Source organism: Dipodomys merriami, unplaced genomic scaffold (assembly GCF_024711535.1).
Source record: "Dipodomys merriami isolate MVZ:Mamm:240054 unplaced genomic scaffold, mDipMer1.0.p SCAF_676, whole genome shotgun sequence".
Taxonomy (NCBI): domain Eukaryota; kingdom Metazoa; phylum Chordata; class Mammalia; order Rodentia; family Heteromyidae; genus Dipodomys; species Dipodomys merriami.
In genome coordinates this window covers 416,580-560,758 of record NW_027206264.1, presented here as the reverse complement: position 1 = coordinate 560,758, position 144,179 = coordinate 416,580, and the positions used below count along the sequence as shown (strand labels likewise).

General features: G+C 39.9%; 1 protein-coding gene across 1 annotated transcript; it reads right to left on the bottom strand.

Moving 5' to 3' along the window:
- Positions 1 to 27,538: 27,538 nt before the first annotated feature.
- Positions 27,539 to 109,331, bottom strand: LOC138815865 (ras-related protein Rab-2A). The gene is made up of 8 exons (XM_070005243.1): positions 109,025 to 109,331; positions 81,410 to 81,481; positions 73,928 to 73,995; positions 60,941 to 61,023; positions 60,200 to 60,292; positions 56,270 to 56,381; positions 31,270 to 31,338; positions 27,539 to 28,853 (listed from the first exon to the last, which is right to left on the bottom strand). The coding sequence occupies exons 1-8, from the start codon at positions 109,068 to 109,070 to the stop codon at positions 28,758 to 28,760; spliced, it is 639 nt and encodes a 212-aa protein (XP_069861344.1). The 5' UTR covers positions 109,071 to 109,331; the 3' UTR covers positions 27,539 to 28,757.
- Between the last annotated feature and the right edge of the window lie 34,848 nt (positions 109,332 to 144,179).

Here is a 144,179-nt window from a genome sequence, read left to right as displayed (position 1 = left end):
AATGTGTTTCCATTGTATAGATACTGTTAAAACTAGATGATAAAAACTTTTAATCAAACGTTTTTAAAAAAATCTTTTACCATTTCACCAAGGTTGGAAAAAAACATGTTCAATCAGTATAAAAAGTGGAAGATGTAGCCAGCTAAAATGTAACTAAAGTGCATACAAGACTTTTACCAAATAAGAACGCCTAAAAATGCTTTCCAAACTCAAAATTATGCAAACCCACATCCAAAAGAGAAACTTTTCCTCTAACATTTACTTATTTACTTACGTTGTATGTCCTGAAAACAGATAACATACATACTTGGAGAATTTTTTTCCCCGAAGAAACAGTAAATAATTATAATTCATGCTTCTGCTTTAAATACTGTTTTCACTAAATTAATGGGTCATATGTGAATTCTAGCACAAAAGTACTGAAGCAAATTATTTTTCTTTTCCTTACTGTAAAGTACATTGTTGCTTAACCTTTGTATCTTATTTACTCTAAATAAGATACTTTCCTCCCTTTCATTTTCTTTCTTAAAAAAAAAAAAAATCCTCCTTCCCACCAGTGTATCAGTGGCAACAGACTAGTTGCATAGCAGTTAGAAAACCCAACAAGGATCTCCTTCAGTGTTAGGCTAAAGGGAAATAGTTTGTAGTAGTTAAGATTTATTCCCCTATCCTCTCCTCTGCATATTACACTGCTCAACAAAGATTTCTTGTTTAACCTTATAGGAAAGGGTGTAGCAGAGCCGTGTTTAAACATGCTACAGATCTAAAGGTACATATGTTAGCATTGCTAGCTGGAGTAAACACAGGAAAATGGAAATCTCAATTTGTTGCACTGACATCTCATATAAACAAAAGAAAAATGGTAAACGAACCAGCACTAAAAACAAAATCAACCCAGTGCCAGGATAATTTCTTAACATGTTGGTAATTGCTCCCTTAACAGTTAATAATAAGCAAGGAATTAGAAGTTTCTTGTATTCTTTTCCTTTGGAAATGTTTCAGCTCAATTTTAAAGTGAACACTTCTGCCTCTTTTCTGAACAGCCAGCCATGTTGTCAAATTTCATTTCACAAACCCACTCACCCTATAGCTAAAGAAGATTTAGAGTTGTAACGAAACCTCATTTGTTTGACAATTTGTATCATCTTTTAAATCATGTTGATTCTTAAGAGAAACTTAAGTAAGAAAGGATTCAAGATAAAAATACTGGAAAAAAAAGAATGTCTGCAGATATCCAGGGGTGCTCATTTTTTTGTTTTGTGCAGTCATTACTAGATATTCTAAAAAGGTTGTTGGCCTCTGACGACGAACTGCCAGGACCATCCTAGGAAAGGAGGAACTGCAGGGGGCTGACCTGGTATGGGACCCCTCATGTCCGGTGAACTCCATGTAAGGCCCTGGGTGTACTTGAGGCCGGGCTGCGTGGCACCCGAATCCTCCTTTGAGGGAAGACCTTGAGCCAAGGGAAGTCGTCAAACAAGGCAAGGAGACATGGGAAAGCAGCTCAGGTTAACCCGAGGCAGGAAGGGAAAAGTGTACCCAGGAAAAAAAGATGTAGCTGAGGGTGAAAGGGGAAAACAACATTCGGTGGCCCTTCTAAAGCACATTTTAGGAGAAAAGATTTATCCCCAGGGCATCGGAGAGCCATTAAAAGATGTAAAACGGAACTAACACGATCGGATTAAAAATGGAGCTTCTGTTTGCCCTGTGGAGGTGGGGCGAGGCCGGGGCGAAGGCAGAAAGCGCCGAGAGCGGCTCGCCGAGGCCGTCCAGGTGGGAGACTCCCCACCGTCTGCACTGGGGCAGAATGCGGCTGGGGTGCTAACCAAGCCCGACGTGCGTCGTGGATGTCTGTGGCTCAGTGAGTTGCGAGTGGGGGCTGGTGATCGACCAGACTGTGGGGAAGACAAACAGCGCTCTAAGATGTCTGTCGGATGTAAGTTAAATACGCCTGGACTTTCAAGACAAGGGTGGTCCGGAAGCAGGGTGATGCTCGGAGAGCAGAGGGGACCACCGACGCAGCACACGCGGGAGAAAGTGGCTCCCCCAGGAACCCCGCGCCGCAGGAGACCCGCCGGGGCTTGTATTTCTTCAGATACACACGAACCTCAGAACGCGTGGTGAGCTAGGTCAGGGGTGAGCGGCACGGCTGTGAATCGGGCAGGGAGGAGATACGAGATTCGGGAGGAGGGCTGGTTCGTGACTTGACGGTAAAACCCGGCAGTAATCTTCCTGCCCCTACCCTACATCACCCCAAGGCCCCCGCCCGATGGGGCCCCCACACCCCCTTTTTCTGACGGTAACCTAGATCACGGGAATGGGTTGTGCTTTCTCCCAACCCCCACGATGAAATAGTCCGATGTTAATAAACATCCACGCGGACACGACGCAGCCCCGTAGCCTGAAAGGGGGGACAATCCCCCCAACTTCCCCGGAGTCTCCGTCCTGCACGAACCAACCCCGACAGCTTCTGGCTGTTCGCTCAGCAGCTCAGGACGTCCATCCCCATCTTCCCACCACCAGGACGCACCGGCGGGTGCCCCCTCCCCGCACCGCCCCGGCGATCCGTCCCGCGCTCCCCCCACCCCCACCCCGCACCGTCCGCACCACCTGCTCTCCCGCGCCTCCCCCGGCCTCCGGCTCGCGCGGGCTCTCACGCGCGGCCCCCCCACCTCCCCGGGAGGCGAAGCCCGTCGGCTCAGCCCGCATCCTCCCGCCTCGCCCCACGGCCCGGCTCCGTACGGTCCGCCCTTCTCCACCGCGCCCCCCACGAAGTTCTCCCTCCCGCGCAATCCCCCCCGCCCCGCGCGGACTTCAGGGGCGGGCCCGAGCTGCCAGGCTCTGATTGGTTGTCTCCGGAAGGCCCCGCCCCCCCAGGCACGCGCAGGAGGTGGGGCGGGTCGGAGGCTGGCGCGCGCCGCGCGGCCCCGCGGGCTGAGCGTCCGTGACCCGCGTGCGATCCCGGGCGTCCCGGTCTGGTTGTCCGGGATGGGGAGTGATTGCAGCCTGCTAAGCCGTTAGCTTGAGGCCCGCGTGTCCCGAAAGTCCCCTCCAGCCTCGTGACACCCCCTGACTGCAGTGGTGCTCCGCGAAGACCCCGAGCTGACCGGAGGGCCGTCGCCAGCCCGGTAGCCCGGATGTCACGGCCCCCCGCGGCGGGGCCGCCGACGCGTTTCACAGCCTCGGGAGGAGGATCGTCTTAAAGGGACAGCGCCGCGTTCGAGCCGGAGAGAGGGCGCGTCCTGCCCTCTGTGCGCCAACTCCGTCCCCGGGGGGACCGTCGTGGCACCCGCCACCCGCACCCCTCCTCCACGCCCGCTGCGGTGGGAGCTCGGGCGCCTCTGCCCCGGATGGCCGCAGATGGCCGCCCCGAGCCCGGGCTTTCCTGGGGCCGCGGCCGTGGCCGGTGGCGCCGCACGGAGCCCGGAGGCGCCGGCCTGTGATTGGTCGAGGAGGTGGTGAATGCAGGACATTGTCTGGTGGCGGCCGTCTCTGTCCCCGCCGCGCCGCGCGCGCCGCGCTCGGTGGGTGCGGGGCGCGCGCGGCGCCGCGGCCGCCCTGGGGGTGCCCGCGAGGGTGGGAGCACCTTGGAGGGAAAACACGGAACTTTTTTATTGAGATCGCAGTGAATGGCCTCGAAGCGCTGTTGAAAGCAGCAGCATCCTCTCCCACAGGGAAGCAAAGTCATTGTGTCGGACATAAAGGTTTCCTCTAAAATGGATACTGTTAAGGGAGTCGGACAGAGGTATGAAACCAGCTCCGCTCACAGGCACGAGTTCTCTCATCCAGACCGGTGACGGCTCCTCTGAATGCCCCCTCGTAAAATCAACAATGTATCCACAAAGCCTGCGTTTCTCTACTTGCAGGGGGCGCAGTCCGTGCTTGTTGGGTCTTAGTCTCTCCCTATGTAAAGTGAGGACAGTACCCTGGAAGATTTGCAAGTTTGCTTCTGTGGTTAAGATACTGTTGATCCTGAGTCCAGTCTCTTCAAACCTTGGTCTGTCCTGTGTGTGGATGTTGTCTCCAGGCCGTGAAATGGGGGGGGGGGTTCTTTTCTAAGGAATACTTGAGGACTTATATGGGAGCTGTTTAAGTGGATTTATAATCTCGTAGAGTGTAATTTGGGAGTAAGGGAAAATTAGAACAGTAGATAAATGCATAGAAGAGGTCGGGGTTATCAGCGAATGCGAGGAGGAGGACTTTTCCCTCCTAACCACATTTTCTAGGAAATGAATCATAATAAAGAAGGGTTGACTTTCCTATTTTGTTCCCAGTATGAAAGAATAGATTAACAATTATATTTCTAAAGAAGTAGAAGGGCAGCAAAAAGAGGAAATACACAGAATAAGAGATACACAAATTGAAATTATTGAGAACTTTGAATAAACAGTAATTTGCTTTTTAAGAAAACTGGGTGGTGAACTACTGTAAAGTTAGAGGCAACATGTTGATAAGGAGATGTTTTGTGTTTTTTTTTTAAAGCATATGTTTCTTGCTTTAATTCTCCTAGTAGTAATATTTAAATGAGTAATCAACTAGAATTAAAAGCTCGGAAATGACAAATGCAGGGGCAGAAGCATTCAAAAAAGAGGGTAAATTTAATGACTTAGGATTCATTGCAAGAGATAGGACCTCATTTCTTATTAGAGATTGTGTTGGGGGGGAGGGGACAGGGAGATCTGGGGCTTGAACTCAGGGCCTGGGAACTGTACCTGACTTTTTTTGCTCAAAGGTTATGCTGTACTACTTGAATCGCAACTCCACTACAGCTTTTGGGTGGTAAACTGGAAATCAGAGTTTCACAGACTTTCCTGCCAAAGCTGGCTTTGAACTGTGATCCTCAGATCTCAACCTTCCTCTTTTTAAGATATGGAAAGGGGAATAGATACAAAAAAAGTCAAGCATTGTTTCAGGTTTCCTCAAATTATAGTTATTATGGGCTCTTTGGAATCACTAAACCATCATCACAATGCCAGAATAAAAAAGCAGAAATTATCAGGACAAAGATTGTAACTCTCCCAAGAAGTGAAATATGAATAACTGTGTATGAGAAGCAAATTTAGTTTGTATTTTGTAATTAAGCTGATTTTATTATCTGCTAGTAAATGATTAAAATTTAGAGATTAAGCTGAGTGAAATAAGTCTTGGTTGTTTATAATAAACACAGCAGCAGGTAACACAATACAAATATATGGGGCCTCACAAAATAAGCCTGGGATCCTTTATGATATTTTTTCTGTATCCCATTTATAACAAATTTATTTAGATACAGTAACATTTATTTATGGAACACTTCCTATATGCCAAACACAATTCTAAGAGTCTTAATCTTCATAAAGGGCATAGGTGTAACTATATATTTTAAACAAGGTGCTTGAAACTCTACGCTTTAGTCTCTTGCTCAAAGTTCCTTGGTTGGCAGGATTCTGTCCTAGGTCCTATTTGTTTGTTTGTTTGTTTTTGGTCGGTCGTGGGGCTTGAACTCTGGGCCTGGGTACTGTCCCTCACCTCTTTAGCTCAGGGCTATAGCACTCTATCACTTGAGCCATAGCACCACTTCTGGGTTTTGGTGGTTTATTGGAGTTAAGAGTCTTTTTTTTTTTTTTTTTTTTTTTTTTTTTTGGTGTGGGGGGAGGGGGGGTCCAGTTATGGTGCCTGAACTCTAGGCCTGGGCGCTGTCCCTCAGCTCTTCAGCTCAAGGCTAGCGCTCTACCACTTAAGGCACAGCGCCACTTCTGGCTTTTTTCTTTTCTTATGTGGTGCTGAAGAATCAAACCCAGGGCTTCATGCACGCAAGGCAAGTGCTCTACCACTGAGCCACCTTCCCAGCCCCTGGAGTTAAGAGTCTTACGGACTTTTCTGCCTGGGCTGGCTTTGAACCATGATCCTCAGATCTCAGCCTCCTCAGTAGCTAGGATTATAGCTGTGTGGCATGTATTTCCAATTACTTCTGAACAGATTTCTTTCTGTAGATGTGCAGACCTACTGTTTAGAAATTATTCTCTTGTTTTGGTACTGAAAGTTGAACATGCACACAGGGCCTATGGAAGAAGTAAAATCAAAAGGGAAAGAGAATGGATAGCCAGGATGGGAAGACTCACCCATGTGCCACTATTCATGGCCAAGGTCTATTTGCACAGAAATATAGGGTCATTTGCAAAGGAACAGAGCAGCTCATGCCTGAAATCCTAAGTATGGAGGAGCTTGAGATCCCAGGACCACTGTCCCAAGCCAGCCTAGGCAGGAAAGCCCGTGAGACTCTGATTTCTAATAAACTTCCCAAAAGACAATAATGATATTGTGGCTCAAGCTCAAGTGGTAGGATACTATCCTTGAACAAAAAAAACCTCAAAGATAGCACCCAGGTTGAGTTCAAGCCCTGGGACTGGCACACACACACATACACACACACACACACACACTCACACACACACACACACACTTAATAAATGTTTCAAAAGGTCAAATAAAAGAATAGCAAGAGCTGGAGGTGTAGCTCAGTGGTAAAGCACTTGCCTAGCACATGTGAGACCCTGGTTCTGCTTCAGAGCACCCCTGTACCTGTGGGTCAGTCTAAAAGCAGTCTTGGCCTTCTCCATCATTCTATTATTTGGTCTAGGGTCTATTTCCCTAGAAAATGAGAACAGCGAAGGATTCAAGGATGGCAGAGTTCTCAGTAGCAGAAGATGAGATACAGTGTTTCTTTGAGACTTATTTTTTCACCTTTTTTATTTGGTCTGTGCCTTTGCCTAAGTGGCATGCGACAATCAAGGCTGATGGGTTGTGCCCTGCATTTCCTTGATATCTCTCTGTGTCCCTTACCCTCCCTTTCTCCCACACCCCCTATGGTGGTACTGGAGTTTGTAATCAGGGCCTTGCATTTCTTAGGCCAGTACCCTATGACCCAATGCCCTACCCTTAGTTCCTTCTTTTAAAAAGTAGGGTCTCGCTGGGCGCTGGTGCCTCACGCCTGTAATCCTAGCTACTCAGGAGGCTGAGATCTGAGGATCGCGGTTCAAAGCCAGCCCGGGCAGGAGAGACCATGAGACTCCAATCTCCAATAAACCACCAGAAAACCGGAAGTGGCGCTGTAGCTCAAGTGGTAGAGTGCTTGCCTTGAGCTGAAGAGCTGAGGGACAGTGCCCAGGCCCAGAGTTCAAGCCCCACGGCCGACAAAAAAAAAAAAAAAAGTAGGGTCTCACAGTATGCCCAGACCAGCCTGGACCACAATTCTGCTACTTTCGCTTCCTATGTATCTAGGGTGGCAGTTACACACCACTGAGTCCAGCTGTTGTTTGAGATAGTTGTCCTACATTTATGCCCAGTCTGGCTTAGAACTGAAATCCTCCTGATCTCAACTTTCTAAGTAACTATGATTTCAGGTGTGAGACACAAGTTCTCGGCTCCCTCAGTCTGTTTAGGCACTGGGTCTATGGTATATGACCATTCTGGTGCTAATCTGTAGTTCTGCCAAAAAAAATAGACAGGCGGTAGTTAATGCCACCTCATTCCCAGCTGTTACATGCTTGAAGGGCATAAGGAGGGTTGAAAAGTTAGAAATAAAATTATTCTGAGGGGGATCATTTGTGACTCATTAATTCATGTGATTTCTGAGGCTCATTATCACTGGAAATTGAGCTGGCGAGGTGTGTTGGACTTTTGTGATTAAGGATCAAGTTAGGATTTGATGTTCTGGAGTCAAAGGGGGACTAAAGGACTCTCTACACCTGGCGCCCCTCCCACCTGCCCCCATGCCACTCAAATCTCTCTCTATCCCTGGCTAACAAGTGGCCATGCAGGCCCTGTGAAGCACTGACAGGGAGCACACCCAGCTGTGTGGAGAAAGAGACAGAGCTGTCAACCTGAGCCACAGAGTCATGCTGACACCAGCAGGTGTGCGGTGTCTGAAGCACTCCAGGTGCAGGCCCAAATATAAACAACCACCTGCCTCTTATTAGCTAGTGGTGGCATCTTTTTTTTTTTTCTTTTTTTTGGTCAGTCGTGGGACTTGAACTCTGGGCTTGGGTGCTGTCCCTGTGCTCTTCAGCTCAAGGCCAGTGCTCTACCGCTTGAGCCACAGCGCCACTTCCAGTTTTCTAGTGGTTTATTGGAGATAAGAGTCTCACGGACTTTCCTGCCAGGCTGGCTTTGAACTGTGATCCTCAGATCTCAGCCTCCTGAGTAGCTAGGAGTATAGGTATGAGCGACCGGTGCCCGGCTTTCTTTCTTTCTCTCTTTTTTCTAAAGCTAAATTACATAATTAAGCTTTCACTATGTAATATTTCTTAAATTCAAATAGTTCCTCCGCTTTATTATTTGTTTCCAGAACTAAGTCTCGAACTCAGGGCTTTAAGCTCTTGCTTGAAGTTTTCACTCACAGCTGATACTCTTCCACTTGAACCATGCCTCCCGTTCTGGCCCTTTTTTTGTTAATTAATTGTACATAAAAAGCCAATTTGGATTTGTCTACTTGGGCTGCCTTTGAACCACAATTCTTACATCTCTTTCCTGAGTAGCTAGGATTACAGGTGTGTGCCACCAGCACCTAGTTACCCCTATACTTACAATTGGATTTTGTTCCCATAACTCTGTAGGAAGAAAAAACTGTTAAGTTCTAATTATATTTAATACCCAGCTCTACTGAACATGCCAGCTTAGCCTAGCCTCCTTTAGTTATGCCTGGAAAGCATGTGTCAGCATACAGTGTGACAGACTCTTCATATTCAAAACCTACTTTATAATAAAGTAGAAGAACAGCTCCTAAGATTTATTGGATGCCATACTGAAAGTAACACAGAATAGTTAGGTGTGTATGTTTTTGCCCCCTCATCAAGTTGAAAGACAGCAAGTTGGACCATGGTTAAGTTTGGAACTATATTTAAAGTCTCAAAATTGTATAAAACATTTAAAATCTAATAAGAACCTAGTTTTATCTTTGTCCTAGAGTTCCTTTCTTCCCTCCTTCCCTCCTTCCTTCCTTCCTTCCTTCCTTCCTTCTTCTTTCTTTCTTTCTTTCTTTCTTTCTTTCTTTCTTTCTTTCTTTCTTTCTTTCTTTCTTTCTTTCTCTTTCCTTTCTTTCTTTCTTCCTTCCTTCCTTCCTTCCTTTTTTTTTTTTTTTTTTTGCCGGTCATGGGGCCTGAACTCTGGGTCTGGGCACTCTCCCTCAGCTCTTCAGCTCAAGGCTAATGCTCTACCACTGGAGCCACAGCGCCACTTCCGGCCTTTTCTGTTTATGTGGTGCTGAGGATTCGAACCCAGGGCCTCATGCTTGCAAGGCATGCACTCTACCGCTGAGCTACCTTCCCAGCCCCTCTTTGTTTGTTTGTTTCTTTCTTTCTTTCTTTCTTTCTCTCTCTCTTTCTTTCTCTCTGTCTCTCTTTCTTTCTCCTTCCTTCCTTTCCACTCTCTCTCTCTCTCTCTCTCTCTCTCTCCCCCTCCCCCTTTCTTTCTTTTTTTTCGGTTGTGGGTCTTGAACTCTGTCTTCAGCTCAAGGCAAGTGCTCTACAACTTGAGACACTGCACCACTTCCAGTTTTCTGGTGGCTAATCGTAGATAAGAGTCTCACAGACATTCTTGCCCTGGCTGGCTTTGAACAGCAATCCTCAGATCTCAGCCTCCTAAGTAGCTAGGATTACAGGCATGAGCCACCGGTTCCTGGCTACCCCAGTCTGCCTGCCTGTTTGCCTGCCTGCCTGCCTTCCTTCCTTCCTTCCTTCCTTCCTTCCTTCCTTCCTTCCTTCCTTCCTTCTTCTTAATCTTCCTTCCTTCCTTCCTTCCTTCCTTCCTTCCTTCCTTCCTTCCTTCCTTCTTTCTTTCTTTCTTTCTTTCTTCTTTCCTTCCTTCCCTCCCTTCCTTCTTCCCTTTCCTCCTTCCCTCCCTGCTTCCTTCCTTTTTTTCTTCGTAATCTTTCTTTCTTTCTTTCTTTCTTTCTTTCTTTCTTTCCTTCTTTCTTTCTTTCTTTCTTTCTTTCTTTCTTTCTTTCTTTCTTTCTTTCTTTCTTTCTTCTTTCCTTCCTTCCCTCTCTCCCTTCTTCCCTTCCCTCCTTCCCTCCCTCCTTGCTTCCTTGCTTCTCTCTCTCTCTCTCTCTCTCTCTCTCTCTCTCTCTCTCTCTCTCTCTCTCTCTCTCTCTCTCTCTCTCTCTCTCTCTCTCTCTCTCTCTCTTCATCAGTTGTGGCTTGGACTCTGGACCTGGGCACTGTCCCTGAGCTCTTCAGCTCAAGGTGAGTGCTCTACCACTTGAGCCATAATACCACTTACTCTTTCCTGGTGGTTTATTGGAGATAAGAGTCTCATGAACTTACCTTGCCCAGGTTGGCTTTGAACTGTCCTCAGATCTTAGCCTCCTTAGTAGCTAGGATTACAGGTGTGAGCCACTGTGTGCCTGGCCCTAGTTATCACCTACCTGCTTAACAGGTAGCTGCTCTTCCTTGGCCCTAGTGCATGACAAGATTCTGGAATATTCTGGAAGACTAACCCCCTCAGAGTAGGGGAATGAAGATGTCATTGTTGTGGTCCTGTGAAGCTTTCCCTTGGGGATTTCCTATGTCTCTAACTTAGTGAAAAGTCTTTTTGCAAACCCCAGATTAGTATGTCTTTCTTTTCTCTTCAGATAGTGCCTGAGCCAGACATCCATCTTGGTCCTGCTACTTCAAGTACTTCTGGTTCAACCTTCAGGCTTTCCTGTCTGCATCCTCTTCTCTAACACTTCAAATGACCTTCACAACCTTCTCCACTCCTGCACTCTGAACTTGGTGTATGCAGTTCTTTCTGACTAGAAAACGCCATGAAACGTCCTCAAGTTCCTCATAGGCTGCCTCTCTTACTACATTTACTTTGTTGTATTTTTTTTTGAAATTTTATGTAAGGCAAATTAAATAAGTAGGCTTAAATAGTTAGCCAATGAAGAGAACACCACACAGTAGTCAGGCAGGAAGAATTTTATTTCAGAACTGCTGCCGGGCTGGGCATGGTGGAGATGCATATGGCCCAAAGGGGCGAGGCCATTCCCAGGCCAGGACTTATCTAGGCCAGGGGTATGGAGATGTGACCTCAGAGTCTGGAACTCTCCTTCAGTCTAATGGGAGATGTGACCAGGGGTGGCCCAGGATGTGACCTCAGAGGAGGAGGTGGAGGAAGTGACTGCTTCCAGGCATGCCAGTTACCTAGGTGATGCAGGTACTGGGCAGAAACTTATCGAAGAGGAGGGAGGAGTCTGCCACCTTCCCAGGGTGGATCTTACATTTCAGACCTTCTTTCTTTTTTTCTTGATGAATCATATTTTAAATTTTTTGTTGTACAAAGGAGTTGGCATTTACCAAAGCATACTTTTTCTTTTTTCTTTTTTTGTCAGTTGTAGGGCTTGAACTCATGGCCTGAGCCTCTTTGTACTCAAGGCTAGCACTCTACCACTTGAGCTACAGTGCCACTTCTGGTTTTTGAGTGGTTAATTGTAGATAAGTCTCATGTGGACTTTCTTGCCCCGGCTGGCTTTGAACCTCCATCCTCAGAACTCAGCCTCCTGAGTAGCTAGGATTACAGGCGTGAGCCATCAGTACCCAGCTTTTTTATTTTATTTTTTAAATACATATCTCAATGTTCTTTTGCCTTTCTAAAATTGAAGTTCCCTGAGGCCCTGCTGGGCATATGTTTGGTATTTGTTTGGGACCAAGAGTGGGCTCACGAATGGTAGAGCATCATGAAGGAATTATTGGATGTTAGCTGAAAATCAGTTTTGTTTCCTCCAGTAATTCTTTCTTTAGATCTGCTTTCTCCGTTTTCACAATGTAGCCAATTCAAAACTGAAATTTCCTTTATTTCAATCTTGTCAGTATTTAAGTAGACAAAACTTCAATCTGTGTTAAATGACAACATGCTTTAGCCATGCTGAATGTAGCAGCTGTGTCCCTGAAAGCTCAGCAAATTAATATTTAAAAGTCAAGCATTGTAACATTTAATGTAATTTCATTTCATTAGCAGCAATTTTTTCTTTCTTTTTTTTTTTGTATAGTACATAACCATTCTCCAAATCACTTATTTCGAGATAGTCCTCTCTAAACCAGACTTAAAAAGGCATGTCCTCTTAGAACTTCATTGTAGGATTTAACAGTACACAAAATGCATGTTTTACTGTATGTTTTAGGAAGCTAAGCACCGTGAGTGAGCGCTAGTTTTTGTTTTTTGTTTTCTCCTCTCCGTGCTCGGCAGTCTGTGTTTTGAGCAGTGGGGGAAGGGAGGGCAGACTCTCCCCCCCCATCTCCCTGTGTGGCTCTACCTCTAGCAGAGTGTCTTCTGTAACTGGCTTTCCACACTTGCCAAGAGTCTGTTTCCTCTTAACTTTCAACATGTTTTACAGAAGTCTTGTAATAGATCCAAAACTAATAAAACTAGTCCCAAGAATAAAAATGATACACAACACATTGGGTTTTGCAGGGAGGTTATGGCTTTGATTTTGTTAAGTTCTTTTTAATATGGATTTTTTTTAAAGCATTGAATCAGGTGTGGTAGAAATTGAAAAATGCTTTCTTCACAGTAATAACACCAAAGAGTTGCCATCAGTGTGACTCGTGCAGGGCTGGGCGGGGAGGACTGTCAGCAGAGGCTAGCAGGGGCACAGGGGACTCCACGGAAAACACTCGCGCTTTGGTGGGGCCATCCTAGAGTCTCGCTCTTCTCTTCGTGATGTAAGTCATTACACATACTGCTGGGACCTGAGAAACAAAAGCTTAGCATCTGCTGAGTCACAAGGCGAGTTCTTCGTTTGATGCAATACATTTTTTACACTGTCGAATGTTAATAGAGCAAAGCAATTTTATGTTTTTTTTCCCTACCCCATCAGCACCCTAGAACAGCACCAGTGCCATCATATTTCTTGTTTCAGCAATACATTTCTGTGCTTTAATGATTAGATGTTTTGATAAGTGAAGGCAGTTAGGCTTTCTTTACAAATTTGCTCATTTCAAAATTATGATCATTACTGCTGTTGTTTCTTTGGCAGTAGTGGGGTCCAGTTAGGGCCACGCACTTGCCAGACGGGGACTCTACCACTTGATCACCCTTCTCTTCCATTTTTGCATTGATTAATTCCAAGGTAGGGTCTTGCTTTGTGCCCAATCTGGCCTGGCTGAAATCCTCCTACTTACGTTTCTCCAGGTCACTAAGATGACAAACATGTGAGTCTTTGCCCAGCCATAATGCTTTCCCCACAGCTGGGATGATAGTCACATCCACCTCACCCAGCCACTGGCTGAGGAAGAATCTCTCAAACGTTTATGAGTGGGCTGGCCCCAAATCACAATCTCATGGATCTCTGCCTCTCAAGTAGGTAGGATTACAGGCTTAAGCCACAGCACCCCCGTTTCGATATTATTACTAAAGCCTCCCTATGGGTTCAAGTCATTTGGATTTAGGAAGAACACTGAAATCCCACAGAGAGGTACGAGGCAGCTGACAAGCTGGGAACTGTGACACCAACTAATCTCGGTGATTTGGTCAAGGGCTTTTAACTGTTTCTTCATCAGTAAATCGGAGCCCAATAAAAATAATATCGCTAATGAAGGGACTCTTCTTTTGTTGCTGTCAAGAGTTTGAATTCCAGAGTCAGCAGGAATCTATCTTCTGATTCACACCTTACTGGGAAAAGCTCTTCCTTCGTTTTCCAAGTCCATCTCAAGTTAGCCCACTCTCTTCCCAGGACCTCAACATGCTGTGACACGTGTGGTTAGAGGGCCAGCCGCACCCACATTCCTGGAGTTTCTGGTCTCCCCCGGACCCTCTGAATCCAAGTGTTCATCTGAAGGAAGTACAGTTGGCTGGTGACAACCAAGTCCCACAGCCCGACGCCCCACAGTGGGAACAGTGAGGCTCCGGTAGATGTTGAGTCTGCTGTTGTGCATGCTACTGGCAGGAAGATGTGGGGCGGAGGGGCCTGGCTGCGCGCCATCATTGCACGTAGCTCCAGTGCTGTGGTCATCTGGCATGGGGCGTTGTTTGAATGCTACATTTCAAGACTCTGTCCCCGAGGACTGCCATAACAAAGCACCACAGACTTTGTGGCTTCAAGCCATAAGAACAAATTCTCTCTCCAAGTCTGGATCCTCAAGTTTGATACCCAGGAAGCTGGGAGGCGGGACAGAATCCCACCTGGCCCTTCTAGCTTCTGGCCCTTCAAGATATCTTTACTGGGCCTTTGTGTGTCCATCTAGCACCGCAGGCTCTGCCTTTAGTGTCACATGGCATCTTGCTACCTGTCCCTTCTTCCTATGGGGAAGCCAGTGGCCTCGGCTGAGGTCCCCAGCTCCCATCCCAGTAAGACTTCATCCTCAAGGATCTTTCTGCCACTAAAGTCCCAGTGGGAGGTACCCGGCCTCTGCTTCCCAGGAGGTCCAGCTTGGAGGGAGGGACAACAGGACCAGAGTAGGACTTAGCAGTTTCACGTATACTCTTTTAATCAATATTAATAATTATTATAATTCATATATGATATATTATACATTATCCATTGACTATCATATACTGTTATAATATAATAAGATAATGTAATAATCATTATACATATACAATTGTTATACATAACAATTATATAACAATTATTATTATTTTGTTTGTGTGTGTGGCTTGAACTCAGGGCCTCAATGCGGTCCCTGAGCTTTTGTGCTCAAGGCTCGTCCTCTACCACTGGAGCTACAGTTTTACTTTTTTTTGTGGTTTATTGGAGAAAAGAATCTTCCAGCCTTCCTTGCCCAAGTTGGCTTTGAACCATGATCCTTAGCCCTTAGCCTCTTGGGTAGCTAGAGTTACAGGTGTGAGCCACTGGCACTGGGCTCAGTCTCTCTTTTTATAAGCAGGCTCCAGGGGACCCTCCTCCCATTCAGATTCCCTGGTTTGTAGGCAATGACTGTGACAGAGGGAAGGGAAAACAGCTGCCCTTGTCATCCACCACTGGCATCAGAGTGCCGGGGAGGTGGAATAAATCATTGAACTGGAATAAATCACTGGGACTCTGCCTATGGATATCCAATCGAGAAATCTCTTGATGCCGAGCATGGTGGTACATGCCTATAATCGCCGAGTTTAAGTCCAGCTAGGGGTACTTAATGAAATTCTATCTCAAAAAATCAAGAGATAGAAAGAGAAGAAGAGGGAAGAGACAGATAGAGATGGAGACAGGGGGACAGAGAGAGAGAGAGAGAGAGAGAGAGAGAGAGAGAGAGAGAGAGAGAGAGAGAGAGAGAGAGGCAGAGACAGAGACAAAGAAAGACAGACAGAGAGAGAGAGAGAGAGAGAGAGAGAGAGAGAGAGAGAGAGAGAGAGAGAGAGAGAGAGAGAGAGAGAGAGAGAGAGAAAGAAGCTAGGATAGGAGTATAGGTGTGAGCTACTGGAATCTAGCCCTGAGCATAAGTTTTCAGATAGATCCTAAAGAACCCCATTGTAGGATCATATTTTAAGAATCAATTTAACTTGTAAAATTGTAACTGTAAAAATTGGAATGCAAGGGCTGGGAAGGTGGCTCAGTGGTACAGTGCTTACTTTGCATGCATGAGGTCCTAGGTTCTATTCCTCAGCACCACATAAACAGAAAAGTCTTGAAGTGGTGCTATGGCTCAAGTGGCAGAATACTTGCTTTGAACTGAAGAGCTGAGGGACAGCGCCCAGGCCCAGAGTTCAGGCCCCACAACAGACCAAAAAAAAAAAAAAAAAGGAATCCAGCTCTCTCTCTCTCTCTCTCTCTCTCTCTCTCTCTCTCTCTCTCTCTCTCTCTCTCTCACACACACACACACACACACACACACATACAGGCGCACACTAGTGCCTGTCCTGGGGTCTAGGTGCTGTCCTGAACTTTTGTGCTCAAGGCTAGTGTTCTACCACTTGAGCCACAGCTTCATTTCTGGCATGTTTGGTGCTTAATTGGAGATCAGAGTCTCAGGGACCTTCCTGCCTGGGTTGGCTACAATCCTCAGATCTCAGCCTCCTGAGTAGCTAGGATTACAGGGGTGAGCCACCAGTGCTTGGTAGCATTTGTGTGTGTGTGTGTGTGTGTGTGTGTGTGTGTGTGGTTATACTAGGGTTGTATTCAGGGCCTCATGCTTGCTAAGCTTATGCTCTACTATTTGTGCCATTCCCCTAGTCTTTTTCTTTTTTTTGCTTTAGTTATTTTACTTATTTATTTTTCCAGTCCTGGAGCTTGAACTCAGGGCCTAGGCTCTGACCCTGAGCCTCTCTGTGCTCAAGGCTAGCACTCTACCACTTGAGCCACAATGCCACTTCAGCCCTTTTCTGAGTAGCTTTATTGGATAGGAGTCTCATGGACTTTCCTGCCTGGGCTTGCTTTGAACTATGAACCATCTCAGCCTCCTGAGTAGCTAGTTTTACAGGAGTGAGCCACCAGCACCCAACTGCTTTAGTTATTTTTAGAGTAGGGTCTTGCATTTTTGCCTGGGCTATTTTCAGACAGCAATCCTCCTATCTAGAGCCTCCCACACAGCTTGTATGAAAGACATGTACCACATATTCTGTTTATTGATTGGGATGGGACTTGCTAATATTTTTCCTGGGCTGGACTTGAACCTTGTTCGTCCCTCTCTGTTTCCTGAGTAGCTGAGATTATAGGCATGTGGTACCTTGCCTATCCCCTGAGAAGGTATTCTTTTTGTTGAAAGTTTTTCCGTTTAAAACTCTTATATTTGATATTGTAATACAAAGCTAAAACTGTGTTGTCCAGCAAAGTTTTCACTTTTTATTTTAAAATATTAGCTGTTTTTAGAGATTTTTCAGTTCCTAGCAAAACTGAAAGAAAATCCTGTAAGATTCCTATTGCCCCTGGAGCCTTATCCCAAGTCCGTTTGCTTTTGGTTTGTTTTCCAGGCAGGGACTAAGTCTTTATCTGAGGTGGCCCTGGACTATTGCTCTGCCTCTCTGCTTCCAGAGTAGGTGAGATTAAAGGCAAGCAGTACCATGCCTAACCCTACATTTACTTTTTTAAGGCTTTTGGTTTATGGAAATAAGTTGCAGGTTGGTTTCTTAATAAAAGTGTTGAAAAAGAAAAAAGAAACATAAAAGTAATAAAAAAAAAACCCTCAGAAACATAGGAACAATGCGAGGCTGTGTGATGCGCAGGCCACTGTCTCCTGCTTCTCCTGCTCCTTCTCGCTCCACATTTCTTTGTACCATTGCCACTTAGTTCTAGGTGTAAAGGGATAGATTTCATTTTATGCTTATAAAGAATATTTATACACGTTTTCTTTTTTATTATTGTTTTTACAAATGGGATTTTATCAGAAAGTTTGTTTTATACTTTCTTTAAATAATATAAAGACTGCTCTAGCTTATTACATAAAAAACATATCCTTTTAAATGATTACATAGTACTCCATAATTCATCCATTTTTGCTAAAATGTCTTTTTTTCTTTTAACACAAGTACTCAGGGCATCTATTTTTCATTTAGCTTTTTCTGTTCAAGGCTTGTCCTCTATCACTTGAGCCATACCTCTACTTCCAGCTTTTTGCTGGCTAAATAATTGCAAATGAAAGCCTCTAGAATTTGTCTGTCTAAGATGGCTTTGAACCAAGATCATTAGATCCCAGCCTCTGAGTATCTAGGATTACAGATATGAGCTACACTGCTCAGCTTTGTGCTACAGTTTCTATAGTATAAAACAGCAGCATAGAATTGCAATCATGGGGTCATTTTCTACATACACACTTGCATGCACATACATATTCATAGATTAAAATTCACCTCCTTAAACCCCATCAGCAATATATGAATAAATAATATCTATATCCTATATTTTTTGCCAATTTCATAGACAAAATTGGTGTCTTGTTTGAATTTATATTTTACTGGCTAGTGCTTCTTCCATCTGCTTGTGAGATACTTGAGTTTCTCCTTTTGTGAATTGTTCATAAAATTTGACTTCTGAATAGCTAGGATTAGAGGTGTGAACCACTTGTGCCTGGCAAAAACCTAGTATGGAACTTATCTCAAGTTCTATTGATACCCCTGGTTACTTACTAGCAATGTAGACTTTCTTAAGTATGCAAGCTGTTAAAAATCTCAAATATCCTTTTTTTTGTAATGGAAATTATTATTGTCATTGCCTCGTGTGTTAAGTCCCACAGGATATATAGAAAGCAAAAAGTATATACCATGATATATCCTCTCTAAATATTAAGAAACGTAATGTACATCGAACACACACACATACATGTTCTCTCTCTCTCTCTCTCTCTCTCTCTCTCTCTCTCTCTCTCTCTCTGTCTCTGTCTCTCTCTCTGTTGGTACTGTGGCTGGAACTTGGAGCCTCATGCTCTCATTTGGCTTTTTCACTCAAGGCTGGTCCTGCATCATTTGAGCCACAGCTCCACTTCTAGCTTTTTGCTGATTAATTGGAGAGAAGAGTCTCACAGACTTAAGTGCCTGGGTCAGCTTTGAACCTCCATGTTCAAAGTAGCTAAGAATACAGGCACGAACCCCTAGTGTCTAGCTGAATAGTAAATTCTTAAACCGACTCTACCAAAGAGATTATACTTTACCAGCCATAGTAGAGGCGAATGTTGTGGTTAGATCATGGTGCCTAGTCAGCTAGGATCATGGGTATTGTGACAGCTGATTCTCCACACGGCTATACCACAATGTGTTTTATGTTATGTGTAGTAAATGCATTGTGGACTTACAAAAAGAAATTATTATTGATGTGCTCATAGATTTCACAATAGGGATGTTAACTGAGCATTGATTTCTTTGCCTAAGGAATTTACAGCCACCGGCAAGAAATGGTGAAGTAAATTACAACACGCTCACATAACAACATGAATACCACCCAGGCATCAAAATTAGAAAAATCACGGAAGCTGGCATTTATTGAGCACTTTCTGTGACAAACCAACTTTTGAGAACATGACATAACTCACCTCCCAGTGACCCATGAGGTGTGGGGTGATATTAATTTCACCCCTTACTCCAGGAACCCGAGGACAGGACTCAATCTCCTGCTAATTAGGTGGTAGAGCCAGTATTTGAACCATGAGATGTGCTCATGACCTACATTCCTAACCAGTACAAGTAAAGATAATTGGCAATGATGTGGAGAGAGTTATATATTATAGTATAAAACGTGAAGTAGCCAGGCACTGGTGGCTCATGCCTGTAATCCTAGCTATACAGGAGGCTCAGATCTGAGGATCATACTTCCAAGCCAGCCCAGGCAGGAAATTCCCTGTGAGACTCTATCTCCAGTTAACCACTGGAAAAATGGAAATGGTGCTGTGGCTCAAGTGGTAGAGGGCTTGCCTTGAGCTGAAGAGCTCAGGGACAGCGCCCAGACCCACAACTGACAAAAAAAAAAAAAAAAAAAAAGGGAAAAAAAGTGAAGAAGATTATATGTGGGATCGGCTTGTATTTTGGTTAAACACATTCATGTGCAAATTCATAGACTTGGACTTGGCCTCTGTATGTGTGGTTGTGTGTCCTTGGAATCAACTATTCAACTATAGATGGAAATATTTTTTCAAATATTACATATGGCTGTGTGCTGGTGGCTCATTCTCCTAGCTACTCAGGAGGCTGAATCTGAAGATCAAGGTTCGAAGCCAGCACAGCAGAAAAGTATGTGAGACTCCGATCTCCAGTTAGCTACAAAAAAAGCCAAAAGTAGAGCAGTGGTGCAAGTTGTAAAGCACTAGCCTTGAGCAAAAGAAGCTAAGGGACAGTGCCCAGGCCCTGAGTTCAAGCCCCAGGACCAGCATGTGAATGCACACGCGCACACACACACACACACACACACACACACACACACACACACACACACACACACACACACACACACACACACACCAGCACAAACCCCACATGATTGACAGTGGGAACCTGGGCAGCTCTGGGCTCATGCTGGCCACGTACACAAGGACGCAGCAGATGGAGTCTGGCTTTGTTGTGGTCCCTGCCTGTTTTGTTTCCTAATGTGAGATCTCTGCAGTCTCGAGATGGGGGAAGGGAGTTGTAATCTGGCTATTTTAATGCAAAATTAATTGTCAAATCCGACACTGTGTGGTTTTCTCCCGAGTGATTGCCTCGCCCTGCAGCTATCATCTCCACTCTTGGACTTGATGCTGGCACCTAGTTAGAATATTCAAATCATCCTAAATGATGATTGCAGAATCTCAAACACAACACCGACACCATCTCGTCAGCTCAGCCCCACACCAGCCTTTCCCACTTGTGCTCACCACAGCATTGACGTCTTTTCCAGATTTGCCTGATTTCTTCCAGCCATTATAGCCACTGTCACCATCATAGATGCCACCATGTCACATCTGACCCTTGCTTCCATCTGAAACTGGATTCTGGGCACAAGTAACACCAAAAGCTCTACCTTTCACACCAAAGCCCTATGGGTAGTATCCATGGTTTTTCATAAAAGTCTCTTAGATACTAATCTTCTCAATAGCATCTTGGTATGTAAATTAAATTCTTGTGCATCAGGAAGAAGCAAAAAGACTACCCCAAGAGATTAATTTTGCCTCTGTCAAGATACGTTCTACACATGTCAAGCAGCAAGGCAGCTCTTACCAGCTTGGCTTTGACACCACCTTTCATGCTAGATGCACAGGTTGTGCTATTATTGCTTGTGTATTATGCATTACTCGCCCAGCTCCTCATGTTCTGGAGCTGCCTTTACACAGGGAAAATGCACGGCTAAAAATAACAAGACATGGATTCTTTGCTCGTTCTGGAAGCCAGTAGCAGGAAGTCAAAGTATCTACAGGGCCTTGCTCCCTCTTAAATATTCAACCTGACAAATGGTCAACATCCAGTAACCTTTAGTATCCTTTCACTCACAGCTGCCTTAGTCTCCAAAGGTGATCCTCCTGTCTCTGTTTCACTTTGCCTTCCTCCCAGCCCTCCTTTTTTTTTAATGGTGCTGAGGTTTGAACTCATGGCCTCATGCTTGCTAGACAGGCTCTCCACCACTTTTTCTTTAGGTACTGAGATTTGAGCTCAGGGACTCACGTAGTGGCTCAGCTTGCTCACTCAGCTGGTGCTCATTCATGGCTGGAGCCATGTCTTCAGCTCAAGTTTTTCTGGTTATTTTGGAGATGAAGTCTTACAGGTTTTCTGATCCATCTCTCTCCTCCATCCCCTCTTTTGGTGCCAGTCTTGGGGCTTGAACTCAGGGCTTGGACACTGTCTTTGACCTTTTTGTGCTCAAGGCTAGTGATCTACCACTCGGGCCACAGCTCCATTTCTGTTTTTTTTGGTGGTTAATTGGAGGTAAGAATCTTACAGACTTTCTTGCCAGGTCTGGATCTCAACTTCCTGAGTAGTTAGGATTATGGGCATAAGCCACAGATACTCACTTCTTTTTCTTCATATGCAAGTATTGGGGCTTGAACTCAGGGCCTGAGCATTGTCCATTAGCTTTTTTTGCTCAAGGCTCTACCACTTGAGCATATCTCCACTTCCAGTTTTTTGGTGGTAATTGGAGATAAGAGTCTCCTGGACTTTCCTGCCTCAGTTGGCTTTGAATTGGGATGGTCAGATCTCAGCCTGAGTACCCAGGATTACAAGCCTGAGTTACCAGAGCCCAAATCCAAGTTTACTTTTTAAATTAGGTAAATAAATGCAAAGTCCTGTGTAGCAAGCCATTGAATTATTTAATTATGGAGATCTACTAAAATACTTTGTGCTCATTTTTCTTATAACCAAGCTGAAGTTATTCACTCCTTTGTAAAGTTTAACAGAGCTACAGGTGTAGCTAGTGGCAGAGTGCTTGCTTAGCATGCATAAGGCCCTGGATTCAATCTCTACCACTGCAAAAAAACCCAAAACCAACCAAACAAAAACCCTAATAAAACCATCGACTACATTTTTTTTTTTTTTCTGACAGGAATATTAGAGCTGATTCCTTGGGATACCTACCTTCATTGTGTTGCACTGGGGTCTTGAAGCTGGGTGCCACAGTATTGTCAGGAGCTATTGACATGCAAACAACCATCTGTGAACTAGTTTTCCCCTACCACCCACGCAGACACAGATGTCACATGCTCTCAGGACTCACCCAGACCTACTTTCTCCACCAACCCCTCATTTCTATTTTATAGTCTGAACATTAGCTTTTCATTCATCATGTTGCCAGTTGTAGCCACCAGCCTGAGTCTCCATTTCCTTCTCACAGTCTGTCTTCCACTTTGCCCTTTCCCCATTAATGGCAGGTCCTCTTCTATAGTATCAGCAGAGGCCAGCGGAAGGTGAGCTCTAGTTTGCACAGGGAACTAACCCATCACGTGACCTGTATTCTCTGCTTTCCCCTCATTTGCTGTCACACTTTCCTGTTCCATCTGGCTTCAAATTGTGATACTCAGATTTCAGCCTCCTGTCCAGCTTCTTTTATTATTATTTTTATCCTTTTTTAAAAAACAGAAATCAAGGGGGGGGGGGAGGAGGGGAGGCGGGGAGGCTGGGAAGGGATGTGAAGGGTAAACAAAGGAGGAGGCTGCAATGCTTGATAAGAAATGTACGCATTATCCTGCCCATGTAATTGTAACCCCTCTGTACAGTATGTTCACAAAAAAAACCAACAACAGAAATCAAAGGGACTCAAACATGAATCTTCCATTGAATGAACTTTAAATACTAAAAAATTATTTATGCTAATCTGCACACATATAGCTACATAATTCTTTATGAGAAAATGAATTTTCTTTTTTTGGTGGTTGTGGGACTTGAATTCAGGGCCTGAGTGCTGTTCCTAAGCTCTTTTGCTCAGGGCTAGTGCTCTACCACTTTGAGCCCCAGCTCCACTTGCAGTTTTTGAGTTAATTGGAGATAAAAGTCTTATGGAGTTTCCTGCCTGGGCTGAATTCAAACCATGATCCTCAGATCTCAGCCTCCTGAGTAGCTAGGATTACAGGTGTGAGCCATTGGCACCTGGCAGAAATTTATTGATCAAATGAAAGGTTGTCAAGGCAGGAAAATGTACTGTGTATTATTTGTGATAGTATAATTTTTTCCTTAAAAATGATTAATAAAAAACTGGGAGCTGGGCGCCAGTGTCTCACACCTGTAATCCTAGCTACTCAGGAGGCTGAGATCTGGGGATCATGTTTCAAAGCCAGCCCAGGCAGGAAAAGTCCATGAGACTCTTATCTCCAATAAACCATTCAGAAAACCGGAAGTGGTGCTGTGGCTTGAACTCTAGGCCTGGGTGCTGACCCTCAGCTCTTCAGCACAAGGCTAGCACTCTACCACTTGAGCCAGTGTCACTTCTAGCTTTTCCTGCTTATGTGGTGCTGAGAAACTGAACCCAGGGCATCATGCATGCAAGGCAAGCACTCTGCCACTTCCCAGATCTATGTGGCTGGATATTAAAAGTATAAAGTATAAAGGATTTAAAAGTGGAAGAGGGAGTGAGGAGAAAACATGCCAGAATGATACGCTGAGAGAAACTCAAATGGTCATTGGTGGTTTGAAACTGGAGGAAAAGCACGCAAGCCAAGCAATGTGTTAACTTCTAAAGGCTGGAGAAGGCAAGAAAATGGATAATCGCATAGAACCTAAGAAAGGAACAGTATTACCCATACCTGGGTCTTAGGTAGATAGTACTTCTAACGTCAAGGTTAGAAAGTTGTGTCCAAGTTGTATTTAAGGTACCTTGTGTCAGCATCAGTAGATAAGAGACACATTGGATAAAAACAAACCGAGAAGCTTTGTAAAATAGGATGAGAGTAAGCCCTCAGAACATCCATGTTTTAACATCCAGGCAAATAAACACTGGCTTTTAACCCCTAGGAGAATTGGTACTTTGGTTCTAGAATATTTTAAAAGCATTTGGAAGAGGTTAGGAGCGAGGGGTGACAATGTTGTCGGACACCTTGCATTCATATACTGTTTTGTAGGATGGGAACTTCTTTGTACAACTACTTAAAGAGTGCTTTTGAGTGTGTGTGTGTGTACTTCCCCTTTCTATTTTGGAGGAAATAATTAAAGACAGGAAAGCAATTAACATTAGGAAAAAAAAAAGTCACTGCAATTTTATTGTAATGCATTGGTTTTTTGTAGGCCTCACGACATTTAGCCCAATATTTTCAAATAGACCTACAAGATTGCAAAAGCAGCTGTTTCTATATACTTACAACGCAGCTTACTCAATGTTAGCCTCTTGTGTAAGTAACCATAGGACTGTCATCAAAGCCAAGGAATTAACATTGATTAAATATCATTAACATGGGTCCAGAATTCAGGAGGGAAGGGATAACAAGTTGGACAAGAAATGTAACCACTACCTTACTTATGTAACTTACGTACATCACTTTAACAAAAAACAAAACAAAAAACAAAAACAAACACTCCCTACTCAGCACATACCATAAGAAGGTACTTGTAATCCTCAAGTGGATTTCCCTTCCCCTGCCCATACTTCAGCTTGAACTCAGGGCCTTGTCCTTGCTTGGTGCTCTACCACTTAAACCATGCATCCAGTCTAGCTTTTTGGTGAATTACTTGGAGGCAAAATCTCTCAGACACTTCTGCCTGGAATGGCTTTTTACCACGACCCTCCAGATCTCAGACTGAGTGGTTAGAATTACAGGAATGAGCCATTCATACCCAGCTGGTCCTTAGGTTTTATTGATCACTCAATGAAGGGGATGTCAGGTTTTCCTACATTTACTTGTTTTCCTTCTGTATCTTGAGGATACCTCAAGTATGCAATATTTTTGTCATGTGCCCACTAATTCTGTTTCACCCCATGATTTGCAACCCATTACTTCTTAAATTGTCTGAATTGGCAATAAGATGGCCTCTCCCTTGACAAATCTTTTTCTTCGGTTATTTTCCAACTTTCCCTTTCTGGCTTATCTTCTAATTTCTCTGTCTCAGTACAGGAATTAACATACTTCTCCAAGGATTCTTCATTCTCTTTATTAGCAAGTGGTTATTTAGAAACCAGTATCTGGGCAATATGTATACTTATTGATTCTAGGTTTTGTTTCTGGGCATTCTATAAGGTCAGAGTTGGGAAATGTGTATTCAATTCACCTACAGTGTATACCTACATCTGTATCTGTACATATTACAAAACCCACAAGCATGCACCATCTCTACTTTGATTTGACATCACAGGGTACATTTTAGACATCAACTTTTTTTTTTTTTTTTTGGCCAGTCCTGGGGCTTGAACTCAGGGCCTGGACTGAGTTCAGCTTCTTTTGTTCAAGGCTAGCACTCTTACTACTTGAGCCACAGAGCCACTTCTGGCTTTCTGTTTATGTGGTACTGAGTTGAACCCAGGGCTTCATGCATGTTAAGCATTCTACCACTAAGCCACATTCCCAGCCCTAGACACATGTACACAGGTGCGCGCACACACACACAAACTATACTACAGTTTATGTGCTCAATATTAGTATTTTATATATAATATTAGTAAAAGGCAGTTTAGGAATTGTTAATCCACCTCCTTTTTCTGTGGCAGCCATTTGTGTATAGTTCCTTTTGTCTTTATCCTTACAACTTAAGTGTTCACACTATTTTCCAGTTACATATGTTGGTTTTTATCCCTACTCCCTTTACTGTGGTATTGTTCTTTGAAGTTAGGTACATGCATTACTTTAGAATCCCTATTTCTGGCATCACAGCTGACTTTTATTATGGAGTATGTGAGACATGCCAAGACTCGAGTCAGGGCTGCACAAAACTGTATATTGAGATTGGTGTCCCCTTCTCATTGTAACCAGATCTTACTCTCACCCTTGTATATCCAGCCTCTGTAGGTAATCAGCTTCTAGTTCGTTTCTTCTGCACAGAAAAGTACATGTTCTTAAACTGCCTTGTACTAAGTATGGTAAACCACTGATGTTCTTGCATGTTGCTTTTCTATCTTGAAAGTCACATCAGTTCATAGTGATCCTCCTGTTTTATAAGGGTGTGTTAAGAGCCTATTGTGTGGCGAGGCACTGGTCACTGAATCACACTCCTATGCAGACACTGAGGTAACTTCAAGTGTTTTGCACATACGACCAATGCTGCAACAAGGGACAAGACCTTGAACTTCTGCACTGTTGGGGTGCCACTAGGGTCTTGCAATGGAGATTTCTGGGTCAGTAGCAAATATATGTGTATAAAACACTACCCCATCTCCTGTCCAGCAAAACACTTCCAATTTATACTCCAAAGAGCCTCATCAGAACGTGGGGTGTTGTCATACTGCGGTTAGGTTTTTCTAGTCTCAGAGATGAGAAATAAGAGTCTTTATGAAAACTGCAAATCTGGAGTATTACATGCTGAGACATTAAAAGCTGCATTTATTTTTCCTGTGACTGATTTTCAAGTTATCCAATGCACGGAGATATTAAAAACATTGATCAATGCTGGGCATCAGTGGCTCAAACCTAGGTATGCAGTAAGCTAAGATTTAAGGATCACAGTCAAAGCCAGATTGAGAAGTCTGTGAGACTCTATCTCCAATTAACCACCAAAAAGCTGGAAGTGGAGCTGTGGCTCAAGTGGTAAGCATACTATCCTTGAGCACAAAAGCTAGCGACCATACTTAAGCCCTGAGTTCAAGTCCCAGGAAAAGCACTCTAACACAAAATGATCAAATATTAGAAACTCATTATAGTTTGGTGCTGGTGGCTCTTGTCTGTAATCCTAGCTAATCAGGGGGCTGAGATCTAAGGATCACAGTTCAAAGCTAGCCTGGGCATGAATGTCTTTGAGACTCTGATTTCCAATTAATTACCATTAAGTCAGAAGTAGAGTTGTGGCTAAAGTGGTAGAGCACTAGCCCTGACAAATATGCTCAGGGACAGGGCCCACGCACCCCCTCCCCCAATTATAGCACAAGGCAATTGTAGGTCCTAAAATTACACTATTTATGACAGGGTGAATAAAATACTGCCTGGTCAATTCATGGACTCCTACCATACTTCCCCGAGGTAGAAGGACTCTGTGTAGAAAGTGGTAACCAGCCACAGGGAGTCTTATCTCAGCTCCCCACAAGGCACATTAGGGCTGCAGTGGGGACTGAACCGTAGGCTGCCATTTTCTCAGGGTGCCAATTTGTTGCTTGTTCTTAGCACTGATTTTTCTTTTACTTGATTCAGAAAAGAATTAGGGAATAGAGCATGAAAAAATGCATTACATTTCTGGAAAAGTTAACAGTTAAAAAATTTCTAAAGAATCATTCTTCAACTTGATATACAGCAGATATTATTTCCTAGCTGTCTTAACTTTGTATATTTATCAGGAGGACTGAGCACATCGAGTAGTGGTGAGCATCATCATGGGAGCCTTCTTTATGTGTCCGTACGGCAGGAATGTTCTTGTACTGGCTGAGTGGGAAGCACCTGTTTGCATCACGTCAGTAAGAATTTCACACTGTGGAGGTTTTATGTTTTAGTAAAACTTTTTAAAGTATTTTAAGCATTCTGACCTGTAGAAAAGAACACATTCAAACACAAGGAAAAGCTGTAAATAGATTAAAAATGTATATAAATGTATATACCTTAAAAAAACAAGATATGTCAGAAAAAAAAGGAACACTTTTATACAGAGGATTTTATTTTGCACTGCTATAACAATTTCATTATAGACCAAGGGAGAAAAAGGAAAAAGAAGGATAAAACCACCACATTGAGTAAATTACTAAAGCTTTTCTACTTTTCAACAGGAATTTCCAACTGGTAGATTTATTGTCATATCCCTTTCAAAACAGACAAGATGCTTACCATATTTTAAAGATTATTAAGTTGCCACTGAAAGAAAAATTTTACAGTCACTGTACATCAAGGTTGAAAAACTGTCCTGCATGAAAAATATACTTAGAAATCATGTGAATAAAAGGAAAACATTATTGTGGTTAAAGAAAGATTAAAGTCCTCATAATGTGCCATCTACATGTGGGTGCTCACTCCCCTCAGGGTCGCCTGAGGGTGGGATTTCTTGCTTCTGCCCTTTCACTCATCATACTGTGTTTCTACCCAACAGTACTCATTAAGGCAAACAAATCCTTTTCTGAAGAGGTCTTAAGGAAATTGTGGACAAATAGCAAACTTTTGGCATTAAAACAGGTTAACACAGACATAGCCTTTAGTAATATACATTAAGCATATTTTTCTTGGACTAGTGACAAGAAAAGATGAACATGCTTGTTAACAATGTCAAAAAGTTTAAAATTCGGTGTCCAAGCAATTCCTAACAATGTTTCTGTAGCTTCAAGCTTTAAACAGTATAGATTTTATGCAAATGCATTAAAGAAGTCAAGCTTGGCAAATTACACCCAAGCAGGTTATTAAACTATATATACACAAAGTAAATGATAAATACAGAATTAAAAGTCCTTTTGGTTCTCCTTATAGCTGTGAAAATTGACAAACTTTTTGAGGACAGTTCTGTAATATTAAACATTAGGTAACCACTGGGGTTGGGAAACCTAACTACACAAACTGATTTAAATACTCAAGATGACTTTGTAGTGTTTAATACAACTCAGTTCTTAGTTAAGGGCACAAGACAACATTTAACAAAAATAATCACATCGATTGACCTAGAAATCAAATGCAAATAGATAGGAATACAATCTCCAAAATCTGTCTTTTAAGTGAACATTAACCATTTATTCAAAGTTATACAAGAATTTGAAGGATTAAAGTCTTCTGTGACATAAAGCCATTTCAAACAGTTTCATGTCTCAGCTGAGCATGAGGAGAGAGGGTGAAGGAGGAGCTCCACTGGGCAGCTAGACGGTAAAAACAGACTCAGCAGCAGCCTCCGCCAGCCTGCTGTCCTCCCTGGCTGCCTGCGTGGGTTGCGTTAGTAGCAGCATGCTGAGGGCCAATTTTAATGCCATTTGCCTGAGACACAAGAGAATAGAATAATAAATACCAGGGGACCTGACTGGACAGTAAACAAATTACGTTAAAAAATCATTCTTAATGACATAATTGTATCAAACAACTCTGCAAAATAAGTGGATTTTATAAACAACGGCAACAATCTGTTCCTTCTTTTAAAATAGGACGCTGTGAGATGTTACTGAAAATAATTCTTTATCATAGTAGGCAAACAGAAATGGTCTAATGCTGCTTTTTTCAGGGAATCCTCAGAATGAAAAAACTGCTTAAAACAGTTATTACAAGAAACCTTTAAAGGGCAAAAATACCCAAAGCCCCTGCTGCTCTAAGACGACGTAAAATCTTTTCTCTAGACAGCATTTCTGTTCCGTGTTGAATCAGCTGTACAGGCTAAGGGCATATGAGTGTTCTGTGTCATCAATAATTTCTATGATCCCCAAAGACATGGCAGGTTGCCAAGAACCCACACACAGAGTAGTTCTTTCATTCATCAAACTCACACTTATGTCTTAACCCTCACTCCCTCAAGTGGATTTTACCTAAAAATACAACACTTTGAGAAAAGTAATACAGTAGCTTCAGAAATTAAGCTCTTAAGGAAACTTTACGTCACAGTAAATCTCAGATTTATAGTGCTTGGCAGTTGTTCTGCAACAGTAGTAGCCTTGGGGTTTCTGGCACTGGCTCAGTATTGACAGCAGCTGATGTGGTTTCTTTTCGCTCTTTTGACTCCTCTTTAATAAAAAGCATGCCCTATGGCTCATTGGTTTTGCCCCCTCTGGGCTGGTAGCAACTTCTTGAGGAATCAGGGAGTCAGACTTGGCATCAGGCCAAATAAATAGCACGGCCTGTTGGCTCCTGACAGCAGATTACAATCAAAGCTGCAAATGGCATGGTAAAGCAGTCAGATACTATATGAAACCAGACGGAACAAAACGTGCTCTCTCTTAAACAGAGGCTCGATTACTGTTCAAATTACAGGGCAAGAGTATCTGAATGGTGTTACCACTAAATTAACTCAAGAAGTACCACCATCTAAGTCAAGAAGGTAGGATTTAGGACTGTATTATTTCAAAGGAAAAGGACTGAGAGGGCTGGGAACATGGTGTGAGTGGTAGAGCGCCTCCTTAATAAGCCTGAGGCTAGAAGTTCAAACCTCAGTGAGAGCAGGAGAGAGAAAGGGGGTTAGGGAAGAAGGGATATGAATGAGTCTAAGTCAAGTACTTTCTTTGGAAACCTTAGGCAAATGCTGCTTATTTTAGTGAGAACCTGAGGCAGGGAGCTGAGCCTCATCTGTGTGCAGGCCAGGAGATGTATCACTACTGTCACGGCCCCCATGTAAAAAACACTTCCAGCTGCAACTACACTCTGAACAAGGGCTTCTCTCTTGAAAGCCACAAGTCTTGGGCTGGGAAGGTGGCTCAGTGATAGAGCGCTTGCTTTGCGTGCATGAGGCCCTGGGTTCAATTCCTCAGCACCACATAAGCAAAAAAAAAAAAAAAAAGCCACAAGTCTTAACACAGATTGGCAAAAATATTTATGTATAAGAAAGAATACATTCTATCCACATAAATATTTAAAAATACTTGAAATTAAGGATAAATGTAGAGTAGGAATTTAGGTAAAAATCCCTTAGGTGCCAGGCGCCAGTGGCACACATCTGTAATCCTACCTAGCTACTCAGGAGGAGGCTGGGGATCTGAGGATCGCGGTTCAAAGCCAACCTGGACAGGAAAAGTCTGTGAGACTCTTCATCTCCAACCAATTACCAGAAAACTGGAAGTGTCATTGTGGCTCAAAATGGTAGAGTGCTAGCCTTGAGTGAAAGAGCTCAAGGCCCTGAGTTCAAGCACCAAAATCGACAAAAACAAAATACCACCACCACCAACAATAAAAAAAAGCAAAACAAAACCCAAACCTTTAGCTTGTAAACTTTCTGAATTATATTTTCCAAAGTTTTATTAGCCTAATTGTGTTGAACAAAATGGGCTCAAAGTAACATTAAAAATATGCATCTTTGCCAATTATGCACATTAATTTAGTCTCCTGAAAACATGCTCTGCTATACTGGGAATAAGTTTAAATTGGGAATTTCCTTCTTTCATCTAAAAAAGGGAGCATTTTGCATTGTGACATACTATATACATTTCTACATCAGAATATTATTCCCCAAAGCAGATGTCACCATATGGACACGTGGGTAAAAGGGAGTTTTCTTTGCTCTTAGGGCCACCCTACTAGAACACAACAGAACACAAACATTTAACTACTGAAGTACAGTAGTTCCAGCTGGAATGTGTTAGGGGACTATCATTGATCCACTTTAGAAATTTAAAAAGCATAAAGTGATGACTCCAAATAATAGTAAAAGCCAATTCTAAATCAGTATTACCCAATAATTTTCGTATGTATATACCTCATTGTTGATGTCAAAAACTCCTTCCTGGATTTTTTCATAAATTTCTTTTGCTGTATTAATAAATGCCTGAAATATAAAGAACAGAAATCACAAGAGTAAATAAACATTTTATATAAAAGTTCTAGAGTATCATAATGTTCAGCACATAAAAATGTAAAGGCACTCAATAAAAGACAACCACATGATCATTTCAACAGATGCAAAAAAAATCCAACGTTTCATCTCAACAAATTAGGACAGAGGAGAAATTTTCTCAGCTTGATAAACAGCAACAAAGAAAATCACACCTAATATCATACTCTATCATGAAGACTGAATGCTTTCTTCCTAAGGTAAAGTATAGAGCAATGATATATGGAAACTGAGCTCTGTTAGCAGCATTATTCACAATAGCCAAAAATGTAGAAATACATTCATATACCAATAAATGAAAACAAAGATGTAAGCTAATGATAACAAATGGAGTATTATTCAGTCTTAAAAAGAAAGGAGGTGCTGATTCAGGCTACAAATCTTGACAGCATACAAAATGAAATAAAACCAAAAAGGCCACATACTCCATGCATATGAAATGTCTAGAACAGACCAATTCACAGAGATCAGAAGCAGATTACTAGTTACTTGGAGTTAGAAAAAGGAAATGGGACTTCTAATAACTGTGGGATTTCTTCAGGAGTCATGAAAATGTTCTGAAAGTAAGATTGTAGTGATGGTTTCACAGTTTTGTAAATAAACTAAAGCTCGCTGAATTGTACAGTGTAAACTGGTGAACTTTTATGACGTATTAATTATAATTAGTAAAAGGAAAAATCATGACCAAGGAGGGGGGATGAATATCACAATGCAAACACAGTACACATGAAAACTATGCATGCCACCTAGGTAGCTTATGTACCCTCCATGGTGAGACTAGCTTTTTTGGATGGTAACAAAAAAGAAAGTTACTCTCTTATACCACTGATAAAGACCTAATTCAAATTTAAAGACATAAATAGTACTTACAGAGGAACAAATAATATCTGTCATCTCTTTTACATTGGTAATATTTGACTATTGAACTTGCTATCAGAGCTTTTGTTTCCTAATTAACAGGACTGATATGTTTTCACCTTTAAAGTCCTTACAGCTCCCTAGAGTAATCAATCTATTGCAGCTCAATTACTGCACCAAGCACACACCAGTCAGTGCAGGAGACTTGAATGACTGCAGCGGGAGCACAGAAACATGAATATGCATAAAGTCTAAGTGGCTGATCGAATCATCACAGAGGGTCATGAGAATCCGCAGCAAAATAATGAGAAGAATTAATCACTGCAGATTCAGAAGGCACTTAGGATGGGAGTACACTTTTCATGTGTATGCAGGCTTTAAAGGGGAAATTGGCTCTCAGCCAACTATGAATTGATTCACATTCTTCAAAACTGAACTTATCCCTATAAATAAGGAAAAAATTTAGCTTTATTTCCAATAACATGTCAATTACTGTGATGGCCTAGAAACCGGGCTAAGTAAATACTGAAGTCAACAGACATAAATCTCCAGACATAAATGTCTCCATAAAATGCTGGAATTCCTTGTAGGGGCACCCACGTGTGCACATTCCACTACAATGTTGACCAGAACTACAAGGTCCTAGAAATGAGCTACAACTTCATATAAACAAGTAGTTCTATATGGCAAGGTCATTATTAAAAGTGCTAATACATGGACATAAATGGTCTTTTATTCTTAACCACTGATGAATCTCTTTAAAAATGGGCACAAAAAGCTACAGTAATAGCCAGGTACCAGTGCCTCATGCCTGAAATCTCAAGAGGCTGAGATCTGAGGATCACGGCTCAAAGCTAGCACAGCAGGATAAGTCTGTGAGACTCTTATTTCCAATTAACCACCAAAGAAGCCAGAACTGGAGCTGTGGTTCAACTGGTAACAGTGCTAACATTGAGCAAAAATGCTCAAGGATAGCGCCCAGCCTCGAATTCAAGCCCCAGAACCAGCACGCATGCATGCCCCCCCCCCCCCACAGAGCTATGGTATATAAAATTTATCAAAATACTAAATTACCTACATACCACTTAATGTTTTTTTATAAGCACTTTTAACCACCAGAAAACCAGAAGAGGTGCTGTGGCTCAAAGTGGTAAAGCACAAGCCTTGAGCAAAAGTGCTCAGGCCCTGTGTTCAAGTGCCACAACTAACAATAAATAAATAAATAAATAAATAAAATTTAAAAAGCCAACAAAAAACAAAAACATAGTTGAAGGACTTAAGATGTACTTTACATTTGAAAGACATGAAATTAATTTTTTTTTTTTTTTGGTGTATGTCCTAGGGTTTAACTCAGGGCTTTGGTGCTGTCCCTGAGTTTCTGTGCTCAGGGCTAATGCTCTACCATTTTGAGCCACAGCATTATTTCCAGCCTTTTGGTAGTTAATTGGAGATAAGAGTGTCATGAACTTTCCTGCCTACGCTGGCTTTGAACCGCGATCCTTGGACCTCACCCTCCTGGGTAGTTAGGATTATAGGTGTGAGCCACTGGTACCTCAGTAACAACTATTTTTTCATTATAATTTTTTATTATCTCAATTGAGTATTTTTGGATAATGCTTCCTTTCTACTTTGGAGCTCTAATCCCAAATTAAAATATTCCTTATCCTTCTGAGTATATTATAGAGAATAACTTGTAAATGGATTATCTTGGATTCTTTACCATGAAAAGTATGCATTTAATATTTATACTTAGGAACTAAATGTAAGAGTACAAAACCATCTACCATTGACAAATACGTATATTATGACTATGTTTTTTTTTTTAAGTGTATGACTTTTGACTTAAATTGTTGAGTTCCCAAATAACTGGTTCATAGGAACATGAGCCTAATACTAATAAGCATTATATTGATTAAATATAATTTTTCTTATTTTCTTTCTCTTTTTTTTTTTTGGTCAGGTGTGGGGCTTGAACTCGGACTGCTGTCCCTGCGCTCTTCAGCTCAACGTGAGTGCTCTATCGCTTGAGCCACAGTTCCACTTTTGGTTTTCTAGTGGTTTATTGGAGATAAAGAGTCTCATGGACTTTCCTGCCCTGGCTGGCTTTGAACCATGATCCTCAGATCTCAGACTCCTAAGTAGCTAGGATTATAAGCGAGAGCCACTGGCGCCCGGCTAAATATAATTTCTAGGTAGTGCTGCTGAATGTCACAGTTATCTTCCCACTAATGTTGCAATATATTTTGATAATGATGAAAAATTGGTTGAGATCTAAAAACAATTTTAAAAATATTATTTTATAATAAATTTGCTGGGACATAAAAATGGATAATTTCACTCTCTTCATTTAGGATCAATCTCCATATTTTTCAAGGTGTAGGTGTTTTAATTCATCCTTAAAATTTATTTGGAGGCAGGTCTTCACTGTGTAGCCCAGGGCTGGCTTTGAACCTGAGATCCTCATACCACACTTTCCTGAGCACTGGGGTTACAGGAGTGGATCACCATGCATGGAATAACCACTGAGTTCTTTATGGACATACATAATATACAAAAATATAAGTATTGCTTGGCAAATATCTGAGGTCCTACTGTTTCTCACAGAATTGAGTGGTTGAGCTGTTTCCTCAAAAACAGTTTATCTGGAGATTGTTAAACATTTTATTTTTGTGCCGGTACTGGGGCTTGACCTCAAGGCCTTGGGCTCTCATTAGTGTTTCTTTCTCATAGCTCCTGTTCTACTACTTTAGACATGTCTCTAGTTTGGTATTTTGCTGTTTTTTTTTTTTTTTTTAATTAAGTACGTAACAGGCACACTTGGCTTCTATGAAATGCTGGTAATTTCCCTGTTTATGTATACATTTCTTAAGATGTTACTAATGGCAACCACTAGGTAAAATTAATAGGTTTAGTGTATGACAAAAACTGCTGAGAAACGGATGTCAAATTATTTCATTATAAGCACTGTGAAACACTGGGAAGACCCATGATTAAGTAGGAACAGACTCCTGGTCATGTGCAGCAGCTAACCTTGGTAGTCTTCTTGCTTCCTGTGTAGTGAGTGCGCCTCTCAGCGCTAGCAGTCTGCCTGTCTTCATTTTACTACCAGTCCTCCTCCTTTACCACCCTTAAATTAACTGCCATGTTTAGTGCTTTACCTTTATTTTATTAGCCATCAATTCTCTTGCTTTTCATCTCTGACAAATGATGCTTGAACCCTTGACAGCAATTACCTGAATGGTACTAATAATATCTAACCTAAGATAAAATTCCTGGGAGTTCTACAGCAAAAATTAAAATTAATATAAGCACAAAACACAGTAAATGGGCTGTGATTCAAACAGAGTCAGTGAATTCACATGCTTCTGTGCATCTTAGGTATCACTGACATTTAGGCCTGGACATTTACTGTTACCACATATTCAGAACTCCTCTAGATGTCATGGAAGATACAAACAAGAGAACACAGTTCCTACTGTTGCTGAACAAAACCATTGGGAGAATCTAAGCATACCAGTTCAGATGTCAGTTCAAGACACAGGAAAAAAGACTTTATTAGCTATCAGAGGGAAATAAAAGACCTTCAAAACTGACTGGGATGAGGGGCTGGGAAGGTGGCTCAGTGGTAGAGTGCTTGCCTAGCATACATGAAGCCCTGGGCTCGATTCCTCAGTACCACATAAGTAGAAAAGCCGGAAGTGGTGTTGTGACTCGAGTGGTAGAGAACTAGCCTTGAGCTGAAGAACTGAGGGACAGCGCCCAGGCTGAGTTCAGGCCCCATCACCGACCCCGACCCCTGCAAAACCCCCAAAAACCAAAAACCAACTGACTGGAGGGAACATGGAGCACTCTTTAGGGTTTAACAATTCTTAATCTGAAAAACTGTTTTCAATGGAGTCAACATACTGCCACCTGGTGGCAAGATTAAGAACAATGGCATCTGTTAGGTAAGACTCCTGGAAGTTCTTGGACAATTTCATTTAATTCTTTCCCTCTCCCTCTCCCTCTCCCTCTCCCTCACCCTCACCCTTTCCCTCTCCTTCCCCCCTCCCTTTTCTCTCTGTCTCTTTCTGTCGTGGTACTGGGTTTGAACTCAGAGACTTGGACTTGCTAGACAATTACTTAAATATCTTGAACAGTTACTAGAAAGTAAGGTATCTTGCAAAGTGACTTTTCAGTTTTATCAGTGCCTGAAAGCAACAGGTGTCTAAGCGAACAAATATTTATCAAGTAATTACTATGCATTAATCACTATACTAAGTGCCCATAGCTTTAATGATTTCTAAAAAAATTAAAATGCTGTATATAAATACTAGAAATTAAACATTCTTTCAAGAAAACTTATAGCTGTAAAATGAACTGGATGGCTAAGAGTGAACCCAGTCTTTCCTGATTCAAACATCAGTTTCACCATGGGCTAGCTGTGTTACACAAGCCTACTGCTTCACCTGTCTGTAAAATGAGGGAACTAATGGTACCTGTTCCACAGGGCGGCTGGCTTAGTGTGAAGCACTGAATACTCAGTGTGGGTCAGCTCTCATGAATGTTTTAGGACTATGTCACTGGGGAGCAACAGTAGTGGACATAGGTGCTTAAATGTCCTACAAACACTGTGGTCTTTATTCAATTCAAATACTTTGATTAAGTAAGCCAAAATATTAATAGAGTGAATCAACTACAAATCATATGCAGCATGAGCCCTAAAGAATAAGATAGACTGAGATAAGACCATTATGCAAGGAGGGTAAGCCCTATGAAATATTAAAAAAAAATTAGGGACCTTAAGCAAACACTCCAAATTTTGTGACATTCATATGTTTGGATCTCATCATTATAATATAGCTAATTTTAGTGGAAGAAGACTTGTAACACAAGGTTTTTCAGGTTGTATTTCCAGGCACACTTCTGCTGGGGCTGCCTTCTGGGGATGAGGCAGGGAGTAGGAACAGCTCAGTAAAGAGACCTCTTCCTTGTCCCTTTCATTCTCCACAGAATCTGTAATCTACAGTGGAGTTGTTCTGCTTTTACTTCTTTCATAGTTTCCTTGAATTTCACTGAAAAAGAGGGTCACTGCTTATCTTGCTGATCCATAATAATACTGTCTTATTTAATACATGGACTGAGTACAAAGAGAATTGACTTGCCTGAGACCACACACAATTGTATCAGAAGCAGGAGTAGAATCTGTTATTCTTCTCACCACATTTATTTTTCTTTTATTAGGACTACTTATCTTTGAATAATACAAGACAAAGGAAATTTTCATATATGTTCAAGTTTAAACTGGACATAAAAAGCATATACTGTCCACATCCTGAACAAACCCTCTAGCTAAGTGGAACTCTTAGGAAAGGGAAAAGAAATGGGGGTGGGGCAAGAGAAGGGAGGAGGTAGGCACAATGAAAATATATGTACATATGTAAAAGTCACATTAAATCTATTAATTTGCACAACTATTATGCAGTACATATAATTTAAAAATAAAAATACAAGAGCACGAGAGGAGAGCCATTGTGTAAAAAAGATGTACTCATAGCTGGATGCTGGTGGCTCCCACCTGCTATTCAGAAGTCTGAGCTATGAGGATCACAGTTCCAAGCCAGCCCGGGCAGAAAAGTCCATTATCCTTATCTCCAATAAACTACTCAGAAAAAGATGGATGTGGTGCTGTGGCTCAAGTGGTAGTATGCTAGCCTTGCGCACAAAGGCTCAGGGACTGCACACAGGCCCAGAGTTCAAGCTCCAGGACTGGCAAAACAACAACAACAACAACACAAAAATGCACCTATTACCTGACTTATGTGACTGCAACGTCTCTGTACATTACCTTTATAACAACAATAAAAAAGTAAACATTAAAAAAATAAAAATCCTCCTAATGAAGTTATTTTAGATTTCTAGCATTACCTTTGTAAGTATGTACAACCCAGTGGTAAAGCATGTGTTCATTAGCATGTGTGAGACCCTGGGTTCAATCCAGGAAACCTTCTATACCTACAAAAAATATATGTAATCTTAGCAGAAGAACAAGATATAAAACTACTAGATTAAAAGGGCTTGGGAGCCCGTGGCTCATGCCTGTAATCCTAGCTACTCAGGATGCTGAGATCTGAGGATCGAGGTTCAAAGCCAGCCCTGGCAGGAAAATCCGTGAAACTCTTGTCTCCAATAAACCACCAGAAAACTGGAAGTGGCGCTGTAGCTCAAGTGGTAGAGCACTAGCCTTGAGCTGAAGAGCTGAGGGACAGCGCTCAGGCCCAGAGTTCAAGCCCCCACGACCAACAACAACAACAACAAAGGGGCTTGGGAATACCATAGTATTTAAGGATTTCCTGTTGTCCCTGTCAGAGACTACTGAAAGATATGTTCGCTTCCTTATTAATCTAGTTCTTCCATTCAGTAATCACTTACCAAGTGCTTGTTTCGTATTGGGTATTGAGGATACTCAGGTGTAGGAATATCCCAAACCTAAAGGGTATGGTAGTTTAGGACAGATGCATGTTTGTAACACAGCATAGAAACCTGCATGACCACTACTGAGAAAGTGAAGCCTGTGTGAGAAGGCCTGAAAGATAACAAGCTCCCACTCATTTTAGGACAACTCAAGTTAGGAAAAACTGCGATTTTAAGCTCAATTCCACTGGAAGCAGGAAACAGGCAAATACGTGAGCTACCATTAGAGGTGGCCCTATAAGCAATAAGGAACTCTGGAAAAAAAAGCAACCAAGAGGCAAAATGGAGGACAGTTTTGGAGATGAATAGTAAGGAGGCAAGGCTGGCAAAATGGAGACCAATGAGCACTCTAGAACAATAATTCAGGTAAGAAACAACTATCTGAGGAATTAGGATGGTGGCAAGGATCAAACATGTACTTTCAAGAAATTTACAAGAGTTGGTCAATTACAGGTGAAAATGGTAAGGTGCTTATTACTCCACTTTTTGTTTAAATGATTGAGATGGAAGGAATTGAGGTAAATTAAGAAAGAAAAAAGTTGGTTTTAAAGAAGGAATGAAAAGTTCTAAATAAAATTCTAATGCTTATGACATCTTCATGTAGGATGGTCTTGGCAGTTGGCAATCTATATGTAACTACATGTGTACACTGTGGGTTTATGTGTGAGTTGTTATATACGTATTAGCTGCTCTGGGTTGGGTAGAGAAAATAGATGCAACTTTTGAGAGTTCAGTTTAGGTCACTAATAAAGCTCCCAAGAATGCTGGCCCAAGTAGAGGTGAAGACGCTAAGGCCAGTCAAGCAGTGTCTTTTAAGGGAACACAAAGCCTTCAGCAGTTTACAATTATATTCCAGCTATCTAAAAATACTTGTTCTACCACTTACAACAAAGCCCAAGAAAGATGACTTCTCAATGCATATTAAGTCTGTAGACATCCAAGTCCTGGGAAAGAACACAAGTATAAGCAAGGGATGTTGAAATGAGCCTTCTTCTACTTAGTAACATCTTATTAAGTCATACGTTTCCCCTTAGACATCACCTATGCTGTCAGTTAAGTAGCCTGACAGTGCAAGGATTGGCAAGATGTATTTTCATTACATCTTGGCTTTATCTTCAGTACTTTAGTAAGTAAGCCAGCAATTTCTATACCTGATTTCCAATAGCTTGAGATATTTTAATTAAGTTTACTTTTGGGATCACAAACAACTTTCTACACTGGACTTCAAAGGCATGTTTTTAATTTTTTTTAAATTTTTAAGCAATACATTAAAAACAAAAATTATGTTTGTGGGTTACCTTGTGAAATTTTGATACATTTATATTGTTTAAAATTTATTAAATCAGGTTGAATCTACCATTTATCTTTTTTTTTTTTTTCCAACAGGGGCTATGAAGTCTAGGTTAGCCACAGCTCCAGAACTTCCTACCTTTGCCCCTGTGTGCTTGGATGCACCAACATACTTTATTATTTATTTATGGTGAACACATTAAAATTAACTCTACTTTTATGAAGTATATACTATATTATCATCTACATTATTCTTCAACTGTACACCAAACCTCCTGTTATTCAAGTAGAACCTTTCCTTCTCCAGTATTCTCCCTAGTGTCTGGCAAACAGACCTCTCTCAACTTCATTTCTATGAAATCAGATCTTTTAGATTCTATATGAGTGAAATGATGTGGTATTTGTCTTTTTGTGCCTGGTTTATTTCATATAACATAACAATCATCAATTTCACTCATGTTATTGCAAATGATAGAATTTCTCTCTTTGTAATGGTCTAATAGCATTTCATTGTGCATATGTAGCATGTTTTCTTTATCCATTCATCAGTTGGTAAGCACTTAGGCTGTTTTATTTTAAACTTGGCTATTGTGCACAATGAGACAATAAATGTGAAAATGCAGATGTCTTGCTGATATACTGAATTCATTCATTTTGGCTATGTGCCCAGTAGTGTGATTGTTAGATTACATGGTAGTTCTACTTTAGTTTTCCGAGGAACCTCCATAATAGCATTTGTATATATAGCAGAAGTGTTTCCTTGTCTTCACATCCTTACCAGAACTTGCTACAAGATAACCAAAGATTTCAGTGCACTAGAGAAGGCATCCTTTCCCAAATCTTCATGAATTTTGATATAGTTTTTGGTATTGTCGGGGAATGCAGTTTGTGGTAGAGCACTTGACTGGCATGACATGGGCAAGACCCTGGGTTTAATCCCTACTGCGCATGTGTGCTCATTAGCACATCCCTGCATATAAAAGAGCCAGGTGTGATAGTGAATGCCTACAATCTCAATACTTGGAAGACATGAGGATTTTGAGTTCTAGGGCAAACTGAGCCACCAAGTGGGACCTGTGTCAGAAGTTTTATTTTTTAAATGTTTCGGTATTTTTATGATTTCATGCGAATTTCTAGGTAAAATTCCTGAATAAAGGAGAAGATCCCAGGAGAAGATCAAATGGCTGAAAGGTTGAGAGGCAGGTACTGGTGGTTCACATCTGTAATCTTAGCTACTCAGGAGCCAGCCCAGGCAGTAAAGTCCATGAGATTCTTGATTGTTACCTTCAATTAATGCCCCCCCACCCCCTCAAAGAGCCAGAAGTATAACTGTGGCTCAAGTGGTACAGCACTATAGCCTTGAGCAAAAATGCTCACAGACAATGCCAAGGCCCTGAGTTTAATCCCCAGGACCAGCAAAGACAAAACAACCCCCCCCCCCCCACACACAGAGTATCAGAATTACACTGTTGATCAAATGTCGCACTTAATCATTATTTATACCAATTTGTACTAATTGTTTATATTGAGACTTCTGAGGTCTTCAAAGTGAATATAAAACTGAATGTACATTAACTTAGAGGGAAAATGCACAAAGAAGACCAAAGGCAGAATTACAGAAGGAAATATATAATTCTAGGCTATTTTTAGTATATTCAAATAGGTGGCATGAGGCTTATGGCAAGGGTGTTTGTGCAAGCCTTCCATAACCTTTGCTAATCATCTCCCACAGCTTGAAGATCATCTGTTCAAAGGAGGAGCCAATATACTTACCTAAATTTTCTCAAATCTCCTGTTTTAGAATGCTGAAAACAAAGATAATGTTGCGATAGACTTCCTTCCACTTGTAGGGCCAAATCATTACCCAACTAGAAACTGAAGAGAAGCAAACAAACAACAAAGCTGGGAACTGATGGCTCATGTTTCACTTTTTTTTGTTGTTGTTGTTAGTCCTGATACTTGAACTCAGGACATGGGCACTGTATTTGAGCTTCTTTTGCTCAAAGATAGCACTCTACCACTTGAACTACAGCATCACTTCCAATATTTTCTGCTTATGTGGTATGAGGAATCGAACCCAGGGCTTTATCCATGCTAAGCAAGCATTCCCAGCACTAAGCCACATTCCCAGCTCTCATGTTTCAGTCCTAGCTACTTAGGAGGCTGAGATCTAAGGATTGCGGTTCAAAGCTAGCCTGGATAGAAAGGACTCTGAGACTCTCATCTCCAATTAGTTAGCAAAAGCTAGACATATAGGTATGGCTCAAGTGCTAAGGTGCCAGCCTTGAGAGGAAAAGCCAAGTGAGAATGCTAGGCCTTGAGTTCAAAGCCCCAGTATTGGTATAAATCAAACAAGTAACCTAACAACAAAACACCTGACCATGAATACTTCTGTTATCCAGTATGTGAGAGGTGCTGCCCTCAGTGTTTGGGATGTAGAGACGAAGAAAAGCTGTCTTTTCAGAGGAACGATTCTACCAATTCAGAATGTATATGATATGTACGGTGGCTGGCAGCAGAGGTGAAATACAGAAAAGATTTCACTGAAAGCCACTCCAGAGCAGGTTCAGACTTGACCAAATCCTTGAAGATCAGGCAGGAAAAAAAGGCCATTTCAAGAGCAGAGAACAGTTTGTATAGACGGGGTAAAGCACTACACAGCTTATCAATTCTTAGTTTACTATGCAGAGCACATTGTAGGAGGCTGGCAATCAAAGGGCCTTATCAGCCAACACGAAGTGTATGATGCTGAAGCTGTGGGCAAGAATTTAAATAACACCGGACAGTGACATTCAATTTTAATTTTTGAAAAAACTAATAGCCAACAGTGTAGACAGGAAGTCCAACTGGGAAGCAATTCTGATAGCTGACAACTGGGAAAGATATTTAACAGGTAGAAACGATAAGGTTAAAAGTGATGCAAATTGAATAAATCAATGTAAAGGGATAAGGAAAAGGGAACACACAGGATACCAACTTGTAGACTAGATTAAAACAGAGCTCTGGGTTCAGTTTGGATATGTTAAACTAGATAGGTCTGAAGAATATTCATAGAGCTTGCTGTGTGGCAGCTGTCAGCATGGAACTGAACATATAGTCTAAAAGGGTATCTACTTGGTCATAATGTATGACTTTTGGGGGGGGTGGTGGTCATGGGGCTTGAACTCTGGGCCTGGGTGCTGTCCTTGAGCTCTTCAGTTCAAGGCAAGCGCTCTACTACTTGAGCCACAGCCACACTGCCTGGTGATTAATTGGAGATAAGAGTCTCAGACTTTCCTGCCTGGGCTGACTTTGAACCGTGATTCTCAGATCTCAGCCTGAGTAGCTGGGATTACAGGTGTGAGCCACTGGTACCTGGCTAATGTATGCTTTTTTAAATGTTTCTGGATTCTGTTGGATAGTATTTTATTTTTTATTTTTATTTATTTATTTTTGGATAATATTTTATTGAGGAGCTTTACATCTGTGTTCATCATTGAGATTGGTCTGTAGTTCTCTCTCTCTTTTTTTTTTGTTGGATCCTTACCTGGTTTTGGGATGAGTGTGACACTGGCTTCAAAGAATGAGTTTGGGATTGCTCCCTCTGCTTCTATTTCACAGAGGAGCTTGAGGAGTATGGGTATTTGTTCCTCTTTAAAGTCTTATAGAATCCCACAGATGCAAGGCTGGTTTAACATATACAAATCAATAACACGTTAACAGAGCCAAGGTCAAGAACAACATGATCATTTCAATGATGCAGAAAAAGCCTTCGACAAAATACACCATCCATTCATGTTAAAAGCTCTGGAGAAATCGGGAATATAAGGAACATTCTTTAAAACAATAAAAGCCATATATGACACACTATCAGCCAATATCATATTAAATGAGGACATACTAAAACCATTTCCCCTAAAATCAGGAACAAGGCAAGGATGCCCACTCTCTCCACTTTTCTTCAATATAGTTCTGGAATCCTTAGCCAGAGCAATAAGGCAAGAAAAGGACATTATAGGGATACACACAAAGAAAGATCATGCAGATGACATGATCTTATACCTGAATGATCCAAAAAATTCCACTCTCAAATTCTTAGAACTAATAAACCACTTCATCCAAGTAGCAGGATCAAAAGTAACTCTCAAAAACCAGTAGTCTTTCTGTATGCCAACAATGTACAATCAGAAAGGGAAACGATGAAAACAACCTAACCAAAGATATAAAGGATTTCAGTGTAAAAAGTATTTAGTGAAAACTATAAAAAAAACTAAAGAAAGAAATTAAAGAGGCATCAGTAAATGGAAAGACCTTCCATGTTCATAGATAGGTAGAATTAATATTGCAAAAATGGCCATACTGCCAAAAATGATACACAAAATCAACACAATACCCATCAAAATCCCAATGACATTCTTTACTGAAATAGAGAAGACAATCCAAAAATTCATATGGAACAACAAAAGACCTAGAATAGCCAAAGCAATGCAAGAAAAGCAACGCAGGTGGTATCACACCAGATTTCAAGCTCTATTATAGAGCCGTAATAACAAAAAATAGCTTGGTATTGGTACAAAAATAGACCTGAAGATCAATGGAGCAGACTAGGAGACCCAGAAATAAAACCACATACTTACAGTCAGCTGATAGTTGACAAAGGAGCTAAAGAAATACAGTGGGAAAACATAGGCTCTTCAACTATTACTGCTGGGAAATCTGGGCAGCCATTTGCAGAAAACAAAGTGGATTCCAGTCTGTCACCATACAGTAACTCAAAATGGATTAAAAACCTCAACATCAGTCCTGAAATTCTGAAACTAGTGCAAGACAAGAGTAGGAGCAACACTAGAACTTACAGGCACAGGCAGGAACTTCCTGAACAGAATCCCAGGGTCACAACAGATCAGAGAGAGACTTGACAAATGAGGCCACATAAAAATAAAGTTTCTGCACAGCTAAAGATATAGCTACTAAACCAGAAAGATAGCCAACCAGTTAGGAAAATATATTTACCAGAAATACATCAGAAAAAGGCCTAATATTCATTAAATACCATTATACACAGGGAGCTCAAGAAACTAATCCCTCCCAAATCTAATAAACCAATTACTAAATGGGCAAGGGAGCTAAATTAGAGAGATTTCTCAGAAGAGGTAAAAATGGCAAACATATGAGGAAATGTCCATCATCATTGCCGTAAAGTAAATGCAAATAAAAACAACCCTGAGATACCAACTCACCCCAGTCAGAATGGCCAATAAAATAAATTTGGACAACCAATGCTGGCAGGGATGCAGAGAAAGAGGAACTCTACTGCACTGCTGGTGGGAATGTAAACTAATACAACCACTCTGGAAAGCAGTGTGGAGGTTCCTCAAAAAAGTAAACATAGACATACTCTATGACCCAGCCATACCATGCCTAGGCATCTACCCTGAGCAACAGAAACCAGGATATGACACGGGTACCTGTTCATTGCTGCACTGTTCACAATAGCCAGATGCTCACTACAGATGAATGGATTTAAAAAATGCACTTATGTACAATGGAATTTTACAAAGCCATTAGATAAAATAACGGCTTTCTCAGGGAAATGGATGGAACTAGAACAAATCATTTTGAGTGAGATAAGCCAAGATCAGAGAAACAAAAGGTGCATATTCTCCCTGATATGAGGATATTAGATCTCAAATGCAATGAGATATGACAAAGTAAACAGGACTCAAGATACCCATACACAGTGAGACCAAAAGAGGATAGTCTTAGGAGAAAAGCATCCAAATGTAATGTATCTCCTCATATGTATATAAAATAATATACAAACTGAAAAGGACTGTAAAGACAGGGAAACAAAGGACTTTCTTAATTTGTTATTGTTTTTAGATTACTATATTCTTTATCTTATAAATGGTGTATACATGTTCACATCTGAGGGAAGGTGGGAGGAGAGCACAGAACCAGTGGAAAGTGAGTGAGTGAAAAGTATAGCAGAGGGGCCCATCAGCTGCACTGAACACTGATGAAAGTGAACTATGCAACCCAAGCGTAATGATGGGAAGAAGGGAATGAAAGAGGCGGGAACAGCTGATTCTAAGCAAAAAGAATGAAATGTATGTATCACCTGATATATGTAAAGTTAAGCTTGCTGTATATCACCTCTAAGACAAAAAAATAAAAATAAAAGGATATCTTAAAGACATGGATTCATATGGCACATAAAAGGAAAAAAAAAAAGAGCCAGTAAAGAAGTCTTGAGAAATCCAGAGAGCTATTAAAAAATGGTATTTGAGCTAAAGAAGTTTATAAGGCCACAGTCAATAGTGCTGGGCATAGGGCTTATGCTTGTAATTCTAGCTATTACAGAGGCTGAGATAAGTACAATCACAATTCAAGGCCATCCCTGGGCAGAAAGTGAGATTCCATCTCAACTAATAAAAACTGGTAGGGTGGCACACACATGTCATCTATACTCTGCCTAGATGAGATTCTATACTAGTCTACAATATACAATATATATATAATCATATAAAATATACTAAAAATAACTAAAGCCAAAATGGCTGGGAGTGAGGCTCCAGTGGTAGCATTGCATGAGGCCCTGAGTTCAAATCCTAGTACCCACCATATTTTTTTCTTTCACTTAAAAAGAGATGTCAAAAGTATCAAAAATCCCCTCTGATGAACTTTTTTTTTTTTTAGAATAATAGTGATTTATTTTTCTTACTTCTACTATACTCCCATTTAAAATTAGTTTTGTAAAGCAAAAAAGCAGTTTTGTTTAAAAAAAATTTTTTTATCGTGGCCTCTGATGGACTTTTAAAAGAAAAAAAAAAAGTATTTGTTAGGTGTAGGAATGAGCAAGTCCAGAATGACCATGGCCATGGGGCAGGAAGTTAATTAAGACTGAACTGTAGGAAGCTGAAAAGAAACATACCCAGAACTGGAGTGGCAGGTTTTTATTTATTTTTAAGGTAAACAGAGAAAGTTTATTTGAAAGTGAAAGGAAAGCTGTGAAAAGAAAGTAAAGAGATTTGCCATTTGGAGAGAGAACCCAAGAGGAGTCCCAGAAGGTTTTTATTTTTAAGATGGTCAAAACTTGATTGGATAGTTACACATTAGGTGCCAAGAGTAGTAGAAAAGGAAAAGGTGGAGGTCATAAGGTTTATAAAATGTTTCTGAGGGACTGCACAGAGGAGCATTACACTAGATTTTCCTGCTAGGTAGTAGAACCCTCTGGATTTCTATAGTTTCTACCATTCCGCAAAGTGATTCCAGGTCAGCAGCATCAGCATTAATGAAGGGCTGTTTCATATTCAGGCTCCCAGTCCACACCACACACTTCCTGAATCAGACTGAATTATAAAACAGGATTCTTAGGTAATCTGATTATATGTTAACATTTGAGAAGCACTCTTCTAAAAGACAACCAATTAAAAAAAAAGCTAATGTCGTCTTCATGACTCTTAGCATAACCTAGATGCAACTATGAAGTACACGAATAAACAAAATTAGAGATATCAATCTAGAGTATGTTAACAGGTGTCAAAGAATTTCCCCTTTTCATCTGGGGATGATCATGGCATAGGTAGGGAGCAATAGCTAAATCATGTTTGGAAAGCTAGGGTTAAATAAAAATCAGCAGAGCTAGATGTGTGAGTTTGTTTATTTACTGAGTTATTTACTGAGTTGGGGATTAAATTCAGAGCATTGCTCATGCTAGACAAATGCCTTTTTAAAAAAACAAAAACAAGGGGCTAGGAAGGTGGGTCAGTGGTAGAGCGCTTGCCTTGCATGCCTGAGGCCCTGGGTTTGGTTCCTCAGCACCACATAAGCAAAACGAAAAAAGCCAGAAGTGGCGCTGTGGCTCAAGTGGTAGAGCGCTAGCCTTGAGCTGAAGAGCTGAGGGACAGCGCCCAGGCCCAGAGTTCAAGCCCCACGACCTGACCCCCCCCAAAAAAAACAAAAACAAAAACAAAAAAACAATAAAATGCATTTAAAAAAACAAAAACAAAAAATGTACATGATAACACTGGTTAAAGAGCTGTGAGCTTACCAAATGCTTTCTTATACAAATAATATAGAAAAACAAGCTTTTGAATTGAAATATATTGTCACAAAACAATTTTTACTTAATGATATCAGTAATTGTGCATAAACACCTGACATGCATAAACATTGTGAATGTGTAGTTTGTTTTATCATCTAACCAGGTGTCTCTATATGCTCTAGTTGTCTTCATTTCGCATATATGCTAAACCCTTAACATTTAAGAGAGACCTTATTGTATGAAATGTGCTGTTGCAAAAATATGACAGGAAAGCTCATGAAAATTACACTTAACAAAAATCTATTAACAGATACTTATAAAAATGCTATACTACTCATGAAGTCACAAAACAGCTTCATCTTTATAGCCACTGTCCTACATTAATATCTAATTGTGGCTAGAAGGCTCCATTTTATGAAATTTTATATTATAAATTGCTATTGTGGTGTTAAAAAAGAATCAAATCCAAATCAAGTTGCTTGCACATGGTTATTATTACTAAACTTTTTAAAGGAATTACAGATTCTTAACGCAGGTCTAAGAAATAATACAAAAGATTCTGTGTGAACACTTGGATTTACAAAACTAAAGTACACTGTTATAAATTGTTAAATGCTTTCACCACAGGATCCTGCTTGTCTTTTTGGAGCATCCACTACTTCCCTCCTATTGGACACCTTAGCCCTGGGTTCATGTCTCTAATTTGGACATTTACAGGTTTTTGTATAAACAGTAAGTCTTTATTTCTCTGAAGTGCCCTGGGCACAACTTCTAGGTTGCAGTAGGGTAGCTGCATTTTTATTGTTTAAGCACTGCTAAATAAACTGTTTTCACAGTGGCTATATAATTTTACATTCCCATCAGCAATGAATGAGTGATTCTGCACATCCTCACCAGCCATTTGATGCTGTCACTTAAAAAAATATTTTAGCAATTCTGACAGGCGCTTAGTGTTATCTCACTGAGGATTTATTTACTATTTATTGCTTTTCAGTAGTTGTACAAAGATATGTCAAATTCAACTTGTCAGTTTGTGAGCACAATGCATTTTTTTCAATGCATTTTTATCAGTTACCCCTTTCATTATTTTCCTCCATCTCTCCCAAGCTCATCTATTTCCTCAACTTATTTGTTGCCAATTTTCACTGAGGTTTTAATTCCTATTTCCTTAATGAATGACTAGTGATGCCAATTATCTTTTCAAGTGTTCATCTGCCATGTGTACATCCTCTTCGATGCAATATCTGCCCATGTCTTTTGCTCGACTTCTAGTCATTATTTTAAAAAACTAAACCACTGAGTTTTGGGAGTTTTATATTCTAGATACTAGACCTGTGTTGATACGTGGCTTGCATGTATTTTCTTTCAACCTGTAGATTTTGTTACACAATAGTCTTTCAAAAAACACAAATTTTTGAAGGCTAAAATCAATTGTCGTTGAATCATTTTTTTGGTGACAAGAATGCCTACAACCAGATCTTAAAGGCTTTCCCCTAATTTTTTCCCTCTGAATGATGACTGTTTCACATTTAAGTTCACAATCCATTTTTGAGTTAGCTTTTATGTCACATGTGAGACTCAAGTTGCTAACCCTTTACCAATTATTACACTGAAAGCTAGGAGACTGATTCATCCCATTTTACTTTTTTTTTTTTTTTAAATTTCTGAGTTGTTTCAACTCCCATAGTCTTTTGCCTTTCCACATACATTTTATAATATTGCCTGTTGCCACAAATTGGAATTTTGTTTGAGTAGAAGCACTTTAAAACTTTGTCAATTTGTAAAGAAGTATCATCTTTTTAAGCTTTAATATACAAAACAATGAACATAGTATATCTTTCTGTTTGGGACTTTCCTACTTTTTTCATCAGTGTTTTCTAATTACCAATATATTTATATTTTGTATGTGTTCTTAGAGTTACACCTACATATTTATTTTATTTTTGTGATTATAAATTGTATTATGGTATTCATATATCACTAGCACACATAAATACAATTTTTGTATCTTGTATCTATTAACTTTGCTGAACTGTCTTAGCTTTATTCCTGAGATTTTCTACTGAAACAATATACCATCCACTAGTACAGTTTTATTTCTTCCTTTGAGTTACATGGTTTTTTATGGCAGTACTGGGGTTTGAACATGATGTCGGGCCTGCTAGTCAAATGCTCTACACTACTGGAGCCACATGCCCAGACTGTTTTGCTTTAGATGTTTTTCAAGTAGAGGCTTGCATTTTTGCTTAGGACCAGCCTTGGACTTGACCCTCCTACCTTTGCCTCTAGCCTAGAAAGGGTTATAGATGTCCTAGTTTTGCACAAGCACACAATTTGTTGAGATGAAGTCATGATATTTTTCTTGATCTTGACTGAAAAAGTGGCCAGGTGCCAGTGGCTCAGATCTGTAATCCCAACTCTTCAGGAGGATGAAATTTTAGGATCATGGTTCAAAGCCAGGCAAGACAAATTACCAAAAAGCCAGAAGTAGAACTGTGGAACCACCAAAAAGCCACAAATAGAACTGTGTATAGTAATTTTACATAAACATCCACATATATACATTGAAACTCTGTTGGGATTTTGCTCAAAATTTTTGTTAAAGAATCTATTAAAAACTATCAGCCTGTACTTTTCTCTCTTTTTTTAATATTGTTTTTAATTTTAGTGTTGGGACAGTATTAATTTCATGAAATAAAAAGTATTCTATTATCTTATTTTCTTAAAAAATATGGTCTGGAATTGGTGTTCATTCCTTCATTAAACAAATGTTTAGTACTGTTCTCTGGTGAAACCATCTGGTCTTAGAGATTTCTTTCAGGGAAGTTTCAAAACTATAAATTCAACTTCCTTAATAGATCATAGGCTATTCAAATTATTTCAAGAGCATGCAGACAGCTGAACACATTGAAGATCCTAGAGGATGGGTAAGCCCAGACAGGGCAGAGTCCCTAGGACTCCTTCTCCCATACTCAATCTATCTGTTTCTTCATCTACCTAGCCACTTATTTTCCTAACATCTCATCTATATTTCATCTTGTGAGGTTAATCATATGAAAGATACAGTTAAGTAATTCCAGATGAGGCCAAAACACCCACTATTTAACAAGTCTTCATCAGATCTGAGTAATTCCACTAGGAAGTTAGAAGTCTGCATTGACTCACTGGATTTTACAAAACCATACATAAGCTTCTTATGTTACTGTAGGATTATGGGATGCCTAAGAAGTTGAATCCACCTTGCAGTGATTATAGGTATATAAAAAACGAAAAGTTGAACATAAAAGGAGAGGATGAAGATAAAATGGGTCCTTAAAAGATAGTATGAGCGGTGGCTCAAGTGGTAGAGCACTAGCCTTGAGTTGAAGAGTTCAGGGACAGCACCCAGGTCCACAGTTCAGGCCCCATGACCGACAATAAAAAAAAAAAAGTATGAGCTGCAAAACCCTTGAATCCTTATATTGGAACTTGTAGATAGTCTTACTGGCTGACCAAAAAAAAAAAAAAATACAACTTGGTTATTTCACACTGGGTAAGGCTGATTTTTCTTCTTTTGAGAAACTGATCCATTTACAGTATTCTCTCTTATCCTTTTGTGTCTGCAAGACTTATAGTAAACTTTTAGTTTGTTATTGAAGTTGATAATTTGCACTGTCTTTCCTGTCAGTCTTGCTATATTTGTTGATTTAACTGATGTTAAAAAAAAATCCAGCTTTTCGTTGCACTGGTTTTGTTCTCAATTTCACTAAAATCTGTTTTTATTTCTTTCCTTCTATTTCCCTAAGTTTTATTTTCCTTTTCAGTTTTTAATTGCCAGGCGCTGGTGGCTCATGCCAACAATCCTAGCTACTCAGGAGGGTGAGATCTGAGGATCATGGTTCAAAACCAGCCCATGCAGGAAAGTCTGTGAGATTCTTATCTCTGATAAACCACCAGAAAACCAGAAGTGGTGCTGTGGCTCAAGTGGTAGAGTGCTCGCCTTGAGCTGAAGAGCTGAGGAACAGCACCCAGGCCCACAGTTCAAGCCCCATGAATAGCAAAAAAAAAAAAAAAAAAAAAGATTAATTTGAGACTTTTCTTTTCTACTGTGTGCATTTAATACTATACATTAGAAGTACATTTGATTTCTATGTGTTTGTAGGTTTTTCCAGTTATCTTTTATTCATTGCTAGTTTAGTACCATTGTGATCAGAGAATATAGTTGGTACGACTAAATACTTTGAAACCTACTGAGGTTTATTTTATGGCCTCCCATGTGGTCCATCTTGGAGCATACCCTGTGTGCACCTCAGATAAAAATTCTATCAGTTTTTTGCTTTAAATATCTTACAGCTATGTCTAGTAACTACACATTTTAGGCCTGTGTCTGCTCAGTAAGTGCTCTACAACTTGAACCATATATTTAGCCTGGACTGGCTTCAGCCCAGAATCCTACCTTTGCCTCCAGCCTCCAGCATAGCCAGGACTACAGGCATGTAGCATCATTCCTGTATTGTTAACTTTGACATAGTGTCTAACTACCTTTTGCCTGGGCTGGTCTTACCTGTAATCCTATGTGTCATATCTTCACCATCAGGATTTCTTATGCTAGTTCTGGACTATTCTCAGGACTGGATGTATATGATATAGCTCTTGATCTTGGCCATGTGTACACCATTTCTTTTGCTGAAACCTTCTACTTTTGCTGAGATTATTTTTCATTTGTTTCAAGCACGTTCCTAATTGAGGCATTTAAAAATCTTAGCTCAAGAATACACACATATATTCTCTCCCAGTATCTCACTACCTACTATCTTAGGACTGTGGCCCCTCAATTTTGAACCTCTAGAACCATGAGCTAAAACAAACCTTTCTTTATAAAGTTAAAAGCATAATCTTAATCTAGTATCTTTCTCATCTTGGTATTGGCATCTACAGCTGTTTTCATTTGATTTGAGAGCTTCCTGGTTTTAGGAGAGAGATTTTCATTGGAATCTTGGACATTCTGTAGGCTAAATTATGAGAGTCTACATCTTATTTAAACTCCCGTTCTAATGGCTTCCTTTGACAGTACTATAACAAGGGGGTATGGTTTCACTTCATCACTGTTAAATAATAGTGGGAAACCTCCTTAGTTGTCCAGAGATAGTACATATAGTGCCTCACTTTTTTTTCTGTAAAAAGTGGTTATTTTCTAAGAGCTCTCTGTGTTAGCAAGATGACCATTTCCTGGTTCTTTGTCTAGAGTGAGCTTTTTTCCCATGTGCCCATTGGGCCTTTTGCAGTTTGTCAGTTTCTCTAGTAGGCATTATGAAGTATGAAACAAAAATGAAAACCACGGAAGTTAGTATTTTGTTTTCACAGGTATAAGATCTGAAATTGGTCTGCTTTGTTTCACTCCATCTTTCAGAAAATTCTTGTATTTATTTCATAATAATGTTCCCCTTGTACTTAACAGAATGAGGAAAAGTAAGTTGGCTCTGTCTTTCCAGAAGCATAAGTATCTTGGCAATCACTTTCATGTATAACCAGTCATATTAAGAAAGCTAAGTTATCTGGGCTCCGGTGGCTCATGCCTGTAATCCTAGCTACTTAAAAACGCTGAAGTGAGGACTGCGGTTTCAAGCCAGCCTAGGCAGAAAAGTCTCCACGAGACTCTTATCTCCAATAAACTACTCCAAAAAGCTGGAAGTAGTGCTGTAGTTCAAGTGGTAGAGAGCTAGCCTTGAGCACAAAGAGGCTCAGGGACAGTGCCCAGACCCTAAGTTCAAGCCCCAGGACTGGCCAAAAAGAAAAAAGAAAATTTAAGTTTGATCCTACTCTTTCCATTTAAAAAAATTATTTAAAAACTTTTTTTGATCTTCAAAAAGTTATAGAAGGAGGGTTATATGTCAATCTTAGTATCAACTGCTTCTTGATCAGTCACTCCTTCAGTCATTTTCCCCCATCCCATCTGTTTCTTCCCTCCTTAATTCTACTGTTTTAGATCACAAAATTGTCCCTCATCTTTTTGTTTCTTTGTAAGTCTTTCTATATAGCTCAGACTGGTCCTAAACTTGTGATTCTCCTGCCTCTGCCCCGCAAGTGCTGAGGTTAAAGGTGTACCATGATACCTTGCATCATTTTATTTATTTATTTATTTATTTTATTTATTTGTCAGTCATGGGGCCTAAACTCTGGGACTAGGCGCTGTCCCTAGGCTCTTCAGCTCAAGGCTAGTGCTCTACCACTTGAGCCACAGTGCCACTTCCGGCTTTTTCTGCTTATGTGGTGCTGAGGATTCAAACCCAGGGCCTCATGCTTGCAAGGCATGCACTCTACCGCTGAGCCACCTTCCCAGCCACTACCTGGCATCATTTTAAAACACTTTATCAAGTGATAAAGTATTTTTTAGTTTTTTTAGATAATAATAGATAATTATGTGATGCTTATTTATGAGTTCTTTACAAATAAAATCATGTCAGAAAATTTCTTAAAATCTGGCTTTTGGTAGGCAAATTAATTTTCACTGTTAAAAGCCTGTTCTCTCACAAATAAAGCAAATCTCTGCTCAGATCAAATTTAATCACTTTAGTAATCACAACTGAATTTTTTGTAATAAGTCCCACCAAAGCATTCAGATATATATTTCATTTAAATATTCAGCTAAAAGGACAGCAGTAATGTACCCCTTAATAAATACTACTACTTGTTATAGTAAAATGCAGACAAGTTTGGATTTTAGTTCTTAAAATCAAGATATATATTGTTAATAATTAATAAGGTCATGTTTCAGATGTCTTGAATTCCTTCTTCCTCATAAAGTGGTCTTTATGATTTTTTCAAATGCAGTTTTTCTAAGAGAAGAACTTCTCTTTGAAACAGGTGTTTACATGTCTATCTGAAGTTGGACAAAGGTGGAGCAGATTTCTCACTGGGTGTTATATAACATGGAATGTTACTCTTATCTATCAACAAGTTGTCATTATTGGAAAATGCATTTAGAATCATCACAAGATATTTCATTGAATTAGGTAATTATAATATTTTACTTAAGAAAGAATTCTTCAGTGAAAATACAAGTGCTATAGATTTAAAGGTTAATTAGAAGAGCAGCAGGCATTATTCTTAAATATTTACTGACTGGTGCTAGAAACATGGCTTACATGGATGAATGACTGCTAACAAGCACAAAACCCTGAGTTTCCTCCCCAGAATTGCCAAAACAAGCAAAACAAAAAACCAAACATGTACTGACTGTAGAACTATGTTGAAGATAGTGTTGTTTTCTAGAATTTTCTGCAGTAGAAATTAGCAATACTTTGAATAATTTCTTAGCCTGATTTCCTTTTGTTAAAATAAAAACACAGTAATACATTTACCTTATGTAGTATATATATATAAATACTATATTGAAATACATACAATATAAAAATGATGCATTAAAAAACTAACTATGCAGGATTAGTGGAAATAATTGAAATAATGTGAATTTCATCTAGTAAAGATGGCAGAATCTCCGGGCTTTGAATAATGTTACCCAGCAGTAATATTATATAGATATAGTAACACAATACAGGTCTCAAGAAAGCTTCAGAAGATTACAATCTCATAGAAAATGAATGTTAGAGCCAGGTGCTAGCCACTCTTAATCTCAGCTAGTTGGGGACTAAAATGGGCAGGACAATGGTTTAAGGTCAGATTAGGTGGGAAAGAAACTATAGATAGTGATATCTTTTCAATCCATAGCTGGGCACAGTGGCACAAGTCTGTTGTTTAAAGCTACACAGGAAGCTGACATTGGGAGGATCACAGTTCCAGACCAATTTGGGCAAAAAAAAAAAAAAAAAAAAATCTTTCTGAGACTCTATCTACACAAAGGGAAGCTAGCATATTTGTGATTCCAGCAATGATGGGGAGCCTAATGTAGACAAAAATTGGCTCAAGCATGTGCCAAGCCCAAAAGCAAGCCAAATATGCTAAAAGTAACTGGGAGGGAAGAGGAATCAAAGCTAGAAGTGTGGTTCAGGGGGCAGAACACAAACCGAGCAAGGCCAAGTTCAAACCCTGAATTCAAACCCCCAGTACCACTACAAAAACAAAACACAGTAATGTTATAAGGTATTTCAAAAGAAAGATAAAAAGTACTTTATGGCATTCAAGGGTTATCATGGACCAGTAGACTTTTGAAGTGAGCACCAGTAAATAAATGTTAAGATATATGAAACATTTCTGGAAGTAAAAAGATAATGCACATTTAAAAGGGCCTCTTATTTTTACCTCTTCTACATTGGAAGCAGTCTTGGCAGAAGTTTCCATGAAGATAAGTCCATGTTCTCGTGCAAAAGCTTCGCCTTCTTCTTTTTTTACTTCTCTTCTAGATTCTAAATCACTAAACCCAGGATATAAAAGGGTCACATTATTAATCAACACAGTACAAGGCTTCCGTGACAAGTGTACCGTAGAATTCTAAGTTAAGCTGACCATTCTTTTCAATTAACTTTTACCACTTGACACTGTAATATTCATAGTATTGTAAAGGTCAAAATGTCTAGAATACACTGTCTACTTTAAAAAAAAAACCAACAATCCAGCAAAAGAAAGATTCCTAGTTAAGAGTCACAGAATGCAAACACCTGAAGGGAGCTGCCAGTCCAACATCCTGCTTCTGAGCAGTGGATTACCAAAGAAAAACATTTTGCTCAAAGAAAATGATTTGAAAGATGAGGGCTTATCTTTTCATCTTTTGATCATTCTACCTGCATTTCTATGAAATATGGTTCCAACTCCCAGAAGTCCTAAGAAATTGTTCAATTCAATCCAAAGTGTTCAAAAAACAATTAGATCATTAATCTTAGTTTGATTCTGTTTCTCTTTAGAGCAAAAACTATGGGAAAACGGTAGAGACAGAAAGACAAAGCCTAAGCCAAGGCAGAAAGTTTGGAAGAAACTATTCAACTGAGTTTCACCTTACCAGAATTATATTAGTGCAGAAGAAGGAAAAGTAGCAATCTTTTTCTACTGTTGTTTTTTTGTGTGTGAAAGTTTAAAAAACTTTATTATTTATTATTACTTTATAATAGCTGTGAAATTCCATCTATACTTGATATATAATTTTATCAGATTTCAGATTTCTTTCATCTCATTTAAGCTGCTTCCATTACTTATGTCTCTGTCTTTTAAAGTACTGGTTTTTGACCTTTTTTGTTTAGATTCTATTACAGTACTTTTTCTATTAAAAACTCATCCTTGCTGGGCACTGGTGGCTCATGCCTGTAATCCTATCTACTTAGGAGGCTGAGAGCTGAGAATAGTAGTTTGAAGCCAACCTTGGTAGGAAAGTCTGTGAGACTCTTATCCCCAATTAACCACCAAAAATCTTCCAAAGAAGTGGAGCTATGGTACAAGGGGTAGAGTGATAGGTAGCCTTTAGCAAAAACACTCAGGGACAGTGCTCAGTTCCTGAGTTCAAACCCCACATCTCCACCCACAAAACAAAAACCCCAAAACTTTCATCCTTTTAAATTCTGCTTCCTATTTCTTATATAAGCATTTTTTTATTTTAATTTTTTTTGCCGGTCCTGGGAACTCTGGGGCTGGGCTCTATCCCTGGGCTTCTTTTGCTCAAGGTGAGCACTCTACCACTTGAGCCACAGAGTCACTTGCAGCTTTTTCTGAGTAGTTTACTGGAGATAAGAGTCTCACAGACTTTCCTGCCCAAGCTGGCTTTGAATTGTGATCCTCAGATCTAGCCTCCTGAGTAGCTAGGATTACAGATGTGAGCCAGCTGTACCTGGCTTATATAACCATTTTAAGTGCCACAGTAAGAAAAATTTGTGTCATCTGTCATTCTGACTAGGTAACTTCCCTTCTCAAATTCCTTCACTGGCTTCCTACTACTTAATGCATCTAATTTGAAATTTGATTCTTCCTTATTCTGATATATATCCCAATTCACTTTTTCCAGTAACATTTTATTTGTTTTTCTCTGTCCTTTTTCATTAGATTCTTACATATGATCCTATGAGTACTAAAACATTTTTTTCTTTTTTTTATTGTGAAAATACTGTACAGAGGGATTACAATTACATGGGCAAGATAATGAGTACATTTCTTATCAAGCATTGTAGCCTCCTCCTTTGTTTCCCATCCATTCCCATCCTCCCTCCGACCCCCCCCCAATCCTCATCCCCCGCCCCCACCAAAGTTGTAAAGTTCGTTTTCGACATAACTTGTACATCTCATTGTTGCAATGGGTCCACCTGTATCCCTATTTTAAATGATTTGATTTTCCCCTTCCCCTCCACAAATTATACTGACATGTAATAAGTGGAAGCAGGGGTTATACTGTGGGGGAGGGTAAAACATTTCTTATGTAAACACTACGTTCAGTTTTTCCTCTATGTATTTGAATTTTTATAATGCACATGTCACTTAAGTATTATCTCTTAATAAACCTGTTTTGATTAAAATAATAAATTTTAAAATCATAATATACAATGTTACTTTAGAATCTTTTTTAATAGCTTGAGTTATAACTGACAGAAAAGTAGTTGAAATTAAATACATATCTATGTATGTCAATCAGCATTTGGACTGCCAATTAACTTGGGGCCATGACAAATAAATCTGATATAACCATGTGTGCAATACTTTACATATGAAAATAGATTTTTGTTGTTAATATGGATAAACATCTGGGAGTAATGTATAGACAGTACAGTGGATATATGTTCAGTTTCTAGAGGAACTACCCAATTTTTTCCAAAGTGGTAGATCCCACTAGCAGTTATCTTTTTCAACAATTCAGGACCTTTTAATGAAAAGATTAACTTTTCCTTCACTGTGTAAGTGCCTCTATCAAAAATTGACTGACCATACAGGTATAGATATACTTAGTGATATATTTTCTGTTATACAGTGGGATCTTTAATGCTCCACAGAAGTTCATGGGTTGAAGGGTTTAGCCCCCAGCAGATGGTGCTACTGGGAGGTGGTGAAAACTTTAGGCGGTTGGGCCTACTTAAGACAGAAATTAGGTTAGCAGGAGTGTGCTTTTCAGGGGATAATGGAACCCTGTCTCCCTCCACCCTTTGTACTACCATGAGGTAAGTAGTTTCTGCCATGATGTACTACTGCCTTGTCACAGAACCAAAAGCAACAGAGCCAAATTACCACGGCCTGAGATGTAAAACTATGAGCTAAAACAAACCTTTTCTTTTTAAAATAATTTTTTCCTTATTTTTCCATAGCAGCAGAAAGATAATAATTATGTCAATACCAGATTTAGCAGCTTTATATAATAAATCTTAAAACCCACAGTACTAAAATAAGTAAATCCTTCAATTGTGTTCACCTTAAAGTTGTTAGTTATGGCAGTGTATAGCTTTGGCATTGTATACAAATTTTAAAGTCACCTTGTCAATATTTATCATTGCCTAAAAAACTCTCCAAGTAAAATAACACTGAAAAAAACAACATCAGTTTGACACTAATATAAAGCTAATAGTTACTAAACAACATTAACAATGTTTTAGGACTTTAAAATTCACTTATTTCATCACTGCATAGTATTAATAATTGAAACAATGAACCTTAAATTTAAAAAAAGAAGTAGCAATTTTTTGAGTTCTGCAGACTTATTTCTACTGCCAAGTATTTAAAACAACTTAGATAATTCCTAACAGTTACTCCCTCAGGTAGATGAGCTTTATCTTAGTAGTCAGATAAAACTCTAGATTATTTTAAAAAGTATACCTTTGAACAAAAAATATCAAATAATAACAATAACAGTCATTTCTAACAGAGTTTATTGTATGTATTTTAAAAATCTAAAGAAATACTTTCTTTTTTTTTTTTTTGGTCGGTCATGGGGCTTTAACTCTGGGCCTTGGCACTAACCCTGAGTTCTTCAGCTCAAGGCAAACACTCTACTACCACTTGAGCCACAGGGCCACTTCCGGTTTTCTGGTGGGTAACTGGATATAAGCATCTATGGACTTTCCTGCCCCGCTGGCTTTGAACCATGTTCCTCAACTCTTGGCCTCCTGAATAGCTAGGATTACAGGTGTGAGCCACCAGTGCCCAGCTCTAATCTTTTAAAAAAGTCAATCAATTCCATGTAGGCAAATTTACAAAAAAGTATTCACATATATAGTAAACTACATGTTCATCACTAATATCAAGTAAGCTCCAAACCCATCCTTTTACCTTTTATTTCCAATAAGCATTATGACCATGTTGGAATTGGAATGCTGGCGGGCATCTTCTAACCAGGTTGTCAAATGATTGAACGTATCTCTCCTAAACAACATAAAACAGTGGTTACTTTTGCAAACCATTCCCTTAGAAGTCCACAATAAACAGTATACATTATGTTCACATTAACCATTTTTAGTCTTATCTACTTACATAATGAGAAGCAGATCTTATGTATCATTTCTGGGCTTAGAGTACATTGATTACATATCAGTTTAGAAATTATATGCAATCACAATTGAGAAAATTGCAATGAATAAATATTACCAAAGCCATTAATTTGAGATGCTTATCTAAATAAGAACAGGGGCCAAGCACCAGGGACTCACTCTTATAATCCTACCTACTCAGTAAGGAAAGACTGGAGGATCATAGTTTGAAGCCAGCCTACACAGAAAAATTCCTGAGACTATTTTCAGTTAACTAGCAAAACAGCCAGACTGGAGGTATGGCTCAGTGGTAGACTGTTAGCTGTGAGTGAGTTATCAAGCTCTAGAACAGGCATAAATAATGAATGAATGAATGAGAAAAGGAAGTCAGTTGCAGGAATTTTATAGTAAATTTAAATTGGAGTCAAGACAGTTTTAAAGATGAGTAGCATAGAAATAAAGGAAAGCTATACTTATTAATATTAGCCATGCTTATTTAGAAATATTTTCTTGTACTTTCTTGGCAAAACTAACTAGTACTCACCTTGTAATATCATACACTAGTAAAGCCCCCGCTGCCCCTCTGTAATATGACCTTGTGATAGATCGAAAGGACTCTTGTCCTGCCTGTGAGAAGAGAAAAGGTTGAGTTTTCCTTAAAATGACATCCACTATATTTTTATGTTATTTATACATTGGTCTATGAGGAAGAAGGGAAGGAAAGAATAAAGAAGAAAACTTCATCAGTCTTAAAAAAAAATGTATTGTCAAGATTATGTATAGGGGGTTCAGTTACATATGTAAGGTTGTGAGTATATTTCTTGTCTAACTTGTTACCCCTCCCTCATTTTTCTCCCACTTTCCCTCCCTGCTAACACCCCCTCAAATTGTACAGTTCATTTCTAAGATACTGTCTTATGAGCATCAGTCTTAAGCAAAAGTCACATAATGCCACTGCTCAAAAGTCACTAGGATGCATAAGCAGTCATTCCTGCAACCATCGTCACACCTTCAAACAAGACCCTTAACCCTTTCTGGCAATCCTTGACATCCCAATTTACTGAATGGCTTCACAATACATGAATCATTATTAGAGCACAGAATAGACTCCTAGCAACTAAGCTCTGAAGACAAATTTGAAAGGGAACAAATAACTCAGAGCTTCATATTTGAATTCAATAACCAATTCCCTGGGGCAGCTGTTGACACTAGAATAAAGTCCATTGTAAATAAATGATGAATGACATCTTTACGCCCACCATCTGCTGGTGTAAAGGTTGTTGGAAGGCCATGGATGCAGATTTTATCAGTTATATCAGAAGCTGCAGTGAGCTTTCAATAGTCACAAGATGGAATTGTTTGAGTAATCATTATAAAAAACAGAAAATGGTTCTGAATGTATTTAATTATCTTCTGTATATTTATTTCCCTATATTTGATATATAATGTTCGTTAAAAGGCACCAGGATGTAAGTCATCTTTATATCCACTTATGAAACACACTTTTTTCTAATTCACAGTACTAACATTCTGGGTTTTTTTTTGTCCATCATAGTGCTTGAACTTTGGGCCTGGGCACTGGCCCTGAGCTCTTCAGCTCAAGGCAAGTACTCTACCACTTGAGCCACAGTGCCACTTCCAGTTTTCTGGTGGTTAACTGGAGATAAGAGTCTTTGGACTTTCCTGCCCAGGCTGGCTTTTATCTGTGATCCTCAGATCTCAGCCTCCTGAGTAGCTAGGCCACTGGTGCCCGGCTTAACATTGTTTTTAAGAAAGGCTGATGAGAGTATAGGTTGATGAGGAATATGACTACTGCCTCTGAGTTTAAAACCAAGATAGCTTATATCATAAGTTATTTTATATTTTTAATCTGTAGTGCTGGGGATAGTACATGCTAGGCAAGTGCCTACCAATGAGCTAACATCCTCAGCTCTAATCACTTCTATCTTTGAGAATAATTAGGTAAACATAAAGATGGTTTTAACTTTTTTTCCCCCAAGTCTATTGACTTGAAAAACAGTCAGGTTTACATATACTCTCAGTTCTGATTTTCCAATGTAAATATAAAGCCTAGTTTTGCCCCAATACTCCCTAAGAGCTTATTCCTGGGCTCTCCAACTAAATTTCCTTCAATATCACTTATCCTTAGTGCCTAGACTCAGTTTAATACATAGAAAGCTTGCTGAATGGAAGAAGAAAACCAAATGTCTTAGCTACATGCACAAAATTGTCAATCCTCTATTCTACTTAAATAGGTGGTTTTGCTAAAAATTCAATAACTTTTATATAGAAATTTAAAACAAAAACTCTTTTTTTGGTAAAAAGTATAGCCCTTAGAATGTTTTATGCTAAATTAAGAGAAAGCCATCACATTAAAGAAGCTGCAAAAATAACCAACCCATTTCACATTTTGAGGATAAAAATCAATGACACTAGCAGGACACTGGAGGCTCATGCCTATAATCCTAGCTACTTAGGAGGTTGAGATGAGGATCATCATTTGAAGACAGCCTGGAGAGCAAAGTCTGTGAGACTCATCTCCAATAAACTACTCTGAAAAAGCCAGAAATGGTGCTATGGCTCAAGTGGTAGAGCACTAACCTTGAGCACAGAGAGGCTCAGGGATAGAGCCCAGGATCTGAGTTCAAGCCCCAGGACCAAAAAATAAATTAAAAAAAAAAAAAAAGATCAATGATACCTAGTGTATATAATACCTTTCTAAACAGTCCTTTAAAATATAAATTTAAAATGGACTAGGGATTCATTTTCCTCTTCTAATTGCTTAGCATGGGAAAACTTAAGATTAAAAACTCCCCCTCTCCTCTCCTGGGTCATAGGGCTTTAACTCTGGGCGTGGGCGCTGTTCTTCAGCTCTTTAGCTCAAGGCTAGGGCTCTACCACTTGAGCCAAGGTGCCACTTCCGGTTTTCTGGTGGTCTATTGGAGATAAGAGTCTAACAGACATTCCTGCCTGGTCTGGCTTTGAACCACAATCCTCAGATCTCAGCCTCCTGAGTAGCTAGGATTATAGGCGTGAGCCACAGACCCCTGGCTTATGACTAAATCTTTAAGTGATTCATTTTATTGTTAATCACATATACCAAGAAGAGATTCTGTGGCAAATAATACAAAAATGATGTATACTTTATAGGTTCGAATAAAAAATGTTTAAACCTCTTACAATTCAGCTGGCTAATAACCATCCAGAAAGGGTAAAAGCCTTTAACAAAAAACAAAAACAAGCCGGGCGCCGGTGGCTCACGCCTGTAATCCTAGCTACTCAGGAGGCTGAGATCTGAGGATCGCGGTTCAAAGCCAGCCCGGGCAGGAGAGACTGTGAGACTCCTATCTCCAATAAACCACCAGAAAACTGGAAGTGGCGCTGTAGCTCAAGTGGTAGAGCACTCGCCTTGAGCTAAAGAGCTGAGGGACAGCGTCCAGGCCCAGAGTTCAAGCCCCACGACCGACAAAAAAAAAAAAAAAAAAAAAAAAAAAAAAAACAAAAACAAAAAAACCAAACCTCTTTAGGTGTGTGGTGGCTCATATCTGTAATACTAGCTATTCAGGAGGCTGAGATCTGAGAATCATGGTTCAAAGCCAGCCTAAGCAGGAAAGTCTGTGAGACTCTCATCTCCAATTAAGCATTAAAAAGTTGTAATTGAGCTGTAGCTCAAGCTGTAGAGAACTAGTCTTGAGCAAAAGCTTAGGGGCAGCACCAAGGCTCTGAGTTCATATCCTAAGACCAGTACAACTAAACAAAAATACCTCCTTGAAACATTCTATCAAATGAGTTAAAAAGAATACATTGCTAACAGCCAAGATAGAAACAACCCAGAGACCCCACTATAGATGAGTGGATCCCAAAATTGTGGTACCTATATACAATGGAATATTATACAGCCATTAGAAAGGACAAAATAATGGCATCTGCAGGGAAATTGATGGAACTAGAGCAAATCATTTTGAGCGAGGTTAAGCCAAAAGCAGAGACAAATGGCACATGAATTCCCTGATATGTGGATGCTACAGCCAAAATGCAAGGAGAAGTAAACAGGACTCTGAGAAACAAAGGACTTCCACTCATTTTGTTGTATCATTGCTAAATGACACCATGTTCTTGACCACATATATGGTAGATACATGCACGCAACTCAAGGAAGCTAGGAGGACACAGAATCAGAGGGAAACTGGAAAACATGCACAACAGAGGGGTCCATCAATGAGAGAAAGAGAAACAGCTTACACTAAGCAAAAGGAAAGAAATGTAAATATCACCTGATGTGAAATAGTTGTATCATCAAAGCTCATAGACTTTACAAACTTTATAGACCATGATAATGACAATTTGCCTTGTGAAGGTTAAAATGTGTTGTGACTTTAATAAGTATCACTATTCCACAATACTGTGAAATATGTGAAATTTATGTAATCACCTAATCTCAAAAATAAAAAATATATTTCTAGACCAATATCAGTACAGTTATGAAACTGAAATCCTCTGTACATCATCTGATAATAATAAAAAATTAGTATAGATAAAACTGTAAAGCTTTAGTATTTACAAAATAACAAAAAGGGAAATAAACTTAGGAAAAGGAAAAAAAAGAAACTCCTATAAATCTTCCCCAAATCTGAAAAGAACAGAAAATATGTTCCAAAATGGAAATGACTTCTACAATGCACCAATTCATACTGAATCCACTAAATCTGGAATTTTTTTTTTTTTTTTTGGCTGTTCATGGGGTTTGAACTTTGGGCCTGGGTGCTTCCCTCAGCAATTCAGCTCAAAGCTAGTGCTCTACTACTTGAGCCACAGCACCACTTTCAGTTTTCGGTTGGTTTATTGGAGATAAAAGTCTCACAGACTTTCCTGCTGGGGCTAGCTCTGAACCATGATCCTCAGATCTCAGCCTGAGTAGCTAGGATTACAGGCATGAGTCACCAACACCCAGCTAAATCTGGATTTGTAAAAAAAAAAGTTTTATGGCTGGGAATGTGGCTTAGTGATACAGTGCTTGCCTAGCAAGCGTGAAGCCCAGGGCTCAATTCCTCAGTATGAAAAAGCTGGAAGTGGCACTGTGGCTCAAGTGGTAGAGTGCTAGCTTTGAGCCAAAAAAGCTCAGGGACAGCACCCAGGCGCTAAATTCAAGCCCCAGAACTGGCAAAAAAAAAAAAAAAAAAAAAAAAAGTTTTATTAAGCCGCTGTACAAGGAGTTACAATCCCCTAAGTCATGTCATAAGTACAATGTATCTTGACCAATGTCACCCTTGAATCTGGATTTTGCTTATTAATACACAATCAGACAGAAATGCAAGCAAATAAAAAATATACATTCTAACCAAAGACTAAAATTTAGCCATGAATCTTAAATTTATGATTATTTTATAGTAAATGAAGATCCATATTCAGAAGTCTTTAGATTCAAAGCCTGACTTCTTGTATGAGAATAAGACACCCTGGCCTGGTTTCTGGTAATGCTACTGGCAGCCTTGATCAACCTTGTACAATAGTGTGTTATGGTTTCTCTATAATCATATCCAAACTAACAGCAAAAAAGCAATCCAGCGGTGAATTTTCTTGGCTATACTAATTTTGTTTTTAAAAAGTGTTTTAGGGAAGTGGTGCTGTGGCTCAAGTGGTAGAGTGCTACCCTTGAGCTGAAGAGCTGAGGGACAACGCCCAGGCGCAGAGTTCAAGCCCATGACCAAAAAAAAAAAAAAAAAAAAAAAAGAAAGTGTTTTAGTGCTGGGAAGTGCCTCAGTGGTAGAGTGCTTGCCTTACATACATCATGCCTAGATTCAATTCCTCAGCACCACATAAGCAGAAAAAGCCAGAAGTGGCACTGTGGCTCAAGTGGTAGAGCGCTATTCTTGAGCTCAAGAGCTCAGGGATAGGGCTGGGAAGGTGGCTCAGTGGTAGAGCGGTTGCCTTGCATGCTTGAGGCCCTGGGTTCGATTCCTCAGCACCTCATAAGCAGGAAAAAAAAGCCAGAAGTGGTGTTGTGGTTCAAGTGGTAGAGCGCTAGCCTTGAGCTGAAGAGCTGAGGGACAGTGCCCAGGCCCAGAGTTCAGGCCCCACGACATGACCCCCCCCCCCAAAAAAAAAGAGCTCAGGGACAGTGCCCAGGACCAGAGTTCAAGCCCCACGACTGACAAAAAAAAAAAAAGAAAGAAAAGTGTTTTATGCATGCCTGTCTAAACTGATTGGTCTACATAACATAAAGAATGTTAACTTAAATATAGATGTTGCATTTGAAGGGTTTTGAAGCTTGAAACCAAACAAGACAGAAATCTTTTTTTGTGTGTGTGTGGGGGAGTCCGGTCATAGGGCCTGAACTCTGGGCCTGGGCGCTGTCCCTCAGCTCTTCAGCTCAAGGCTAGTGCTCTACCACTTGAGCCACAGCACCACTTCCAGCTTTTATTCGTTTTGCTTATGTGGTGCTAAGGAATTGAACCCAGGGCCTCATGCATGCAAGGCAAGTGCTCTACCACTGAGCCACCTTCCCAGCCCCGAGACAGAAATCTTTATAAGGCATTTCTGATAGTAGCTCATCATATAAAAGAGAAAAATGCACTTAATGAAACAAAGAATGGCTGTATAAGCACCAGGAAGCAAACCAGCTAGAATCAGGAGTGCCAGACTGGAACATGAGAATCTTTCATCTAAAAATAAAAGGGTGGTTGACTGCATAAAAATGTCAGTATGATACCCAAAATGTCAGTATGATACCCACATACATGTAATAAGTTGGCCTTGAAGTAATAGGCATGCATATTTTCAGAAACACCTTGAATTAGAATCAGTGATAGAACAAGTTTGAAAGACCTTCGTTTTCCAAATGAGTCATTAAATCAAAGAAACTTGACCATTTGCACTGTTTAAATCTTATTTACATAAAAAAGAAAAGAAATGCCTCCTAAAATTAAAAAAAAGAAGAAGTTCTGAAAGGACAGGCGAGAGGAACTGTGAAACAGTGCCTGCTCCTCTTCCATGATGACTCCAAGCAAAGGTATGTGAAATGTGAAATGTGTGTCATGTGAAAATGCAAACAAATATGTTCTTTTGTGGATGTTAGTTCTCAAAAAGCAAATATAATTTTTGAATTTAAAAAGTACCTTACTTACAATAGTCACATCAGTTCACCTAACGTCCCATAACTGCTGACGTCAATTTTGTAATCCAGGCTGGCAACTCGTGATCATCTTTCCTCTATTTTTCTCTACAAAATATATACTTTACATATAGTATGGCACTGCCCAAAATTTTTAAAGTAGCTTGCTTGGATTAAAGTTCTAAGCTCTTAAGAATCTGACTTCAAGAAGTTTTTTTATTACTCAATAAATGTTTTGTAGCCAGGTGAGATATAATATACCTGTACTCTCAGGTGTGGGAGTCTGAGATAGGCAATCACATGGTTAAGGCTACCTTATACTATCTATACTATCTGGTGAGCCTCTTAAACACCCAATAAATAAGTACATAGATTAAATGTTTGTTCATATAGTTGATTTTTTTCCCCTTCTACTGGTGCCTGACTATTCTTGCTTTTATATATGTCCTTAACTCCCTGCCTGAAAAACTATCTTTCTCTACTTGTATGATTTTTATTCCCTTGGAGAATTAGTTTCAACCTCTAATTTGTTTTTCCACAAAGCTAGGCAGCTTGCCTAGCTTTTCTGCTATCGTTCTCTCCTCACAAATCTAAAGGTACTTTCATGTGGTCTTTCAGTCCTAATACTATTGATTAGAAAAAAGGAACATAATGTTCAAATGTGCTTTTCCTCTTTAGTTCTCTTTGAGGGACAGTCTAATTCATAGTAATGAGTGCATTTATAGTAGGAAGTAAAATATGTTATCATGATTGATCCCCAAGAGCCAATGAAGCTAGAAAACTAAGAGGTAGGTGAGTTAATTTTACCATACTACTCTTACTTTTTCATTTCTAGTTATCTATCTCAAAACTTGAGCTATATAAAACAGGAAACAAGAACAAAATAAAAAATTGTAGTCAAGTTATTCACTGTCTAAACATCAAACTCTCATATACTTCTAAAATTGCTATCATTGGGGCTGGGGGTTTAGCCCAGCGGAAGGGCGCCCGCCTGGTGCACGCAAGCCTCTGGGTTTGGTCCTCAGCCCTGGAAAAAAAAAAAAAAAAGAAAAAGAAAAAAGAAAAAAAAAAACCTTAAAATTGCTATCATTAAATGATTTTGAAATCTTCTACCCAAACCTATTTTGGATGACAATCAGATTTCAGAGAAGCAAACTGATTTTTAGGCTGATTTTTATTGACAGAGAGGATGGTGCCAATGTTAATTGGACTATTTAAATCTGGACTTTGAAAAAAGTTTCTGATAGAAACTAAAGCAGATCCTGGGAGGATAAACTAGAGCTGTAAATACCTAAAAAGAACAGTGGTTGCTGAATGCTTTAAAATGTTGTAGAGGCACATGCCAGTGGTTTACATCTGTAATCCTAGCTACTCAAAAGGCTGAAATCTGAGAATCGAGGTTCAAAGCCTGCTGGGAACAGGAAAGTCCTTAAGTTTTAGTTCAAATTAAACACTTGAAACTGTGGCTCAAGTAATAGAGCATCAGTCTTGGGGGAGCTTTTTTTAAAAAAATATTTTTTTACTGAGATTAAATGATTACATAAAATTCACAAATTTCACAGTATTGTGAAATAGTGATAGTTAAAGACACAAATGTGTTTGTGTCTTGTTCATAAGGCAGTGTCATTATCATGTTCTATAATGTTTGTGAATTCTATGAGATTACACAATACAACTATGTCTTCCACATTCGGTGATATGTACATTTCTTTCCTTTTGCTTAGTGTAAGCTGTTCTCTCTTTCCCTCTTATTCCCTCCCTCCCATCGCTGCCCTTGCTTAGTTTATCAATGTTCAGTGCAGCTGATGGGCCAATCTGTTTTATGTTTTCCCCTGTTTCCTTCTGATTCTGTGCCCTCCTTCTAGCTTCTTGAGGGGAGATTTTAAGTGTCCACAGAATTTTGCTAATAATTTCATTAGCTCTTATTTGATGAGCAAAACATTTATAAATATAAAAAGGTGGATAGGGCCTCACAGAAAACAGACTTCTCTACTTCTTTTTTCATTTACTTAATCTGATTATCTGGTTGACATATTTGGCTTTGCTTTAAAAAAAAAAGTCTCTTTAGGGTAGTCACTGATAGATTTTTATAGTTGTTTTCAACTGCAAAACTGACTTGATGGTGTGAAGAACTCCAAAGAGTTATCTACTGGCAGATACATTAAAAAAAAAAAAAAAGAATACAAATCTCTAAAACAAAGCTTTAAGAAATAACTTTCTAGCTGGGCAGATGGATGGTGGCTCACAAATATAATTTTATAGCTACTAGGGATGATAAGATCAGAGGACTGTGGTTCAAAGACAGACCAGGCAGATAAGTCTTTGAGACTCCATCCTCAAATAACAAGCAAAAGCCAGGCTGGAGGCATGTCTCAAATGGCCGAGCCTAGCCTTGAGTTACCAGGCCAAGCAAAATACAACTTTCCTTTTCTTCAGCCCTGGTTGGCTTTTAACTTGAAATGTATCTCAGGCTGACCTCAAATTTATGATCCTTTTGCCTTAGCCTCCTCAGTGCTACAATTACAAGCATGACCAACATGCTTAGCTAAAATCAGGAATTGGTCACTGGTTCCTAAAACCATGCATTCTATGAACTCTGGAATTCTTTGGTAGAGGTTATGATGTGTTCAATGGCACAAGAGTCTCTTTTCGACACAGAGGAAGAAAAACACTACTCTGTCTTCCTAGAGAAGTACAAACAGGGGTTGTCTTCTATTTCCCTCTCATATTGTCTAGCTTAGTAAGATTTCTTTTTAAAGACTTCTCCTGGGAGAAAATAAACTAAAAACAGGAGATTTTACAAAAAGAGACAACTGGGGAATGAAGGGCTTGCTCATGTTTAAGCAGTATTTTAAGAATAAAACAATAGACAAGGGTTAGGTGCAGTGTCATACACCTGCAATATCAGCTACTCCGAAGGTAGAGATTGGGAGGATCTTGGTTCCAGGCCAGATAGTCAAAGCAAACACCTTAGCAAGACCTTATCTCAACTGACAAGTTGGACTTGGTGGCACGGGACTGTGATCCCAGTTGGGAGGAGGAATATGTAGGAGGTCTATCTATGGTCCAGGCTGGCCCAGGACAAAAAAAAAAAATTGCAAGTCTCTCTCAGAAAAAATAGGAAAAAGAACAAAGGGCTAGTGCCATGGCTCCAGTGGTAGAATGCCTACCTAGCAAACATGAGGCCTTGAGTTAAATCCCTTGACAGCACCTCCCCCCCAAAGAAAAGAACAGTAAAATAAACTAGAATTACAAAACGAGGTAGTTTGTGCCTGAAGTATAGCAGAGTAATAATTATTTTCCTTTTCTGAAACTATGCACTTGGTAGATGTTTCCTGAATAATCAATGATGCTACAACTTGTTTAGAGAGAATTCTATTAAAATTTATTTTAATTAAATATAATTTAAAAAAATTATGTTGTACTGGGAAGGTGGCTCAGTGGTAGAGCGCTTGCCTTGCATGCTTGAGGCCTGGGTTCGATTCCTCAGCACCACATAAGCAAAAAGAAAAAAGCCAGCAGTGGCACTGTGGCTCAAGTGATAGAGCGCTAGCCTTGAGCTGAAGAGCTGAGGGACAGCGCCCAGGCCCAGAGTTCAGGCCCTACAACCGGACCCAAAAAATAAATAAATTATGTTTAACTTTTTAAAAGTTTTTTAAATTATCTTTAAATAGTTGTACAAGAGTTTCCATTTAGCAAAGCAGTTTATGAATATCTCGATCAGTCACCGTTTTCAACACAACATGAGATTCTATACTTAGTAGTATAGTAAAATTTACCAAACACTGTATCTGTCACTGAGCAAAGAATGCAAGATGCAAAACTAAATCAGATATAGTTTCTTCCCTCACCATAAGGAAGATAAATATATGAACAAAAAACTAAGAACTTTAATAAAAATATACATAAAGTATCATGGAAAGAATATCTTATTCCCATGGGTGTCTAAAAGGCTTCAGGAAAGAATTAATACCTATGCTGATATTAAAAGGAAAAAAGTAAGCAAAGCAAATATTCATGTACATAAGGTATGAAAACTGTGTTAAGCATACCAAGTAGTCCAGTTCTAACTATACCACCCTAAATGATATGTTTGGGTACAAAGTTAGTGAAGAAAGCAATCTAGTTTATATAAATCACTTCTGAAAACAAACCCTCTCTTAATATAGAAATACAAAATATGAAACCTCTAGAAAAAGATTGTATGTATCTTTTCTTTTCTTATCTTTTTGGCAGTACTGGGGATTAAACCTAGTACGTGGAACATGCTAGGCAAGCACTCTACTTCTGAACCCTTCAAACAGTTTTGAAATCCTACTGAGATAATGGAAATCAAAGTTTTAAGGTGTTTTAGGCTCAGGAAGGATACTTAAGAAATAGTAAAAATCTTCACTAGAGAGGAGGAGGAGGTCAGAAAGCAACAGAACTAAGAGTTTAAGAGAACTCTAGCCAGAGTAGGATAGAGATGCAAAGTTTACCATTTAAAAGACAATTGTGTTGGGGCTAGGAAGCTGGCTCAGTGGTAGAGCGCTTGCCTTGCATGCATGAGACCCTGGGTTCGATTCCTCAACACCACATAAGCAAAAAGAAAAAAGCTGGAAGTGGTGCTGTGGCTCAAGTGGTAGAGCGCTAGCCTTGAGCTGAAGAACTGAGGGACAGCGCCCAGGCCCAAAGTTCAGGCCCCCACGACCGGACCCAAAAATAAATAAATAAATAAATAAATAAATAAATAAAAGACAACTGTGGGAAACAGGAAATATTATAAAACTAGGGTCTTTCAATTGCCCTCAGGAACTTGCTGGGTCTCAAATATCCAGTCTCTAAGACTAGGTATTTTCCACAGTTCCTTCTTTGAATTGCTACTGTATAAACAAATAAGAAACTAAAATTAAATCACTACGGTATACAAGATGACTGCATACTCCATATTTTAATATTTCATTAGAGATTATCTTTGCTGATACAAGACCTTTGCGTTTTTTCCTCTGGGGTTTTGTGAAAAAGTCCTGATGCCCTAGAGTAGTGGTATGATCAAAGTGTGATCTCAGAACCCCAAGGAGTCCCTGAGAAGCTTTAAGGTCCATGTGGTTCTTTTTCCTACGTACCTATTTGTGTGAGGCTGGATTTTCTTCATATACTTCAACTAAAATCATGTAAGACTCAATGCAGAAGCAGATACGAGAATCCAGTGTCTTGTGTTAGGTAGACAGTAGAGAGATTTCAAAATCGTAACATGATACCACTCTTCTCACTACAAAATATAGTTGTTCTTTGTTTTTGAAAAATACAGTTAATCGTATTGTTTACCTTATTAAGTAATGAGTTTAATACTTTTTTTTTTTAATGAACAGGGCTAGGGGTATAGCTTAGTGGTAGGGCACTTTTCTATCATGTATGTAGCTATATACTTGGGCTAGATCCCCAGAATCACAAAGGAGAAAACAAAATTGAATATCTAAACTATTTCTCAGCTTTTTAGTATAGTAAATACTTATAGCTGTAAGCCATACAAGGTAAACTGTTTGGGATCACTATTGAGTTCTGAAATCACCAAGTTTGAAAACTGCTGCCTTAGAGTGTCCATAGTAAATATACCACAATCTCACTTTTACATAGGTGGGAGAAAAGAAAAATAGTCACAGAAAAAATTTTTCTTATTTTGGACTTCAGATGAAAAACTATAAAAACCATAAAAACTACACAGCCTAGCCCGGTGCTGGTGGCTCATGCCTGTAATCCTAGCTACTCAGGAGGCTGAGATCTGAGGATCTCGGTTCAAAGCCAGCCTGGGCAGGAAAGACCGAGAGACTCCTATCTCCAATAAACCACCAGAAAACCTGAAGTGGTGCTATAGCTCAAGTGGTAGAGCGCTCACCTTGAGCTGAAGAGCTGAGGGACAGCGCCCAGGCGCAGAATTCAGGCCCCACAACCGACAAAAAAAATAAAAACAAAAACAAAAACCTACACAGCCTGTCCTATAGCAGGTGCTCACTGAACAGGGTAATGAAAAAAATTATTCCAATAGATTAAGAACAAGGTGGCTTTAAGTGGTGGTTAGATTAAGCCATACTTAATAAACTTCAGGGTAAGTTATTTATGGTACTGAAAATCTTATTTTACTTCATATATACTTTAGACATTCAATTATTTTTCTTAAAAAGTTTTTTTCTGGAACATTTCCATTTAGACATCATAATGAATACCCCCTTAGATTAAAAACACTGGTTTCCAATACCTTGGAGAAGAATCACGTAAGTTAAAAAAAAAAATCCAAAAAACAACAATCTTCTCTCCTACATTTTATTTAATGGCTGTAGGGTTTAGTACCTAAAAAAGTTGTAGTAGGAAAAAAAAACACTAAAAACAAGCATCCAAGGTACTTTCATTGTGGTCATATAGTATTATTTTTGCTATACTTACTGTATCCCATATCTGAAGTTTTATCTGTTTCCCATCAATGGTTATCATTCGAGCACCAAACTCTACACCTAAATAGAGCAGAAAATGATGTGTTACAAGATATTTGGCATATATTTCACATTCAAGGATTAAAGCACAGAATGTTTATTTCCAGAATATGCTATGCTATATGACATACAGATCAATTTGGAAAAATATTAACTTCTATCCTTAAAAACTAAGTTAAGCAGAAGTACTAATAAAACTTAAACTAGAAATATTTTTTAAATATTATAATAAATATAATAGATATCTATTGACTGTGGTCTTCACTAGCAAGGCTTAAATTACTTCAAATTTTCAGTAGTGAATGATGGAATAATTTTCTGTACATGTTTTTCAATATGTATGTCAATGATTATAGGAGGACTGTAGATTAAAGGAATATAGACTTTACACTTACAAGTTTCTTTTCTTTTTTGCTTTTTACTTGTATTTACCATTTCTTTAGAAAACACTCATTTAATTATGAAAACAGGAGAAGATCAGAAGTCAAGATGGCAAGGCATATGGTCCCTAGAGATGTTAGTAACCCAGGAAGAACACTACTCCTAGTTCTCAGAAAAAGGACATACTGCCCTATGTCAAATTTTCTTTTAGTTAACTGGACGTGGTGGTTCACACCTGTTATGTCAGTACTTCATAGGCTGAAGCAGGAGGATCCCCTGTTTGAGGCCAGACTAAACTATAGTTAAACCCTATCTCAAAAAGAAAACAAATCCAGCCAGGTGCCAGTGGCTCATGCCTATAATCCTAGCTACTCAGGAGGCTAAGATGTGAGGATCATGGTTCCAAGCCAGCCCAGGCAGAAAAATCCATGAGACTTGTATCTCCAATTAACTACCAGTGGCGCTGTGGCTAAAGTGGTAGAGAACTTGCCTTGGCCTGAGAGACAGAGCCCAAGCCCACAGTTCAAGCCCCATGAGTGGTAAAAAAATAAAATAAATAAATAAATAAATAAAATAAAGAAAGAAAGAGGGGCTGGGAAGGTGGCTCAGTGGTAGAGCACTTGTCTTGCATGCATGAGGCCCTGGGTTCGATTCCCCAGCACCACATAAGCAAAAAGAAAAAAAAAGCCAGAGGTGGTGCTGTGGCTCAAGTGGTATAGCGCTAGTCTTGAGTTGAAGAGCTGAGGGACAGCGCCCAGGCCCAGAGTTCAGGCCCCACAACCGGACCATAAATAAAAAAGAAAGAAAGAAAAAAGAAAAAAAGAAAAAGAAAAATCCATCTCAACCTCTCCTATAATTCCTTCCACTATGATTAGACATGTAAGAAAGGTGATTTGTCTGTCCACAAAATAAAATTCTACATTTTAATGCTTATTCCATCCTAGACCACACTCAGTGCCAATAAGTTGATGATGACGGTTATGTTTCTGAGGCTTAGAAACAGGAAATCTAGAGAAGAGAGACTCAGGAGTCATGATGTACTAGAAAGAAAAATGCAAAAATATAATTTGTCATATAAAACTATTTACAGTGTTTAATATATTCACATCTAAGGCCACAGGGTAGGGACACACATGAAAATACCACTAATAACATAACAATGAAATACCTGAGGGGAAAAACTGGCTAAGTGTGGTACAAAATTTTTTATTATTATAAAGGTGATATACAGAAGGGTTACAGTTACATAAGTCAGGTAAAGAGTACATTTCTTGAGCTGGGAAGGTAGCTCACGGGTAAGAGTGCTTGCCTTGCATGCATGAAGCCCTGGGTTCGATTCTTCAGTACCACATAGGTGGAAAAAGCTAGAAGTGGTGCTGTGGCTCAAGTGGTATAGCACTAGTCTTGAGCTGAAGAGTTGAGGGACAGTACCCAGGCCCGGAGTTCAGGCCCCACAACCAACCAAAAAAAAAAAAAGAGTACATTTCTTGCTGGGTCCTGGTACCTCACGCTTGTAATCCTAGCTACTCAAGTGTCTGAGATCTCAAAATTGTGGTTCAAAGTTAGCAGGGCAGAAAACCCATGAGACTCTTATCTCTAATTAAGTACCAGAAAATGGGAAGTGGAGCTGTGGCTGGAAGTGGTAGAGCGCTACCTTTGAGGAAAAGAGCTCAGTGCCCAGGCTGAGTTCAAGCCCCACAGTTGACTAACAAAAAAAAGAAAGAAAGAGGGGGGAAAAAAGAATACATTTCTTTTTGGTCAATGTCATCACTTCACTGGCTCTCTCCCAACTCTCTCCCACCCATCCCCATCCACAAGTTACATAGTTCATTTTCAACATAGCATTCATTGAGTACCACTGCTGCATTTGTTTACCTTGTCTCTCCATTTCTGTGCTCCCCCCTCACTCCCAAAGACAAATAAACAAATAGGACAAAAAGAAAACAAAAATAGCAAAAAAGAGAAAAACCTCTTATCTTCAATTTCTTGAGTTCATTTTCATAAATATTATTTTGTATGGTCAGATGCACATAGGCATTGTGCCTTTCTGTTCTTCTCTTAAAGAGACTATCCTCCCTTGGTCTCACTGTGTACGCACAAAAGTTTTTTAAATAATACTTACAAGGAAAGAATAAACAAAATTGTATGTGCCAACAAGATATCTAACACAGAAGCCTTTTCATAAACCCATTCCTTCTACTCACAAAAGAAAAGGAAAGGAGGAAGAGGGCAGGGAAAGGAGAGGTGACTTTTAACCATAATCCAAAAATTATCTACACTGCTCAGTGGGCTTCAAGACTTCTTCAATGTATAGTCAAATTTGCCCCAAGAATGCCACTGATAACAAAGGTGGGTGAGCAAAACAATGTGGGCAAGCAGATGACCCCTGTGGAACTGACATCATCAGGAGACAATCATTGACTGATGACCATTCAATTCTAGCTGATGAAAGAGTTAATAAAACTTCTGCTATTTCAAGCTCCTGCTTCCTGACCTCTAAAAAGAGCTTTGCTTCTGCCTATAATTAAGGCCAAATCTTCCCTCTCCTGCAGGCTCTAAATACCACTCTAGATATACTAATGCATTTCCTTTTGCTTATACTCATTCCTGAATACACTCAGTCTTTTGTCATATCCTTATAGTTAAACTACAGGTCAAATCCAACAACTCAACATGGCTGGAGGAAAACACAGTGTTATGTTAACTAGTCTCATTTTAAATTTATGGATACTAGTTTGAAGTGAACCTTTAGTGCTGCCTAAGAATTATTTTAGATGGAATGCACTTACATTCCATTTGTTCATGAAACTACACTGTACCTTCTCTTTTTTTTGGTCAGTCGTGGGGGCTGAACTTTGGGCCTGGACGCTGTCCCTCAGCTCTTTAGCTCAAGGCTAGCACTCTACCACTTGAGCCACAGGGCCACTTCTGGCATCTTTTCTGCTTATGCGGTACTGAGGTATTGAACCCAGGGCCTCATGCATATGAGACAAGCACTCTGAGCCAACTTCCCAGCCCCCTTTCTTATTTTTTTAAGTATGCAGTACTTTCTTTATTTTTACTCTTAGTTGATAACCATGGTTTTTGTTTAACTAAGAAACAAGGAGAGGCAGAGGAGTTCTTTCTTAGGTTCTACCTGTGAAAGACCTAACCAGGCTCAAGATGCCACTTTAGCAGTTCTTTTTTTCTCTGGCCATAATTTAGTTTTTCCATTTTGATGGTTATTCCATTATTCCAACTTCTTTTCCAGCTTCGAACCTTTTCTCTCATTTTACAAGATTCCTTACAAAGAACTGTCCATATTTTCTATTCCAGTTTCTCTCCATCTACTCTTTCATGAATCTATTCTAGTTAATCCCTTACCTAAGATGGACATATCAAACTACATATTCAGCATCTCTCCTCTCTGTCTAGTAAGCATCTCAAACTTATATGTCCCAAGTAGCTCCCCTACCGATATTCTAAAGTATCCATTTTTCTCTACTTTTGCTTTTCATTCAGCTTATTATAGTATTTATAATATTTGTGAATCAGAAAGACAAAAAAATTGTTGTATTATTATCTTTACGTGTTAGGGAAAAAGTAAAAGAGAAAGGGAGAATGCAGACAGAAGAATTGTAAGTTAAGGAGTCAGTGGTTCATAAACAGAGTAAGGAATTGATCATTATAGTAGAAAGAAGCTTAAGGACAGACATTACCCACTATTACTAATTTGGTAACCACGTTGTACAAAGTGACTCTGGACTCATAGCCAAAGCTGACAAAATAAGGGGTGAGTAGGCCTGAACCAACTTGAAGCAATGAACTTCTTGTCCAGGGAACTTGGAATTGGGTTAAGAGAATTTCTGTTATTCTGAAAGGTATATGAACTTTGGAGTTACTGATAATGATCACTGTCCATCATAGAGAGGGAAACCAAAAACACTGGTTAATAAGGAGAGAGAACTCAAGGAGAGATGAGGAAAGAATGAGATAAGAGGAAAGAATATAAGATTAAGGAAGAACTTATTGTTTCCTCCTTAAGAGCTACAAGCTCTAGTTCCAGGCTGATTTAACTGTCTCCCTCTTTCCTCAGTTTCTGTGAGACACAAATAAATTAATAAGTAATAAACTCTCCTTTTCCTTAAAATGAGTTAGGTGGATATTATTTATTTAGATGAGGGGAGGGAGGAGAGACATCAGAGTATAATCAGAAAACAAGAAACCAAACTTAAATATTTAAGTACTAAGGGAATTTAATAGAAATGCTATAATAAAGGAAGAGCCAAGAAATTCAGAAAAGAGTTGGGGAGAAAGCCCAGAGATTAACTATAGTAGGAAGCTGCTACCACACAGAGGTTGGGAGGAGAAATTGGTGTTATTTGAACTTAGGAGACCATCAGTGGGACCTGCCAAGCAAAGGGCTGGAACTATAGTAATAGAAAATCTGCAGTCAACTTAGGATGACAGTAACAGAGAAAGACACCCAGCTTTTCTTTTCTTGAAGCTTTCTATTTCCGAGTGTCTGCTCCCAGGCAGCTGGCAGCTGGCAGCTACATGGGTTACAGTTTTCCTAGTAACTGTCTTCAGTCTATTCCCTCATCTCTATCAAGTACAGCTTATGCCAATTTCCAACAGCAGACGTAGGCCCATCCTCTCCATTGGGTGTGCCACAGGATGGCAAATATATACATTTCAATGAAAAGGAAGAACACTTTAATTTCATATTCTACATTAAAAACACGAGTTTTGTTAGCTGTCTTAGGATTTTGTATTGTCTAATGTGGTTGCAAAGGTTTCAAATCTATCGAGCAAAGAGTAGACCCTACACACAAAAGTTAAAGTTAGGAGGACCAGTATGAAACACTATTGTCTGTTTTAACCATCATTACTATACATATTTATTTGAAACTTTCAAAATGAAAATATATCTTCTTATTGACATTAGTTGTTAAAGATTTCAATATACTCATGAAGTACATGTGGTTGGTTGAAATTATTGATATGATAATCTTATTCATGAGTTCCATCTATGATTTTCTGTTTTTTGGGTTTTTTTTTTTTTTTTTTTGTCGGTTGTGGGTCTTGAACTCTGGGCCTTGGCGCTTGTCCCTCAGCTCTTCAGCTCAAGGCAAGCACTCTACCACTTGAGCCACAGCACCACTTCTGGTTTTCTGAGTGGTTTATTGGAGATAAGAGTCTCACGGGCTTTCCTGCTCCAGCTGGCTTTGAACAGTGATCCTCAAATCTCAGCCTCCTGCGTAGCTAGGATTACAGGCGTGAGCCACCAGCGCCCAGGTATATCTTTGATCTTCTATTTTTAAAATGCATAGCATATGAGAATCAACATGCCATAAATCTAATAAATTCAACAGAAAATAAATAGTAACTGAAAAGTCATTAAACAAGATTATGTTTTTCTTTTCTTTTTCTTTTTGTATATTCACCTGAATAGTCAGGGAACTTCCACCTATTTTATTTAGGTTTTCTTTTTTTTCAAATTCCAACCAGAAAAAACTAAATACAATTGGAAACTAGTTACACACTAGTTTTACTCCAAAGGAGTCGGTCATGGGTCATGGGTGCTGTCCCTGAGCTCTTCAGCTCAAGGCTAGCACTCTAGCACTTGAGCCACACACAGCACCACTTTCATCTTTTTCTGTTTATGTGGTGCTGAGTAATCGAACCCAGGGCCTCATGCATGCAAAGCAAGTACTCTACCACTGAGCCACCTTCCCAGCCCCATGTTTTTCTTGATATTTGACAAATCTCTAGTTGTTAAAAGTCTATGGTATAGAAAAATCTCCACTTACATTCCTTACCTTTCAGGATATAAATGTAAGTTTTAAACAAACAGGACAATTACAAAAACCTGTTAGATTTTCACTCAATTTTTAAAATTTTTCGTTGTTATTAAAACGTGATGTACAAAGGGGTTATAGTTATATAAATCAGGTAGAGTACATTTCTTTTTAGACAATATCACCCCTTCCTTGCTCTCTCCCAATTTTTCCCTTCCATCTCCACCCACAAGTTGTATATTTCACTTTCAATGTATTGTCTAATGAGTACCACTCATTTCAATTTTATACCTTTGTATATTAACAAAAGTAGGCAGTATCACTATTCTAAATAGTAACAGCTATTACTTACTGGGTATTTCTTAGAGTAACTATCTTATTTATTCTTCACAATTACCTGATGATAGTTTTTCTTAGTTAATAATTATAGGTAACCTACAACATTTATTAAGTGCCAGTACTTTACATTTAATATTCAGTTACTTATACTCACAATTATTTTGTGGGCTTGGCATTACTGTTATTATACAGATAAAAAAAATAGAGATGGAGGAGTAAAGTGACCTGAACATATAGTTAGCAAGAACTTGATTCAATTTCCAATGAGCTGTTCCATAATCACTATTCTCATGATGAATCATGCTGTCTATCTATAGTTTCAGTATACATAGTGGCACATGCCCATAATCCCAGCCACTTGGAGGTGGAGGCAGTAGGACCAAGAGTTCAAGACCAACCTGGACAATGTTACCAAGACCCAACCCCAAAAACAAAATTTAAAATTTCAAAAGATTGGGAGTATGGCACAAATGTAACTTGCTAGTAAAGTTAGAACATTTGCCTATCATGTCTGAGGCCCTGGGTTCAATCCTCAGTAGGTTGCTGGAGAGAGAGGAGAGGAGTTTGCTTTGTCATTAATTAAAAACAACTGAAATCTTAAACAAAATTAGTGTCTGTTGTATTCTAACAACTTGTGAAAAGTTGGATAACACTTATTTTTATTACACTTTGTTTCTAAAGCTGGGTGAAACAGTGCATGCCTGTAATCCCTGCACTCAGGAGGCTGAGGCAGGAGGAATGAGTTTACAGAGCAAGACCTCGTGGGAGGGAATGGAGGATAGAGCAAGACTATATATTACTTATTTTTTAAAAAGAGACTAAATTCTGAATAAATGTAGTTTCACTGATTTTGGAATCAATAGTAACAGAATAGATCCCCTAGCATACCAAAACTACTCTAAATTTTTTATGTTTTTCTCTTTCATAAAACTTACCAATTGTGAGGTCATGCACGGGCTGAAACCTCTTGTCTGTAAACTGTAGCAACAAGCATGATTTGCCTACACCTGGAAGAAAAAAAACAGCATACAGTAAGGTCCAAAACTCACAGAAGTGAAGAATTATTTTACAAAGGCAAATAAATAGGCAGCCAGAGTTCTGGTACTACTATTTCTCAGTGTCTAATTTTTTTTTTCACCATGTCTTCTTTACCTTTTCTTATTCACTCAGCATTTAATGTCAAAGTCAGATGTGACAGCTTAACCCCGGGTTAAGCTAGGAGTGATAGAGATAGATCTCTCCTAGTAGCCTCTACCACAGTATTTTCTCTGTAACAGTGAAAATATTTTAAAAATACCAAGTTCTCCTTCTTTCTTTCTTTTTTTTTTTGGGAGGGGGGGTCCAGTCGTGGGGCCTGAACTCTGGGCCTGGGCACTGTCCCTCAGCTCTTCAGCTCAAGGCTAGCATAGAGCTCTACCACTTGAACCACAGCACCACTTCTGGCTTTTTTCTTTTTGCTTATGTGGTGCTGAGGAATGAACCCAGGGCCTCATGCATGCAAGGCAAGCGCTCTATCACTGAGCCACCTTCCCAGCCCCAAGTTCTCCTTATAGTTTAGTTTATCACATATACCTACAGACAAGCCAGTAATGGTTTGGAGAAAAGTAGCATGCTTTTCTTTTCTTGCAAATTCATTTCATAAACAAAAACAACCTTAATTTCATTTCTTTCCTCTACTAAATCTGACCTTATAAAGTTCATGGATAACTTCTAAATTCTAAAATTCAAAGGAAAAAGTGTTTATAATCACCTTATTTGACCTCTAAGGGCGTTAGATATTGAATACTTACTTTCAACACAGGTCCACTAAGAAAAACTTCCTCATTCCTTCACTAGACTATGTTTAACTTAAAGTATCCTGCCTTTGTACGAAACACTAAAAACTTAAGACTCAAAGAGAGAGTCGTAGCCCCCTCCCTCTTCCCCCACAGGGGGTGTGTGTGTGTGCTAGTTTTGGGAATTGAACCCAGGGCTCAGAGTTGTAGCCCCCTCCTTCTTCCCCCACAGAGGGGTGTGTGTGTGTTTTGGGAATTGAACCCAGGGCTCAGAGTCGTAGCCCCTCCCTCTTCTCCCACAGAGGGGTGTGTGTGTGTGTGTGTGTGTGTGTGTGTGTGTGTGTGTGTGTGTGTGTGTGTGTGTGTGTGTGTGTGTGTGTGTGTGTGTGTGTGTGTGTGTGTGTGTGTGTGTGTGTGTGTGTGTGTGTGTGTGTGTGTGTTTTGGGAATTGAACCCAGGGCTCAGAGTCGTAGCCCCTCCCTCTTCTCCCACAGAGTGTGTGTGTGTGTGTGTGTGTGTGTGTGTGTGTGTGTGTGTGTGTGTGTGTGTGTTGAACCCAGGTGTGTGTGTGTGTGTGTGTGTGTGTGTGTGTGTGTGTGTGTGTGTGTTAGTTTTGGGAATTGAACCCAGGGCTTCACACATGCTAGGCAGGTGTTGTGTCACTTAACTACATTCCAAGGCCCCTGAAAGGAGGTCTTTGTGAAGTGGCACTTAAACTAGGATGTTCAGTGAACTCAACAAGAAAAGGGACTATGAACATTTTACCCCTTGGGGTTAAGCACAGAGAAGGTACTTGTAATTTTGCTGAATGATTTAACTTAGGGTCAAACACTAAACATTGCTAAAAATGCCAATAATAACAAATTTAAAAAACTGTAAACATGATTTTGTTTTAGGAAATAGTTTTTTTTCAAAATTCTACTAATGTTTGTGAAGATTATGGAGCTAGGGGGGCTAAGGTTCAAACAGTACTGCCTGTCCAGCAAATGTGAAGTACCAAGTTCAAATCTTAGTACCACAAAGGGAAAAAAAAAGTATTTTTTAAAACTCTTTTAATAGTCTTTCAGGTACAAGAAGACAAAAGGGTAGTTTTTCTAAGAGTGGGTACCAAGTATACAAAAGGAATTTGTTTTATATACTAAACAAATATATCCTATATACAAAATCAAAAATGAAAGGAAAATTACCATAAATTATCCATATGGTATAGAAAAAATTAGTTAGAGATCACAGATTTCACTGGTAGTGCTGACGTACAATCCCAGTACTGGAGAAGATGAGGCAAAAGAGTCATGGGTTTGAGGTGGGTTTAAAGTGAACACAACAAAATAACAAAAACTTCGAAAACTTACTTCATTTGTGTCCACTCTCCTGCCTAATATCCTCCCAACCAATCCTTCACCCTACCAGAAACACAGGAAAATTAAATTCAGCTGTACCAATATTTTCTAATGCCTGGAAGTGTTACTCAATGGACCATACTAACAAGAACTTCAGAAACACACGTCTAATTCTTCCTTTTACTTATCACCAATCTCATCAGTTCTCTCTGAAATGCCTTCAAGAATTCCATGCCCTCCTTACCTTCTTCCTTGGTGCTTTAGTCAATTACATATTCAAGGGGCAAAGCTAAGCAGGCAATACATGGGTATACTGTACATTTCAAGAAGGATGTTCAGACTAGATACAAATTTGAGACTTCTCCGCAAAGAGTTACACTTAAAGCTTCAGGAAGAAAGGAATCAGGGGGGAAAAAAAGATAAAGACAAATCACATGCTTGTTTGTTAACCACTGAATTAAAAAAAAAAAAAAAAGCAATCTTTTTTTTTTTTTGGTCATTCATGGGACTTGAACTCTGGGCGTGGGCGCTGTCCCTGAGCTCTTCAGTGCAATGCAAGCGCGTTAGTACTTGAGCCACAGCGCCACTCCAGTTTTCTGGTGGTTTACTAGATAAGAGTCTCACAAATTTTCCTGCTCAGGCTAGCTTTGAACTGTGATCCTCAGATCTCACCCTCCTGAGTAGCTAGGCTTGCATGCGTGAGCCCCTGGCACCTGGCTATAAGCAATCATTTTGGACAAAGACTGACATAATATTTCAGAACCTTTTCTTTGGGCTGAAAACCAGGATTTAAACTTTTACAACAAACTTCTGAGAAGGACCTCTTTTCATTTTATTTTCATAGTGAAGCAAATCAAACCCCCGACCTATGCACATGCTCTACCATCAAGCTTCATTCCCAGGCCTAGGAATCCCTCTTACTTATGCTCGCATTGCTACTCATTATTTGTCTAAGTCAAGAATGAAACTTAAGGGGAAAAAAATCTAGTTTTCTTTTAAAAATTCTTGTGCAGGGATAAGATAAACTAAAACCAAGTGTGAGCTGGGTGAATACATCTATCTCTACTCAATCTTTTAATCTGCACACAGACCAGACCTTTATAGATCCATTCTCTTCTCTCCATGCAAAGATATCCATGCTTGACTTTCCAACATCACAAATGCCTTCCCCTACAGTCCCATATGAAATAATTCCCATCCCAAATCACCTTCTAGTTTTCCATCATTATCACAAAATCCCAAACTTATGCTCAGACATCATACCTCTAGAGATTCTTGTTGAATTGTCAGCCCTAAATGGATAAACCACTTGGCCTGTTTATGTATCATTTTCAAAATAAGGATAATATCTAATCTAATAGCTGTGAGAATTTATTCAGTTAACATACTTAAAACACATAGGAACTGTGTAAGAAATACTGCACAAATTCATTATGGTGTATACCTACTAATCCCAGCTCTACATGACTGAGAGCAGAGGCAGGAATGAAGCAAAATTCTGAGGCCAGATCTTGGCATAGTTAGTGAAACACAACCTTAAAATGAAATTAGAACAAAAAGGGTTGGAGATTAGAATGCTTGCAAATGCAAGTTACTGATTCTTAGTAACTTAAAAAAAATTACTGGATATTGGATGATGGTGCTTCATGCCTGTAATCCTAGCTACTCCAGAGGCAGAGCTCTAAGGATTGTGGTTCAAAGCCAACAATGGCAAGAAAGTGTGAGGCTCTCATCTCCAATTAACTACCAAAATGCCAGAAGTAGAATTGTGGCTCAAGTGGTAGTGTGCTAGTCTTGAGCAAAAAGGCTCAGGGACAGTTCCCAGGACCCAAGTTCAAGTCCCAGAACACACACACACACACACACACACACACACACACACACACACACACACACACACACACACACACACACACATGCACACACACACGCACGCACGCACACACACACACACATGCACTATTATCTTATGAAACAAACAACAAAAGAGATAAAATAAACATACATTTTTCCAATTATTTATTTCTTTACCTCCTCCCAAGCTTTCTCCAAATGTCCATGTTATCTATTCTGCTCTTAATCCTATAGAAGTAGTAGTATTCCATGTGATTTTGTTGTTGCTTTGTATGTCCCTCCCCCACAGTATAACCCGTTTTCACTATATTTGATGTTGGTATAATTTGGGGAGGGGAAGGAAAAAAAAAACAAATTGTTTAAATAGGGATACAGATTGACCCACTGCAACAATGAGATGTACAAGACTCTATGTCGAAAAACGAACTTTACAATTTAGGTAGGGGGGGGCCGGGGGGGGGTAGCTGAGGAGGTGGGAAAGAAGGTAAGGGAAAAACAAAGGAGGAAGCAACAATGCTGGAAAAGAAATGTACTCATTACCTTGCTCATGTAACTGTAACCCTTCTGCACAGCATTTTCACAATAAAAAACTTAACTAAAAAAAAAAGTAGTATTCCTTTACTATTAAAATTAGAACCAGCCGGGCGCTGGTGGCTCACGCCTGTAATCCTAGCTACTCAGGAGGCTGAGATCTGAGGATCGCGGTTCAAAGCCAGCCCGGGCAGGAGAGACCGTGAGACTCCTATCTCCAATAAAACCACCAGAAAACCGGAAGTGGCGCTGTGGCTCAAGTGGTAGAGTGCTCGCTTTGAGCTGAAGAGCTGAGGGACAGCGCCCAGGCCCAGAGTTCAAGCCCCACGACCGACAAAAAAAAAAAAAAAAAAAAAATTAGAACCATTCTGAGATCTTTCAAATCCTTTTCTCCCTCCTGAATCTTTTGTACTTCCCTCTTATTGAGTCTTTTCCTCAGGGGACATGTACACTCAAGTCTCTCATCTTCAAAACATACCAACTTCTTTCAAGGCAAGATCAGTCAACTTTTACAAATAGAACTATCATTAGCCTTAACTTTAAATCAAAATTTGTTTGAGAAGGCTTAAGAAAAAAAAAAAAGGTCTGACACAAACAACTGCTTTGAGATTTTGCAGGAGTATCCAGATGGCAAAGGCTGATATCTCAGGATTCCCTGAAGAAAACTATTGCCCAGGCTCCATCTCTCCCCTAGCTTACAGAATCATCACTTTTCATGAAGATTGCTGTGGTTTGTTTTGTTTTGTTTTGTTTTTGTCAGTCATGGGGCTTGAACTCTGGGCCTGGGGGCTGTCTCTCAGCTCTTCAACTCAAGGCAAGCGTTCTACCACTTGAGCCACAGTGCCATTTCTGGTTTTCTGGTAGTTTATTGGAGATAAGAATCTCATGGACTTTCCTGCCGGGGGGCTGGCTTTGAACTGCAATCCTCAGGCGTGAGCCACCGGCACCCAGCTAATGGTCCTGGGCTTTTTAACATCTGTTATTATTTCTTTTATTTATACTACTTTTCTTCCGGGTTAAAGTCACTGTCCCACTATAGGACACAATGTTACTGAGAATGGTGGCATAAATATGTAGTCTGTGTCAAACAATTACAACCTCATTAGAAATGCAATCCTGAAGATCTACACCAGAGACTCAATAAGTCTTTGAAGGGTATGTTTGCAAATTCCTCTACTGATTTTTAGGCAAAGGACCTTTCCCCATAAGAAACACTGGATTAAGTGCTGTTTACTTTTCCTTGTCTTCTGCCAATTTCAAGATTGTTAAAAATTTGTGATAGCCCTGTTTTTACAAACACAAGACAAAAAAAAAAAAAACCACCTTCATTTGAAGTATGTATAAGTGCTGGAGCTTATGCCTAACTACTTAGAAAAGTTTTATGTGGGTATCCTTGACAGGTGAGTAAAGGGAGAAAGTGAAGTTAAAAAGAAGGAAAGGGACTGGGAAGGTGGCTCAGTGGTAGAGTGCTTGCCTTGCAAGCATGAGGCCCTGGGTTCGATTCCTCAGCACCACATAAGCAAAAAGAAAAAAGCCGGAAGTGGCGCTGTGGCTCAAGTGGTAGAGTGTTAGCCTTGAGCTTAAGAGCTGAGGGACGGCGCCCAGGCCCAGAGTTCAGGCTCACCACCAGACCCTCCAACCCCCCCCCCCCAAAAAAAAAAGGAAAGAAAAATATCTGTGACTGAACACCCTCTCCTGTCTTGGAATATAAATAATCCATGTAGAATTCTAAGTTTTTGGTTGGAAATGTGGCTTAAGTTGTAGAATCCCAGTAGAGGAAGCAAGCCAAGCAAGAGTGAGGCCTTGAGTAAAAACCTTGGTACCAATGAAAAAAATAAAAATTCATACCAAAGAATGGACAGCCCTGAAACATAGAACTTACGACAGAGAGGTGGCAAGCCTGGATTTAAATATTATGTTCCTTTTGCTGCCACAGAGTTAGAAAAAGAAACATGCCCAAAGCAAGACCCAAATATATGATTCTCCTGCCTCATCCTCCTGAGTTGCTGACTTTGCACCTAACAAATATCACAGAATTTTACTCTTTTTCATGCTATCATTATTGCGCCTAACAAATATCACAGAATTTTACTCTTTTTCATGCTATCATTACAAATGGAGAAAAAAATGGAACATGAGAAACAGTAAAGTCATGCTATCATTACAAATAGAGAAAAAAAAATGGAGCATGAAAAACAGTAAAGTCTGCCTTCTAAAATAGAAAATTAGGCTGGGTACCAGTGGCTCACACCTGTAATCCTAGCTACTTAGGAGGCTGAGATCTGAGGATCATGGTTAAAAGCCAGCCCAAGCAAAAAGGTCTAGTCTCCAATAAACCACTAGAAAACCGGAAGTGGCGCTGTGGCTCAAGTGGTAGAACGCTTGCCATGAGCTGAAGAGCTGAGGGACAGCTCCCAGGCCCTGAGTTCAAGCCCCACAACCGACCAAATAAAGTAAAATAAAATATTAATAAATTCAGTACGAGAAACTGGAAAGAATAGAGGTTTTACAGTACAACATCACTATTCAAAAATCCATCTGGATTACTTCATAACCCGAGACATCTGTCAAACTAGTTACCATCCATGTGGGGTAGCCTATGCCTGAAATTCCAGCACTTGAGAGGCTAAGATAGGTGCATCTCAAGTTTGAAGCCAACCTGGTCTAGATATGAGGACTTCTCTTGGTGGCTGGAGGTTCAAATGGTAAAATATCAAAGTATTCTACAAATTCACAATTTTAACACAAAGGTTAAACTAAGGATTGTCAAGATTCACTGAAAGAAAAAAACCTCATCTGACCCTGAATAAAGTAATTAATATACTTAAAAATTAAAGAAATCAATTATAATTTATTATTTTTCTTTTAAACAGACTGATTTTAGAATTATTTTCAGGTTGTTAGCTATAATATTGTCCCCTTACCTCCAGAAGATCAATATTCTCCTTTCTTTAAAATTTTTTAAAATTAATTTATGGCTGATATTTTAATTGTATACCATTGCCCTGATAACTGACTGTAGTGGGTAGAGTAGATGTGGCACTCAAAGAGATCAGTAAAATTCTAACTCCAGAACCTGTAATGTGACTTTATTTGGAATACCTTTGCAGATGTAATTAAGGATCAAGATAAATTTACCTAAATCTAATGACAAGTGTCCTTATAAAAGGGTCAAAAGATGAATGGATAAATCTCTCTCTTTCTCCTCTCTCTCTCTCTCACACCCACACACACCCACAATTTTACCAGGAGAATGGATGGAATTGGAGATCGTTATTAAGTGAAATAAAGCCAGACTTATTTAACTTGTTTCACATGAAAATTCTCAAACGCAGAATCTACTGGGACAAAAAGGACATAAAATAAAAGGGGGACTATTAGGAAAGAAGAATAGGATCAAGGGGAGGAGGGAGAGGAAATGAGAGTGGGGTAGAGGAAGGAAGTTCATTATATGTATGTGTGAAAATGCCATAATGAAATTTGTTTTATGCAGTTATATACACTAATGAAAAGAGAGAAAGATAACAAAAAAGGCACAGGGAAGAAAGCCACAGAGGCAAATGAAGGTATGTATATCTGAACCACTAGAAAGCTGGGAGAGGCAAGGAAAAAATCTTCCTGAAGCTCTCAGGAGCCTTGCTTGCTCTGACCTTACAATTTCAGAGTTCTGGCCTTCCTAACAGCAAGAAAACACATTTCTACAGTTTTAAGCTACCAAAATTGTTGTAATTTCTTTCAGTGACCACAGGAAACCAATACTATAATCAAGAGTTATCTTTCATTCCTTTCTCTTTAGACTTTTATGCTGTTAGTCTGCTTAGTCTTGCTGATTCCTTCTATATTTCCCAGTGCTACCAGTAATGTAATTCAAACATAAGCAATGAGTCGTGAAGGGAAAAAGATATAGGGAATATATAGTGTATTCATCTGAGAAGCCTGTCATCTGAAAGCTACGAAGGAAGGGAAGGTAGTCATTGAAAAAAACATTTGAATACATACCTACTATGTTCTAGGCACTGGAGTTGGCAAAGAAAGGGTTTAAAAGGGGGCTGGGAAGATGGCTCAGAGGTAGAGTGCTTGCCTTGCATGCCTGAGGCCCTGGGTTCAATTCCTCAGCACCACATAAGCAAAAAGAAAAAAGCCGGAAGTGGCGCTGTGGCTCAAGTAGTAGAGCGCTAGCCTTGAGCTGAAGAGCTGAGGGACAGCGTCCAGGCCCAGAGTTCAGGCCCCATGACTGGATCCCCCCCCAAAAAAAAACGGTTTAAAAGAAGTTCCCCAAAAGAAGCCCAAAACTTCTTTCCCCTACAAACAAGAAGGTATAGAAACAAGTATGCTGATAATGCAGGAAGAATTGCTAAAGTTTCAATTAGAAAAAGTAGTAAGATGATATGAGAACTGATCCCTCCTTTACTTGATGTAAATCAAATATGTCTGTATCTTTCTTCTACAAGACTGGAACTATCCAATACTGAAACAATTCTAGAACATGATCAAAGCCAAGAACATAAGTGGATAACCACAGCTGAAAGCTCTCTCTTACACACTGGGCCTTTGTACTATTTTTGTACAGGTAGGCTTCAAACTGGAAAGGCTGCTATCTCAGCCTCCCAACTGCTGGTCTTAGTTACAAGCATGTTACACCATATCTAAATAGTACATATTCATTTAGTATTCTTTAACTGCCAGTGGCTTTTCATCCACTTAGTTAATATCTACTCATCTTGAAGACCTAACTCAAATGCTATACCCTCAAGGAGAGTTCCTGTAACACACACACATCCTTTCACAAAATGAGTTAGACATTCTAATTTTTAAATATGGAGATTTTTCTGGAGGAATATATAAAATAATTGACTTGTTTCAGGAGAAAACAGTACTTTTATTATCAAAGCTGGAGAAGGAACACTGACAATTCTATAATTACCTTGCTCATTCTGGATGTAGCATGAACATCAGGAAATCAAATTTAGACCTATATTCTAGCTAACAGATGAAGTTAGGCTTCATTGAAAGGTAAAAATTGACCTTGTAAAGAGCTGCAAGCAATACTAAGAATTCAGCAACTCTGTGCTAAGCCCCTATAAAAGACTCACGAATGGAAAAGACTTGGCAGTTTATTCCTCCCCCCACATTTGTTTTTCTCTTTTTGTAGTGGATCAAACACAACACCTTGTACATGGTTAGAGGCAAGTGCTCTACAACTGAGCTTCATGCTCAATTGTCTCCCATATTCCTTTCACAAACTCTGTCTTTAAATCCTCAAAGTTTTTATTTTCTTTTCTTTAGTTTTTGCTATTGGGATCCCGTCTAGGAAACCATTATTACATCTAGTTGTCATGTCCTTAAGTTTCCTTTGTGATGAGAGTTTCTCAAGATAGTCTTTGTCCTTGATCTTGACAGTTTTGAGGAGTACTGCTAGGGTATTTTGTAGCATGTTCTGTGCTAGACTTGATTTTTTTTTTTCTTTTTCATGATTAGACTGGTGTTATCAGTGTTTGGGAAGAAAACACAGAGGCACAGTGCTATTTTTATAATATCAAGGGTACATACTATCAATGTGACTGATCACTTTTTCAGGGTCTCTAGCAAAGAATCCTTGTCACCATTCCATAATGTACTTTTTAGAAGAAATTTACCAACGCAGCTCACATTTATAATGATCTTTTTAAATGTTTTAACATAAAAACCTGATTGACTACTTTTAGTACAGACTCATCATCTATCCCCATATATGCCCTTTAGCCCTTCATATTTTTAGTATTATCACATGTATGCATAACATTTAAGAAATAAGAGCTTGCATTTGAAGTATGTACTCTAAAAGTGAAAAACAACTGAAAACTTTTCACTTTCAATTCTTCCTCACTTCCTATAAAATCCTTCATTAATTCTAACTCTTAATTATGATCTTTTCATTTTGACTACAGTTACCTTAGGTAAGGGCCTTACTACTATTTCTTTTGACAAGCACAGTAACTACATAACATCTTCCTAATCTCCAGTACCTATGATTGTATTAGAGATGGATGAGTAAAGGAGACAGAAGAATAAAGATGAGCATTTTTCTTGAAGGGGTTTGTGCAGTACTGAGATCTGAACTCAGGACCCAGCCCTTTTACTGTCAGGTAAGGTCTAATGTTTTTCCCAGGAACCAGTCTGAGGACCTCCTACCTATGACCTCTTTAGTAGCTAGCCTCACAGATATACACTACAAACTGTAATTCTTAGATCTCAGCCTCCTGAGCAGCTAGGATTAGAGGTATGAGCAACCAGAGCCCAGAGGAGGATTTTTTTTTTTGAAGAATATTTCCACTAGGTGCAGTGGTACAAACCTGAAATCCATCACACAGGAGGCCTGTGAACAGGAGGCCAGATTGAGCCATAGTAAGACATTGTTGTCTCAAGAAACACCCATCCACCAAACTATAGCACCTGAGAAATACATTTTTCTGAAGTAGCTTAGAAAGCATATTCCTTTCTCCCAATGACTCCATGTTTAGATACATACATATCGTTATACACTAAGTCTATTGTACATTGTTTCTAAGTAGTATATTATGATATAAATGATTTGTGTCAGCGTTGAACTCTGTAAGCAAAAGAATGATTTCATGTAATTGGCAGATTAAATTAGTAAGAGCCAAAGCAGTAATATGCTAACAGTGACAAAACTAAACTGCTAAATTATACAAAGTAGGTATCAGTTAACATAAGGTTAGTCTGTTAAATTGAAGCACATGAAATAAAAAAAGTAACCTAAACTTATATATTTGAACTGTATGTTTTTTAATGAAGGGCTATTTGGCATCATCAAAATTCAAGTGTAAATAGGAGTTGACCCAGAAATTTGATGTCTTTCATAAACATGCAAGAATGCTAACCATAATGTGGTTAGCAGATATAAAAATATCTGTCCAAAGATGCAAGTAGACATTTGTTGTTTATGGCAACTAAGCACTAGAATAATCTTCTTTGAACTGCCTGGTAGTTGGGTTTAGAAACATGGACCAATGATTAGCCAATCAGAAGTTCCTGTTCAGAACTTGGAATCCTGAGAGGGTGCTGCAATGTCAGGGTCCCTCAAGAGATAAGATCTAGCAGAATCCAATGGCACAGTACATTCCCAGGGTCATCTTAAGTAAGCTATATTGACACAGTAACTTAACTGCAAACTTAATGCCTTAACAGTAACTTTGTTCATTTCCAAGCTTGATTCTACTGCCTGCCTATCAGTTCTGTTACCATTACACATTTTCAATAAAATCAGCTTAACTTTAATTGTTCTGTAATGTTAGTATCCACAAACTCAGACAAACAGAATAAGAAACTGATCATTTATGACTCAGTTAGGAAAAAAAATGGTTGAAAAGAACAAGACAGATTTATATGTGTTGATTAGTATGTCACCTAGAACTTACCGAAGTGAACAAATAAAATCATGGAACAGTATTACTTGTATAATTTATTGGTGGGATTAGGACACGTGCATACATGTACTCATCTCCCTCACACTCTAGGCTTATATATGCACAGAAAAATTCTGGAAGAACATATACAAGCCCTGGTTTACCAATTTTACATACATAAAATATAAGGAAAATATCTATTATCACCGAAAGTATATTAGCAATGCTTGTTCTGACCACATCCAACTACCTCCTTTGGACATGGCATTTAAATAACCAATATCTACTTCTCTGTGACAAAAAAAAAATGGTTACATTAAATGGTGGTCTGCTAAGAAAATTACCAAGAAGCCAATAACTAGTCACACAGAAGATTTTTATTTCCTTTATTCCTCCAAAAGCCCCTGAAAACTATTACTCCATTCTTTTTAACAAGACTTACCCATAGCAAAGACTAAAAATTTACACAAATTTCTAGTGCTTTTCTAGAAAATGAGGAATAAAGCTTTGAAGGTTTTTAGAGGATAAACCCAACTCATTGGCCTGTGTCACACAATGCTCTTCATAAAATAGTTCCAAGATTCCTTTAGTCTTTGTACTTCTGTTCCTCCAACTTCCCCAACTCTTAACTCTTACTACTTATTTTGTATAACAACCCTTGTTAAATTCATTACAATTTCAAAGAAAAATAAGTGTGAGGAACTCAGCTCAATTGCTACCACTTAATTAACATGAAGAGGGGCAAGAATACAAACTAATCATATAGCACTATTAGGTAGAGAATTATTCAAAAAAGAATGACCAAATCTGCATGTTTCACTTGTAAGATGGGTTAATGGGTAAGTACGATTACTTGGGGAATATGAATCACAGTCGCAGTATGTGGTACTCAGCATACAAAAAATATTCAATGGATTCAGACATTGTGGCACACACTAATAATCCCAGCACTTGAAACCAAGGAGGAAGACTAGGTTTTATGCCAGCCTGGGATACCTACCAAGAGTCTGTCTCCAACAAACTAACCATGTGCACAGTAAATGTTTACTTAAAATCTAAATCTACTATGAGCCATTTACAGTTAGAAATAGTATCCTTCATGATCCTTTAGTACTCTGTTCAAATAGCTATCATATTTGCTTGTAATTATTGTGAGAAACATTCTCCCTTTATAGTCTTGTTCATTTTTCTAACCCACAGGAATCTTTTAATTTTTAAGTCAGTAAGTTTTTACTAAAGGACTTCCATGTTGTGATTCCTTCACTACTCATCAAGATTTCTCTTCATGAATAGCCCTTAGAATTGATTTTAAATTTATTTTTAAAGTATTAGAAATCAAATCCAGCCCTCTACATTTTGTATATGCTACCTTTAAGTCCTACTAAGCAATAACAAAACCCCTGCTTGCAAAGCTCTACTATAAACCAATTTACCCCTTAACAAGCTCTTTCCATTTCGCAAGGTGTATACTCTTTCTTTCTTCTACTCATGGTCCTAGTTCTGCCCACAAAAAGCCATAAAGGGTAAGTCTAAACTCTCTTTAATATGACAGTTTCCCAAGTATCTGAAAGCCATTTATTCTTCTTTAAGATACTTGTGACTACGTTTTTTAAAAATAATTTTTTATTTTGATTAAGTCATTACATAAATTTCACAGTATTGTGAGATAGTGATACTTAAAGTCACAAACACATTCTAACCTTCATGAGGCAAATTGTCATTAGTATGGTCTATAAAGTTTGTGAAGTCTATGAGCTTTGACAATACAGCTATTTCTTCCACATCAAGTGTTAGCTGTTCCCTCTATCTCTCTCATTCCCTCCCTCCCATCGCTGCCCTTGAGTTGCTTGGTTCATTTTCATCAATGCCCAGTGTTTTCCTCTGTTTCCCTCTAATTCTGTGTCCTCCTCCTAGTTTCCCTCAGATATGAGCATATATACCATATGTGGTCAACGGCATGGGGTCATTTAGTAATGATACGACAAGATGAGTGGAGGTCCTTTGTTTCTGGAGTCCTGGTCACTTGTCCTATCTCCTTACGTTTTATATTTAACATCCACATATCAGAGAGACATGTGCCCATCCACATATCAGGGAGACCACGTGCCATTTGTCTCTTTGCTCTTGGCTTACCTCACTCAAAATGATTATTTCTAGTTCCATCTATTTCCCTGCAAATGCCATTATTTTGTCCTATCTAATGGCTGCATAATATTCGATTGTATATAGGTATCACAATTTTTGGATCCATTCATCTGTTGTGGGGCATCTGGGTTGTTTCCATATCTTGGCTATTGTGAACAGTGCTGCAATGAACATGGAGGTGCATGTGTCCTTGTATCTTGGTTCCTGTTGCTCAGGGTAGATGCCTAGGAGTGGTATGGCTGGGAATACTTGTGACTAAGTTTTTACAATGTCGTACTTGATACAATCATGTTATCCTTACTGGACTCCTGAACAGACTCTAGTTTATAGATTTCTCTCTGAAACTTTAGTTTCTATAACTGACTTGCAGTTAGGCCTGGCAGGATAAATCTGTTACTTTGCCTTATATGTGCAACATACTTTTACTCACTGAGCATCACATTTATTTTTTTATATTTTTATTTTTTTGGGGTCCAGTCGTGGGCCTGAACTCTGGGCCTGGGCGCTGTTCCTCAGCTCTTCAGCTCAAGGCTAGCGCTCTACCACTTGAGCCACAGCACCACTTCCGGCTTTTTTCTTTTTGCTTATGTGGTGCTGAGGAATCGAACCCAGGGCCTCATGCATGCAAGGCAAGCGCTCTACCACTGAGCCATCTTCCCAGCCCCCACATTTATTTTTTTGTTGGTTTTACTACCAATCTGATTCATATGAATCCAGGTATGTTAGACCTTAATAAGTTTTAGACGCTTACTGTTATGTAAACAGGAGCCATTCATCTTTTATTTGTATTCATTTTTTATTTAATTCCACCTTGCTAAATTTAGCCAGTCAGTCAGAGTATCATTGTCATTTTGGATAATCTACATCATGCATTATTTCTTTCACCCAAATTGGATTTTATCCAACTTACATTATTAAATGCAAAAATTTGGGACTCCATATGGCAGCTAGCTTCCTCCAGCTTGCCTATATGGGCAGCCTACTATCTACTGTTATTAAATCAGTTAAATATCTGCTTAGCTGTGAAACCAGTAGAACTTCTTCACCGTAAATCCAAGGTTACCCTGAAAGAGTGTAACTAATATCTTTACTTACAGGACTGGTAAATCAACTCTCCAGTCATATAATCATTATTATTTTACATTATGAATGATTATTTATCTAACAAGGGACTGGATTCATCTCAGGACCTCACATGTGCTAGGAAAGGACTCTAGCACTTGAGCCACACTGCTAGTCTTCATTCTTTATTAATTCTTGTATCAAGTAGAGCTCTGCACATTAAGTAATTTGGTACATGTGAACTTTAGTCTCTGAAGCTGAACTAAAAAGACATTACCCGAAGTCATAAGATAACCATTGATCTATAAATTTTTTTGTCAGTTGTGAGGCCTGAACTCTGGGCCTGGGTGCTGTCCCTCAGCTCTTCAGCTCAAGGCTAGCACTCTACCACTTAAGCCACAGTGCCACTTCCCGCTATTTCTGCTTATGCGGTGCTGAGGAATCAAACCCAGGCCTCATTCATGCAAGGCAAGCATTCTACCACTGAGCCACCTTCCCAGCCCCTAAATTTGTCTTTTGCAGATCTACAAAATTATCTTTTTCCAAAGGGGTTCAAAATTGAGAGAAGCCAGATACCAGTGGCTCACTCCTATAATACTAATTACTTAGGAGCATGAGATCTAATGATCACAGTTTGAAGCCAGCCCAGGCAGGAAAGTTCATGAGACATTTTTTTTTTTTTTTTTGGTCAGTCGTGGGGCCTGAATTCTGGGCCTGGGCGTTGTCCCTCAGTTCTTCAGCTGTAGACTAGCGCTCTACCACTTGAGCCTCAGCCCCACTTCCGGCTTTTTCTGCTTATGTGGTGCTGAGGAATTGAACCAAGGGCCTCATGCATGCAAGGCAACTACCACTGAGCCACCTTCCTAGCCCCATCATGAAACTTTTATCTCCAATTAACCACTAAAAAAGTCAGGAAGGAGAGCTGTGGTAAGTGATAAGAGTGCTACCCTTGAGTACAAAATATCAGGGACAGTGCCAGGCCCTGAGTTCAAGCCCCAGGATCTGCACAAAACAAAAAAAAAGAGGGGAGAGGGGAGAGAGTAGAGGGGAAAGAAAAAAAGAGGGAGGGGAGGCAAGGAGACATGGAGAGAGAGAGAGAGAGAGAGAGAGAGAGAGAGAGAGAGAGAGAGAGAGAGAGAGAGATCACTTAAGCAATATCTATCAAACAGTAGCAACAGTAGGCATAGACAAAATCAAGGTAGAAGGTGACTATTGGCCTTATCCTATTTTTTCTAAAACTGCACCACTTCATTTTCTTGACAGTCCTTTCGGTTTCAATTGGTTCATGTAGAGATCTGAGATAGAAAGGACTTTTTTCTTTTACCGAGTCCAGGGTGAGATCAGAATCAAACAGCTGGTCATTTTGTAATTTACACATGATCTTATTTCTTTCACTTTAAGCAATAAGTTCCAAGTTAGCAAAGTGAATAGCTTTTTCTATAGTCAAAACCTATCCCACTAGCCGGGCGCTGGTGGCTCACACCTGTAATCCTAGCTACTCAGGAGGCTGAGATCTGAGGATCGCGGTTCAAAGCCAGCCCGGGCAGGAGAGACCGTGAGACTCCTATCTCAAATAAACCACCAGAAAACCGGAAGTGGTGCTGTAGCTCAAGTGGTAGAGCGCTCGCCTTGAGCTGAAGAGCTGAGGGACAGCGCCCAGGCCCAGAGTTCAAGCCCCACGACCGACAAAAAAAAAAAAAAAAAAACCTATCCCACTAAATTTCAGGATGCTCAACAGGAAGAAAAAATAAATATTAGCAGGAAATAAAGAATTTTGCAGCTTACAAGATATCTGCACACATTGTTAACACCAGGCTATCAAAAACTCTGTGAAGTAAGCCAAGGCAGGCATTACTATTGCTTTTTTTTCTTTGAGAAAATTGAAGATGAAGAGGATTGATCATAAATAAGCACTAGAGCCATAACACTCATCAGCATAGTCTAATTATAAATACTAGACTTTTGGAAAGTATCCAAGAACGTTATCTAAGAAAATAACCATAGAGGATTTGGAATAATATATTGTTTTAACTAAGATATTTATCATTCATTGTTAAAGATGAGCAAATCTAAAATTCATCTATCTTAATAATGTTGAGAGCAGCAAAGCAAGCATGAATACACTACTTACACAGACATATATACTGTAAGTAAATGAAGGAAAACTGACACTTGAATTTCAAAGATAAATCTCAAGAATTTAAATTAATTGTTCAATTCTACAAACCATTAGAATCTTTCTACAGTAACTTAAAAGGAACAATGCACATCTTGGAAAATTTGACCATCATATTGCTTTCTCTGTGGAACATGTGCTTACTTCACCTTCCTGTAATCTATGGCTTGATCCCTGACTATCTGACTGAACCACAGTGTCATCTGATAGTAGAAATCCTATTCTATTAATAATTACAATGCATACAACAGCATTCAATTTTCTCAATAAAATGCAAACTCTGAGCTGGGTGCTGAGGGCTTACACCTGTAATCCTAGCTACTCAGGAGGCTGAGATCTGAGGATCTTGGCTTGAATCCAATTTGGGCAGAAAAGTCTGTGAGACTCTTATCCCTAATAAACTACTCAAAAAGGCTTAGGAACAAGTGCATAGGCCCTGAGGTTCAAGCTCCAGGACCAGCAAAAACAAAACAAAAAACAAACTCTGATTTAATTTTTTAAGAAATACAGCAATGGAAGCTTCAAGTATTGGTTCTTGCCCAAATCCCAGCCCTTACAGGCTGAGGCAGGAAGACAACAAGATCCAGGCCAACCTGGGCTACACAGCTAGTTCAAGGCCAGCCTCAGCCATATAGTGAGACCCATATATAGCAACAGAAAAGAACACAGGCCCCTAAGGTGGGGAAGAGGCAGATTAGTCAGGATGGGAGTGAGAGTCAACTGATAAATATCTCAAGACACATCTTTGGGAAGAGAGGTGAAAGGTACACTTCTGTAATGTTTATTTCCCAATCAAAATCAAGTTAAAAAATGGAAGGAAAAAGAAAAAAAGGATGAAAAAGTACAGAGGGGGACCTATGTACATGTTGCCCTATGACTAGACTTTGAGGAGCTGGGTATATAGCTCAGTGGCAAAGCACTTGATTAGCATGAGTGAGGCCGTGGATTCCACTTCCATTTCTAGCACCAACCACCAAATAAAACCAAAACAAACCAAAACAAACCCAACAAAAACAACTTCAGATAAAGAGTATCCTGGACTATCCAGGTGAGTCCAATCTAATCCTTAGACGTAGTGAACCTTTCTTAAAGAAAAATAGGATGATGACCTAAAAGGAGTTAGAGATGAAACATAAGAACAATGTGGACCATGCCTTTGAAGGTGGAGAAAGGGGCCCAGTGACCCCCAAAAAAGTGTGTGCATGTGGGAACAGCCCTCAAATGATAGCTAGCAAAGAAACAGAAATCAAAGCCTTACAGCAATATGGAAGTAAACTCTTTCGACAACATGAAATCAGTGACTCATTATTAGAAGGAAAATCCACCTTATTGAAACCTTAATTTTAGTGCCATTTGAGCTGCTCATTTTCTCATAGTTTGCTATTATAGTAACAGAAAATTAATGTCTCCTTCCCTAATTTACATAAAAATTGTAATTTTCTTCTCTTAAATCCTTCTGGAAATAAGGAGGAAATAAATTGGTCAATGCCATGTAAGCCTACTCAGCAGAGCCTACCTAGCACACATTCATCATTCTGAAGCATTAACCATGCCAGGCACTATGCTGCTTTCAAAGAGCTAGCTGAGGCATGCAGATATTAATACTCATTTCTTCCTTTCTCCTTCAGATTTGGCCATAAATACAGCAACTGTCAGCCATACCTGAAATGGGAACCTTTTAAAGAGAGAACTGGGAGAAACATAAGCTTCATCACAGCTATCAAAACTAAAAACTATGAGGTGGGAAACAGGGATGAGGAAGACAAAGGGAAATAGAGCCAGGCTACCCTGGCATGAACAGCCCTAACTTTTCATTCACTCTACCAATTTGTAAGAATAATTTTTTCACCCATGAAATTCTAACTTCATACATGAAGTATTAATGGATTTTAAATGGCCTTTAACACTGGGTGTGGAAGCACATGTCTGTGATTCCATAAGTGGCAAGGTGGATGGAGTTCCCTGCCACGCTGGGCTACAGTATTTCAAGACTAACTCATAAAACCAACAAGGGCTAGGGATGTAGCTCCAGAGTAGAATACTTCCCCAGCATTGACAGTATATAAAGAACTATAAAAAGTGAACAAGTTCTCATGAGAATCTACTAGTGAGACCATGCCAAGAGCTACTGTGATGGAGAATTCCATATAAATCTACCTTGGTATACCTTAGGGATTACTTAAATACAATCTCAGAAAGAAGAAAATTTGACATTAGGAAAGGGAAGACTACTTTTAGAAAAACAGGTTAAAAAAACCTGACAATAACAGAATGTTATAGTACTATTACAAAAACGCTTGCTTAAAAAAATGTATTTTAAAATAGTGATGTCTAGAGCTACAAAAAGAGCAGCTCTGAGAAGACCAAAGTTGTTGGTAGTGAAAAACATAGCAGGAACTAAAAGGGGACAACGAGTTACATATAGTATCTCAGAAAACCAATCATCTTTTTGACAGATACCCTTTGCTTGTAAATGAAGAATAACAGCTAAAATGTAGGGCATTTTAAAACTTGAAAATAAGAAAAGTTGATGAAATCAAATGGGAATGTTTTATGTAGAAGTCCAAAAGTAAGAAAAAGTCAAGGAAATCCACATATGGCTGCCTCTGATAGAAAAGGACATAGCCTCACAGCAAGAGGATGAGCAGAGAATAACAAAATGGAGCAAGCACAGCTGGGCCAGAAGGAAAGAAAAAACAGCTGAGTTGTGAAAATCAGGGTCTACCCAAACATAACAACAAAATTAGAGAGCTTAGAGAGATTAAAAAGGGAATGGAAAGAGATAAAGGAGAAAATTAATTTCTTGCTGGAGCAGAAATAGGTGGGACACAAAGAACAAGAGCACCAACAAGGAAGGGGAGGGGCATTATTTGAAATGAGGCTCACTATGGGAGGAAAGGTAAAAAGAAATGAGAAGAGCCAACAGCCTTATGGCAGAAGCAACAAATATTATGGAAAGGAAGCAGCAAAACAACTGAGTAATTAAAAAAAAACCTTCAACAACAAAACCTCACATACATATGACATACACATAGTAGAAATTCAAGTATAAAAGAAGCCCATCATCTAAATTCTAGATGATATTAAGAGGTGTGTTTTATGCATGTTTCAATTTTTATCTATGGACCAAACAACTAAATACACTAAATGAAGGTAAAACTAAATAATTTTAGGCATGCTTTAATTCCTATAAAAAGGAAATCATAGAGCTAAGACTGCCAGTGTACACACGCAATTTCTGCATTCAGGATGCAATGGCAACAGGATGTCTGAGTCCAGAGCCAGCTTTTCTCTACATAGTGAATTCCATGTCATCCACAGCTACTTAATGAAACCCCATCTATAAAATCAAAGGCTGAGCATGTAGCTCAGTGCAAGCATGCTTACTTAGCATAAACAAGGCACTGAATTTAATCTCCAAACCTCATCGCTTAAAAAAAAAAAAAAAAAAAAAAAAAAAGGCGGTGACAGTAGCTCACACCTGTAATCTTAGCTTACTCAGGGGGTTGAGATCTGAGGACCACTGTTCCAAGCCACCCTGGCAGGAAAGTCTGTGAGACTCTTATCTCTAATTAACCACCAGAAACCGGAAGTGGCGCCGTGGCTTGAGTGGTAGAGAGTTCATCTTGAGCTAAAGAACAGAAGGGACGGTGCCCAGGCCGAATTGAAGCTCCATACCCCGCAATAAATAAATAAATAAAAAGCCCTAGATGGATTAATATAAAATTTAAACTAGCAAAAATAAGGAAGAGGTATGTTCACATATATATTCCTTAAACATAGTATTTTTATTCTATAAAACTATTAAGACTATGAATGCATATTATACTGTTCTTTTATATGCATGATACATCTTAGAACAAAAAATGGATAGTTTGCAGCTCTAAACTTCCCAGTTTATTTTTTCCAACTGTCTAAAAATACATTTTTTATTGTGGTTAAATATGTATAACGAAGTTTAAATATCTTAACCACTTTTAGGACTACAGTTCAGAAGTGATATGTGCTTCAGGATGTTGTACAACCATCACCAACATTTACCTCAGAATTATTTTTCCAGATAACCCACAAAATCTAAAAAAACACACAAACAAAAAAACCTTCAAAATTTCAAATTTGGGTCTTCCACAAGAAGTTTTTTCTTTAAAAATTCTACTGAGCTATAGGGGGGTGCTAGCAATTCACACTTGTAATCCTGAGACAGAAGTTCAAAGCCAGCCCCGGCAAACAAATTCAAAAGACTCTTGTTTGTTTGTTTGTTTTGTCGGTCATGGGGCTTTAATTCCGGGCCTGAATGTTGTCCCTGAGCAATTCAGCTCAAGGCCAGCATTCTACCACTTGAGCCACAGCGCCACTTTGCCACTTTTGATGCTTCTGGTTTTCTGGTGGCTAAATGGAGGTAAGGGCCTGCACAGCTGGCTCTGAACAGTGATCCTCAGATCTCAGTCTCATGAGTAGCTAGGATTATAGGCATGAGCCACCAGCACTCCAGCCAAATTCAAAAGATTCTTTTATCTACCAAAAGAAAATGGAGGGAGGGAGGGAGAGAGTTTTTAAAAACTAACAACAATTTAAAAAAAAACCCACCCTCCACTATGTAATCTACTCCCATTCCATCAACTCATCTACTTTCAAACTTTCAATCTCAAGACTTTTCTATCTTAAAATAACATGCATATAGGGCTGGGAAGGTGGCTGCTTGCCTTGCAAGCATGGGGCCCTGGGTTTGATTCCTCAACACCACATAAGCAGAAAAAGCCAGAAGTGGCACTGTGGCTCAAGTGGTAGAGCGCTAGCCTTGAGCTGAAGAGTTCAGACCGACAAAACAAACAAACAAACAGAAAAAAAAAACCGTGCATACACAAACACACTGCTAGCTAACCTGATGTTGCAACCAAATCGTTATAACTTCCTACTCTAAAATTTCACACAAACTCTTCAGTGAAATAGCCCATGCTTTGCATATTAATTTTCCAGTCTCTTATAAAAAGATCTGATACTCCTTAAAAACTTCAAAACAAAAAGGAAAAAAAACTTCACAATAGAGAAAGGCCCATCTCACCAACACCAGCTGTCCTACAAGTAGATTTTTTCATCCCTAAAAGTAACTAACTGTAGAGCTTATGAATTTTTTTCTACACATTTATACTGTATACTTAAAAATCCATAATTCTTTTAAAAACACAGAGGAAACCATATGTTACACTTCTGGACCTTACTTTGCCCCGCCCTATTCACTTCTTTCTGTTTTGTTTATGAAACAGGGTCTTATATAGCCCAGGCTAACCTCACACTGAAGAGCCCCTGCTTCAGCCTTGTGAGTGCTGGGATTACTGAAGTGAACCACCATACTAGTTTGTCATTCACTGCTTAATCCAACAGTGTGGCAAAATACTATGGTACTCCTGCCATTTTAACCAAATGTCTTCTGGTTTCTAGAGCATTTGACACTGTGACCCCATCTTTTCTGAGATTTGTCTCTTCTGTGGACTCAATACTGTAATTCCAGATCTTTCTATTTGATTCATATTTCTAAGTCTCTTCATCTGATAATATTCCCTACCATCACACTCAAGCTTTCTCTTTCAAAATTCATCACCTACTTCATTTCAGAAACTCCATCAGATCTCCATTTGTCAATAATTTTGCATGTGCTCCATAATTATTCTCATCAAATAAACAAGAGCTTGCTTTATGGGAGTATGATATATAATTTCACTCTGCAGCTATTTGAAACACGTTAAAATCAACAAGCCTCTATCCAAAGCAAGGGAGAGGACAGATAGAGAAGTAAATCTGGGAAGAAATTTCTCAGAGTAGAAATTTATTAATAAACACTTGTTATAAGCAATTATATTTCCCTACATTGTAATTCCAACAGTTCCAATGATGAACACTCGGATAATTAGTAATCCCTTTTTGTTGTTGTTGGTCCTGGGGCTTGAACTCTGGGCCTGGGCTATCCCTCAGCTCTTCAGCTCAAAGCTAGCACTCTATCACTTAAGCCACAGCGCCACTTCCAGCTTTTTGTTTATGTGGTGCTAAGGAATGGAACACACGGCCTTATGCATGCAAGGCAAGCACTCTACCACTGAGCCACCTTCCCAGCCGAGTGTTCCCTTTTATTAGTACCCAAATCTCTAATCCAGGTTACTCTCCTAGCTCCAAATGCATACTTCCTCTGAGCTAAAGATTTCTCCCATGCCCATATGGCAAATTCGTCTCATGGCTCTAATTTCAGCTCAAACATCACCTTTTCAATAAAGCTTGGCATCACCTCCCCCAAGGGCACACAGGCTTATTAAAACTCACTGAATGCCTACCATTGTTATCTAAAACACAGTCAAGGGGCTGGGAAGGTGGCTCAGTGGTAGAGTGCTTGCCTTGCATGCATGAGGCCCTGGGTTCCATTCCTCAGTACCACATAAGCAAAAAGAAAAAAAAAAAAAACAGAAGTGGCACTGTGGCTCAAGTGATAGAGTACTAGACTTGAGCTGAAGAGCTGAGGGACAGCACCCAGGCCCAGAGTTCAGGCCCCACTACTGGACCCCAAAAAATAAAACAAAATAAAAAAATAAAATACAGTCAACAACATTTCTAACAAAAATTATTTAAAATCCAAGCAGAAACAGAGGAGGAAAAGCACTGGAACAGAGAATGAAGTGTAAAGAGGAAGGAACTAATGCAAGAGAGAAAGGTGGGGTTTCTCATTATCTTAAAAGTAAGAAGAGAGCCAGTGTGGCCAGAGCTTATAATTCCATCCCTTAGGGAAGGAAAAATCTCCCCTTCAAGGACAGTCTTGTCTACGATCAAGAAAAACAAAACAGAACAAAAAGAAAAAAATCCAAAGAACACAAACATAATAAAACAGTAACAAATTTTTACAATCTTTCTTTTTTTTTTTTTTTGTCAGTCATGGGGCTTGAACTCTAGGCCTGGGCGCTGTCCCTGAACTCTTCAGCTCAAGGCTAGAGCTCTACCACTTGAGCCACAGTGCCACTTCTGGCTTTCTGGTCGTTAACTGGAAATAGAGTCTCACAGACTTTCCTGCCAGGGCTGGCTTTGAACTGGCCACCAGCACACTCTTCTTTTTTGAGGCAGGGCAAGGGCATTTCAGATAGAAGTAAAGTTTGTGCCTATCCATAACCTGGCTAAGAGGCAAAAGAGTTAGTGGTGAAGTTAAAATGGTGCACAGATGCCAGAAATTTAGGAGCAAAAATAAAAGGTTTGCCAGGCACTGCTGGCTCACACCTGTAATCCTAAATACTCAGGAGGCTAAGAGTTGAGGATCACTGTTCAAAGCCAGCCCAGGCAGGAAAGTCTGTGAGACTGTTCAATTAACCACCAGAAAACTGGAAATGGTACAGTGGCTCAAGTGGTATAGTGCTTGCCTTGAGCTGAAGAGCTCAGGGACAGTGCCCAGGCCTGAGTTCAAGCCCCAAACTGAAAATAAATAAATAAATAACAATTTTTCTCTTATTTTTTTACACTTTAGGTCAGGCTTAACAACTTTCTACTTTATATGTCTAGATTTAAATGGTATTCCCATAAATTATTAAGACACCACTAATAAAAGCTACCTTAAAACTATATTTAGTTGTACAGTAAAAAGTTATCATTATGTTCCTGTAAATTTTAAAACTGCTTTGAAAGATGGGTCTTGTATAAGGAAAAATGCAGTTTCTTCTAGGAAAAAAAAAATCAAAGCACTTTCACACATTTATTATTTTACAACACATACAACTGATAGCAGGAAAAGCCAAGAATGACTGATTTAAAGGCTAGGCAAAGTGAGTGACAGGGAAATTAGCAATTCTAAGATGCATCTTTTTTACATTATAATTTTTTTAAATCAAAATGGGACACAAACTACTGACTTAATACCATCTTTACAGGCACAAACTACTGACTTAATATTATCTTTACAGGGGAGGGCCACATTATAACTATGGGTATTCTCTGAATTAAGTAAATATAGTCTAAGATTTTAAGCACAATCAATAAGCAAGAAAACAACAGACATGTGCTACAGAAATCTAACTTATTCATGTATATTAATAGGAACACAGTGGCATCGGATTATTAATTTAACTACATGTATATGGTTTACTTTTTGTTTGGCTCTTTCTGAAACACAGGACTATGATCAAATATGGAGGCCTACACAAGTAGGCCTCCACAAAATAAAGCAGTCTGGGTATTACAGCAGAAGAATGCTACAACTTCAAAGACATTAACTTCAAAAAAGAAATAGTCACTTTCAACCAGGAAATCAGGAAAATCTTGGCATAGTCAATAGCTCGATGTATGTTCAATCTGCCTACCTCGGGTAAGAATTCTAAGGACTGATAATATTTTATGGGAAGAACTGTGGCAGAAGGCATTCCAAGTAGAGGGAGCAACAGGGCCCGGAGAATCCCCAGAAACCAATGGCTAGACTTTCCTGGCAGAAGCAAGATGAGGAGCAGGGAAAGTAGACAGGGACTAAAATATGGAGTTCGCTGAAGGTCAAACTAGAAAAATGTGAGTGAGCAAACTATACAAATGTCAGGAGCTGCACCCTGACACCCATCTTCAGAAAGATTAAGCTGAGTGAAGAGTACTGGTTGAACTGGAGTGGAGGAAGTGCTACCCTACACAGTCCAGTGTCAAGTATTCAGTGTCAGAACTAGGTCATAACAGCAGCAATGCCAAGAAAGGAGTGTCTTCCATTTGAATGACATAGGGCACTTTTCATGAAAATGGAACCCAGATACTCCCTAACAATACTTCATTTATCCATCGTAGAGACACTGGAAGACAACCTGCGAAGTCTAAGGTCGCTGCTGCTCATATAACCAAGTGGCCAGAATCACTCTTCTATTTTTCAACATCTCTATCCAACTCCATTTTAATAACCTAAATGAATTTAGAATGCTTCTTCCTTCTCCTTCCAAATGTAGTACATTTTAAAAAGTTTATAAATCTGCTACATTTGCAAAACATTGCTTTATCCAGGATTTCACAAAACACTTATTCCCAAAACACTCAGAGACAGATACAGACACAGATACACACAGACACACACACCGACACACAGAGACAGAGACAGAGACACACACAGAGACAGACACAGACAGACAGACACACACACACACATACACACACAGAGAAAAAAATCCTCCTGAAAAACACTAAATTGCAGCAGAAAAGTTTTCTTCTAGGAGGGGGTCAACTTGCTTCCACAGTTACTTATAGAACATGCTTCATCATTAGTGCAACCACAAGCCGCTGCTTACATTTCCCAAGTTGTGCAAAGGGTCCAAAGTTGTGCAAGAGTCACCACTGAAATCAGACTCTGGTATATTAATAGTTGTAACACCTGCACAAGCCTTAGGTTTATTATTAGATTAAAAGTAATGTCCAAATCACAGGTATTAAAATTATTTTACAATTGCTTTATTTACTTCTCTGAGGGTTTTTTTGTTTCCGCTTCAAGCTTGTGACCACAACCTTGACCAACTAAAAATATCAACGACCTCTGCACATGCACAACATACGAACACATTTAGAGCATTGCACGGCTCGGCCTTGCCTTACCACCAAATCAAATAACCCCAGGTTACACGTGGCAAGTGGAAGAACTCTACAGCGGGTTTAAAGGGATTGCTCAGCCGTCAAGTCACGTGATGTGACCTATCCTGACTTGGGAGCTGAAGGGGTTAAAAATGAGAATTTCAAAGGTTTCTCTCGGCTGGCTGGCCCCCATCGATCGGGGTGCGCCTGGTCTAGGCCTTTGTCGGATTCGTGCAGGTCGCAAAGAGGCGAGACCGTGCAGGGAAATCAGGACCCCAGCCCTGTCACCTGCTCTACTAGGTCGGCCTCCCTCTTCCTTTTCGGAGGGGGGGGGGCAGCGAGAGACCCAGGTGACGGCCCCGGGGACAGGGTGCCAGCCATCGGAGTCCGAGCCCTGATGGCTCTGGGCCGGGTCCCCCGTGCGGTCACACACAGGCTCCCGACAAGGGGTGGAAAGCGGCAGCCCCGGGGCTGGGCTGCAGGCCCGGCCGGGGCGGAGGTGGCAGGCCGGGCCTGGCCAGGCCGCGGCCGCTCGCAGCGCCCACGTCACCAGCTCCAGCACTGCGGAAATGGAGCGACGCGGGCGGGCGGGCGGGCGGGAGGCGCCGGGCGGAGTCCGCGCCCGCGCCGCCGCCCGGCGCCGTTTGCCCCTCAGCCGGGACCTGAGGGCCGCCGACACCCGCCCGGCCGCGCACAGGGCCCTCACCTGTGTCTCCGATGATGATGTACTTGAAGAGATAGGCGTACGCCATGGCCGCGGCCGCTCCGTGCCAGGGCACACGGCTCCTCCTCCAGCTACTGCTCCTCCTCCGCGCCCCTCGCCCCGGCGCCGCTCAGCCGCGAAACACCAGGCCCCGCCCGCCGCCGTCGCCGTCAGTCGCCGGGAGTCCGAGGCCGAGAGGAAGCACGACAAACTGACAACCGCGGAGGGCAGTGAGACAGCGCCCGGCCGAGCCCAGCCGAACAATAACAGCCACCGCGGCGCCTTCGCCCCGCCTCCGCGCCGACCCGGAAGTGCTGCAGCCGCTGGCGCAGCCGGAGGAAAGGGGAGGAGCCCCGCACGCCGGCCGCGCCCTCCGGCCCCGGAGCTCCGCCCACCCCGCCGGAGCCCCGCCCCGCGCAGAGCCTGCCGTGCCGGGTCCTCCCCGTGCTCCCCGAGCCTCGCCGGCTGGGCGAGGCGCACACCGATCTTCTAGCACGTTTGAGCGGGCGGCCCGGGCGGCCGGATGACCGTGGGGAGGTGGGGGAGGAATGGGGATTCGATTACGTCGCTGCCCCACGCGCCGGCGCCGAGGCCCTCTGCCCTGCGATGGGGAACCGGGAACCGGGGACCGGGGCGGGGGGGGGGATCGTGAGAAGGCGGCGGGGGCCCGGGATGCAGGGGGTGGCTGGTGGGGGTGGAGGTGGGAGTGAGGGCTGTGGCATTGGCAGCTGGGCCCGTGGTTTCTTAGAAGTCTTGAGTGTTTCTTGCAAATTCGAATCGGACGGCGAAAAATAATGGCGTGTCTGTACGATGGAATACTATGCTGCTCTTAAATAAAGGCCAGGCCTACGTGGTGGGAGGAGTAGGTAGAAGGATCTCCGAGTGAGTGGGGGCTGGGAGGAGGAAGTCAGCAGGAGATCAAAGCTAAAAGAAAAAGCAAAAAGAGCATTGGGTGGGGGAGGGAAGTGTGGCTCCTGTAGTAGAACTTTTGCCTAGCAAGGTAGAGGGCCCTGGTTCAAACACCAGTCCCAACAGATAAATTAAATAATCCTGACAACACGGGAGGAACAAGACAGTTCTGTTTGGGGCTGGGAAGGTGGCTTAGTGGTAGAGCGTTTGTCTTGCATGCCTGAGGCCCTGGGTTCGATTCCTCAGCACCACATAAGCAAAAAGAAAAAAGCCAGAAGTGGCACTGTGGCTCAAGTGGTAGAGTGCTAGCCTTGAGCTGAAGAGCTGAGGGACAGCGCCCAGGCCCAGAGTTCAGGCCCCACAACTGGACCAAAAAAAAAATTTAAAAAAAAAAGACAGTTCTGTTTATAAATACTCAAATTTACTTGCATGTTATATGTCATAGAACAATCATACAAACTATTTTTATGTCTAACATACCTTATTTTATGTCTATGTTCACTATGTGGGAAAAAAAAATAAGCTGGGTACCAGTGACTCTGCCTCTAATTCTAGCTACTCAGGGATGCTGAGATCCAGAGGATCCCAGTTTATCTCAGTTCAAAGCCACCCCAGGCAGAAACGTCTACCATATCCAGAATAACCAGCAACAAACCAATAGTGCCAAAAATTAAAATAATTGGAAAACACTGAAATACCATGAGCAACAACTGATTTAAGAATGAAGGGAAAACTACTTCTTAATTTAATTTTTGTATGTGCAGCTCAAAAACTTTTCCTGTTTTCACAAATAACTTCAATATAGTAAAGGAAAAGAGTGATACCTATGCATTCAACTAACATTGATCGAATACAAACTGTTTCATGTGTTGCTAGTTACTGCAACTAGAGGCAGACCCTACTCTAAAGAAGCACGTTTTGCAAGTCAGGAGAATTAAAGGGGGACTAAGGTGGGATGTAGGGATGGACAGAATGTACAGAGAAGTGAATGAGGATGAATATGGTTGGAGTTTATTTGGGTATATGAAAACAAAACAATGAAATCTTTTAAAAATGTTTAAGGGGTAGTGGAATGGAGAGAGTGACAGGTTGAGTTGGATACATTATGTACATATGTGGAAATGTCACAATGAAACCCCTTGTACAACTAATGGATGATAATTTTTTTTTAATCTCAAGTTTTGGAAAAGGTAGGAGATAAATTTTTTGTGTCTGAAAATTACCTAGGGAAGATGATTTTTGAACCAGAAATATGAATACAAATTGGTCAAAAGTTGGGGGAAATGATAAGGATTATGTATGAGGAGAATTAAGGCAAAAGTCATAGGTCTGTCCAGAAAATTACTTCTCTTTTTTAAATTACTATAAACTATGCAAAGAGGTTGCGTTGTGATCTTTCCATACATGTACACAATGTACTTTGATCAGTCCATACATATAGTACTTTCTTTAAACATTTTTCTTATTGTTGTGGTACTGGGGTTTGAACTCAGGGCTTTGTGCTTACTAGGCAGGTGCTCTACCATTGGGACATGTTACCTGGCCCTCAAATTTTCTCATTTTATTAATCCATTTTCATACATGCATATAAATTTGCCCCTCAGGCAAATACAGGTTGCAATGTGGAAGCTATTTTACTATCTGAATCATCTACTGATAACAGTGGAAAGAGACTCATTGCTGGTTGAGGAGTGACTTATTAGCCCTAGTTCCTGCTGTCTAAAATGTTCTCCCTTTGGGGACCTGTCTTTGTGTTATTGCTGACACTGTCATACTAGGCTAGGTATGATTGGTTGCTCCATGGTTTGGATGGTTTTGCCAAGGTTTTTTTCCCCTAGAATATTTGTGGTCAGTTTTATTCAAGGTTCAGGGATAGCACACAAGAATATGATAAGGATAGCACACAAGAATATGATATGGAAATTTCTTCAGAATTGCAAATTTTGGTTCACTTTTAATTTGAGGGAGAGGAGATCTTTGCTTAAGGCATCGAGGTTCAATAGTCAGCTTAGTCCTTTCTACCTAAGTAACTTCACTCAGGTCTTCTTGGACGTTGGGCCAGAAACTCAAGTCCTTACTAGCAGGGGTCTGATCATCATCACAGTCTCAGCAGGACACCTGTATATTACACAGAAGCTGAGCATCTGTAGGGATCTGAAGCATTCCCCTGTTGTCTAAGGAGATGACTAGCTGGCCAGGTCTCTGGTGAGCCATGCAGGGCCTTGTATGCCATGTTGGCATGCACCTAACATTTTACCCAATAGAAACTCAAAGGGAAAATTCCAAAGGGAAAGAAGGTCAAAATTGGGAATATAGAAATCATAGCAGTAGATATACAAGCCAAGTGGTAGGGGGTCATGCCTGAAATCCTAGCAACTCAAAAGGCTGAGATCTGAGGATCATGGTTTGAAGCCAGCCTGGGAAAGAAAGTTCATGAGACTCTTTTCTCTTCAATTAACCACCCAAAAAGTCTGAAGCGGATCTGTGGCTCAAGTGGTATAGTGCTAGTCTTGAGCTCAAGGACAGTCTTTAAGTTCAAGCTCCAGGACTGGCACATACATAAATATACACACATGGAGAAATAGATATACAGATTACAGAAGCAATGTGTTGCAAGGATAGGAAATCTGGCTTCTGGTCTTGGCTCTACTACTGGATGATTCTGACAAGTCATTTGGCCTCTCATAACTTATATACACTCATAGGTAAAACACAGATGGTAATTACTTACAAAGCCTATCCCAAGTCTGAATCCCTTTAATTTGTGTCTATTTAACCCTCCAGATCTAAAGCTACCTATAGCAAAGGTGGAAATCCTTTTCATGTAAAAACACCAAATGTGCCCTGTGCTTGCACGGATTTATTTCTTTATGCCCAGAATGGCAAATTCTGCACAGTTTAATGTAATGAAAACAGCAACACTTCATTTTCAAATCTTCTCCAAGCTGCAGTTTCCTTATCTGAAAAATGTAGGATCAAATAAAGTAAACGTATATGAAAGTCTATTACAAACAATGAAAGATATATACTTAATACATAGAACTTGAAGCTGTACAATTTTTTTGAAATTACTTTGAAGGGAGTAATGTGTAATCATTGTATAAGTTCATGTTTTAAAGTCATCTCCCTTCCTGGCTCTATTTTTGCCTCCTTTTTAAAATATGTAATTCATAATATTTCTTCTAAACTTATAAACTCTCTTAAATTCTCTTAGAAACAATAGAGGATATAAACATAAACACCATTTAAAACATTTTATTAGGGCTGGGAAGGTGGCTCAGTGGTAGAGTGCTTGCCTTGCTTGCATGAGGCCCTGGGTTTGATTCATCACCACATAAGCAGAAGAAGCTGGGAGTGGCGTTGTGCTCAAGTAGAACACTAGCCTTGAGCTGAAGAGCTCAGGCACAGCGCCCAGGCCCAGAGTTCAGGCTCCACAACTGACAAAACAAAAAAACACAATAACAACAACAAAACATTTTATTAAGTCCATAAAATTCAAATACACTTTTCAGGAAAAATCCCCTAGCTGAAGTGACAGAAATAAATGCCTCTTTTCTTAAGTGGTAGTATGCCTACTGGGATTTTCCACTGAATTCTGTTTTCAATTACTTTTCATTCTCTTGGGGTTGAATTCCAGTAACCTCATCTCAGTTTTACATCGTGTATGGTCAGAATTGTGAAGTTTAAGATTGCTAAGACTACATTTTCTAATGTTTCTTGTTCAAGTTCTCTATGACTTTCAAAACTACAAGACTATATTAGAGTCTTTAACTTCCTATTTCCAATTGAACTTTCATATATTTCCTTTTTTTTTTTTCTGGTCTTGATTACTCGCAGATTGTGAGAGGGGAGAGAATGCCAGGTTGGAAGATTTTTAATTTTGAGTTTCTTACCTCTTCTACATGGTTCTGTAACCAGTCTGCCCAAAATGGTACGCAAAATGATGTTTGATATTGCGTATGTGTGATTTTATGGGAGAGATTCTTGCTAAGGATCCTAACCCGGAAATAACGAAGAACCATTGTGAAATGCCTTCTTTCAGCCATTTCTAAGAACCAAGACAGGACTCATTTTCCAGTAACTACTTAATAAGGTCTGTATCGAAGCTCTGTAGAAAGAATTACATTCAAATCCTGACTTTTCTACCTTACCAGTTAGATGATCTTAGATAAGTCACTAAAGTCTCTAAACTTTGGTCTACCCCATGAGATGCATATGTAAAGTGACTTGCTCTGTGTTGTGTGCACAGTAGATGATAAACATTGATGGCAGTTCCTTTGTTCTTATGTCCCCACTCCAGGTCCTCCACTCACCCTGTGTTCCTAAAATCTCAGACAAGTGAAATGAGCCCAACAAAGACCCCAACTTAAAGGAGATTAGTTTCATTGTGTTGGGTGGTGAATAGTTTGGGCCAGATGCAGATCACTGAAGATGTGCTTTATTATTTTAGAGGAAAGAATTTTTGTTTGGGAAATAAGGGTTGTTTTACAGAGGGAGAACCAATTACACTGCGCCTCTGGAGCATTCTTTTTTATAACAATGGCTTTCACGAGTCTTTCTAAGCACATCAACACCCTCTTGGTATGCTTTGTTTCCCTTAACTATCCACCTTATCTGCCAGTTTCTGTTGTAGTTGGGCAGCATTCCATTTGCACCATTCCATGCTTTAAATCTCTTTTCCTGACCTATTTGTGACCTGTCATCAAAGCCAGAAAAGACTTTTCTCTTTTCCACTCTACTCTTCCTTTGAAAGCTTACTTGAAGAGATAAAAATCAATGCTAGCAAATTCATGTCCTTGGTCAGTATATAGAAACTTCAATGTTGGCTATTCTTTTTGTAATAAAGTAACCATTAGAAAGTTGTTCAGAAGGACTTAGGTGCTCTGAAGAGAAATTAATATTGAGAAATAAGAGAAATTAATAATAACAAGAAGCTCTCTTGTATGAAAATGTGTTTGAAAATGTAACTCATCATTTTTTTTTTTTTTTTTTGCCAGTTGTAGGGCCTGAACTTTGGTCCTGGACACTGTCCCTCAGCTCTTCAGCTCAAGGCTAGTGCTCTACCACTTGAGCCATAGCACCACTTCCAGGCTTTTTGCTTATGTGGTACTGAGGAATCAAACCCAGGGCCTCATGCATGCAAGACAAGCACTCTACCACTGAGCCACCTTCCCAGCTGTAAGGTCTGCTCCTGGATGGCTAGCAGACTCCACCCTCCTCCAGCAAAGTCTCCACCCAGTACCTGCATTACCTAGGCAACTGGGACACCTGGAAGAGGTCACATCTGCATCTGCTGAGGTCACATCTGAATTTGATGTGGCTACACCTTTCTCCGCCCATACCCTAGATAGGGCCTAGACCAGACCCAGACGCTCTCTTTTTCTAGCTGTCTTCTCTGTCCCAGCTCTCTTTCCCGGCTCTCTCTTTCCCAGCCACGTGAAGGGCCATCATGGCCTAGTGCCAGCCAGAACGGTGAATAAACCTACCCCTTACCTGAATACCACGTGCGTGGTGATGTTCTTACTCGGCTACCTCTTTTTAAAAACCTAACATAAATTAAAAACCTAACACCAGCCCTCATCAATTTTTTTTTTTTTTTGCTTGTTTGTGGGGCTTGAACTCTGGGCCTGGGCACTGTCCCTCAGCTCTTCAGCTCAAGGCTAGTGCTCTACCACTTGAGCCACAGTGCCATTTCCAGCTTTTTCTGTTTATGTGGTACTGAGGAATCAAACCCAGGGCTTCATGCATACTAGAAAAGCACTCTACCATTGAGCTACCTTCCCAGCCCAAATGTTTTTAAGTGATAATTTTTAAAACTTAGACATAAATTAAAAAACCAGAACTGTGCTGGGTGTCAGGGGCTGATACCTATAATCCTACCTACTCAGGAGTTAGCTAGAGAGATCTGATGATCTCTGTTCAAAGCCAGCCTGGGCAGGAAAGTCTGTGAGACTTATCTCCAATTAATATCACTCCCCCCATCCCCGCCCCCCCCCCACACACACAGAGCCAGAAGTAGAGCTGTGGCTCAAGTGGTAGAGTGCTAGCCTTGAGCACAAAAGCTCAGGGACAGTGCTCAAGCCCATAGTTCAAGCTCTGGAACAGGCCAAAAAAAAAAAAAAGTATTCTTAAACTATTTTTGTCTGAATTCTTACAATTTGCCTAGGCTCTCTGTGGAAAAGTGATTGGAAGAAAGGCCCAATATTGGATTCTTGGAGGCCTGGATTGAAGTCTCTTTCTTACCACTTGAAAATATCTTCTTCAAACTTTTTATCATCTACTCAGTAGAGATAGGAATTCTAGAGGCTTACATAATATAATTATGTGATGTCTATATGCTAGGAGAAAACATATACACTAAGTTATAGTGTATAGGATTCTCAATTATATCTGCATACATTAAAGACAGACTTCTTCACAGCACTTAGGTCTCCGTCCATTCTGTGGAAGACAGATGGGGTCCGAGGAAAGTTCCCCAGCCTCCCTTAGTCCCGAGACAGTCAGGCACAGCCGGGAGTCAAGTCAAGTAGGAACTCATTTATTACCACTCAGCAAGCACTTTAAAAAGCAAAAAACCCTCGTGGCATGGAAGGGTAGGAAAAGGAAACAACCAACCATTGTAGAGGTCACCCTATCATGCGCCTAAGCTTTCTATACTTTTCCTGCTGTCCGAGAGCTGTTCACGCACTAACGCCACTTCGCCTGGTTGTAGTATATAGTCAGATTTTAACATAAACAATTCGGGCTCTGCCCACTCAACTCCTCTCAGCGCCATCTTTGCTGTCCTACAAGGAGGCTGAGGCTGAGAGTTATAGATTTCAAGCTAGCCTGAGCTACATTGCAAGAAGTTATGGATTTATTGTTGTTGTTGTTGTTTAAAATCAAATAATAACAACAGCAAAAAAAAACACAACCACATAGAAACACTGACTTATACAGAGCCATATAATATCAGTGGTATTTTGCTATCTACACTGCTGATTATCTTTGTCAGCAGGAACCAGACCTTACAAATGATAGGAGTTAGTAGACAATCAGGCAGTCAGGCCTATCAGACTTGCAGATGGCAGGATAAGCTGATAAACCAAAACCTGTCGTGCCCGTTATGGAAATGTGGTCAGGGCACTACAAAAGAATAAGGAAGTAAGATATTCCTTACATAAAGACAGAGCACTAAGCTTTGGTGCCGAGTACTTATAGGGAACAGAAAGGAGACCCATCAATCAGAGTGCCATCTTCAAGGGCACAGTTCTTCCAGTTCAACTCAAAGCCAATCTCTGTAACCAAAAAGTTGATACAAGATGGCTGAGATGGCCAGAAGTGCTGACTTTTGGCATGTCTGTATCCAGTGCTCTCTTTCTGTGACATATTGCTTTTCTAATAAACATTCCTATATTTCTATCACTTTTACTATGTTCTTGACTTGCATGAATTCTTCTCTTACCAGACACATGGACCAAAGTCAATTTAACTGCCCCAAATTTCTGGTAACACTAATATTTTAAGCCCCATTACCCATTAGTTGTTGTTGTTAATTATTGTTTTTGTTTGGGCTTTGGTGCTAGAGCCTCACACCTGCTTAGATTATGTTCTACTGAGACAGGTGGTAAGGACCCCACGCTCCCTGAGGCATTAAGGTTGGAGTTACACATTGTTAGAACATTGTAAAAGACTGACATAGCGCACTGGCAATGTGAAAGACAGTCTTTATGGTAACCACCCTCATGTCGACATTTTCATTTAAATATATGGAGATTGTTGGCATATGGTCAGATTTGACATCCTGACAGCTGTGAGACCTTTCCTGGCTCTGCCATTGGGGATATTGCTCAAGGGGCAGAGTGCAGGCTTAGAAAGCACAGGCACTGTGTTCAAATCCCGGTACTACCTAATTCTTTTTGTTTAATTTTAGTTTAGGTTTTTTTTTTTTTTTTTGCCAGTCCTGGGGCCTAAGCCCCATCCCTGAGCTTCTTCTTGCTCAAGGCTAGCACTCTACCACTGGAGCAACAGCACCACTTAAACTTTTTCTGTTTATGTGGTGCTGAGGAATTGAACTAAGCCGCATTCCCAGCCCCTACCTAATTTTTTTAATTAAAAATAAATAAATGTGATAGGACACAGAAGTAACAAAAGAAAAGAAAGACCTCAGAAGTAGCTGAAAGGCAGCAAGAGAGAGTGTTGAAGCTATAGAAAGCTGTTTTTGTTTTTGTTTTTGTGGTAGATGTTTACAGTTCCTCAATTACAGATTATGTGTTTGTGTATTCTATTGAGCCTCTGATAATTATTCTTTTTTTTTTTTTTTTTTGTCGGTCATGGGGCTTGAACTCTGGGCCTGGACGCTGTCCCTCAGCTCTTCAGCTCAAGGCGAGCGTTCTACCACTTGAGCTACAGCGCCACTTCCGGTTTTCTGGTGGCTTATTGGAGATAGGAGTCTCACGGTCTTTCCTGCCCGGGCTGGCTTTGAACCGAGATCCTCAGATCTCAGCCTCCTGAGTAGCTAGGATTACAGGCATGAGCCACCAGCGCCCGGCTCTCTGATAATTATTCTTAAAATTCCCTGTACAGATTTTTTTCTTTGTGGTACTGGGGTAAGCACTTGGCACACAGGGCCTTGTGCCTGCTAAGAATTTGCTCTACCACTTGAGCCATGCCAGAAATTCCCAAAAAAATTTAATTTAGTTTAAAATGTGTAAGAAATCACTTCAAATCATCTAATCTCCACAGCAAACCTAATGCATTAAAAACAATCTTCATTGTATAGAAAGACTGAGGCTAAAGGAGGTTAAATAATTTCTCATGTCAGGACAGCTAGTATGTGACAGCACTTGAGGCTGGATCTGTAAGTTTAATGAGACTTCTGACTTCCACAGACGTATTTGGATTATCTGCACATAGTGCAGAAGAGCATACTTGTCCTCCAGAAGGAAGTAATGTATGCTTTGTGTTGGAAAAGAAGGCCGTATTTGGGTCTCTCAAGAGAATTCACAGGATGGTACATGCAGTAAATCAGGCTAAGAAACTGGATTTCTCTGTGCGGTAGAAGCAAATCCATCTTTCAGGAATGGACTTACATTAGCCTATTTTATGAGACTGCATCTTCAATACAGAAGGTCAAATTGTAATAAGAAATCACTGTTCCAGAAACAGAGATAGGCAAAATGCATAAACCAGTTTTTCTCTTTTCCTTCCTTCCTTCCTTCCTTCCTTCCTTCCTTCCTTCCTTCCTTCCTTCCTTTCTGTTTTGGAGAAGAGTAGAGTCTATGGAATATTTAATAAACATAAATGCAGAGAATAAGAGTTATGTATCTATTTGTTTATTTATTTTTGCGACTAGGTCTTGCTATGTAGCCCAGGCTTGTCTTAAACTCAAGTCTTCTGACTCAGCCTCCCAGGTGCTAGGGATTAGAAGAATGTACCACAATGCTTGGCTCCATTGTCCTTTTGGGATGACCTTTGTAGGGAAGAAAATCTAAGAAACCAATGCCTTTAACTGGCTCATTTGTTTTCTTATTTCATCAGTATTGAGTAACCCTGATTATCTCACTTTGACTCTTTTGGCCTTAGAAAACATTTATAACTTTGGCCCTATAGATGTATCCAGAACCCAATAGGTGGATGAATAAAATACTTTCCTGAGCTACAGGTGAAGCTCAGAGTTTCTATCCCCAGAGCCAAGAAGGAAGAGAAAAGGCCCTCCTCTGACTTGTGTTTCAATAGGTAATACCAATTTTGTTTTTCTATGCCAAGGATGGAACTCAGGGCATTGAACATGCTAAATAAGTGCTCTATATTGAGCTACACTCTTAGTATACTAATTCTTGGTAGCAGCAGTAGTAGTAGTAGTAGTAGTAGTAGCAGTAGCAGTAGCAGTAGCAGTAGTAGTAGTGCCAGTCCTGTGGCTTGATCTCAGGGCCTGGGCACTCTTCCTGAGCTTAAGCTCAAGGCTAGAGTGTTCTTGAACACAAGCAACAACTCCACTTCCAACTTTTTGGTGGTTAATTGGAGATAAGAGTCTTAGGGATTTTCCTGCCCAAGCTGGCTTTGTACCCTGATCCTCAGATCTCTCAGCCTCCTGAGTAGCTAGGGTTAGAGGTATGAGCCACTGGCACCTGGCTTCAGATCTTTTTTTGTAAGCACTAAGGCTGAACAACTTCATTACTATTGAATGGACACTTAAGATATCTTAAAAAGTTCAGTCCAGTTACCCTCAAGTTCTAGCCTTGGGAGCCAGTCTGGAACTTAGTCATTCTCATAACTTCATTTTGCTGTCTTTTAAGAGCTTAACTTCATTAATTACTGACCAAATGACCTGCCATGCATCTGTACCTCAGGGTTTGTTGGTTTGTTTTGGTGCCAGTACTAGGGCTTGAATCAGGGCCTCACACTCTTGTTTGGCTTTTCTGCTTAAGGCTGGCCCTCTACCTAACACATAAGCCATACCTATACTTTTGACTTCTTGCTGGTAAGTTGGACTTTCCTGCCTGGGCTGGCTTCAAATTGCAATCCTCAGATCTCAGCCTCCTGAGCAGGTGGGATTACAGGCATGAGCCAACAGTACCCAGCTTGTATCTCAGTTTCTTAACCTTCAAAATCCTATCAGTGGTAAGATTTCTATTCGTTGCCCAGGATGTGGGAAGCATGCAGCACTGGTCTGCAGTTATCACATATATCTGACATTACATAATATCCATATGTGTATACACATACACATATGTCTATACACATATGCTGCTTTGTAACATTAATTCTGAGCATACAAACTTTTTTCAAGTTCTTAGCCCAAACATCGTTGTAAAATACAATGACTATATCATCAGTCCCAGGTGTTTTTGAACATTTAAAAATGATGGGGAGGAACTCAGCCTTGATGCTTCTCACCTGTAATCCTAGCTACATCTGAGGCTGACATCTGAGGATCAAGGTTTGAAGCCAGCCCAGGTAAACAAGCCTGAAAGATTCTTATCTCCAGTTAACAAGCAAAAAATGCAAACTAGAGTGAGAGATGAAGGCCCTGAATTCAAGCCCAGAACTGACACACACACACAGACACACACAGACACACACACACACACACACACACACACACACACACACACACATGGAGAGGTAAGGGGTAAGTGGTCCCATATTCAAATATTAAAAATTGGAAGAAGTAGTTGGGTGTAGTGGTGCACACTTGTAATTGCAGCACTTAAGAGGCTTAGGCAGGAATAAGAATAGCTCCAGGCCCCATTCATTACATGATGAGACCCTGTCTCAAAACATGCAACAAAACAAACACTGGATTGAGAAGGAGTAATCCAAGAAAACATTGTTTTAAAAGATTAGGCAGGGGGCTGGGAAGGTGGCTCAGTGGTAGAGCTCTTGCCTTGCATGCCTGAGGCCCTGGGTTCGATTCCTCAGCACCACATAAGCAAAAAGAAAAAAGCTGGAAGTGGTGCTGTGGCTCAAGTGGTAGAGTGCTAGCCTTGAGCTGAAGAGCTGAGGGATAGTGCCCAGGCCCAGAGTTCAGGCCCCACGACCGGATTCCCCCCCCCCCAAAAAAAAAGATTAGGCAGTAGAGTTGGGTGTAGCCTAGTGGTAAAGATAAGCATATCATGCAAAGACCTGATTTCTACCCCCAGCACCAAAAGAAAACACAAAGCAGAAAACACTAGGCAATACTTTTGTTTATTTCATTTCCCACCTTTTAACAACAGATCCTTTGGCAATCTGGTGAAGTTCCTGGATATCTTCTCAGAATAATTAAGGTTCCAAATAAAACCAGAATATTACAAGACAAGTTATATTCAAATCATCAAAAGGTTAGAAACACAAAATTTTGTCTCAGCATAATATATATACTTGTGTATGTGTGTTTTTCTGAGGATTAGATACAGGGCCTGGTGCATGCTGGGCAAACACTTTACCACTGAGTCATTACCTTAGCCTAGGGGAAGGTTTTGAAGACACAATGAACGTCAGATATTTTGAAATAGCAATCTTTGGTCACATTGGTTATTAACAAGGATGATTGTAGTCTGAGGTTGAACAGTGACTGGGTAGATGCTCTTGCAGAAGTACTTTTTATATAAGGTTGTGGTGTCCTCTGAGCAGGCTTGTGGTTCTAGAAGCGTCTTTTGTGATATAGCAATCAGTTAATCATGTATCTTTCCTTCAAACTTCCTAGTTTTATTTACCTTATTTCCTTTGTTTTGGTGACACAAATGTGAGCCAAGCATGAAAGGTTGATTTGATAGTCAAAGGCTTGATTAGAGCCAGGTGTCATGGCTCACACCTGCAATTCTATACTTGGAAGGATCAGGGTTTCCAGACAAGCCTAAACAAAAAGCAACAAGAAAAATACCTGGAAAATTTCAGATATCTATTTTTTTTAATTTCCAGAGCTGAGGATGGAACACAGGACCTTACACTTTACAGGAAACAGAGATCCATCTTAATAGAAATAGCTGGGTGCGTTGGTACATACATACCTATCATCCCAGCTATGAAGGAGACATAAACAGGAGTTTCACAATCCAGGTCAATCTGGGCATAAACTCAAGACCTTATCTCAAAAATAGCCAGAGTAGAAAGAACTGGTTATATGGCTCAAGTGATAGACAACCTAACTTTACAAAGCACCATAAAATCAAAGAACCTCCTCCTCTTCCCCCCAAAAAAACCAACTGATCATTTCAAAGTTACTTTCCTTTTACCATAGAGCAAGGAGAAAGAACAATAGGAAATAACTGTTTCTTTTTTTTTTCAGATTACTTCTATATAAAGATTAAAGTAGAGGAAACATTCTTATCAAGACAATTCCAGCTGGGCTGCTTGGGAATTTGGCTATTGTCTTTCTAACCCTGATTTCCCTGAAGAGGTGTTGAGCAGTTGGTAATGTGCAGTTTTAGCATGAGGGACTCCATGTTGGTTGGTAGCCTGGTCTCTTGGGGCCCACTGCAGGGGCTTAGTCCAAAAGAAGTGCCTCCTATAATTATTGCTTAACCCCATGCAGAGCAGTGGTGGTACAGACACCACAGGAAACAAGAATTGTTGACTGAGGAATTGGCTAACACAGTAGAAGATAGTGGAGGCATGAAAATTCTTATTGGGTAGATAGATAATCGGTAAACATTGACATGTAGTTTCATTAGGTAAATTAGAGGCCTTAATGAGATAACAGTAAGGACTATCTGAGGAAGGAGTGGAAAGCAGGTGGAGATATCATTTGTAGGAATTTGGCTGTGAAGGGCAAGAGAGGGAAAGTAAGACTAGTAATTGAGGGAAGGCGTCTAGCTATATGCCTGTGATTTGGGGATAGAGCTGCAAAAAGGGAGAGGCTTCATAGTTAAGAAAAGCGAAAATACTCGAGGCAGATAATTCTTTGGATGTGAGAAAAGGCAGGACCAAGAAGGCAAGCAAAGAAATGTACTCTGCACCAGAAAGGGAACCTCTACAAAGAGGAGAGAGCAATGTGGAAGGAAGATGCAAAAGGAAGCCGAAATTGTGAACAGAAAGTTAGGTAACATTTTTATTTTGGGTGTAAATATTTGTACTTCTAGGTCCTGGGCAATGGATGTCATTGGCCCAAGCTGCTTTCCCACTCATGGACTAGTCATTATGGCACAGAAATTCCTTTCAAGTGGTTGGCTTACCCACCACTGGGAAAATTCCTGGGTAAAACCCATCATTGTCACGAGGCACAACACGCCCTGTGGAATAGCCATTTTTAAGCTGAACACTGGCATATATCTGTGCACTGGGCATTCTGAGTTGTTAGAATGATATCTAGTGAAGGTCAGTAGTGCTAAATCTCCAAAGATGTGTAAGACCTCCCTATATAGCAAAGAATCAGCCAGCCTGAGATACTAGTTGCACCTATTGCTAAGAAACTCTGCTACAGTCAAGAGACCTACCCTCAAAGATTGCTGGCTTAGCTTCAAGCATTTGCTTGAACAAAAGTCCAGAAGGAGCCCGGTGCCGGTAGCTCACACCTGTAATCCTAGCTACTCAGGAGGCTGAGATCTGAGGATCACGGTTCAAAGCCAGCCCAGGCAGGAAAGTCTGTGAGACTCTTATCTCCAATAAACCACTAGAAAACAGGAAGTGGTGCTGTGGCTCAAGTGGTAGAGCGTTGGCCTTGAGCTGAAGAGAACAGGGACAGCGCCCAAGCCCAGAGTTCAAGCCCCATGACTGACAAAAAAACATGTCTAGAAGGAAGGGGAAGCCAGGGCAGGGAAGGCAGCCAACAATAGCCTCCACAGAGAGCATAGATTCTGGAGGCAGAGAACGTGAGATTTACTTTTTTCCATATATATATATATATATATATATATATATATATATATATATATATAATATTGTAAAGACACTGTACAGAGAGGGTACAGTTACATGAGTAGGGTAATTAGTAGATTTCCTATGGAGCATTGTTACCTCCTTCTTTGTTTTTTCCCTATCATCCCTTCCTGAGATTTATATCTTGGCTCTGCCATTTTTGAGCTGTGTGATCATGGGTAAGTTAATAAACCTTTGAAAGCCTTGCTTTCTTTTAGTAAAAAAGGAATAATACTTGTTTGTGGGACTTCTGAGATGATTGATGGATAAAAGAAATGTCCTAGATTGTGGAAGGGGCTTAAGGTCTGTTGGCTTCTTTTCTTCTAGCACTTAGGTAGGTTAGTTTACCATGTAGTATCTTGTATGGCCATTTCCAGCAAATATATTTTGAGGTGCTAATATCTTCTAATGAGGGTGTGAGCCATCATTTAAACCATTAGATTAAGAACATTACAGATGGTCCTAGCACAAAGTGTTTGTGTCACAGATGGCTCATATTAGCAAGTCTATATTAATAAGCATGAATAGACATATCAGTTTTAGCTCTGGGCTTTCATTTCCTTATACTATTACTGTACAAAATATATCAGTATGCATAATACATGTTTTCCTTTCTATATGATTCATAGTTAGAAAACGATTCACATGAAAATGACCTTCATTTATTTTTTAAAAGACATGTTCACTTCAAACATAGACTTTTGCTCTCTCTTTCTCTCTCTGCCTAGAATTTAACTTGTATTTTTCTTTTCTTTCAGATTTCGTGTATATAATACATTTCCTCTGGAAAGTATTCTCAAACCTTCTCGATTGTGTTGGTTTTTCTGGTTTTGTTCTTGTAGCCCAGTGTGTGTTTTCCACTGCTGAGTCAAACACCACTCTACATAACAGAGGATTATTTTTCATGACTCTTTTGATTGATCAGGGGCTTCCTGATTCTCTTGGCGGGGGTTGCTGTGCTGAGATAGTTAGAAGATCACGTGGCCAGTGGGTCATGCTGGCCACCTACTGGGAACTAAGCTCAGATTGCTGTGACAGCCTTGATTACATTTTTGAGGATCTCTGTAAATGGCTGCTTGGACACCCCCCCCCCTTCCCCCAATCCTGCCACCTCCACAAGCTTCAGAATAACAAATGGTTGTAAGAAGAATGATTTACATGAACAGTTAGAGAACATTTGCCATATGGCCTATATTTCTTGATTTCCAGGTCACTCAACTATAAGAAGTATGGACATGGAGTCCATGTGCCTACGCATTAGACACCACAGTTGTAGTGTGTGTGTGTGTGTGTGTGTGTGTGTGTGTGTGTGTGTGTGTGTGTGTGTGTGTGTGTGTGTGTGTGTGTGTGTGTGTGTGTGTGTGTGTGTGTGTGTGTGTGTGTGTGTGTGTGTGTGTGTGTGTATGTGTCCTGGTCCTAGGCTTGACCTTGGGGCCTGGAAGCTGTCCCTGAGCTTTTTTGCTCAAGAGACTAGCACTCTACTACTACTAGTACAGGTCCACTTCCAGCTTTTTTTTTTTTTCATAGTTAATTGGAGATAAACAGTCTCACAAGAAGTGGCTCTGTGGTTAAAATGGTAGAGTGCTTGCCTTGAGCTGAAGAGCTGAGGGACAGCACCCAGGCCTAGAGCTCAAGCCCCATGACTGACAAAAAAAAAAAAAAAGTTTTGCGGGGCATCAGTGGCTCATGCCTGTAATCCTAGCTACTCGGGAGGCTGAGATCTGAGGATCATGGTTCAAAGTCGGCCAGGGCAGGAAAGTCCATGAGACTCTTATTTCCAGTTAACCACCAGAAAACCAGAGGTGGCACTATGGCTCAAGTGGTAGAGAGCTTGCCTTGAGCTGATGAGCTAAGGGACAGTGTCCAGGCCTAGAGTTCAAGCCCCATTATGGACAAAAAACAAACAAACAAAAAAATAGTCTCACTGACTCACAGACTTTCCTGTCTAGGCTGGCTTCAAATTGCTGTACTTAGATCTTAGCCTCCTGAATAGCTAGGATCTCAAGCATGAGGCACCAGCACTCAGCACATACTTCTATAGTTAAGGACTGAATATGGCCAATTTGTGCTTCATAGAACCCCATATATATATGTATGTATATATAGAGAGAGCCCCATATATAATATATATCATATTATATATTATAATCTATATATAGCACCAGACCATTTCTTACAAAGTATGCTGATATGATATCTAGTAGTAAATATTAAAAAATAAACTAAAATTGGCTCCTGTAAAATTACTTAAAAACTTAAAACTTTCTGGTTACTTCAACCAGAAAGAAGATGCCACTGTGTGGGGAGAGGAGGATTAGTGTTGGGGGTGAAAGGGGATGAATATGATAGAAGTAATTTACATGTATGAAAAGAGAACAATGAAACCTGATGAAAATATTTTGGAAAGCAGTGGCGAGGGGTGGGGGGAGAGTGGGTCAGCAGAAAGAATAGAAGGGGTATGGTTGATACATTGTATATATGTATGGACATGTTACATTGAAACACCCCTAAGAAAAACTAATGTATTCTAATAAAAATAGAAGAAAATGTGAACATTAAAAAAGTTGTTTATCTGGGTTTTTTTAAATCTGAGATAGATCACAAATGTGGTTTACTTTCTGTAACTCATTTGACTCTGGTGTTAATTTAATCATCACTCCACTCTACAAGTATTTGAGTTTATCACTATTTGATACCTTCAGTCTGAGGCCACCTTCAGTGAAATTCAACCAACATTTATAAGGCACTGTGCTCATTGCTGTAGAGTACACAAAGATGGGGAAAATGTTAAGATTATCCAAGGAGAGAGGAGTCAGTGGAACCAGATAATGGTGTCCAAGTAGTCCAGGCAGGGTAGTAGAGGGCAGGGCAACTAAGGTGCTTCCATTCTGAGGAGAGGGATGGATGCACAACAGTCCAGACTGACAGAAGGAGCAGAAGTGAAGCAGCAGAGTTCAGGCTGTGCTTGCAATGATGAGTAAGCCCTGGGCTCGTGTGGAGTACATGTGGGTGAGTGCCAAGGAAAAACTGGGCAAAGCTGGGGGTGGAACAGGAGTCACCTTTCTGAGAGAGATGACTCATGGAAGCTTCTAAAGATAATGGGACTTGTCAGAGGCCTTCTGTGACAGAGTCTTGTCTCCAGGGTATATTGTGTCAGTACTTGATTGTGTGGGTGTCTTGTTATGCTCTTTCTTGATTAGAAAATACTCCTTTAAAAACAAACAAATCAAAACTGTATTCTTGACGTTGTCCCCTTCTAGTAGTTTCTTTCTAAGTAGCCAGCTCCTCATAACAACCATTGCTGATCTAATATATATCTGATCTAATATATATGCTTCTAATATATATTTTTTTCTGAAAAGCATTCTAATTTCAAACAATTGACATTTCTTGGAGAACTTTATGTTAAGAGATATACAATATTCAATTAAGTTCTTACCAAACTATGATGCTGATACTCTTACAATCCAAAACACCTTTATTCTGCAAGAAAAAGTATGGCCAAACTTTATTTGTGATATACCTTTTCCACTATCCAACCACTATGCTTTTGTAATTTTGCCACCTTACTATGAGAATACTAACTTCTGAGAATAAGCACATTTGTTTTTTTTTAGTATTTCCTTAAATCTTAGCTATGGGTTTGTAATTTGTCGTTCTGTGGTAATTATTATTACTTCAGATAGTAGATTGTTTAAAAAGTTTTTTATTGCTATATGCAAATTGAGCATATTCCTCCTCCTGGTCCTCTTCCTCCCTTGAATACTCTCCCATTTTCACACCTTTTTTAGATATAGATTCCACTTATGATAGAAAACATGCAATTCCTGTCTGAGTGTGGCTTACTTTTGCTTGACACAAAGATTTCCAGTTCCATCTGTCGTCCTACACAGGACATAATTTTATTATTTTTTATAGTTGAATAATACTCCCTTATGTGTATATACCATTTGTCTAGATGATGGACACCTACGCTGATTTCATAACTTGGCTATCATCTTGGGTATTCTGTGCCACTCTTGTATGCTGACTTTGAGTCATTTGGGAATAGTCTCAGGAGTGGTATAGCTGGATTACATAGTAGTTTTATTTTTCATCTTTTGAGGAATTTCCACTAATTTCCACAGTGGCTGTACTAATTTATGTTCCACCAACTGTGTATAATATAAGGGTTCTTTTTTGCCTAATTCTTGCCAGCACTTGTTTTGGATTTTCTTGATGATACCATTCTGACTGAGTGAGATGGAATTTCAATGTGGTTTGGCATTTCCCTGATGAGTAGAGATGTTGAACTTTTTTTTTCATGTATTATTGGCCATTTCTACTCCTTTTGAGAAATGTCTGTTTGACTCATTTGTCCATTTATTGATTGAATTTTATTCCTTAGGTTTTTAATTTTTTGAGTTCTTTATATATTATGGCTATTAATCTTCTTTTAGATGATTTTTCTCCCATTCCTTCTATACATCATTTAAAAACCCTCAATTTAGGACTACATATGTAGCTCAGAAACATGAGGCTAAAAAAGTTCAATCCTGGGCTGGGATGGTGGCTCAGTGGTAGAGTGCCTGCCTCGCATGTATGAAGCCCAGGGTTTGATTCCTCAGCACCACATAAGCAGAAAAAAAATGGAAGTGGTGCTGTGGCTCAAGTGGTAGAGTGCTAGCCTTGAGCTGAAGAGCTGAGAGACAGCACCCAGGCCCAGAGTTCAGGCCCCACAACCAAAAAAAAAGTTCAATCCTTATCACCAGAATAGAACAAAACCCCTTAAACTCCACTACTATGGATAAAACCCAAGCTCTGGAATCTCATGTCTACAATTTCACTCAAGAGGCTGAAATTGTAGGATCAAAGTTTGAAGCCAGCCTGAACAGACACATCCTAGAAACAAATGTTTCCAATTAACTAGCAAAAAGCCTGAGCAGGAGACATGACTCAAGTAGCAGAACATCTGCTATGACCTTAAAGGTGAGTTGGAGTGAAAATTATGAGCTCAGTTCCCAGTACCAATAACAATTATAAATATATATATTTAAAAAAATTTAGAAGATGCTTATGATCAGAAATATAAAGTCAACACTAATCTATCATGTTGGGCACTGGTGGCTCAAGCCTTAATACTAGTGACTTAAGAGGCTGAGATCTGAGGACAATGGATCAAAGCCAGTTGGGCAGGAAGAGACTCATCACCAATTAAATACAAAAAAAGTCCAGAAGGGGCCTGGGAAGGTGGCTTAGTGGTACAGTGCTTGCCTTGCATACATGAAGCCCTGGGTTCGATTCCTCAGCACCACATAAGCAGAAAAAGCTGGAAGTGGCACTGTGGCTCAAGTGTAGAGCACTAGCCTTGAGCTGAAGAGCTGAGGGACAGCACCTAGGCCCAGAGTTCAGGCCTCACGACCGACCAAAAGAAAAAGAAAGTCCAGAAGTAAAGCTGTGGCTCAAATGGTAGAGTGCTAGCCATGAGCAAAAAAACTCAGGAGCAGTGCCCAGGCCCTAAGTTCAAGCACCAGTCCCAGGATCCACTCGCCCCCTCCCCCCCACATGTGGGCACGCACACGTGCACAACACACATACACATGAGTATAGATTTTATAATTTTTTTTTTATCACTTTTTCACATCATATAATCAGTCATTTTTCCTCACTATGTGGCTTAGACTAGCTTGGAAAACTCATGATCCTTCTTCAGCCACTCAAGTGATGATTAACCTTGTTATCAACTTGGTAGAATTATGAAGATAACTTAGACATAGTGAAGCAGACGTCTGGGTGTCTCTGTGAAGGTATTTACTAGAGGAAATCAAGTGAAGAAAAAGGTAGAAACAAACATGGTTCCTCACTCCTGTAATCCTAGATACTCAGACAGCTGGAAGATTTCAGTCCCAGACCAGCCCCGGCAAAAGGCAAATGAGAATCCTTCTCAATGGAAGAATATGGGTATGGTGATGCACACTTGTCTTTCCAGCTATTAAGGGAACATAAATTAGTAGGATCACTGTGTAGATATGTGCCAGGCAAAAATTGAGGCTCTATGTTAAAATAACCAGTGCAAAACAGAAAAAAGGGATGGAGACATGAGAGGACTTGCCTAGCAAGCTTGAAGCACACACACACACCCAAAAAAAGAAAGAAAAAAAGGAAAGAAAAAGTAGGATTCTTATCTAATTTTTGGTCTATTTCTCTAGATGGCATATTTTTCTAGATAATAGTTTCTTGAAGTTTTTTCAACATGTCCCTTTTTATTCAAGGATCTTATTATCTAGAGTTAGATAGTCTAGAATATTGACAAGAACTACATCAACATAATGTTATCAGTAATTGCTGTCTTCATGGACAGTATTTCCTTGGCACTACATTAACATTTTACCCATATTATCTTATTTAATACTCATGGCGTCCCATTAGATAACTCACCCTTCCTTCCTTCCTTCCTTCCTCCCTCCCTCCCTCCCTCCCTCCCTCCCTCCCTCCCACCCTTCCTTCCTTCCTTCCTTCCTTCCTTCCTTCCTTCCTTCCTTCCTTCCTTCCTTCCTTCCTTCCTTCTCCCCTCATTCCCTCTACCTCCCTCTCTGGTGGTGTTGGCTATTGAATCTAGCATCTCAGGCATGCTAAGTAGGTACTCTACCACTGAACTACATCCCTAGCCCAATAAAGTAACCTATTTTCTACACTTTACAGTGACTGAACAGGCTAGAAAGATTGAAAAATTTGCCTAAAGCCACATAGCTAGCAAGTGACAGAGCTGAAGACTGAGCCCAAATCTCTCTAGCTCTAAACTCTTATCTAGTTTTTTTCTGTTTCTCCTCAACTATTTGATTATATAGCTGATAACATAAGGGTGGTACTGATCATTTTGACATTCTTTGAATTCAAATCCTGAGTAATTTTAAATTCTGGGTTTCTTATGACAACATAAGATGAATGCAAAATACATGTCCTTGGAATTTTCTGATTTGAAAAATGAAAAACAAACTCAGGGCTAGGAATGGGTGAAGCTTAATGATAAGGTATGTGCTCCAAACCCAGGACTAAAACAAAAACAAAAACAAACCCAGAAAATAACCACTTAATCCACAAAACCCTCTCTGGTTGCAAAGTTTTGTCCTAAGCAAAAATACATTCTAAGCGTTGGTGGGCCACAGATTTGTGGTAGCTTGTTGAATCATTTTTTCACCTCTGTGTTCAGTACTTGGAAATGGTCCAAATACTTAATCAGCTAGAGATTAATGCATGAACTCTAAACCTTTAAAACTATTTATTCTAAGTCTTACTGGCTCAGTAAGACTTCTGCTTCTAGCCAGCCACTGCTTCCAATATGTCAAAGTTCTGATGATGTTGTTTATTCCCTACCTCTACAAGTTCATTTCATCTAAGCTCTGGCTTTTTGCCATGGGCTTGTGTGTAATGACCTTTCATTGGCAACCTGTGGGAATCATGAATCATGACATGCCTGGAAGTAAAGGGAGACACTGATGTAGGGAATCAACTCTCCCACCTACCCCCTCTCACACCTACCCAACACCCTATCCCCACACTGTGAAAATGCCTGGCTTTTCTGTTGAAATCAAAAGCTCTGTGAGTTGAGTCAGCCCATTCTCTGACTCAGCATCCTATCAATCAACCAGAGACAGTCCAACCAGAATGACATGGCATGGATGTACCCATAAGCCCTTAGTACTGACTATTACTTCTAGCCTTGGGAGTCATAAATACTTCCAGGTTGCAGATGCTCTCAGCTCATCTTTATGTCCTTGATTTCAGATATGTCCTGATTTCAGATAGCTACCATTCATGATTGACTAAGAATTTCCATGGGAAACAACAACAACAACAACATATTGGCTCGCAAGCAAAGCCCAGGTTGCAGTCTTGGCTGTTGAGGCAAAATGCACAAAGATTTCCCCAACTCAGCTTCATAATCTTATATTTTTTATTGATTAGATTCAAACATTAAATAATCACTTAAGTGTTATCCTCTGCATTTTAGTAGTGTTAGATAAGGCTCTGCAACCTCACTGTTACCTGTGTGCTCCTGGGGTGGTTTTAAACATATGGCCATGGTTCTCCATCAGGTACAGTGGTTTCTTGATGGATATCCAATCCATCAAGATGCTGGCCCTGCTGTCTTCAGGAAACTCTTTTCTATATGTCTCATTAGAAATGTTCTCAACAGAAGACAATTGTCCTCCTCAAAATCTTGTTCTCAATCCCCAAGTAGTTTTTGCACACCTGATTAATGGATGGCAGAATATAAAGAAAACTTCTTGTGCCAACTTAGGGTTGGCTGAAGGACCACTTCGACTCCAGAGAGCCCCCCACAGTGGTGGGGGCCAGGTGCTTGTGCAGGCTGCCCCTGGGATAACAGTGTGTCCCGTTTATCCATTCTACTTCCTTTCATACCATCCTCTCAGTCACCCTCAGTGACTCTCTAATGACCATCCAACTTAGCTAACCACATCTGCTCCCAAGTCACACCAAGCTCCAACCTTATGAAAGACGGTACTACCACTGATTTTTTTTTTTTTTTTTGCCAACCCTAGGGCTGGAACTCAGGGCTGGGCACTCTCTCTGAGCTTCATTTGCCCAAGGCTAGCACTCTACCACTTGAGCCACAGCGCCACTTCCAGCCTTTTCTGTTTATGTGGTACTGAGGAATTGAACCCAGGGCCTCATGCATGCTAGGCAAACACTCTTCCACTAGACCACATTCCCAGCCTGAGGTACTTCTATTGAATGGAGCTAAGCAACCCCTCAGTCCAGTGGGTTGGATATCCATCAAGAAAAATGTATACTAATGATGTGTAGCTTTACTGGCCTAGCATCCGTGCCTTTCTGGTACCAGAAACCATATGTTCTTTCAGGTCTCACCTACTTTGCCTTTCTGAGCATGTGCTCCAGGTAATGGCATGTCACTCAGGGAGAGTAATTGAGAACATTGCATCCATTCTGTGATTGCTTTGGGATGGGCCTAATGTGACTCAATTCTGAGACCTTGCTTTGAACAGTGTGGAAGACAACTTGAATTCTGTGATGCAGAAGGTTGAGCCTGGATTGCCAACTAAAGAAGTCTGTATGACCATACAGACACATGAGAAGAACTGAGACGAGAAGAGGAAAGTCAAGTCCCCAAGACATCATTGTAGCTAGTGAACTTGGCTGTACTGCAAACTCCTTATGTGTGAAAATCAGGTATAGATTTCCTTAAGCCTGTGTTGAGTTTGCTGGCACTTTTATACATTTGAGATAAAGTATTGCTCTTTAGCTTAGATTTGCCTTGAACTGCCAATCCTCCTGCCTCAACCTCCTGAATACTAGGATTACTACACTCAACACTTTTTCAAGTTATTGTGTAAATTTACCACTGTTCTTGGCACTCTGGATGGGGTAGAGGTGCCATTATTATTTTCATATTACAGAAAACTTTTGTCATAAGGTTATATAACTTTTATTAAGGGAACAGGATTTATAATGCTGGATTTCAAACCCAAAATTTTGGACACTGACTAAAAAATTTGAGCAACACACCTAAAAGACCTAAAAAAATCCTGATAAAATTTCAGGTGTAGCCAAGTGCTGGTGGCTCATGATATAAGTCTAGTAGATCTGAGGATTGCAGTTTGAAGGCTACCTGGGTAGAAAAGTATGTGAGACTTACCTCAAATTAACCACTAGAATAGCTCAAAGCAGAGCTGTGGTTCAAGTGGTAAAGAACCAGACTTGAGTGGAAAAGCTAAGATATTGTGTCTAGCATCTGAGTTCAAGCCCCAGTACTGCTTAAATTCCACGTGTTTGATTCTATTTCTTAAACTGTACAGACTTGACAGGAAGAGAACACCCAGATGTAAATTCCTATAGCTTCTAGCACTCTCAGAACTATTGTGGAAACCACAAAACATGACACTAAAACTGTATTCAGTGATCTTTTTTTGTGGTGCTGGGGATGGAGTTTAAGTGCCTCTCACAAGCTCAAGTGCTTTAAGCCTAAGAATCTTTTAAAAATATTTTTATTGTTATTATAAAGATGATGTACAGAGCAGTTACAGTTACCTAAGTCAGATAAAGGGTACATTTCTTTTTGGACCATGTCACCCCTTTCCTCTCTCCCAGTTTCTCCTTCCCATCTTCACCCACAAGTTGTATACATAGTTCATTTTCAACATAGTATCTAGTAAATACTGTTGTTGCATTTGTTGACCCTTTGTCTCTGCATTTCTGTGGCCTTCCCTTACCCTCCCAATGACAGATAAATGAACAAACAAGACAAAAAGAAAACAACAACAACAAAGAAAAAAACTTCCTGTTTCCATTTCCTGGAGTTCAATAAATATTATTTTATATGATCAGAGGCACATAGGCATTGTCTTTATATTCCTCTTTTGGTCTCATTGTGTGTGAATGCCTAGAGTCATGTATAATTTATTATGTCCCACTGTATTTTAGATCTAACTTCCGTATAAGACAGAACACATGTGCCAGTTGTCTCTCTGAGCTTGGTTTTCCTCACTTATAATGATTTGTTCTAGGTCTATCCATTTCCCTGCAAATAATATATTTTTCTTTCTAGTAAGCCTGAGAATCTTAGTAAAAATACGGCTTCAGCACAACTTGTCTTCAGGATGGGCCCTGGAGTCTGAGAGGCACCATGGGGTGATGAGTTTAGTATTTAATATTATTTTTCACCAGAGTAGTGTGAAATGTGATGTCTGCTACATGTTTGTAGATGAGAAGACTTCTTTCTCTCCCGTCTTTCTTCCTTTCTTTTCAGACTTATTTTTGTCACTATTTCTGAAACAATGCAGTATAATAGCTATTTATATAGCATTTACATTGTATTAAGGATTATAAATAATCTGTGCTGATATAAAACACATGGTAGGAAGTATACAAATTCTTTACAAATACTATGTCATTTTATATCAGAGATTCAAGCAAATGAAGACAAGTATCCTTAGGAGTCTTGGAATCAGTCCCCCATGGAGACTGAGGGATGAGGGTATGTAGAAAAACAATTAGAATTAGTAGACTGATTTTGGATCCCACAGCTTTGCTACATTGATTTATGAATTTTAATAGCTATTTGGCTTGATTGCATTTTCTATATGTGTGATGTAATCTGTGGATAAAGAGGGTTGTAATTTTTTGTTATTATACTGGGGATTGAGCCTTAGGTCTTAACACTTGCTAGTCAGGGTCTCTACCACTTGAGCCATGCATTGGTTATTTTTGAGGTAGGATCTTTATGCCAGGCCTAGCATGGGTTTTGATAATCTTACTTGTACTTCCCCATGTTTCTGGGGATGACAGGTGTTTCCCACTGTGCTCAGCTGTAGTGCTTCTATTGTGGAGAGATGGAGACTCCTAATTTTTTTTCACACTTTGTTTACATTGGATTTGTGACAATAAGCCATGTGGGAATCCACAGAAAAACACCGGGCTGTGGTCACTCAAGAGTTTCCAGGGCCCTCAGAGTGGATGCTGGACATGGGAGAGGCAGGCGGGTCAGGGAGGGGTTCCTGTTCTCATGCTTCTGTGTCAGCTTGTTCCAAATCCTTTCCCCTTCCCTCATGAAGAAGGTGAAGGCAAATTATGCCTGCCCTAGTCTCTTGTATACACATGCTTCTGAAAAGTGTTACTTAAAAATTCCTTGTAAAGCCATTTCTTCTGCAGTCAGTGTTGCTTTTTGACCTTACCTGTTTTCAGGCCCTGGCTTTCAGTTTGCAGTCAGTCTCGAGCAAATGACTGATCCCCCTCCCCCTCCTCCCCCTCCTCCTCCTCCTCCTCCTCCTCCTCCTCCTCCTCCTCCTCCTCCTCCTCCTCCTCCTCCTCCTCCTCCTCCTCCTCCCCTCCTCCCCCCTCCTCCCCCCTCCCCCTCCCCCCTCCTCCCCCCTCCCCCTCCCCCTCCTCCTCCTCCTCCTCCTGAAATGACTGATTCTTTATCCTTACTAAAAGTCAAATTTTGGTTTGCCCAAAACTGCTGGGTCTATTCTTGTGTTTTTTTCGTCTTCATCCTCTAAGCTTTTGTTCCAATGGTGATTCATTTTCTAGGATGTAAAAATGAATAGGTTGAAGGTTTGAATATTTATCTGGGAGTCCAACCCAATCATGGCAGGATTTTCTTGGAGGACAGAATCTACAGGTAGCTGGTCACTACATCTTGGTGCTCCCCACTATGGTCAAGGCCACAATGGCTGCCAAGGCCCCACATAGACTGACATAGACATGGACACAGGCCCCGTCCTCCTGGCCATAGGCCAAGGCTCCCAACTTTTATACCCAGGCTAGATTTGGACCATGATTCTGCAATCTCTACCTCCCAAGTAGCTGGTTTATAGGCTTGAGTGGACATGTCTAAGCTCTCAATAAAATTTAAAAAATGTTTTTGAAAATATAGTCATGAGGGATAATGACATATAGTTTTCTTCTTTAAAAAAGTGAACTCAGTATTGAAGTAATCCTGGCCTCATAGAGCAAGGATTTCCTTCACCTAATTCTTCTGTAAAACTTTCTGTGAGGATGGTATTATTCTTTTCTATAATGTTTAGTAGAATTCCACAATAAAGTCATCTGGGATTGAAGTTTGATTTGTGGGCAGATTTTGAAATGAATTCAATTTCTTAAATAGGTATACTATGTGGCTATTTTCATATTATGAGGCGTGAACTCTGGGCCTGGGCACTGTCGCTGAGCTATTCATCTCAAGACTTATCACTCTACCACTTGAGCTGCAGTGCCACTTCCAGCTTTTTCTGCATATATGGTGCTGAAGAATCAAACCCAGGGCCTCATGCATGCAAGGCAAGCACTCTACCACTGAGCCACCTTCCCAGCCCATCCATGAGATTCTTCTTGAGAGAGGCTCACTCCTTCCTCCTCTCCTCTCCTCTCCTCTCCTCTCCTCTCCTCTCCTCTCCTCTCCTCTCCTCTCCTCTCCTCTCCTCTCCTCTCCTCTCCCCTCCTCTCCCCTCCTCTCCCCTCCCCTCCCCTCCCCTCCCCTCCCCTCCCCTCCCCTCCCCTCCCCTCCCCTCCCCTCCCCTCCCCTCCCCTCCCCTCCCCTCCCCTCCCCTCCCCTCCCCTCCCCTCCCCTCCCCTCCCCTCCCCTCCCCTCCCCTCCCCTCCCCTCCCCTCTCCTCCCCTCTCCTCTCCTCTCCTCTCCTCTCCTCTCCTCTCCTCTCCTCTCCTTTCCTTTCATCTTAAACTCAGCATCTGGGTACTGTCCCTGAACTTCTTTTGCTCAAGGCTAGCGCTCTACCACTTGAGCCACAGTGCCACTTGCAGCTTTTTCCTGTTTATGTGGTACTGAGGAATTGAACCCAGGGCTTCATGCATGCTAGGCAAGCACTCTACCACTAAGCCACATTGCCAGCCCAAGGGAGTGCTTTTAATTTGTGTTTTTTTGGGTAACAGATGCATGTTTTTATAAGATTATTTTTTCTTTTATCTTAACAAATTACAACTTATTTGATTTGATCAAAATTTTTACTTAACTTGTGCTCTGTTGGCAGTAACAATATAAAAGGTAACAGGATAGAACAGTTTTCAACTGAGTATTTTTATTAAAATACAAATTTTAATAAATGAAAATAGTTAAAATTTAAAAATTAATAGTAATAATTTTTATGAGCTTGAATTCACTTCCTCATGCTTGCTTGGGCTCACACTAAAACTTGTGCTATGCCTCTAGCCCTGCTTTTTTTTTTTTTTTTTTAACTGTTCTAGGGCATGAACTCAGGGCCTGGGTGCTGTCCTTGAACTCTTTTTGCTCTAGGCTAGTACTGTATCTGGCTATATCTATCTGTCTGTCTATCTATCTATCTATGTTTTTTGGTCGGTCGTAGGGCTTGAACTCCGGGCCTGGGCACTGCCTCTGAGCTCTTCAGCTCAAGGCAAATGCTCTACTACTTGAGCCATAGCGCCACTTCCATTTTTTTCTGTTTATGTAGCACTGAGGAATCAAACTCAGGGCCTCATGCATGTGAGGCAAGCACTTTACCACTGAGCCACCTTCCCAGGCCCTGGTAATATATAATATCTGTTCTAGTGATGTATCTTTTTTGTTCCTGGTATTAGAAATGTGCCCTTTTTCCTGATCAATCTAAATAGAGATTTATCAATCTTGATCATAAGTATGTATTCTAGTGGAAGTTAAATCTCATTTGTGATTTGAATTTACATTTAAAAACTAATGATGCTGAACCATTTTAATGTGTTTATTGGTCTTTGCATAACTTCTTTGGAGAAGTGTCCATTCAATTATTTGCTCTCACACATTCATACATGAATGTGTGAGAGCAAATAATTGAATTCATATATATATATATATATATACATATATATATATGAATGTGTGAGAGTGTGTGTGTGGGTGTGTGTGTGTGTGTGTGTGTGTGTGTGTGTGTGTGTGTTGGGACTTAAACTCATAGCCTGGATGCTGTCTGTTAGCTTTTTTGCTCAAGGCTGGTGCTGTAGCTACAGCTTTACTTCTGGCTTTTTGGTGGTTAATTGGAGTTAAGAGTCTCACAGATTTTCTTGCCCAGGGTGGCTTTGAATTACAATACTCAGATCTCTGCCTCCTGAGTGGCTAAAATTACAGGCATGAGCCTATAATGATAAGCATGATATGCCCATATTTGAATTGGGTCACTTACTACTATTACTGAAACTGTTGAGTTATAATAATTTTTAAAATATATTTTTGATACTTGTATCGTACACAATATTTTTCTTTCCTGTGGTTTGAGTTTTCAGCTTTTGATAGTGTTCTTTGAAGTATAAAATATTTAATTTTAACAATGTACTAATTTATCTTTGAGTTTTCTATTTTTTTTTCAAATTTTATTGTGAAAGGATGTAGAGAGGCGTTACAGTTACATAAGTTAGGTCATGAGTGCATTTCTTTTTTAACAGGTTCCTCCCCCCTCATTTTCTCCCAGTTTTTTCCCTGCTGACTTCCCTCCCCCCAAAGTTGTATAGCATTCAGGTTCAGAGTTCAAGCCCCATGACTGACCAAAATAAATAAATAAGTAAATAAGACAGGGTACAGGAATAAAAAATAAAATAAAAAATAAAATGTGTTACTTACACATTTTAATAAAATAATGATAAAGTGGGAGTCAGCTTGTAAAGTATTAAAAAATTAAAGTCCATCTCTACAAATCTATGCCAGTTAAACACTGGCATAATCAAAATTTACAAGTAAGGAAAGAATGAGAGGAAGGACTTGATTACTTTTTTGTTTTTTGTTGACTTTTTTTTGAATAGCTGAGAGGAAGATGGTGATTATAACTACAGAAGGCAAAATGTTAGTAGGACAGACTAAAGAAGAATATAGTGTAGTAAATTTAGTTTCAAATTGTGCTAACCACTTATCTTTAGTATGGCATATTTTAAAGAAAATTTTATTGAAATATATGTATTACAGTTGCCTTTTTATTTTAAATAGATCTATATTGTTTTTTGGGTAAACATAATGTAAAGATGTATATTTTAAAGTCAGATATACTTCCACATACAAAGAAAGGTTTCCTTAGGAAGAATTTTGAGGAAATAGTCTGGAGTACATACCCCAGTATTGCCAAAAAGAAACTGGAAAAATCTCAATCATTATCTGTTCAGATCCTCTCTTTCTGTCACTCCAATTATATGTGAGTCACATCTGATAATGTCCCACAAACCTTTAATACTCTGCTCTTTTTATTATTATTTTATTTTTCCTTCTTATCTTACTTCTTTTAAAAACATTTTAATTGTTATTATAAAGGTGACATGCAGAGGGTGATGTACAGTGACATAAATCAGGTAAAGAGTACATTTCTTTTTGGAAAATGTCACCCCTTCTTTCCTTTCTCCCAGTTTTCCCCTCCTGTCCCCACCCACAAGTTGGATAGTTCATTTTTAACAGTGTCCAGTGAGTGCCATTGCTGCATTTGTTCATAACACTCTGTTCTTTTAAATTTAGTTTGCTCCTTTGTTGTAAATTTTGTGTTGTTTTAATTGATCCTTTCTTCTGCTTTTGAACCTGTGTGTCTTCATTTCAGATACTGTATTTTTCAGTACTAGATGTACATTTTATTGTTTTTATATTTTCCATTCATCACTCAACATCCTCTTATTTTGTCCATCTTTTTATAACATATTTATAATATGTTGTTTAAAAAATTTCAATCTGCTAATTCAAATGCATGGATTAACCTTGTGCCTATTTTTACTTTCTGCATTTTATTTTAATGATGGCTTATATTTTTCTGTACACTTCTTAATTTTTTGTGTGGCAGATAGTTAAAAAACAGGGAAATATTTTGAGAAAGATGGTGGCTTAGATACTTTCTCTTTTGATTCCATGAATAAGTAGAGACAGGGTAACAGGAGAAATTATATTCTAAAGAGAGCAGAAGAGCACCTATAATCATAAAAGAGGCTTGGGACAGCTAAAAAACATGGAGAGACAGAAAGTTGACAGAGAAAAAGTACAAAACAGTCTGGAGCTCTAAGTAAAAGAGGAAGTTGAAGAGGCAACCACAAGGTAAAACAGACTGACAAACTTAGCCATGAGATAAGTCCACATTTCCAGCAAGTGTTAAATATGCTATGGGGACTTGATATGACAGTGACTAATCCTGAGTGTCAGGTGAGTATTGGAGAAGATGTTTTATAACTCCCTATATCTCATATTCCTATAGGCAAGTATCATCTTGAGAAAGGAGTCTACTTTATGAGACCAAGTTCCTCTGAGAATGTGAAGACAAACAATTATGACCCAGAGAGCACGGGAATAATCTGTCATAGTGGGAGATTACCATGAGAAGAGTTATGGAGGGGGGATGTTTTGACATGCTCCCACTGAGAAGTTTAAGCAGTGAGTTTGAAGAGTGAGGATGCAGCCAGGTGCCACTAGTGCCTATAATCCTAGCTATTCAAGAGGCTGAGATCCAAGGATCTTGATTTAAAGCCAGTCAGGACAAGAAAGTCTATAAGACTCTTATCTTCACTTAACTACCACAAAATGTCAGAAGTGGAGCTGTGGCTCAAATGCTAGAATGTTAGCCTTGAGAAAAATTACTCAGGGATAGTACCTAGGTGCTGAGTTCAAGTCCCAGGAGCACTGAGCACATATGAGTGCATGTGCGTGCGCGCACACACACACACACACACACACACACACACACACACACACACACACACCAGTAAAGGTATCTATGGCCCTACACTCTCTGATGAAAGCTAGTTCCACTCCTTGAAGATTAATGAAGAAACAAAGCACAGAGTCCATGGATAGTAGAGTATTTCCCACAGGGTGCTAATTGATGACTGTATAAGAAAATAAAAAGACCTTAGCCTGAGTCACTCAGTTTTTTCTCTCCAGTCCAAAGCTCAGTGTTCTGTTCATGCCTTCCCATCCCCTGCCACTGATATGTTTTGGGGAATATTCCTATGGTTAGATGCTTGCTGACCTTGGAGACACAAACCGAGTGACCTGTGGAGTAAGTGGGACTGTGTCTGGCCACAGGTTACAAACTTGCTTGCAGCCAGTAGCAGCTTCCAATATACACAGAAAGGAAACTTCTAAAGTAAAAGCATCTCAGAAACTACAATTGAATCTGGGTGCTGGTGGCTAATGCCTAAAATAGTAGCCTATAATACTCAGGAGGCTGAGATCTGAGGGTTGTGGTTCAAAGCCAGCCTGTGCGGGAAGGTCCATGAGACTCTTATCTCCAATTAACCACCAGAAAACCAGAAGTGGTGCTGTGGCTCAAAGTTGTAGAGCACTAGCCTTGAGTGAGAGAGCTCACAGACAGTGCCCAGGACCTGAGTTCAAGCCCCAAGACCTACCAAAAAAAAAAAAAAAAGCTACAACTGAATGTTGACTGAATCTACCCCCAACCCATGTATAATACAAACCCGTAAAGTAAGAACTAAAAGAGATTCCAGATAATCCTGTCTTTGAGTGATGCTGGGGATTGGGCCTGATACCCTGAGCACGTGTGCAAAAATATCTGACTACTAAGTTCTAACTCCAGTTCAGTGGTGAGAAACAGCATCAATCCTGCTGCTACCCAGTCATAACGGAACATTGAGAGACTACAGATGATCAAGCCCCACAACTGATTCAGCCTCAGCTGTACAAACTTCAACAAAGAAACACAAGGAATGTGGCGGGGGAGGGAAGGGGAAGAACCCAAGGCAATATGACTGATCCAAAAGTGAGCAATTCCATAATAATGACCCCAACTGAAGTTTCAGACAAGAATTCAAAAGAATTATTATAAGAATGATTGCTAAAGGAGAAATGAATAAACACGTGAATGAATTTAAGAAAATAGCAAAGACAATACAGGATATAAAAGAGGAATTCAATAAAGATATAGAAATCTTGAAAAAATCAAATAAAACTCACCTGAAAGCTTTATCAGTAGATTGGATCAAATAGAAGACAGACTGTTGGGGTATGGAGACAAGGTAGGTAAATTAGAACATTCAGACAATGGTTAAAAGAGAAAGAAAGAAAAATGAATAAAGCAGACAAGATAGCTGGGAGGAAATGCTAAGCCTATGAATCAAGGGCACAGAAGAAAGAAAAAGAAATGAAAGGGAATAGCATAGAAAACAACAATTAATGAAACAAAAGCAGAAAATTCCCCTAAATCTAGGGAAAGAGATAAGTACCAGGTACAGTAGGATTTCAGAGGATGAAACAAATGAGACCAGAGAACTTCTTTATAATCATAGTATAGTTGAAACATTGATGATAAACAACTAGGAAAAATGAGAGCTGCAAGAGGGAAGCATCAAGTCACAAATAAAATAAGATAAACCTATCAGATTTGTTAGCAGAGAATCTAAAAACATAGCATGGAATGGTGTATTTTAAACCTTGAGGGAAATAACTGCCAACTTAGTTTGTAGTTTCCAGCAAAACTATTTTTAAAAATATTTTTTATTTTTTATTGTAAAGATACTATACAGAGGGTTACAGTTACATGAGTAAGGTAATGAGTACACTTCCTATGAGCATTGTTACCCGCTCCATTGTTTTCCCCCTACCATCCCTTCCCTCCCTACCTTCCCCGAGGTTCTTTTTTTTTTTTGTGATTAAGTGATTACATAATTTCCCGAATTTCACAGTATTGTGGAATAATGATGCTCATTTAAAGTCACAAGTTCATTCTAACTTTCCTGGAGCAAATTGTCTATCACAGTCTATAACATATAACGGTGTACACATATACACTATGCATGTGATCAGCCGCATGGGGATATTTAGTAGTGGTTCGACCAGATGAGTGGGAGTTCTTTGTTTCTTAAGTCCTGTTAGTTTTGTTGTATCACCTAACATTTTGGATTTAGCATCCACTTATCAGGGAGACCATGTATCATTTGTCTCTTTGCTCTTGGCTTACCTCGCTCAACATGGTTCCTTCTAGCTCCATCCATTTCCCTGCAAATGCCATTATTTTGTCATTTCTAATGGCTGCATAATATTCCATTGTGTATAGATACCACAATTTTTGGATCCATTCATCTGTGGTGGGGCATCTGGGTTGTTTCCATAACCTAGCTATTGTGCAGCAAAGCTATTTTTTATAATTTCAGTAGTATAAACATACCATAAGTGGAAACTAAAGAAACTAATGGCCACTAAGCCAGCGCTACAGAAAATACTTAAAGGAATCCTATACACAGAAGAGAAAGATAAAACAAAAAGATAACTATATAGAAAAGAACATAGAAAAGAATAAACCATAGTACATGAGTAGGTAAGCAAAGAAGGATCATGAAAAAACAAAACATTACCAAAACAACAAAATGACAGGAATTAGTAATACCTTTCAGAAATATGTCAGAATGTTAATGGTCTGTAATCAAAAGACCCAGACTTGTAGATTAGATTAAAGATTAAAGAACAAGACCTGATCATTTGTTGTCTATAAGC

What these genes read in the sequence shown, in the direction of transcription:
- LOC138815865 (XM_070005243.1), bottom strand. Translation starts at nt 109,070, where the DNA reads ATGGCGTACGCCTATCTCTTCAAGTACATCATCATCGGAGACACAG. An exon ending in CATCATCATCGGAGACACAG is followed by an intron (nt 81,482 to 109,024) that starts GTGAGGGCCCTG and finishes TTTTTCTTCCAG; the next exon opens with GTGTAGGCAAATCATGCTTG. An exon ending in ATGCTTATTGGAAATAAAAG is followed by an intron (nt 56,382 to 60,199) that starts GTAAAAGGATGG and finishes TCCTGGGTTTAG; the next exon opens with TGATTTAGAATCTAGAAGAG.